General features: G+C 39.3%; 6 protein-coding genes and 1 long non-coding RNA gene across 15 annotated transcripts in view; 3 read left to right on the plus strand and 4 right to left on the minus strand.

Moving 5' to 3' along the window:
- The first annotated feature begins 29464 nt into the window (after positions 1–29464).
- LOC309496403 (E3 ubiquitin/ISG15 ligase TRIM25-like) lies at positions 29465–35214 on the plus strand. The gene is made up of 5 exons (XM_082166397.1): positions 29465–30268; positions 30660–30724; positions 32456–32612; positions 32763–32810; positions 33020–35214. The coding sequence occupies exons 1-5, from the start codon at positions 29716–29718 to the stop codon at positions 33556–33558; spliced, it is 1362 nt and encodes a 453-aa protein (XP_082022523.1). The 5' UTR covers positions 29465–29715; the 3' UTR covers positions 33559–35214.
- A 4365-nt stretch (positions 35215–39579) lies between these two features.
- Positions 39580–42205, minus strand: LOC309498014 (uncharacterized protein). The gene is made up of 2 exons (XM_082168486.1): positions 40127–42205; positions 39580–39646 (listed from the first exon to the last, which is right to left on the minus strand). Exon 1 carries the CDS (start codon positions 42072–42074, stop codon positions 40605–40607), a length of 1470 nt encoding a protein of 489 aa, XP_082024612.1. The 5' UTR covers positions 42075–42205; the 3' UTR covers positions 39580–39646; positions 40127–40604.
- An 18090-nt stretch (positions 42206–60295) lies between these two features.
- LOC309497370 (tripartite motif-containing protein 16-like) lies at positions 60296–76244 on the plus strand. Of its 2 annotated transcripts, XM_082167616.1 has the most exons (5): positions 60296–61095; positions 72218–72289; positions 74395–74551; positions 74702–74749; positions 74959–76244. In XM_082167616.1, exons 1-5 carry the CDS (start codon positions 60523–60525, stop codon positions 75495–75497), a joined length of 1389 nt encoding a protein of 462 aa, XP_082023742.1. In that variant the 5' UTR covers positions 60296–60522; the 3' UTR covers positions 75498–76244. The 2 variants fall into 2 exon arrangements, with proteins under 2 accessions (XP_082023742.1, XP_082023743.1); XM_082167617.1 differs by lacking the exon at positions 72218–72289 and having other exon boundaries at positions 60309–61095.
- Positions 76245–78203: 1959 nt separating this feature from the next.
- Positions 78204–121390, plus strand: LOC309497383 (uncharacterized protein). 7 transcript variants are annotated; one of them, XM_082167633.1, is made up of 5 exons: positions 78204–78259; positions 78913–79033; positions 94458–94633; positions 104335–105239; positions 118086–118390. In XM_082167633.1, exons 3-5 carry the CDS (start codon positions 94513–94515, stop codon positions 118245–118247), a joined length of 1188 nt encoding a protein of 395 aa, XP_082023759.1. In that variant the 5' UTR covers positions 78204–78259; positions 78913–79033; positions 94458–94512; the 3' UTR covers positions 118248–118390. The 7 variants fall into 6 exon arrangements, with proteins under 7 accessions (XP_082023759.1, XP_082023764.1, XP_082023760.1 ...); XM_082167636.1 differs by lacking the exons at positions 78204–78259; positions 78913–79033 and adding an exon at positions 92741–92830 and having other exon boundaries at positions 117181–118390; XM_082167634.1 differs by lacking the exon at positions 78204–78259 and having other exon boundaries at positions 78627–79033.
- A 1919-nt stretch (positions 121391–123309) lies between these two features.
- Positions 123310–125888, minus strand: LOC309497459 (uncharacterized protein). Of its 2 annotated transcripts, XM_082167760.1 has the most exons (6): positions 125741–125888; positions 125510–125655; positions 125238–125342; positions 124861–125028; positions 124564–124703; positions 123310–124410 (listed from the first exon to the last, which is right to left on the minus strand). In XM_082167760.1, the coding sequence occupies exons 4-6, from the start codon at positions 125001–125003 to the stop codon at positions 124358–124360; spliced, it is 336 nt and encodes a 111-aa protein (XP_082023886.1). In that variant the 5' UTR covers positions 125004–125028; positions 125238–125342; positions 125510–125655; positions 125741–125888; the 3' UTR covers positions 123310–124357. The 2 variants fall into 2 exon arrangements, with proteins under 2 accessions (XP_082023886.1, XP_082023887.1); XM_082167761.1 differs by lacking the exons at positions 125510–125655; positions 125741–125888 and having other exon boundaries at positions 125238–125472.
- A 520-nt stretch (positions 125889–126408) lies between these two features.
- LOC309496241 (uncharacterized protein) lies at positions 126409–135666 on the minus strand. The gene is made up of 7 exons (XM_082166194.1): positions 130864–135666; positions 130629–130725; positions 129969–130104; positions 129140–129475; positions 127916–128075; positions 126968–127121; positions 126409–126508 (listed from the first exon to the last, which is right to left on the minus strand). Exons 1-7 carry the CDS (start codon positions 131060–131062, stop codon positions 126472–126474), a joined length of 1119 nt encoding a protein of 372 aa, XP_082022320.1. The 5' UTR covers positions 131063–135666; the 3' UTR covers positions 126409–126471.
- A 9-nt stretch (positions 135667–135675) lies between these two features.
- LOC309496242 overlaps positions 135676–135814 on the minus strand; it is a 1184-nt gene continuing 1045 nt past the window's right edge. Inside the window, exon 3 of the long non-coding RNA XR_014205080.1 lies at positions 135676–135814. This exon is cut by the window's right edge and continues 288 nt beyond it. This is a non-coding gene — a long non-coding RNA (uncharacterized lncRNA).

Here is a 135814-nt window from a genome sequence, read left to right on the forward strand (position 1 = left end):
AGGGTACTATTTACCAATACATTACAGTAAGTTAGTTACATTTTTTGTCATAGAGGTGTGTTAGAGAGATTCAGCCAGACTAATTTTTTTGTCACAAATTTCAAAATAAAGAACTCATTTATTAAAAGGTGAGATAACAGAGGGAGAAAAGAGGAGGGAATGTCAACAATTAGGTGGCAGCAAGGGTGCTGCCTACCTCTTTGATTAGCGGCTGTTGCAAATTTACTAATGCGCAGCACAACTGTACTAGCAAATTGGCCAAGCTCCTTTGCTGGTAGGGGATTATTTTAAGTATTTTGAAGTCCTTCAACCGTCCATTGGCCCTCTCCACATGAATACGGTTTCTTGCCACTTCCCTTGTAGCCCTGACCTCACTCTCGGAGAACTTTCCATTATTCAAAAATGGTGGTATGTTAACACTGACACCTTCTGGAACAATGTCAGAAATCAGGAACCCCTTGTCAGCCAGGACCATATCTCCTGGTACAAGCTGCTCCAGCTAGCTGGAGTCCTTTGTAATGGCCTTGTCTGACACAGACCCAGGGAACAGCTGACTGCAGAATGTGATAACTCCATTGGGGGCGACACCAATCAATACTTTGAAGGAGTACATTCCACGGTATGCAGAGTACACCATTTTTGCCACATCCATGTCCTTAGGAGCTGCCAATTTAATGTCGGTGCAGTCAATAACTATCCGGCAGTTTCTGGCAGAGGGCAGGAATGACTCGGGCATGCTATTTAGTTTTTTTTGCCGACTGGGCACATTCGCCATAATTTTCTTGAATAATAATGTGTGTAACACATGAATGAGTGTTCTTACAACATTTGACACAGTTGCAGTACTGCAAGAAAAAAGTTTGGCTAGGTGCAGATGGGGATAATTTTGATGCACCTTCATCAGGGCCATAAAAACCTGGCACTCCAAGGTCATCCCCTCTACCTTCCAGCCAACCGCCGGACCAGCCCCACCACCCTTCTGAACATGGCCATGTCAGGTAGGCCAGTCTCCATTTTCATCTCAGCATCACTTTGGCCTCCTGGAGTATACAGGGTATGCATCCTGCTACTGTGTGGGACCTGGTACTGGGAGAGCCCTGGCACAACCTCTGGCACATCCTCTGCCACCTCTTCTAGCATCTCTGCTGCTGCCACCTCTTCTGCCATTTCCGCTGCTGCCACCTCTACTGCCATCTGGTTGCTGGGGCCACTTCCAGATGCATCTTTTGACCACTGAAATAGGGATGGGCCCTTTCCTTGCCATGAGGGAAATGGCAGCTACACAACCTCAAGTCCTTGTCCGGCTCTCTGTCAGCTCGTCTGCAAAACCAAATGATAAGAAATTATCACCAGTAAGTATTAGCAGTGCTATGGAATTAATGTGTGTGTGTGTGTGTGTGTGTGTGTGTGTGTGTGTGTGTCACTGTTTATTTTTTCTCTTTTGATTTAGGCAGATCAATGAAGGCATGGTCCATGATCCGCACTGACTTTTGACACGAGAGATAACCAAAGGAAATGTTCCCTTCATGGTCTGTACAGAATTAATGTTTCTTAAATGAAGCCCTATGCGGCTCTTTACTTAAGTTATCATTGCTAGTGAGTGGTGTTAGTCCTATGGTGCGCGTGTGTATTCCTTCTCCCTTTAGGCCCTTGCCAGGACTGTGAAGTCCTGACCCTCACCGTGACCTTTGAGATTGTCCCATCAGGTGGTGTGCCTGGAGATAACGTTGTGCAGTGTATTCCAGCCTTCCTTCTCTTCTTTAATGATATGTCAGTGTGGCAATTAGAGGTATCACAGCAGCTCTTAAATTTCTAGATTATTACTGATTCCAAAAAGGTAACGACTACGCCACCCAGAACTAACTCTGGGAAAAGCCCAAGGGGCACAGGTTCAAGTTCTCAGAAAATGACCAAGAGGCATGGGTACCTTGTATAAAACTTATACATCTTTATTAAACAAAAATAATTAGAATTTGGCTCGTTCAATGAATCACACGTAACAGCAAGAAGATTTCACCCAGCAAGCAACACCAACTGCTGCAAAACAAACAAAAAAAGAGAAACAAAAACAAACACCACAACCAAAAAAGCTGGGGCTTACCACTAGGGCGGCAGGCTTGACACCGGGCTTCCAGAATGCCCGTAGTAGCAATAATGATAATAATCACACACGTGCCCCAAACCACTCACACCCTCCAAAGGATTCACGGCAACTCCACGCCTCTCTGGTGAACAGTGAGACAACCACACGGGAAGGGTCAGCCTGCCCTCTCCAGGCCCCAGCTCCAGTACAAGAAAAAAAGAAAAGGTTACAGCAAAAAAGAAAGGTCAACAAACAACAAAATACAAAACACAAAAACAACAATAATCAAAAAAAATAATCAAGTACAGCAAACCAAACATCAATTTGGCAAAACAAAATCAATAAGAGCAACACTGACCAATTGCAAACAAGCCCTACTGTTTGCAACAAATCAAGGAAAACAACCAAAACCAGAAAAGAAAAATAACATTACTGATTGCAACAAAACAAAATAACAAGACAGATTATTAAATACCAAGTCGGCGTTACCAAATATAAAGCAAAATAAATGAAGCCAAAACAAGACACCATAATTACAAAACAAATGAATATAAGAAAACACAATAAAGGAAAAACAAGCGTTACTGAATGCAATGCAAACTTAACGGATGCAAAACATGCATTAAACGAAAGCAAAACAAATGTTAAAGACAGAAGTAAATAAAAGAAAAGAAAAATGAGAACACACAAAAAATAGAAAACAAAATAATTAAACAAAATTAATAAATACAACCTAAATCATTAAACAAAACAGAATTAGAGCAAAACAGCAGTGTTGAAGGTGCAAGCCATGCTGGAATCAAGTTGTTGCAGGATGCAAACTGGAAGCCAAACAGGCCCACTCACAGAATGGTTTCAACTCCTAAAACGCATAAAATAATTATAACCCCATTTACCTTTATGAGGGCCAAAGGGAAATAGAAGGTTATACATACCAAATCGTGCAAAACACATCATCTATCCGGCAACCACCACTCTATTTGATCACATGCAGACGGTGGAATTCACCCACAAAGGCATCACATGCAGTTCGCACATACAGCGGAGCGCCACGGCAAAGCAACGGTTGTTGATCATCTATGGGTGCAACAGGCACTCAACCGAACGCCAGCCCAACCGAAATTACTGTTAGCAAACAACAAACATGTAAAAAGGACTTTTAGCATCTACCACACGGAAAACCACGGAGAAAACACCCATACATACCCCTTGTGCAGCGCAACGAGACGCCGGAAATGAGATCGGCAGGTATGACGCAATACCCGTTTTACCGTACCGCTTGCCTTATATACACGCTCCCTCGCAAATGTTACCCGAGGGGAGGGGGGAGGGGGCGTGGTCAAAAAGGACCACAGCAATAATTTGCGTTTCACCACATCAGCATACATTTTACAGGATAAGACACGTTTTTTGTAGTTGTTTCAATTAATGTCCCACTTTGTGACTCAATCTATAGCGATTGCACTTAGTATATTTTTCTATGTTATAAATACTACTTATTGACTTAGCAAATAAAGTCAGCTTGTGTTCTGTAAGATTATGCGACTAAATGTATTTTAAATACAAACATTATTTTTTCATTCGGAAAGAAATACAGCATAAAGTACAGTAAACCTCATTTATTTGAAATGGTACAAAAATCCAGGGTACTGCAAGCAGGACACACAGGAACATATGGAGCTGAGGATAGAAGAACATAACATAACATAAGCTCATGTGATGAACATTAAATCTCAAGCTACATGTTACATTTTTGGTGTGTAAACGTTCTTGTGAGGTCTGGATGGTGTAAGTAATTCATTAACAAAATATATGCACAAGGCACCACGCCACATCCCTCATATTGCACAGCAAAAACTCCAGTGTTAAACGAACTCTCCTGGGAGTTTATATGGCTCCAGACTCAAGAGTGTTAAAGTGTTAAAATATGAGTGTTAAATTAACACTCAAGAGTGTTAAAGTTAATGAGCTAATTAAGTGATTCATTGAGTGATGATTGACCATTATTGAAGACACCTGATGTTAACAAGCAGAATCACCAAAGGAGAAAAAAAATAAAAAATAAGCCACCATTATGGTGATCAGTGTTTGCTTTAGTTGGGCTCTTGACCCTTTAATCATTAACTTTAGATTTTGTTTGGCTGTTGTATCTCAGTTATAACTCTCAGATGAACAAAGAGAAAAGGTGATCAAGTTATGTTTTGACATAATCATAAATTGACCTGAATCACAAATCTCATTTCGAGAGTTATGACTACCTTGTTGATTACAGCAGCACTGTAATTCTATATCAAACAATTTTCAGCATTTTCAATATAATCCTAAATATTCCTCAAAAGTTGTTCTGATCAAAAGACTTTGAAAATGTATTTATTGAGACACACTGACATCAATAATCAGCCTGTGAATCTCAACAATGGTGACAATAATAAAGCATGTTGCAGTGCCATCTGGGTGCCACCAATCAAAATTTATGGTTAAGAAAATTCTTAAGATAAATTCTAAGAATGTTCCTTAGTGCAATTCTTGAAAAATTCTTAGGCGCTCAGATATTTTCTTTAAAAAAAAACATCTTAATTTTGATTTCCTTATGAAAATGACAGTCTTTCTTGTTACTTGATTTAAAATATCATACAAATAAGCATTTAAAGGGGGAATGAGGTACAATAGGATGTTATCCATGCTCAAATAAGGATATGAATCCTGTTTGAACCAATGTAAATGGTTAGTAATAATAATAATAATAATCATAAATAATAATTGTGAAACAAGTTCTTTCTATCAGTTCTTTATCGTTAAAGCATGTTTTAGTAGATTGTGCTAGTTTTAACCTGTGAGAAACTTTTTAACAAAGTTAAACCTAATATTTTTTTAGAGTTTTTATAGTAAAAAAATGTTTTACCATGAATATAGTTCCTTAAAATATAAGAAATAATGAATACAACAAACAATGATGATTGTGGATTATTTCAGATTATTTGTTTTTCTGCCACATTAAGATCCGCTCTGGATCTTTAAAACCTTTTTCCTTTCAGAACCAGAGCCATGCAAAGAGGACCTACAGACACAGGAACAAATGGCTGTCCTCGCCACTCATCCAGTATGGTGATGGGCAAAGAGCCTCCTGTGCCCTTGCCCTTCCCTCTTCCAGCAGAGTAAGTGGAGCACTTTTAAATATTTGCTTATGTGGGTCCCAGACAAATACACTCATGCCAATATTTAAAAGACAGTGTAATTATTTATTACATATGTAATCCTTCCTCAAATGCAGCCTCTTCTCCGCTTGGGTGAGGGCCGGCTATAAAAAAAGGCTTGTTTGTTCCAGGAATCCCAAGAGTAACATATTGTTTAAATGTAAGTACTTATTTTTATTTTTATTCCTTATTTAGAAAAAAAAGAAGAGTTTTTTAAGCAAATATATTATAAAAAAAAATTTCTCACCATGAATATATCCACAAAGAAATGGCGTTTAAAACATACAAACTAACAATGATGATTGTGATTTATTTCAGTTTTTCTGCCCCATTAAGCGCCGCTCTGGACACTCTGTTTTGAGATGAGAGTAAATGGAGAAGCACAAAAACATAGCAAGAAACCATAGCATTAAATTATAACAGGAACATTTATTTGAACAACTAAAATATATGTACAATTGAACTTCCAAAACATGGTATAACAAAAAAAGGGCAAATAAACCAAAAGAAATTAAGGAATAGTTTACTCAAAAATTCTGCAAGTATTTACTCATCTTTAAATTGGTACAAAGTTACAAACCTATATTTCTTTCTTTCTTTTGCTGAAACAGAAAATAATATATTTTAAGGAATGCTTGTACCCAGACAGTTGTTGGTCCACATTGACTTCCATAGTATAGAAAAAAAAAATACTATGGAAGTCAACAAGGACCACATAATGTCAGGTTACAAGCATTCCTTAAAATATCTTATTTTGTGTTCCAGCAAAAGAAAGAAAGATCTATAGGTTTGTACCAATTTAAGGATGAGTAAATACTTGCAGAATTTTCATTCACTTTTTGCTGAACTTCACCACTTTAAAATGTAAGTGGTCAATAATTACAGTCATGGGCAGCTCGCCGAGCAGCTCTTTGCTCCCACCCACGTACAAGTTGGATGGCAGTCTACACTCTCCGTAATCGGAGTCGAGGAGGATGAACATGTCCATCTCCTCTGACAGTCCGATTACCTCCACCTCAACTGTCTTCACTGCTCTCTCTGAGACCTGCAAAGTGAAATGTGGAATCTTTACATTTATGTAAGTTGCATTGCAGTCTATAGGGGACAGGTTTATGATCAATTTGTATGCGCCCTTTTAGGTATCCTAACAACAATGTACCTTGACTGTGGTATATGTGGTAGAGTTCATCTTTGACCTTCCATTGGGCCAGACATTTGGCTTCAGGTGTGTGGCCTCAATGTAGTCCCCCATCCTCATATCCACGAGGGCTTCATACCGCCACAGCGACACCTCAACAAGTTTCCCGCCAGTCATCAAATGGAGGTCAAGGATGGGGACTTCGCCTTCCTTGACTGCTGTCATGCGGACCACTTGTAACAACAAAGAGGGAGAGAGAGAGAGATTTTTCGCTTCTAAGGTGAGTAAATGATGAAAGAATTTTCATATTTTGGTGAACTGTCTTTTTTAAAAGAAAGCGAGGCTTAATAGGCAAAGATGCACATCTAATAGATGTTTACACAGGACAAAAAAAAACCAGTGAAGCTTACAGTAATCAGCCCTGTGGAATCACATCCTGTTCACACATGATCTCTAAGTGGTGATTTGCCAATAATTTACCAGTATAATTTACCAGTATAAGACTGTATGTGTTAAACATGTTGCCTTAGATAACATTATAATATTTAAATAAAGAACTCAACTCTTATTTCATTCTTAAGTATGACATTTTTACTCACCCTCTCCACATAGCCACCAAGGGTTACATATCCTTTGGTGAAGATGTCACTGTCATCCCCACTTTTTAATGTTGAACATGGGCAAAGAGCCTCCTCTGCCCTTGCGTCCTCCGACAGAGGAATTGGTGCAGTTTTGAACACATTTGACGTCGAACCCAAGAAAATGCACTCATGGCCGAACTTGAGCGAGAGCGAGTAATTTTTTTTATCACAAATGTCCCACCCTGCTCAAATGCGGCCTCTTCTCCACTTTTGGGTGCTAAATACACTTTAGCACCTCCAGTGCTTTTTCTTGATGTGCCTAAAGGGTTGCAAATTTCAAAATCATCTATATAAAAGGCTAAGGATAGAGTAACCTCTTCTGAAATTTCTTTGACTATGGTACTATCAATTCTAATGTTGTGCTTTGTGAGAATCGATTCTATACTATGGAGGGCATGCGATTTGGAGAATGACAAAATACTTTTAAGTTCCTCAACTATTTTCTGAGTCGCATTTTTTTGAGACATGCAACACAGTTTGCATACACAATAAAAGCGAAGCGATCTTGTGTTCAAGTGTCTGAGTATTTACATCTTCAAATGGTTCTATTATATCCTCTTCACCAAATTCACTTTCTAAAGTGTTCTGTGAGGTACACGGCACTTCATTATCAACACTCTCTAGAGAGTTTGTATTGCAGTTCGAAAGTCCTTCAATGTATGATTTCTGTGATTTCTGCTTCTATTAGAGCTGAAGGTTGGTCGATTGTTTGTTTTAAATCCACATCCTTTAAAGGGACACTGAACTGTTTCTCTGCCTTTAAGATGATTTAAAAGGTGAGTAAATTTTTTTTTTTTTCTCATTACAAATCTCTCGGAATTCACACAATTCACAATTAAATGTTGAAAGTTCTCGTTCTTTCTAAGTGCACGGCTGCAGCTTTGGGTGTGTGCTCGCAGAAAACCGTACTGAATAGAGCTCTCTTTTGCGTAATCACTCTTATTCAGATCTATCCATGTCTGCTCTTCTCTTTGTTATGTGGACGATGTGGAGATGAACCCAATGGCAGACAGTAGTCACAGGAACACAGTTTATTGAACAAATAACAGGGAAAACAAAGCCCACGAGGGGGCAAAACAGGACAAGACAGGACTATGAATACTAACTAGACTATGACATAGACTTGACGTAACTAGACTACAAATTAACAACAAATACAGGATCAGAACTTCACTGGACAGGAATACTCACAAAGTGATCACACAAAGTATGAAATTGATCGACAATGAACCGACACAAGACAGCAGACATGAGGGGATTAAATAGGGAACAAATAATCAGGAACACAGGTGATAATGGGTAAAGCAATAATGACAAAACGAGGATAACAAGGGGGCGGGGCTAGGGGACGAGACAACGCAAGCACATGGCCAAACAAATGGCCATGTGCTGCACATGAAACATGGGCCTGTCATGATTCTGCCGCAAGACAAGAGAAAATCAAAGACAAGAAGGCAGAATCATGACACTCTTTCTCCCAGACGTTTAACGTAAAATTTTTTAATGTTTTATGTCCTGCCCACAGGCATCTACCACAAACGCAGGATATATTCTGACTAGATATCTTCCCAAATCGTCCATATCTAACATTTTCGTCTAGTTTTTATTCGTTAACGAAGATTTCAATAGATTTTCGTCATAGTTTTTCCATTCAAAACTATTTTTTTATTTAGTTATCGTCTCGTTTTCATCTGTGAAAAAAATTATTCGTCAATGAAATCAACACTGAATAACACACCGTCAGCTCGGGAATATACGACTCATGAATGCATGAAATTCAAAGTAATATTAATACTCACCTACAGCCGTAGGGCAATATTTAGGTCCTCGAAGAGTCAGGATGAGCGAACTCCAATATGCCATCGATAAAATGAGGAGCTAAAGCACAAAATGGAGAAGGGAAACCCTGTGCATTTGGCGCGATGTTCTTGCTCATCACGCATGCGCAAACTATTTAGATCTTAGCATTGCGTTCAACATAAAAAAGTTTATCCAGAAAACTTTGTTTAACATGTAGCTTGGACATTTTGGAGAATTTTGTTGGATTAATTATTTATGTATTTAATTATGTATTTTTATGTAGATTCACAGTTATTCACAATTCCTAATATATGTGACTCAAAAAGCACAGTATGCTGGACAAATGGTCATTTTATTTTTTACAGTGTATGTGGTTGGTAGTTATCACAGATGGTTACTGTGGAGTTTTACAGAGTTCTTGTTTACAGAGTTCAGTGTTCTTTTTACACTGTAAAAAAAGATTAGTTGACTCAACTTTAAGTCAAGTCATCTTGTTGCTTTGACTGAGTTAATTTAAGTCAACTTATAGTGTCAAGTTTATTACAACTTGAAAATATTATTTGAGATAACTTTAAGAGATGTTGGCTGAATTTATTTTATCAAGTTCCTACAACTGTGAATCAGGTTGGCTCAACCTGGAATACATAATTGATACAACTCGCGATTTGTTGACTCAACTTTCTGTATCAAGTAATGTGGACTGGAAAACATTACTTAAGAGAACTAAAAAAGATATTGGTTGAACTTATTTTATCAAGTTAGAGCAACATTATAATTTTTTTCTCATGGTCTATTGCCAAGTTACTTGAGTTTACAGAAATTGCTAGATTTAAGAAATTTAAGCAAACTAATATCTACAAAGAATCTACATGAGAATTGGCCAGTCAAACTTAAACATTAACACATGAAAAAATAGCTGAAAAGACAATTCAATAAGGACCTTTATTAAAACCCCAACAAGTCCAACTTCAACCAGCCTTGCTTCAAATTAAGTGTCAATGGATGTCGAGACGTCAAAAAAAGACCTTCCTTGGGACAAGTTAAAAAATTAGCCTTTACACCCTCTAACACACTTTTGCTTCGGGCTGCTCACAAACTGAAATTACACTGTCCCACACATAAATAATAATATCATACATAAAAATAAGAGCACCCTACCTTTGGGGAAAAACAATAACTCTCCGAGTTCAACTGAGTCCATTCTGAGTGAATGTTCAGAGTTGCTGCAGTAAATTGCAGAAAGATTCGTAAAAACAAAACAAAAAATGTATCTCTGAGAAACTTGCTCAAAATGTTGAAAATGAAAACATTCAAACATTACTGAAATGTCCACTCTCTTAACAATTTCTCTGTAACATCACATGGATTAATGTTAATACCTTTGAAATAAGTCAGAACATGAAAACAAGGTGGGGTGACCCACAGAAGGGCGATATATTTCATCTCCTCTTACTAAATAGTGTAATGAGAATTCTTCCTCTGGGACATGCAGACAAAAAAAGCTTTCACACCCTCTTAAACATCCATGCTCTTCCAACTCTTTCAGGGCTGGTCAAAAACTGAAATTACACTGTGTCCCGCTTGTAAGAAAAAAAAGAAAGAAAAAAAAGGCATCCTTCCTTTGAGGAAAAAACAACAACAACAACAACTCTCTAAATGACTTGGTCAACATCTACATTTTGATCCATTCTAAGTGAATGTTCAGCATTGTTGCAGTAAAATGCAGCAATATATACATACAAAGTTGTATCTCTCTGAAAAACTTGCTCAAATGTCAGCCAGAAAATTAACACGTTCAAACATTACTGAAATCTCCACTGTGTTCATGTTTGCTCTACAACAGAAAATACAAATTAAATTTTTATAGAGGATGCCTGAAATGATATGTGTAACCATGCCCATTGTGAACTAGTTTTTGTATCATTGAACAACATTTTGCTGCTTACCTCACATCTCTTCATCGATGTAGAAGGATTTTCCTTCACGTACCATGGCAGTCCCTGCAAAGCTGCTGCTCTCTTCCTTTGGTTTGATGCCTGCAAAAACACGATAGAATTCAGATCAGAACTCTGATTTTTGTCAACCCTCAAATGACGGAAACTGAGCTTTCAGTTCAAAGAGGTAACTTAAACTCTGACCTTCTCACTGGCAGGTTTTATTCAACAAACCCAGAGTTTCTCTCCATCTCCTCCATCTTACAGAGCCATTTTCTTATTCATTCAGTCTGTATCAAAGTGTCTATCCAAGCACATTAATTAGAGGAGGTTTACTGTCTGTCATAATCTACATCTTGGTCCCTCTCCTCAGTGGGGTTGCACAATTAATGTGGACCACAACTACAACAAATATGCACTTACATCCTTGTCTAGACTCTCCATTAAGGATGTAATTTCTTGAACTTCCTCGAAGCGCTTCAACCGGAATAACTGATGAAGTTTATGCAGATGGCTGTCCAGACCCTCATAGAACTTATTGATGTCCATTGACATGAGCCTGGTGAATTCCTTGATGATCTATGTGGAGAAGTAACATTACAGTTTTAGTTCAAGTTAAAAGTCACCTAAATTTTCTCATTTCAGCACTACAACTGACATGTTGTCAGACATGTGACGTACAGCGGAGACCTGTCTCAAGGTGCATATTTCATTAATATTAACTTCAACCTCAACGATCTGTGTCCTCAGACTGGCAGATTGGCTTGTGCGACAGGTTATTGAGTTTTATTAATGTTTACATCAGACTGATGTCAGTGCTTTGTTATGTTGTCATGATAATTCATACATGCTAAGTAACTGTAAGTTTAACAAATCAGTATGTACTACTATGATTTAAGTAGTTAAATAAAAATATGTAATTCATATCAGCTTATCAGTTCAAGCATTATTTAATATCATAATATATATGAGTGGCCTACAGGAAAGATCAATTTATGTTTAATGTGTCAGATATTGTGTTAGTCATAATATAGAGCAAGTTATTGCTTGTGTCTGTTGATTAAAAAAGATGAAATATTTCCATGTTTGTATATTCTGGGTCACATCAGAAGTAATCAAATTACAGGTATAATGTGAATTGTTGAGTAAATGTGTTACTTAAACAATTTAAAATGGTACTCCCAAATATTTCACTTTAGGAGCACATGTGCTCAATGGGAGGAATGTTAGCATAGAGCCTTGCAATATACACAATACAACATTACTACTTTGCTATGGCTAAGAAAAAATGTACACATTTTACCTGTCTTTCAGTAAAAAAAGGGCAGGCCATCTGACTCTCATTTCGGCCACAGGTGGCTCCTCTTCAACAATCTCCTTTCTTCTCAGTGCGTATGTGGCATTCATTGCATCCTCGATGTAGGCCAGGTTTTGGGCTTGTTTTTCTCATCTCCTGGACCATCTTTTCTCCATCTTCTTCAAGACTTCTGCTGTCTCTTCCCTGGGGGAGATCTGGAAGAAAATTTGTTTCAGACCGTCTAGGTTTCTTCACTTTGTTTCTCTTCCCTTGCGTGTCACACCCCAGCCCCTCTTTTCTCAGAATTAACCTCCAGTACTCGGCAGCCCACACCTTTCAATTTCTGTCTGTAATTGCCCATCTTGAACTTTATGCTGTGTTTCCATCCATACCATCCAGATGTGGAGCCAGGTTCTGTAAGGCAAGGGTGTTTTTCAACAAGTGCCTTGGCTACACATCTAAAATGTTCAAGTGTAGGGTAGGTCATGAATGAATATATTGTTTCAGCAAGTTTGAGCAGAATCTCAGACTTCATGTCCCTTGAAATGGATAGAAGTGCTCCACTTTCTCTAAAAGCATCATTGTCCTGCCTGAGCCTCAGCTCAACATCATATGAGAAGGTGGGAATGGGAAAATGAGCTGGCCATTGCTGTGAACGCCGACCAGCAAAGCACTCTGTTTGGCTGCTCAATGAAGATGTCGTCGAAGATGATGAATGAGCTGAAGAGGATGCTGCCGGAGATGATGGTACAGCAGAGCTAAAAAACAATGTCTCCTTGTGAGGTTACAGAAGTCTTTGAAATCCTCATCTTCATATTGAAGGTCAAATGAAGAGCGTGACTGCAGTTTGTTTTTCAACACCAATTTCAGGCCATCAACCGAATCTGGAACAGAGTCCAAGCGGAGCTTTCTAATGTCCTGTGCTGAAATGATCACGCAACAGCATCTTCTTGCGACTGAGAAACTCTCAGGACTTCTCTGGCGATGAAGAAAAAAATTATGTAAGAAAAGACTAAATGAACAATAAAGAAACATTAATAAACATGAACATTCATACACATTTTATTCTGTTTAAAACCTGTTTTTACATTTATGGACATAGTGCATATGTTTTTTCAGAGGAAGGAGAGGAACACACTATTTAAAGTAAAATAACAGCTCAACTATACCTTAATGAAGCTTTTTGCTTCATTAAGGTATAGTTGAGCTGTTATTTTACTTTAAATAGTGTGTTCCTCTCCTTCCTCTTTTGATGTCACTATCAGTTTGCCTGCTTTTGTGTATGGATAAAGGAGTTGATATCCATTTAGTTCGTGTAATTCCACAATCACCAGTTCAGAAGACTGTTTTTTAATCAACTCATAACTCCGCAGGTGCTCTATGTACCATGCATGATGTGGTTCTATGAAGAAAGACACTTTGCTGGAAACAACTACAATTTTAAGCAGCTTCCCAAAGTCAGGCAGGCCACTGGTGTGCCCCACGGAGAGAAACATACCCTCTGAATACTTTGTGTCATAAAGGCAGACATGGGTTTGCAAGAGACACAAGACATATGTTTCCATATTTCAGCTCTACAGCCCGCCTCATGGAGTGCTCGAGTGCATCAGGTGAAACAACTGCAGTGTGTCCAACTTCCAGATCAGGTCTGAAAAGACTTGGCAAGTCTAGATGGTAAGCTAAAGTTAGCTGGTGTTTTGTTGATAGAGTGAGCAAGATGTTTCTGAAATTGTGAGAATCATGCACCACCCTTTTAAAAAAGCTGTGCTTAGCTTCAAATCTAATGGTCCAGAAATCAACCAGGGGACCAAATCTCCGAATCAGTTCGGGATAATGTTCCAAGAAGTGGTGCTTGGGCAGGAGGTGGAAATCAGGAAACACCTCTTTTAATAGGCACCTGTGATCTGGGATTTTACACTCCAAGTAAGCCAATGTCTCTTCTGAAAAATGTCCTTTAGCTAGAATCTCTACTATTTCTTTCAAATCTAATAGAATCCCCCAAGTTTTGTCATCTTCTGGTATAATGTGACCGATCATCAGAGGCAGAAGTCTCAACAGTGTCCAGTTTTCGTGGCAATTCCCACAAATAGATTTTTTCGATGCAAAAGACTTAGAAATTGGATGAGGTCTGTTGGTTTTATCTGTAAACTTGAAAGGGAAGGATTCAATGATGGAATTCAGCTCATCTATTGTAAAGTACTGTTTGGATATATGAGACTTTATGCATAGACTTAATTCCCGTGGCACTATTCCTTCAAAAAGGTTGTGCATAAAATTTGGGTGGAAGCCCTGGATTGTGTGGAAATGAGAAAGTCTATCGAGAACACAGTCACTCTTTACTCCATTCATAGAAACTAACTGATGTCTGTTTAATTCCAGAAGGTCCTGTTTGTGAGTTTCAACTGTCCGGAGTGGAAATAAATACTCTCTCCTTTACCTCGTGAATGTCAATATCTTGCAGACTAGCTAAACAAAACCGGCAAAACTTGCTGACATTAACCCCCTGAGGTCTACGGTATCGCCGGCGATACCAGCTCGCTTTTTTTTTATCAATGTAAAATAAACTCATAAATACTCTGTTGACTTTGATTTTCCATAGGAGTTTCATACATACATTCAAACGCTATTCAAACGCAAATGACTGAGACGATCCCATACAAACTGTGAACGCCCACATATCAGCTCGAGAAAACACATCAAGTTTATTCAGATAAGTGTAGTCGTCTACACTGTCTCGCAGCGCTGTGAGGAATAATAATAATGGAAAACTTACCTCAGAAGTGCTGGTATTTCGAGGAGCAACGGATGGAATAATGTAGTAAGTTTTTTTTTTTCATTCTCAAGTAAATCGCGTTTCTGTGTGAATGAATGAACGGCAGAGATGCGCTGTTTACCACAACTCGCAAAAAGACGGTTTAAATTTGAATTGCGTTTCTGTGTGTGAATAAATGATCTGCTTTTAGCAAACTATTTTGCTATACTGAGTAAAATCGATTGAAATATGTTGAAATAAAATGTATTTGTATAAGCAACGTATTAAACTGCAAATTAACATTTATATCCCTTATAATAAAAACGAAAGACCTATGTTACAGACATATGAAAGACAACATTTCGTTGATTAGTTTTGGATAGATTACACATTTTTACTGTAAAATATCTGCCACCTCAAATAAGCTTTTGTTTGCCAATTTTTGCTAATTTTTGCTAATATGTTAAATATAGTATGTTTTGTCAATGTAGGCTATATTCGAAGTTTGAAATATGTATGATAAAATGTATACTTTAGTTTTTACAAAGAAAGATTACACTTCAATTGTTGTTGTAATTGTAACCTTTTTAATAAAAAAAATATATATTTACAAGGTAGATGTAAACAAATTTTAAAAGGTAAATATAAGCATTTTCTTTAAATAATTTTTATTGTGTTTTATTATTGACAAATTTGGGGAGATGATACATATTCCAAAACTGAAAATACAGTATGATAATTAACTGCACAATTAATAGACATGTTTTCCTTGGATATTATACAATTTGCAAGCAAAATTTGTGGAAAAAAAAAATTTGACATGCTTCCAACTGTGAACCAATTTGGTAGAATATATATATATATATATATATATATATATATATATATATATATATATATATATTGCTCTTGCATTCTTTCTTGTGGCTATAGGTGACACACCTGAATGAATGGCTCATTAAGTATGCGGGCCCCATTGTCTCCTAAGGTGTGAACCACTACATATGCATGATGCTGTTAAATGGTTGACGCCCCTTGCGCATATTGCCTTTACAAACAAAAAGTGTTTTACAAGATTTAAATCAATGTATTGTGTTATGTGAATGATAAGGGCAGGATGATTTTCACATCATTTTGAAGAAAAAACTCTAGGCAAAGACATCCATTAGTCAAAAGTCTTATTGACACGTATTTAGTATGTGTTTTGTGGCCTTATTTCAGAAACTTTAGTTTTTAGTTTTTTCAATAACCATGCATAAACATTATTCTCTCAAAAATACAAACATGTACATGCATGTTGCTCACATATTATGGTAGCCCTGTTTGTGCTAAATAGAGTGTAATTATACCTTTGCCATTAATATGTTTATAAGCAACTGAAAAAAGCACAAATGTCAGGGCATGTCAGAACATCTCAAGGACCCCAAAAACCCCTCAGACCTCAGAGGGTTAAAACGCTCTTGAAACCCAGCAAGTGAGTGGGCCCCCAAGTTGTCTGCAGACATATACAGCACAGTACCTTACCACAGTATACAGCACAGCACAGTACCACAGTAATACAGTTGTTCCCAATTTCTGAACATACAATCCTTGCTGCTCAAGTACTTCAAGGTCTTTTATCAGTGGTTCAAGAATGGCTCCATACCCATATTTCTTCACATCATTGCTATGACACAGACATGCGAGGTAGATTGACTGTACAGATGATCTATATCGTATAGGTAAATTTGAAATCACCCAATAGACTGCACAGACCTTGTGCTTTTTAAAAAAAAAATTATGTTCCTAGTGGGTTACAAACTTCAAAGTCGTCTATATACAGTCCTAGGGCAATGCTAAGATCTTCTGACAAGAGCAAAATATTGTCTTTGTAATATAGACCGTCTCTGTATGTTTTGTACTGAGACAAGTGTTCAACTGTTTCAATATGTCCTGTCTCCAAGACTTTATCTAACACATCATTACGATTTAACAGCTCTGTCAGGACTTTCAAAACCGGAATATAAACAAATTTCCGTCTTGAAGATGCATCTAAAACTTATTCAATCGGCTCAATCACTTTACATTTTTTTTTGTATTCAGACCCAAAAGGCCCGTCTTTCGACAAGAAACTTAGGGGGTTTACTTTTTTAACTATCTCTGTTATAGCAGCAGTGACAGCACTGTTTACTGCACAATTATGCTTGATCAGTACACTTTCAATTATGTTTGGTGTGCACTCTTCTACAATTGAGCTAATACTACAAGCTCATTTATTATTTCCTGAGTTGTTGTTTTAGACACATGCAAATTTGTTTGCATACGCAATAAGAGAGATGCAACTTTGTGTTGAAGTAAATCATGCAGGTCTTGATCCTCTGTTAAGTCTAGATCGTCTGAATGTGTTTCAAAGTCTGTACTTCCAGAGTTTAAAGTGCCTGGAATAAAAGTTTGATACAGGTTTTCTCGAAAATTGTCAACGGTACAGAGGTGATGTTTCTTACTCTTATGTGCACGAAAAGTAGTGTACACACTCGACTGAAAACTACAGTCTTTAAAGGGATATTTAACAGTTTCCTTATTGTGTATGTGTAATTTCAAATGTGCAAAATACTGTGTATCACTACAAATCTCTGAAAAATTGCACAGTTCACAATTTAACCTTGCAGTCACCTGCTTTGAACGGGCCTGACTACGGTCTTCAGTTAAATGTTTTTTCAGAGATGATTCTGTCCTGAAGGAGCACACACAGTCTGCTAATGGCGCTTTTCCACTGCATGGTACGATACGGCTCAGTTCGGTACGGCACGCTTTGGCGCTTTTCCACTGCATGGTACGGTACGGCTCGGTTCGGTACGGCTCACTTATGGCGCATTTCCACTGCATGGTACGGTACGGCTCGCTTTAAATGGTACCACCTCTGTTGAGGTTCCAAGCGTACCGTACCGATACTAAAATGTGACGTGAAAACACTGCAGATCACTGATTGGTCAGACAGAATCATCACTACCAGCGTCATTGTATTTACAACACGAGACACTAAACCCACTAGATTTAAATAGCCAGTAGACAACAGCCAACGCTGTAGCGCCTGTTTTAAAAGTATTTGCTTCAAAAAAAAAAAGAGTATAAACTTCAAAAAAGAAATGGCTGAATCGTGGTCAGTGGACGAGGTGCAGACGTTCCTCTCGTTGGTTGCCGAGGAGCGGATGGGGAAACACGGAATGAAAAATTCTGGTTCACATGGCTGTGCGGAAGCGATAAAAATTCTGTATTATAAATTTTAAGGCCAGACAAGTAGTTTGTTGAGGGTTGGTTTGTAGGGAAGGACTACACGCCTGCGCACATATATTCAAACGCATATACCTATAGACTGAACTCGTAAGTCGTAATACGCATGTGCACGCCATCAGCCTTCTCACAGGTTCGCGTTTTTGAAGTTTGCGCAGAAAGAACTTAAGAGTTCTCTGTTAAAACGGTGTCGTGTTAGCGGCCCCTAAGTTAATAACTAATGATCGTTGCGACGGAAGTGAATCAATCAAAACTAACTTTAGATGGACAATAACTTTATTCTAGAGCTGCTATAAAGCCAAAACAATCTCTGTTTCTTTAATATCCTATTATCAATGTAAATTAACATTACTTGACTTGACTCTTCTGCCAACTATGAAAAGGTTTCTCCGATGCACCAGCCCCTTAAAGTCATAGGCACGTTAGTATTTTCACCCAAAAAATTGTTTTAAGCCAGTTATTTATATATTTTGTGTCAGAAGGAACTGCAGCAACGTCTCCAAGACACTTTTGTTTCTTCATGTAATCCCAGACAGACACGATCTGCATAATTCTGAAAACTCGGGATCAAACATTGAGTTAATAGAGATTTATTTAGCACAAGTGCATTGAGTATTTATAATGAGTGATTATAATTTGTGATCAATTAACTGAATTTTGATTTAGTCAAAAACTAAGTACACGTTTAAAATATACATGCTTCTGAATGTTATATATTTGTTACATCGGCTAATTTTGTTTTTAAATGTTGTTTCTCTTTGCATGACTACACAAAGGCAGATTTTGCATAGGTCTGTGGATAGACTTTGAATATCTCCATTTTGTTTGCTGTCAGGAGTTACAGTTTGTTCGAGCTGGAGCATCATATATAGACATACCCCTGTGTGTGGTGGATGTTCTAGAACAGTTCAATTAAGTTATCTCCAATTACCTTTCACAGAGTATTGTCCCTCTATTGTTGGACAATGTAGCTGTGGCTGAATGGAGTGGAAGTGTGGGGCGTCCCAGATTAAACATACAAAGAGAAACACTCCATGATTTTCTCAGCATGCACTTACCTCTGGCCTCTTTGGCTGAAGTGCATGGCATTTCAAGATCAACCTTATACAGGGGAATGAAAGAGGAAAGTCTGTGTTAGGAGCAACTATTCTGATCATGAACTTGATCAGAAGGTTAGATCTATAAAGGGAAGAACACCTCATGTGGGATACAGGCTGGTGAAAGGGTCTCTTCAAGCAATGGGACATCGAGTTACATGGAGAAGAGTGAAGATGTCTTTTCAACATGTGGATGGTGCAGGGGTACTTTTAAGGATGGTCCAGCTGTCATGCGTCGCAAGACTTACATACTAAATCTGTTCCTGCTCCTTAGTCTCTTGTCAATAGAGACACTAATCACAAGCTGATAAGGTAATTTTTAAAACTTTTATTTTTCATTAAATATTAATCATAGCTTTACCATACTTTTGTCTTATGTCATTTGTGATGTTGATGTTATATTCCTAAATCTCATTTTACATACCGTTCAAAAGTTTGGGATCTGTAATTATTTTAATTTTTTTTAGAAAGAAGTCTCTTAGGCTCATCAAGGCTGCATTTATTTGATCCAAAATACAGTTAAAACAGTATTATTGTGAAATATTATTACAGTGTAAAATAACTTTTATGTTAATATATAGTAAATTGTAATTTATGTGATCAAAGCTGAATTTCCAGCAACATTACTCCAGTCTTCAGTGTCCCATGATCCTTCAGAATTAATGCAAAGTTAATGCTCAAGAAAAACTTGTTATCATTATTAATGTTGAAAACCGTTATGTACAGTTTTGTTTCAGGATTCTCTGTAACATTACGGACTACTGTTAAAAATGTTGGGGTTTGGGATTAAAAAAAAAATAATAATACTTTTATTTAGCAAGTGACAGTAAAGACATTTATAATATTACAAAAGATTTATATTTTAAATTGTCAAAGTATTTCACAATATTACTGTTTTTGCTATATTTTGGATCAAAGAAATGCAGAAGAGACTGCTCATCAAATTTTTAAATGTTTTTTTTAAATGTTTTTGAAAAATGGTAGTGTAAATGCTGGCTTTTTTTATAGGTACAACATAGTGGTTTTTGGGGCTGTTTAGAAGGTACATATTTATTAATCAACCCCTCATCATTTCTCTTGCATATCTTGCATATCAATATTATGCTGTTGTGTCCAACTCCTGAAGAGATCTTTTACCCGGATGTTGCTAGGAATAACAAAGCCAAAACAGCTTTTGGGTTTTTCATGGATGGAGTAGAAAAAAATGGATGCCCATCAAGGTATGCACATTATACAGTATGATTCTCACAAATTCTTTACAAAAATGGTCCCACTGATAATTAGGGCCTTATGACTACAGTTTAGACATTTAATAAGGTATCCAGAAAAAAAGCCACAAAATGTTACAAACCTTTTCTTTCAAAGGAACATTGTTAATAAAAGATCCTTTTCCGTATAAAAACGTTGTTTTTTACCCTTTTTACAGATTTACTGTAGAGTAATCTGTAAAAAGAGTATCTTACAAAAAAAACTTTTCCTTCACAATATTTTAAAGTATTTAAACATATATAATGACTCATTAAATAAGCATTACTGTAATACTGAGCTTTGGCTGTGTTGCTTCACAATCGTTCTGCTAAACATTGCTGAAGAGCTACATTGCTTGTGGAAAGAATTAATTGTTATCAATAAATTACATTGTAATTTTTGGTATGTGTAATAACTGTACTCTGCTCATAGTACCCAGTCATAATCAGGTACTGGAACTGTCCGTGCTATAAAGATAGTTTGAGCCGACTCCGAGTTTGTTGTTTATAGTAGGGCTGCACGATAATGGGAACAAAATGACATTCCAATATTTTATTTTTCTGCGATATATATTGCGATATGAAAACAATTTCACCAGATGACTTGAATAGCACTATTTGTAAAGAATGAATCTTTCTAGAATGACTGGGTGATTTTGTAATGGAGTAAATCTGCATATAAAGTAATACAAAAATTACAAGCATAGATAAATACAATAGAACAAAGATATAAATGAAATAAACAGTGCTTAAATTTTTTTCAGGTAAATCTAACTGTATTCAGGTACAGAGTCAGGCATTGAATAATCAAATGTAAAATAACACTGCATAGTCTTCACTGTATAAATTAAATATAATTAATTTAATTAATTATCTTTGTTAAAGCAGCAAAAGTAATTTTCTCTTTCTCTTTTATTGTTTGATTAACATTGGCGACAAACAGCTGCGAGTATATTATAGGGTATATTAAGACGAATGCACGGATCCAATGTAATGAATGATATGCATCCGTTTTCTTTCTCAATTGTTTACAACATAACCAACTGTTTATGAGGATATTCACCAAGACGGGCATTCTGACTTAATTTGAATTCCCGTGTCCGTTCAAGCTCAGAAATAAGAGAAAGAGCACTGAACTTTGTGTCTGCCCGGCTCTGTGTGCGCACACAGAAAACAGCGTGCGTGTTTCACTCTTCTTGCGCTTGATGTTTAAACTGAGATGACTTAAAAACACATGCAAATGACAAACTTTCACTCTATGATGGTCAAACTTTGTAATTAATCCGCGAATCACAAGCGTTACAGGCCGGGGAGCAGCTGGCCCGCACGGATCATGAATCTCAGATCAACTACTACGACATCTGACATATTCTTGACATCGCACATCCTGCGATGTGACTATCATGGATGCGCACATCACGATATCGATGCTAAAACGATACATCTAGTATGTAACATCAAGTTACTACAATGTCCTCCACAGCTTGGACTATTACATATTAATATAATTGTCAGTTTAACTGCTTCTATTGTTCTCATTTGTAAGTCGCTTTTGGATAAAAGCATCTGCTAAATTAATAAATGTAAATGCAAAGAATATATATTCTATAAATTGAAAAATATGTACTCTTTAATTTCCATAGTGCACCATATTGTCAGGTTACACTTGGTTATCACCAGCATGATATAAAAGGCCTCCAGTAATAATACAAATTAGTATGTTTTGTGTGATATCTAAGTTAAAGGAGAACTTGGTAACTTTTTTAACTTAATAAAACTGTCTAGAAATCATTTGGATGGTTAAACAACCTGTTCTGGTGATATTGGTGACATTCCCCGCTCCCCCCAGCGTTCCCAGGCGGAAAACCAACCTTGCAACTTGCAACACTACCGTCCCGGCAAGTTAGAAATTGGAAGTCTCGTGAGAAGCGAGAACTAGAACGAGAACGAGCACGAAACACAAATTGCTTTACGGCAATTCGACATAAACACACACGCATGTATGATGTATTACCAGATTACCCACCTCGGTAGACATAGTTCCACGCGATACAGTTGGCTTGCTCCGATCAAAACAAACGCACATGAGCAGCGGTAGAGAGAGGGAGGAGGGCGCCGCAAATGAGTTTTTTACGACTGTGTTGTGAAATATACGCCCCCCCCACAGCTGTAGGGGGAGCTCGTGGGGAAAACATGCGACAACAAAAGGGAAAATCAGCGAAGAAGTGACAAGAGTTCGCTAGAGTTACCGAGTTCTCCTTTAATACTTGTTCATAACCACTTAAAGCAAAGTTGTATTCTTTTTATTTTGATAATTTGATTAACATGTCTTCAACAATGTTATTAAAATCTTCAGGCACAGAGGCAAAAGGTTTAAGTGATATCTTTGTCATATTATCCTTCCATTGGTTAAGGGAATTTCCCATGACAATCTCTTTGAAGTGAAGTGTCAGAATTAGCTTCACCCCGGAGCCATTTTGCTTGTTGGTTGCACCTTATGGCGTTGTTCAATGTTAAAATAATTTCCTTGTTTACAGTCTTGCTTCGATATAAAATTAATCAGCGTTTTAATGAATATAAAAAATAAAATAAAAATAAGAAAGGTTGAAATAAAAATGAATAAAATGTAATAAAAAAAGTTATTATCAAATAAATAAATGAAATGATTGAAATTGAATACAATTATATAATACATTTAACATTACTGTTACATCTTACCTGTCTATCTATAATTGTAATGTAAATTAATAAAAACAAATTTAAAATTTATGATATTCATTTTGAGTGATGATGCCTTTTAAATTTTAGGATGGGGGTCCACAAGAATGATCATATTTGGGGGTCCTCGGCATCTAAAAGATTTAAAACCTGTACAGACTCACTCTTAAAGTCAGTCCCTTGCCGTGGCGCCACCTATTGGCGTGACTATGTAACCTGCGCTGAAGTCGTTGATGCCCTATATACAGACTCAATAACAAGTACATCAGCAACACTAATATGAAACATTATTTAGTGAACAAAAATAACCATTATATATTTAAAAAATAATAACAGTAATTAAAAATATATATTTTGGTGCAAATAAGTACATTACAATATGATTGTTCAGAAATAGGTGTATTAATACACAGCACTAGCGTTTACAACGAGATATAACCAGGGAGCACTTTTTGCTGGATTTCTGCCATGCCAAATCATACAGTAGGTCTATGTTTATATATGGTTTGCGAACGTAAAGGTGCTTACAACTCATTTATTGCTGGGATGTGCATGTTGTGCAGTGACACTTAACTTTGAAACTATTTCTACAATATTTCTTCACTTGCTACAATAGACTTTAATTACGTTCATGGCTAAATTAGGGCTATATGTGGTCCGAAACGGACGTGTGTCTTGGGCAAAATTTAGACCAAATCAGACGGACCAAACAAAGACCAATTTTCAGCGTCTATTTTTGGCCTAAATGAAGGCCAGTTTGGGTGTCATCAGTAGTAGGCATATATGTAATATGGTGGTTGTACTACACAGTGGTGAGTGTGATCTTTTCATTGAATTTTCTGGTGGATAAATTAGTAGAGTTGTAAGATTTGCCAACATCGACAAGGTTTATTTGCGCGTCCCATAAGGACAGTGTGATAGTGCCAGTCGCGTCCGCCAGGCAGCAGGTCTTTAGTTTACAGTCATTTTCTCTTATGGTGACTGTTGTGTTGGAAATGTCCATTGTGTAGACCAATGCCTCCAGTTTGGTGATCTGTAATGAATAAACTGTGAATAAATGAAGTACATTATGTTCATCGATTGTTAATAACAGTTTAAGTAATAAAGGGAAAAAAAAACATTTGGACAAGCAAAGTTATTGGGAGATTTATATATATATATATATATATATATATATATATATTTTTTATATTCATATATTTATATAGTAATTCATTGATATAGTAGATATGTGCTGGTATTTGGTAATGTGATCACTGCAATCGATTTTAGTTGGCTAATACTCCCATCAATCAAAACTTTGCTGACAAGACATTGGCTGGCTTTATCCAGGCTTTTATCCAGTCGAAAACCCAGGTGTGAGATTGACAGGCCGCGGAGCCTGTAAGGCGCTCCCTTACTGTCCCTTACTGTTACTGTTCCGTACAAAGCCTGTGATTGAAGGAGTGAGAAGGGGAATGTCTCATTTGATCCGGAAAATTCTAAACTACGGGGAGAGATGGCTTTTGAGCGTTGGAATACGGATTAGAATAGATATTTGATGTGAACTCTATCTCGAAAACGCTCATGCAAACAAAGGAGGATATTTCATTTTTTACCCTATTTTGTCATTGTTTTGGATTAAAAAGTGGGATGCATTTTGAAGAGTACACCTTGCTACTCTAGGGTAAAGGTAGTGAAATAATAAAGACTTTTTTATGGATTATTAAGTGAATTATTAATGATATGGATTATATCGTTATAAAGGTAGTGAAATAATAAAGAACTTTTTATGGATTATTTAGAATCATCATTCATCAACATCCACGAATCAGCTTGCAGTAGCCTATTCGTGGTCTGTTCCTTATTTATTAGGCAGGTGCTCATGGACAGTTTACAGAAATTAAATTGAGACATCTATTCTACACAGCTGTATTTGTTTACTAAATGAGCAATTATTTGTCTGTTTCCTACATCAAATTGTTATGCCAGTGCAGTTTTGTGTGCCTCTTTGTCAGAGGATCCAATAATGCTGGACCTGATTGCGTCGTTATGTTAAAAAAAAATCACCCTAGTTTCTCCTCATTTCTATTTGAGCCAGGTTGAGATATCCCCAGAAGAGGACAGAGTCAGCGTGAGAGAGGAGAGCATGGAGCAAGAGAGAGTCAGCATGAGAGAGGAGAGCAGGGAGCAAGAGGAGTACATAGATTACTTTGACCGTCCTGAGCCTTCTATGCTACAGAAGTTCTTAGATCACCACCCGCAACAGATTTCCAAAAACCCTGTAGTGCAGAAGGTATTCACGTGTAAATACGAAACCAGCAGGAAGTGACTAACATATTCCGAGAGACGTCATGCATTGTTTTGTTATGTGTGTATGGCTTTTGGGAAGACAGCTGTCACCAGCATATTTATGACTGGAATGTCAGATTGGAGACGTATGCACCAGCGCACAGAGGAGCATGAAATAAGTGTAGCACATCAAAACTGTGCCGAAGCTTTTTTCTTGAGGTGCTCCAAAGCAGACATCAGCAGCATGTTAGCTGGAAGTCAGATGTCTGCTCATAGAGAGCAGGTGAGAAAGAGACGGCAGGTGTTGGAGCGTGTAGTTGACGTTGTGAAAGTGCTTGGCAAAAGGGGGTTGAGCTACAGGCACAAGGAACATGAGGCAGCATATTCACAGGACGATAACTCCATAGATCATGGTAACTTCTTGGAATGAATCATTTTGTTAGGGAAGTATGATATCTGCCTCAAAGAGCATCTCAATGATTGTATAGAGAAGAGCAAAAAATTGCACCAATCAAGTGGAACGAGGGGTAGAGGGTCACTAATCACCCTACTTTCTAAAAGCACTATTAATTCTACAGTTGATGCCATTGGGTATCTAATTAAAGAGTTAATTGCTAATGATGTCCGGAAAGCTGGAATGTTCTCTGTTCAGCTGGATACCACACAAGACATAACTACTCAGGATCAATCCTCAGTGATCTTGAGATATGTTACTGACACTGTGGGCCTTTCTCAATCTTTGTTCTTGTCTGTACTTGTGTTCTTGTGAAACGTCATCTTTTGTGGCCCAAGTACTGTCCCAATACACAAGTTTGCAATTTGGCAAGAACGGTTAAAAATCCCGGAAGTGTTCTTGACACGCCCATTTTACCGAGGATGCATCGGTTGGTAACTTGTGTGAACTTGACGGCAGAAATATCCCAGCATTCATTTCGGCATTCAAGGAAGGAGAGGCAGGTCAATACAGTAAGTCGTTTTTCTACAATTTTGTACGCTATTTCATCACTAAATGCACTTCTGAGAACATTTGATGCGAGAAATCAACTGTGTAGATTTCAAATATTGGCATTTTTACGAAAATTTATGGCGAATCGAAAATGTGCTCAAACGTTTTCGGAAGTGAGAATCTCCATAAGCGCCTGCGGGTGTTAAGTTAGCTAGCGAGCCAACCGGCCAGTCTGCTCACAGACTCGCTTTACCCCACAGTCAAGAGACCATTGCAGCAGACGACAGCAGAGCAATAATGGCAGAAGAAAGCCAGACCCACAACTGTAAGAAAGTTGTACTTTTCGTACCGCTGTTATTATGTAATTGCATTCTGAATAATGTGATAAAGCCTGGCTGTTATCGTCAATAATTCTCGTTATGTTTGGGTACTGCAGACAGCGTCTGTGCGGGGGTATTATTGCGCAATACAAGCAAGAACACATCATCTCAAACTGTCAGCAGTGTTCTGTGTGCTCGTCACCTTGTGAGTTCATTCTTCCAAGAACAACTAGCAAGAGTGTTCTCCCCAAGAACACAAGTCCGTTCTTTGCATTCTTGGTTTTGAGAAACACCCTGTGCATGAGAGGCTTGTGGCTTTAGTGAGGTGTCAGGCATCCATTGGGCAATATTGTCAACCTACTCTCAAAGGTCTTGGAGCGCCTAGGTTTAGACAAGGCCCTATGTATAGGCAATTCAACTGATGGGGCATCCAATATGCAGGGCCAATACAAAGTATTTTCCGCACTTATGACCTCCCAGTCTCCAACTCATGTGCATGTGTGGTGCTATGCACATGTACTCAATCTTGTGCTTGCTGACACTACTCAGACAGTCATTGAAAGTGGAACACTGTTTTAAAGACCACCCATTGGCCCAACGACGGAAATCCAACGGTATGGGCGAAGAAAATATTCATTGCAATGTAGCAGCTGTCTAACCTCTCCCTCCCTCTCTCCCTCAATCTGTGAGTTTACAGTAATTCAATGTTACTGATCATCTAAGCAATCATTTATCATAACTACTCTCTCTCTCTCTCTCTCTCTCTCTCTCTCTCTCTCTCTCTCTCTCTCTCACTCTCTCTTTCTCTCTCACACAGACACACACACACACACACACACACACACACACACACACACACACACACACACACACACACACACACACACACACACACACACACACACACACACACACACTGCTCTTTTGTTTTTAAAGGTTCATCCAAGGAGTTCACAAGCATCCTTTTGACTAAGTGAGTTAACAGTTTATTCAGTGCTATATTTCGGAAAGCACTGATCATTTGATCAATCATTTACACTGTGTATTTTCTTTCTCTCTCTTTCTCCCTCACACACAGGATGCCATCACTTGTTCTTTATTGGATGATGAGTTCACCTGAATCCTTTTTTACTTGGTAAGTTGGCAGTTTATCTAATGCTAAAGACAGTTATCCTATGATCAATAATCTATCATATTTTCTTTCTCTCTCTGTCACAGTCTTGAGTTTTAAGGAGGGGTACACAGGACTCCTTTTGACTTTTCTGAGTTTACAATTTATTCAACACCACTTTTTTTGAAGTACAGTATGTAATGTGTCAACTCTCACTGATTCTTGCTTACACATTACATGGCGTTAGTAGTTTTAAGGAGTAGGAGTTGGTATACATATTTTGGGGGAGCGCACGGATGGCTGGTTTTTGTGATCTTATGTGGTGGTGGGCCGGTCTGGGCCAAAATGCCAGGGCCGATTTTTGGTCCCAGTCCGTCCCTGCCCTCAAGTGACGAGTTCATAATGCGGTGAATACCCGCTCCCATTTACTTCATAGCGTCGTGATCTGTGCACTGCTGTCTCTCCCTCGCGTTTGACATGCAGGAGTCACTTGGAGAAGTCGGAAGCTCGTTGCGCGTGTTGCGCGCTGTGAAGGTGCGTTGGGGACACTCTAAAACTGTGGGAAAACACCTTCTGTATTGAAATTGGAGGGCCAGATTCAGTATACAGTGCACCTTATGAACCATGGTGTTAACTTGAACTGCATTTCTGTCAGTGTGTGACTACAGCTCGTTAATAAACAACATGTTTTTATTGATCCATTTCATACAATCCGCCTTCATTTAGCAAGTGCACTTGCGCAAAAACATTTTTCAAGTTCAACATTTGTTGTTGTTGTGGATACTGCTGATAAAACAGCTTCGCTGAGACTATAAAGAGATATGCATTTGTTTGTGTGTGTTTCTTTTGTAAAAGTTTCCCTGGATATACTTCCCTATTTAATGCACAATTGTCCTTACAAATTATATTATCAGCATTACAATTTGAGTAAATGTAGCTGTGTAAAATGTAAGGGATGATGCCCCCCTTATAGAACAATGTGCATTTACGTTAAAATTGTAACATATTTAATGGCATGGAATTATAGTGTAATTAGTGTTAGCTCACTATCTTAGCCTTTTTCAGTGCATTAGGTGAGGTAATCTGATAATATTAGTGATTTCTTTATCAAAACAAATACTGGTACTGTTTTGGAGAGAAATTGGGTATTTTTTTAAACTCTCTATTTAACCCATCTCATGGTGTGTGATGCTGAACTATCATACGAGTTTCTAAAGTTTTTTTTTTTATTATTTGCACAGTTATGAACATTGATATTTTATGTGCAACAAGCATGCTCAGGCTCAGTGGCTTTACGCCTAATTAAAAAAAAAAAATTCAAACAATATGATTTAAATGGTGATGAGTACTGTTTTGATGCATTTAAAAAATATGGATGATATATATTCTTCAATCTTTCTGACAAAGAACAAAAGATAATGTGAATTACAGTATGTACAATGTTTTTTTTGTACTTTATGAATTAAAGTGTACAGTGTTTATTATAAGGGGGTAGAATCCGCAGCTCAGTACTCACTACTCATGAGTACTTTTAAACTACTTTTTTACTCTTACTCTAGTAGTTTTTTGGACAACTACTTTTTACTCTTCTCACACTACATGTTTTGGAATGTAATGGTACTTTTACTTGAGTATATTTTTTAAGTACTCTTTCCACCACTGGTTATACATGATGTTGCCCTGATTCTCTGTAACTTATATTCTTTGAGTGTCTGTCTGAGACTGATATCTAGTGGACGTTTTGTGATCTGTGACTTTAAAGACTTCCAGACATTTCTTTTGCACACTTCACTCAAACACAGAACCAGGAAACAGGAATCACATGAGTTCAGGGAAAGAGTACCTGAAGGGTAGTTGAGCTGTTGTGTGTTTGTGTCTCTGTATTCATGCAGTAAAATGGCAGAAGCCAGAATTACTCAGGATGAGTTCCAGTGTTCAGTGTGTCTGGATCTCCTGAAGGATCCAGTGGCCATTCCCTGTGGACACAGTTACTGTAAGATCTGTATTACAGACTGCTGGGATCAGGAGGATGAGAAGAGAGTCTACAGCTGCCCTCAGTGCAGACAGACCTTCAGGCCAAGACCTGCTTTAGCTAAAAACACCATTCTGGCTGAAATGGTGGAGAAACTGAAGAAGACTAAACTTGCTGCTGACTGTTACACTGGAGCTGGAGATGTGCAGTGTGACGTCTGTACTGGAAGAAAACACAAAGCTGTCAAGTCCTGCCTGGTGTGTCTGGAGTCTTACTGTCGAACTCATCTCGACCGTCATGAGGAATTTCACTCACATAAGCCACATAAAGTGACTGATGCCACTGGGCGACTGCAGGAGATGATCTGCCAGAAACACGACAAGCTCCTCGAGGTTTTCTGCCGCACTGATCAGAAGTGTATATGTGTGCTGTGTGTGATGGATGAACATAAAAACCACGACACTGTATCAGCAGCAGGTATGAACATTAAACTACACACTGATGAATGAATGTTTATATTGGCACCTATATAACATCGTTCACACTGCAGACGTCACAGAAGTGAACAGTAACTGCAAGTGGATTTTCACTGCTGAGCGTATTTTTGCTTTGCATTGAACTTAACAGAAAAGATGGTGAAAATTCACTGTAAACATAGTTATCAGTTTATATGTTTATAGGTTTGACAAAATATGATTTTGTGATTTTATTTTCAAACTTGATTTGCTGTTGTGGTAGGGCAGTTTCAAAGCACATATTTGACACACTACCTTTGTCTTGCCCTCGCTTGATGTTGTCCTCACTTGTTGCTCAATTTAAAGTGCTCCCACACAGCTGAGGTCTTCGGCATTTTTGTCCTATCTTCCAGATGAACTGAATCATGACGTTCACTCATGGGGGATTTTACTGGGGCATGTGAAATCCCTCAGCCATGTTCAGGAATGCGCTTCTGTCCATACAAGTTCATGCAGATGTCCGCTAGACAGAGAATACTTCAGTTGCAGGGAAGACTTTACTAGGCTAAGAAGCAGGGGCGTGTCTAGAGGGGGGGCACGGGGTGGCACCGGCCCCCCCTGGAATATGATCGGCCCCCCCTCCAATCTCCCTGGGCTAGATTTACTGTCAACCTGAAAATGACCTGAATGACCTGCTGGTTCAAAAATATGTGGAATAAGGGCTGCCTCCGACTAAAAAAATGTTCTAGTCGACTAGTAGTTGTTCATTTAAGCCATTAGTGGACAAATTGCCCCTTTATATTAATTGTATTACTTAAATAGGCTATATACAGGATAATGAGCGTGTACATAATACTCCGCACTCATGTGATAAAGCCAGGTGCAAAATTCTTTTTTCATTTTGTTTACACACAAGATGAAAATAAAAACACAGAGGGATTTCAGGATATATGCTTTCATTACCTAGGGAGTCAAAATATACTGTCCATAGCCATAAAAAATTGATTTTCGCCCTATTTTTTTATATAAAAATGTCACATAAATCAGACCATGAATGATTTATTTACAAATCCCTCTGAAAATATCTTCAGAATACTGCTAAGTGTATAACTGGAGAGTTTGGTGTACACAGGTGCTACATAGGCTGAGATGTTTGTACTGGAGAATGACAAAAAACTCATTTTGAGAAAATAGCACTTAAAGATTTAATTAGCTCTTAATGAGAAATCGTCTTAACTTTAAATCCCCCTCTGGACATTCACGATTGGTTACTGATAGAAAGGAAATGCCCACATTTGGGTTACACAGCGTTGTGCAAGAGACTCAGAGCTTTACAGCGATACCGGTCATGACAGACTTCAGTAAACAGACGGATCTCGGCATGTCGCGTTGGAATGCTAACTTCTTGGTAAATTCGGGAGAAACTTACTGCCGCAAGTAAACAAAATGTAATAAAATAAACATCTTAATGTATATTTTCAACGTTTTCTTTATAGCAGCTTGAAAGAACACATATTGAAGGAGTAAACTAGTAAAATATGTGGAAGGCACATATTATGAATTTATCCAACTTTGCCCTATTATTATGTGAATAAAACAAAGGCTTTAGTGATGGTATATTACTGAACTCTAGATTGTATTTCCACATGTGAATAAATCACTTTCAATGTTTTCACTGTTACTGTCATTCATTCTTTAAACATATAATTTCAAAACACTACATTTTGAGAATTATGATTGCAGTCTTTCCAATACATCTAAAATATAATATCTTTCTTATGCTAATATTGAGCTTAAATGTACTTAGCATGTGGTGAATGTTTGCTTAAGTGCAGTGTAATTATGTTACCGTGGTAATGGGGTTGTTGAGCAGCTCATTAGCGCCCCTCCAGCTGTTGGGACCCTGGGCAAGCGCCTAGTTCACCTGTGCCTAGAAACAGTCCTGAATGTCAACTGTGATCTGTTACATTTATGTTATTGCCAGATGTTTTATCATCCAAGTGTTTTTCTAGAAAGTTCACATATAGTTTAAGTGACAAATGCTAGATCTTGTGGCTTCAACATGATAAAATGAGAAGAATGAAGCTGATGCTGTTAAAGTGCTGGATTGAGGAGAGTTACAAAAGATCAAGAGCCGCACAAATCTGACAGTAGTGCAGGTTATTGATGAAGTGTGGAGGTGATGAGCTTTGATTTCTGTTTTCTGTAGAGTTTCCAGTTTCTCTCAGCTCCTCCTGAATCTACAGAAGTAAATGACAATCCCTTCAGTTCTCTCTCCTCTTTTGATGGCGAGAGAGAATCTGTCCGTCAGCTGAAAGACAAACTGGAGGATTTCTGCAAAGAGGAGCTCAAGATCTCTGACAGAGGTAAAGTCCTGGAGCTTCTGCTCTCAGAAATGATCCTCCATCATCTCATATCATGTAGAAGATCATATTAGAAATGTCTTAGGAACGGATACGGGGATCATTTTCTCTTGACATGATAATCACACTCTTCATGTCTGTTGATTTCCACAGTCACTTTCACCAACATTGTTCCCAGAACCAGGAACGACTTCCTTCAATGTAAGTCACTAAGAAAACAAGCAGAGAAACTCGCTGAGTGTGTTCATGTTCTTCCTGTAGAAGGTGAAAGAAAACATGACAGAAGAGTTTTATAGTTGATCATGTAAATGATGATTTGCACAAGATACATTGAACATGAAGAGTTCAGCTACATTAATAGATCTGACAGACTGATAATTCCTGATTCTGATGTGTTTTATCTCCATCAGATTCCCATCGGCTCACTCTGGATCTGAACACAGTGAATAAACGCCTCAGTCTGTCTAAGAAGAACAGAGAGATTACTGACACTGGCACAGAGCAGCCGTATCCTGATCATCCAGACAGATTTGATGATGTTCCTCAGGTGTTGTGTAGAGAGAGTGTGTGTGGACGCTCTTACTGGGAGATTGAGTGGAGTGGGTTCGGTGTGTTTATATCAGTGTCATGTAAGAGCATCAGCAGGAAGGGACGGGGGAATGAGTGTTGGTTTGGATATAATGATCAGTCCTGGAGTTTGTTCTGCACTCCCTCCAGATACTCATTCAGGCACAATAACATAAAGACTAAACTCCCTGTAAAGCCCATCAGCAGTAGAATAGGAGTGTATGTGGATCACAGTGCAGGAACTCTGTCCTTCTACAGCGTCTCTGACACACTGAGCCTCATACACACAGTCCAGACCACATTCACTCACACACTCTATCCTGGGTTTAGGGTTGATCCTGTGTTGTGGGATGATTTAGAATCATCAGTGAAACTGTGTTGATAGGGTTGCCACCTTCAAGGCAAAATAAGGGACAACCATCTTTTCTGCAAATTGTGCAGTTTGCCTTAGTTACTTGACATTTACAGACCCATTGATAACTTTTTTTTCTTGTTCAGCCTTAAGGCCCGTACACACCGGGACGAATTTCGCGCGCGATATTCGCCGACGTTTAACGCCTCGTGACTAAACAAAGGGCGCCAATGTGAGTGTGCACACCGACGCGAAAAATGCCACGCGTAAAAGCGTAATTTTTTTTAAACGCCCCGGGTTCGTTTTTTTGGTTTGACGCGCCGCGTCAAAAACTATCCGACCAATGAGATTGCCGCTTTTGCTCACGTATCTGGAGCTTCTGAAGTTACAGTAAAACACAACTTGGGGGCGCTCAAACACAAAACGGTCTTGCCGAGCACACATACGTAACAGCGAAGAAGATATACGCCAAGTAGCGTCTACACTGCCCATAGACAGACACTGCCGGGAAGAAATGACGAGGAAGATGCAAGGCAAGATGAATGTAGAGCTGCTGGTCTCGTTGGTGTCGGAATAAAGAACTATATGACAAACGCGACAGCGACTACAAAAATCTTGTTAAAAGAGAACTGTTATGGAGTGGTATTGCAGAGTATAGACTGTTATGGAGTGGTATTGCAGAGTATAGACTGTTATGGAGTGGTATTGCAGAGTATAGACTGTTATGGAGTGGTATTGTATTTCTGTTTTACATTAAGCGCCATCTAATGTCAGGGAATGAATTTGCATGTTCACTCGGCTCATCGTCAGCGAAAATCGCTTGGGTGTGAACACAAAAAACGCGTTGAAAAACGCTGGCGAATAACGCGAGCCGATATTCGTCCCGGTGTGTACGGGCCTTTATATTTGGAGAATATCTTGCGTTTAACATCCAGACGTGAGCTCAACATGTTTAAAAAGGTTTACGGCAGTTTAAAAAGCATTATGGCGTCTGATCTTGATACTCCGTCGATAGAAGTAGAGTTACTTCTATAGAAATAAAAAGCCACTAAAATGCAATCGCGCAAATGAGCTTCTGTACTATTTGTGAAATTGATTTCTTTTTATTTGCTATTAGTATTCTACATTTTGGTAAATCTAAATCAAGTGCATTCTGCTTTAAAAATAACATCCAATGTAATACAATATTTACAATGCAAAAAAAGAATTAAGAATTTTTTTACAGATATATATATATATTTTTAATAATGTTAAATAAAAAGATGGCTTTCTTTGGAATCCAAATTTATACAAATTAGATTTGAATTGTAATGATTTATGACTGATGATGATTATTTAATGCTCTTTCCTGAATAAAGGTAAATATATATTTAATGAACAGGTTAAATCTCATCTAACAATGTTTATACGACAACAATGTACTAAAATTGTCACTGTTTGTATAAATATATATACATTTATGATGTATAATGTAGATGTATAAATAAAAGGTCTTATTGACTTTTTTCTTCTTCTTTTTTACAATGACCGACACCAACCACTTTAGCAAGACCTATGATAACTTACAATAGCCAGTAGCCACTAGCTGACATTTTTCCTAATGACATTAAAAATACTGGAAATTGTATTTTATTGTAAGCAGTTAGAGAAGGAAATATTAAATAAAAGGTCAAGTGTATCATGTTATTTATTAATTTGTTTATTTATTGTCATCACATCCTAGTTGTATGAATTTTTTCCTGGTGAGCTCATCAACAATAATTACATACACTTAGACAAAACAGCACACATCCATTAACCCGGTGGTGGTGGCGCAATGGATAAGACACATGCCTTTGGTGTGAGAGACCCGGGTTTGAATCCACTGTGAGACACCAATGTGTCCCTGAGCAAGACACTTAACCCCTAGTTGCTCCAGAGACGTGCGACCTCTGTCATATATAGCAATTGTAAGTCGCTCTGGATAAAAGCGTCAGCTAAATGAATAAATGTAAAATGTAACCCATCAATTACAAGTAATGAAATACAGATGCACTTCATCCCAGAGGAATTAAGAGCATGAACCTGCAAGGGAAACACACACTGGAAAGACCAGCAAGTTTTAAAATAAATCCTGTATTGTTATTGTATGAAGCCTGATGTATTCCAGGTTTTTTTGTGTATCTGTTTTACTCTACCTGGTTGGTTGGTTTATTTATTATAATTTTTTTATTTCATTTATATAAATGAGGTAAGGTTGTTTTGAGTATGAGTTCTGTTTGATACATTTCAGGGTTTTGTCCTTCAATATCCTGCCTTGTCAAACCTTCAATTAAACTAAACTAAACTAAACCTTTCTCTCGTCCATGGAAATGCCATCTTGGTTGACATTGTAGTCAAGGAACTGGATCTCAGATTGGTGGAACTGGCACTTCTCAGCCTTGAGGAACAGGTTGAAGTCTCTGGAGGACCTTGGCAACGTGTTTGCGATGTTCGGCAAGGCTCTGGGATTAAATCACAATCTATGTACACCAGAACGAAACAGTGAAGGAACTCCCGGAGCAACTCATGCATAAAATCCTGAAATACGGAGGGGGTTTATTTCCTCTGTCGAGCACCCAACTTGTGCATTTTATTGTGTGTTTGCGACTTTATAAATTAATCTTCAAAATACTTTCAGAAAAACTCATTAAAACTATATGAAGAAATAATACTTTATTTGTGTATCACTTATAAACAGGACATGTATTGAACTGGCAGGTCTGTGTGTTCACTCACTGGTGAGCGATTTCAATCACTACACAGGTAGCAAATGACCCTTGACATACTTTTGATTTCATAAAAAAATCTGCGAAATATTAAATTTTTTTATTTGACTGAGCCTTGTAGCAATAATTTTTGGTATTGAATGAATTAAATTTATAGATTTAATTTTTTATTACTTTTTTTTGCTTATACTGATTCTTGAAATATATTTTCTTGTACACATTATACAACTATTTTTAGACTCAAATGAACATCATATATCCACATTTTTAATATTGGTAAAAACTCTTATTCAATTCGGACAGATGAATGAACTCTGCTTTATGAACTCAAACTCTTTCAGTTTTTTTAAATCACATTTTTCACTATTGACATATTTAATACAGGGATTATCTGGTAAAAAATTTTACATTTCTATGCACTTCTGAGATTGTAGACAGCAGCGTGTGAACAAGACTTTTATTTTGTTATGGATATATGACGTCATAAGGCTGCACCGCGCTCCTACATCTGTTGTGATTCGGCAACAAGTTTTACTTGCTTGGAAATTGTGTTATGTGCACAATTTTTCTCCCCATAAAGAAATTCTGTGGAATAATTTGAAAATTTTAATCCGAAACAAATCAGTTTTTATGGCTAAGTGGTATGATAGAGGTATTGTTTTTGTTTTGGATTTATTTAAAGATGATGGCAGTATACTGGAATATGAAGAATTTATGACTTTGTATAATTTTCCTCTGCCTGCTAGAACTTTCAATTCTGTCATCAAAGCTTTGTCTCCAAGTTATGTGCATTTATTTAAAACACACCTTTTCTTTAATGAGAGAAAAACGTCTCAGGTTACGACTGTAACCTATGTTCCCTGAGAACAGGGAACGAGACACTACGTCAGAATGACGCTATGGGGGAACGCCTCAGGCGTGACAGGTGTCTGAAATCAAGTATCAACTCACGTCAATCATGTTGACCGGCGACAGCCCGTGAATCATCAGCTTGAATGATTAACGCGCGACCTGGATGTATAAAGGGGAGCCTTGCACACATGACAACATCCTATCGTCTGAAGGGACTGTTGCAGGCAGGCCCCGAGGCATGGCAGGAAGACGTAGTGTCTCGTTCCCTGTTCTCAGGGAACATAGGTTACAGTCGTAACCTGAGACGTTCCCTTTCGAAAGGGAACTCTACACTACGTCAGAATGACGCTATGGGGAACGATATACCAACGCCACCATGCTGAGGGGAGTGCATGCCCAAAGGCAGTGACAACTGTCCGAACCAGTAATTCAGAAAACACTGGAACCACTCACCCTTAGGTCACATCGGGCTGTCAGTGACAGCACTCCCTACCGGTCATAGCCCAAGCTAATGACCCAAGAAACCGCCAGAACACAGTAAATGGGGGGTATACCTGGGCCAGCTCAAAGGCTTAGGACCACAGCTTCCAATAGAAGGGGTCACTTCTAGGGAGTGTGGCTAGGGGACCCAAGGGACCCCCAGCCAGTCACTATTCAGGGGAGCGTGCCACCTGAAATACCACCAGGCTGGCCTGGTGATCTATACTAAGACACACAGTCTGGCCATAGCCTGTCTGTCCGAGACAGAGCCTCTGGAAGTTGCCTTGGATAAGGCATCCAGAAACCAAAGGCCTGCGAAGCTGGCAGAAACCATTCAGTTCCGGAACACAGAGACGGGATCTCCCGGAGAGTGTGACTCAACCTCAAGAAACGACGGGAGTCGTCCACTCAATCCACGGGTCTACCCAGTGCTCGCTCCGAACACTGGTGAAGTAAGAGAGGGTTCAAACCAGGAAGGTCTACTGAGACCTAAGACCTGATGACCTCCTCATATGGAGAGCTCCAGTACATGAGGGCTCATATCAGGAAGGCCGGTGAGGCCTGTAACCTGGCGACCACAGTATGTGGGAGCTCATACTCAGGAAGGCCGGGAGAGGCCTGTAACCTGGCGACCACAATATGTGGGAGCTCATACTCAGGAAGGCCAGAGAGGCCTGTAACCTGACAGCCACACAATGTGGGGCTACCTTCAGAAAGGCCTACCTGTAACCACATAACGTGGGAGATAGCTTGAAAGGGAGGCGCCTGTCGTAAGACATTGCGACAGCAAGACGCATCTAGAGTGGGACCCAAGGTGAAGAACCGGAGTCTGAGCCACGTAAAAAAGGGAATGAAGCAGAAGCGCATTACCCTTACCATAAATATGGATTCAAGAAAGTACATGAAACGAAAGTGCGTGTACTTATGCCAGTCTGAATCCAGGAAGACCTGGTGAGGCCTCTAACCTGGCGACCACAGTATGTGGGAGCTCATACTCAGGAAGGCCTGTGAGGCCTAAAACCTGGCGACCACAGTAAGTGGGAGCTCGTTTACAGGAAGGCCGGAGAGGCCTGTAACCTGACAGCCACACAATGTGGAGCTACCTTCAGAAAGGCCTAACAAGGCCTGTAACCACAGAATGTGGGAGATAGCTTAAAAGGTAGGTGTCTGTGGTTAAACATAGTGACAACAAGACGCATTTAGAGTGGGACTCGAGGTGAAGAACCGGAGTCTGAGCCACGTAAAAAAGGGAATGAAGCGGAAGCGCATAACCCTTACCATAAATATGGATTTTTAGAAAGTAAACGAAACGAAAGTGCGTGTACTTATGCCAATCTGAATCCAGGAAGGCCTGGTGAGGCCTCTAACCTGGCGACCACAGCATGTGGGAGCTCATACTCAGGAAGGCCGGTGAGGCCTGAAACCTGGCAACCACAGCATGTGGGAACCCATGATCAGGAAGGCCAGATGAGGCCTATAACCTGATGGACACAATGCGTGGGAGCTCACATTCAGGAAGGCCTGATGAGGCCTGCAACCTGACATGTGGATGCTCACAACCAGTGAGGCCTAAACCCTAGCGACCACAGTGCGTGGGAGTTCACATTCAGGAAGGCCTGGAGAGGCCTGTAACCTGACATGTGAAAACTTACAACCAGGAAGGCCTTTAGGAAGCCTGAAGCCTGGTGACCACTGAATGTGGGAGCTTAACACTCAGGAAGGCCTGTGAGGCCTGAAACCTGGCGACCACAGTATGTGGGAGCTCATACTCAGGAAGGCCTGTGAGGCCTGTAACCTGGCGACCACAGAATGTGGGAGCTCATACTCAGGAAGGCCTGTGAGGCCTGAAACCTGGTGACCTCAGTAAGTGGGAACTCACATTCAAGAAGGCCGGATGAGGCCTATAACCTGACATGAGGAAGCTCATAACTAGGAAGACCTGCCACAGTATGTGGAAGCTCACATTCAGGAAGGCCAGATGAGGCCTGTAACCTGACATGTAGAAGCCCATCACCAGGAAGGCCGGTGAGGCCTGTAACCTGGCGACCACAGTATGTGAGAGCTCATAACCAGGAAGGCCTGGTGAGGCCTGTAACCTGGCGACCACCGTGTGTGGGAGCTCATATTCAACCACAGTATGTGGGAGCTCATACTCAGGAAGGCCTAGTGAGGCCTATGACCTGATAACCACAGAATGTGGGAGCTCATATTCAACCACAATATGTGGAAGCTCACATTCAGGAAGGCCTGGTGAGGCCTCTGACCTGATAACCACAGTATGTGGGAGCTCATATTCAAGAAGGCCTGGTGAGGCCTATAACTTGATAACCACAGAATGTGGGAGCTCATATTCAACCACAGTATGTAGGAGCTCATAACCAGGAAGGCCGGATGAGGCCTGTGACCTGATAACCACCTTATGTAGGAGCTCACATTCAGGAAGGCCGGGTGAGGCCTGTAACCTGGCGACCACAGTATGTGGGAGCTCATATTCAGGAAGGCCTGGTGAGGCCTGTAACCTGGCGACCACCATGAGTGGGAGCTCATATTCAGGAAGGCCTAGTAAGGCCTGTAACCTGATACCCAGTACGTGGGAGCTCATAACCAGGAAGGCCGGATGAGGCCTGTAACCTGATAACCACAGTATGTGGGAGCTCAGCTCACTTACATACATTACCTGCCTCCCAAATATGTCCCAGGCTCTGTACAGGAGACGAGTTCTGAAAAAGAAGAGAAGAAAATTTTTTATTTGCGCACAAAACATTTTCACTCAATATAACACCTGCGGCGTGCAGAATGAAGCACGCCAGGACTCAGAAACTCAGAAAAACCTAAGTTCTACTGTTTCACAAGCCTGGTTGGAAGGCGCTCCTAACAACCAAGCTGAAGCGGGCCATCAGAGAATTCTTGAACTCATCATGGGCCCTGCCCCAGGCCTGATGTAGGAGGAGCCTGGGAACGATGGTGGTTAGGGGGCAAGATCCAGGGAGGTGATGTCTAGCGTTCAGTCTGAGAACATTTACTCTGGATCACCTCCCTGAGATCCTGCCTCCTGCGGGAGTTACGCCTCCTGCGCGCCCTGCTCCCTTTATTAGGAGGAGGGGGTGCACGGGAAGCGACACTGGCCCTCTGGGTCTGCCTGTGATCCTCAGACCACGACGGACCAGGCTCTCCCGCCTGCCTGGGCTGAGCCGAGGACCTCCGCGGTATAAAGCTCTTAAATGCCGCAGAGCGCGCCCTCGCCTCCCTAAACTTATCGACCACCGTCTCAACGGAAGGTCCGAAAAGCTCAGAAGGCGAAACCGGTGAATCGAGGAGAAAGGTCTTTTCTTTCTCCCCGATGTCAGCCTGGTTAAGCCACAGATGCCTCTCCGTGGCCACCATAGCCGCCATCGTACGACCGATGGAAACGGCTGACTGTTTGGTGGCCCGGAGAGCCAAATCCGTGGTGCGCCGCAGCTCTGCCACCGCGTCAGGGGGCAGGCCGGCCCCCTGATCGAGGTCCCGCAGCAGGTCGGCCTGGTAGGCCTGAAGGACCGCAAGGGTGTGCAGAACCGCACCTGCCTGACCTGCTGCCGTGTACGCTCTGCCATTCAAGCGTGATGTTGTTTTCAGCGGCTTGGATGGCAGGGTCGGAGCTCCCAGTGACGATGGCCGACCAGAGGCGAGATAGTTAGCCACCGTCTCGTCTACTGGCGGCATCGACACATACCCGTGCTCTGCGGCCCCCTCCACAGCAGCGAAACTGGCCCGCTGATGCAAATGAAGGCGCGCAGAGAACGGGTTCTTCCATGCCTTCTCGATCTCAGAGTGGAGATCGGGAAGGAATGGAAGGCTCGTCCGAGCCGGTGGCCTACGGGTGGGGAGGAACCGATCGTCCAACACACCACGAACAGGTTCCTCCCGGACGCGCCTCCACTGCAGCTGCAGTCTGTTGGTGGCGCGCCCCATAACGTCCACCAGCTCAGCGTACACTGGGCAGGAGGGCTGAAGTGGTTCAGTCTCAACCAGACTGACATCATCAGCAGCCAACTCCTGCCCGGCCCGAAGAGAACCAGTTACAGATCCATCAGAAAGAGACAAAACATCTTCTACATCGACCTGTAACTCACCCTCGTCAGCTGGCAGATCATCCGTGAGGTTAACGCCCCTCTCCAGCTGATCTGCCAGCTCCATCTGAGAGCCCCACGAACTCAAGCGCCGCTGAGCCTCAGCCCGAGCGGGACCAAAACCGCGGGGTTCAGATGCCGCGCTCACTTCCCTCGAGAAGTGAGACAGACGAGAGCGGAGCGTTCTCAAAGAAAAACGCTCGCAGTTTGCGCAGGAAGCTCCCTCGAGAGCTCCCCGCGCGTGCTCTTCACCCAGGCAGAACACGCACAGATCGTGTGAATCCTCCGGTGTCAGAAATCTGGGACACGGGTCGGCACACTTGCGGAAGGTATTCCTCTGCTTCTCTGTACGCTTCATTTTCCGATTGTACTCGAGAAAATACTCTTTTCAAACAAACAAAGCAGTCCCTGAAGACGAAAAGATGTTGTCATGTGTGCAAGGCTCCCCTTTATACATCCAGGTCGCGCGTTAATCATTCAAGCTGATGATTCACGGGCTGTCACCGGTCAACATGATTGACGTGAGTTGATACTTGATTTCAGACACCTGTCACGCCTGAGGCGTTCCCCCATAGCGTCATTCTGACGTAGTGTAGAGTTCCCTTTCGAAAGGGAACTATTTTGCCCAAACTTTTATTGGATGGAGTTAGTATTCTTGATAAAAAATGTAATAGTAAACTTATAAAGTTATTGTTACATTACACTGTTTACACATCCCCTCGATGTAAATTTTTCTGGAATAATTTTTTTGACTGTATTCACTGGAAGAAAGCATGGTTAACTCCCTGAGAAATATTGTATGTCCAATAAAATAAGAGAGGTACACTTTAAGATTCTTCATTATGTTTACCCAACTAACTCACAAATTTCCTCTTTTGTTGATATCTCTGACCTTTGTGTATTTTGTAAAGTTGAGAAAGAAACTTTGCTTCATTTATTCTACCACTGTAATCAGGTTAAGCCTCTTTGGCAGAGCTTGGTTCTTTATCTTTCTCATTTTGTCAAATGTGATTTAAACTTTTCATTGAAGGATATATTCCTCTATTTTTCTGGGAGTGACTGTGCTATTGATAGTGTTGTTAATTTCTTTGTGTTGCATCGTACATTTTTTATTCACAAAAACAAATTTCTCAAGTCTTTGCCTAGACTTGAGGCCTTTATTGCTGAGATTTCCCTTATTGTTAAATCTCTTAAACTCATTGATAATAGTAAGAACAAGAAGTTTCTTAAGTACTATGTACAGTTTTTTCTTATTTGAGGAGGCTGTTTTGTATTTATTTATTTATATATATATTTTTTTTATTATTATTTTATTAATGTTTTCAATGCAGTGCTGTATATTGTATTTCTTTGTTAAAGGCATATCAATAAAAAAAAAAATCTGTTGTGATTCGGCTGAATAAAGGTTAGTTTTAAGAATTTAAGCTGTATAAAAAGATAGAAACCGTTTAATGCTTTATTCTTTCTTTCTTTTTTAATAACGATGTGAAATTATTAGTGGTGCTTTTCAAAGCAACACTATTGTTATTGTGATACTATATTCTGGACAAAGTTTGGCGCGTAACTTGCCCCGCACCGTTTGTCTCAGACCCCTGAGTAAGGTGTCAAATCGACCGGCTCATTGAGGAGAGGTTTGCTATGACTTTTCTAAGCGATCGGGTGTACGATGTTCGCACAGCGGACGAAAAAGCGGCCAAAAAAGTCCCATTGACTTAACATTGGGCATTCTAAAAAATTCAAATCCAAACCGACGTTTTCACACACAGACTCCAAAGGGCCTGACACCCCTGCGATTCTCTCCCTCTCTCTCTCCCTCAGAGGATTATCAAGCAACCAATAATTAATGGTCGAAAATCTTCACAGCCACACCCTAGCAACCAGTTACAGCACCCTAGCAACCACTAAGAGCTCCCTAGCAACCACCCTAAACCAATAAAAAATAAATATTTTTTAATTATTTTTTTTAAAGCAATATCACACTCGTAGCCTTGCGATATCGCTCCATGCTTGTGCCTATTCGGGCCATAGTGAAGGCACTCGTTAAAGATTTTAAGAACTCTATAAAAACTCCATAGAAACCATCTTTGACAACTACCAACCACCTAGTAACACCATAGCAACTACCAAAAATACCTTAGCAACCACCCTGAACACCCTAGCAACGTCTAGAAACGCTCTAGTAACCACCAAAAATACCCTAGCAACCACCCAGAACACCCTAGCAACTGCCTAGCAACCACCCAGAACACCCTAGCAGCTGCCTAGCAACGCCCTAGCATCCACCCAGAATACCATAGCAACTGCCTAGCATCATCATAGCAACCACCCAGAACACCCTAGCAACCGCCTAGCAACACCATAGCAACCACCCAGAATACCCTAACAACTGCCTAGCAACCACCCAGAACACCCTAGGAACTGCCTAGCAACGCCCTAGCATCCACCCAGAATACCATAGCAACTGCCTAGCAACACCATAGCAACCACCCAGAATACCCTAGCAACTGCCTAGCAACCACCCAGAACACCTTAGCAACTGCCTAGCAACACCATAGCAACCACCCAAAACTCCCTAGCAACCACCTGGCAACAGCATTTTGTTAAAAACATGCTAGCAACATGCTAATAATGCTAACAAAATGCTAATAATGTTAACATCATGCTATCAACATGCTAATCAAGCTAGCATCATGCTAGCAACATGCTAATCATGTTAGCCTCATGCTAGCAACATGCTAATCAAGCTAGCATCATGCTATCAACATGCTAATCAAGCTAAAATCATGCTAGCATAATGCTAATCATGTTAGCATCTAGCTAAAAACATGTTAGCAAAATGTTAATCATGTTAGAATTTTGTTAAAAGCATGCTAGCAAATTGCTAATCATGCTAGCATCATGCTACCAACATGCTAATCAAGCTAACATAATGCTAGCAACATGCTAATCATGTTAGCATCTAGCTAAAAACATGCTAGCAAAATGCTAATCATGCTAGCATCTTGTTAAAAGCATGCTAGAAACATGGTAATCATGCTACCATCATTCTAACAACATGTTAATCATAGTAAATCAGGCTGGAATGTGGTAAATCGTAGTAAATCATCTTAGAAACATGGTAAATCGTGGTAAATGATGCTAAAACGTGGTATATCATGGTATCACAACATGTTAATTGTGTTAGCATCTGCCCAGTGGCAAATTTTGCCACTGCAAGCACCACTTCACATTTTCTTCAGGAAATGTACATTCTAGTTTTATTTGCTATTGTATATAGCATTGTAATGTTTTATCTTAATAAAGGATATTTTTGTGAGTAAAGGGCACCCACACATGATAAACAGTGCTAAACAGATAAACTTGCGTCTCATTTCGCTCCCCTTTATCGTGAATCAGTTTATCATAAACACGAATTCAGTCACTGGTAAATATTGATGGAGAAACCGAGCTTTTCGACACTCCGAGTCAATTGAATCAACTATTTTGCGAAATTATTCAGTGATTCGAATCGTTTGAGTCACGACACGTGCTGCTCAAACGGAGTAAATGAACGAGAACAATAAACACTACCATGTGTCATAGCTATCTTTACAAACCAAACGACTAATTATGACCACCGCTAGCGTAGCTAGCCGGTCATATAGGGATTGTCAAAGTTTTTTTTTTTTTTTTTTTTTTTTCACCTTACTGAATTTTTCGTCAACGATACCAGGGACACCGAAGCACCGGGGAACATGAAATTTGGTGGGCATGTAGCCCCACTAGACTTCTAAGGAAAAATTTCGTTTGGTCCCCGGGGGCCACTCCCCCCCCGCGCTGGGCCCCCCCAAACCCCCAAAAATGCAGTTTTTCCTAAATAACTACCTGAACCGTGGCACCGAGGATGAAGAAATTTTTATGGTATGTTGGTCTACTAGACTTTTACGGAAAAATTTCGTTTGGTCCCTGGGGGCCACTTCCCCCCCCGCGCTGGGGCCCCCTTAAATTTTTCGTCAACGATACCAGGGACACAGAAACACCGGGGAACATGAAATTTGGTGGGCATGTAGCCCCACTAGACTTCTAAGGAAAAATTCCGTTTGGTCCCCGGGGGCCACTCCCCCCCCGCGCTGGGCCCCCCCAAACCCAAAAAAATGCAGTTTTTCCTAAATAACTACCTGAACCGTGGCACCGAGGATGAAGAAATTTTTATCGTATGTTGGTCTACTAGACTTTTACGGAAAAATTTCGTTTGGTCCCCGGGGGCCACTTCCCCCCCCGCGCTGGGGCCCCCTTAAATTTTTCGTCAACGATACCAGGGACACCGAAACACCGGGGAACATGAAATTTGGTGGGCATGTAGCCCCACTAGACTTCTAAGGAAAAATTTCGTTTGGTCCCCGGGGGCCAGTCCCCCCCCGCGCTGGGCCCCCCCAAACCCAAAAAAATTCAGTTTTTCCTAAATAACTACCTGAACCGTGGCACCGAGGATGAAGAAATTTTTATGGTATGTTGGTCTACTAGACTTTTACGGAAAAATTTCGTTTGGTCCCCGGGGGCCACTTCCCCCCCCGCGCTGGGGCCCCCTTAAATTTTTCGTCAACGATACCAGGGACACCGAAACACCGGGGAACATGAAATTTGGTGGGCATGTAGCCCCACTAGACTTCTAAGGAAAAATTTCGTTTGGTCCCCGGGGGCCACTCCCCCCCCGCGCTGGGCCCCCCCAAACCCAAAAAAATGCAGATTTTCCTAAATAACTACCTGAACCGTGGCACCGAGGATGAAGAAATTTTTATGGTATGTTGGTCTACTAGACTTTTACGGAAAAATTTCGTTTGGTCCGCAGGGGCCACTTCCCCCCCCGCGCTGAGGCCCCCGTAAATTTTTCGTCAACGATACCAGGGACACCGAAACACCGGGGAACATGAAATTTGGTGGGCATGTAGCCCCACTAGACTTCTAAGGAAAAATTTCGTTTGGTCCTCGGGGGCCACTCCCCCCCCGCGCTGGGCCCCCCAAACCCAAAAAAATGCAGTTTTTCCTAAATAACTACCTGAACCGTGGCACCGAGGATGAAGAAATTTTTGTGGTATGTTGGTCTACTAGACTTTTACGGAAAAATTTCATTTGGTCCCCGGGGGCCACTTCCCCCCCCCCGCGCTGGGGCCCCAGTAAATTTTTCGTCAACCATACCAGGGACACCGAAACACCAGGGAACATGAAATTTGGTGGGCATGTAGCCCCACTAGACTTCTAAGGAAAAATTTCGTTTGGTCCCCGGGGGCCACTCCCCCCCCGCGCTGGGCCCCCCCAAACCCAAAAAAATGCCGTTTTTCCTAAATAACTACTGAACCGTGGCACCGAGGATGAAGATATTTTTATGGTATGTTGGTCTACTAGACTTTTACGGAAAAATTTTGTTTGGTCCCCGGGGCCACTTCCCCCCCCGCGCTGGGGCCCCCGTAAATTTTTCGTCAACGATACCAGGGACACGGAAGCACCGGGGAACATGAAATTTGGTGGGCATGTAGCCCCACTAGACTTCTACGGAAAAATTTCGTTTGGTCCCCGGGGGCCACTCCCCCCCCGCGCTGGGCCCCCCCAAACCCCCAAAAAATTCAGTTTTTCCTAAATAACTACCTGAACCGTGGCACCGAGGATGAAGAAATTTTTATGGTATGTTCGTCTACTAGACTTTTACGGAAAAATTTCGTTTGGTCCCCGGGGGCCACTCCCCCCTCCCCGCGCTGGGGCCCCCGTAAATTTTTCGTCAACGATACCAGGGACACCGAAGCACCGGGGAACATGAAATTTGGTGGGCATGTAGCCCCACTAGACTTCTACGGAAAAATTTCGTTTGGTCCCCGGGGGCCACTCCCCCCCCGCGCTGGGCCCCCCCAAACCCCCAAAAATGCAGTTTTTCCTAAATAACTACCTGAACCGTGGCACCGAGGATGAAGACATTTTTATGGTATGTTGGTCTACTAGACTTTTACGGAAAAATTTCGTTTGGTCCCCGGGGGCCACTTCCCCCCCCTGCGCTGGGGCCCCCGTAAATTTTTCGTCAACGATACCAGGGACACCGAAACACCGGGGAACATGAAATTTGGTGGGCATGTAGCCCCACTAGACTTCTACGGAAAAATTTCGTTTGGTCCCCGGGGGCCACTCCCCCCCCCCCCGCGCTGGGCCCCCCCAAACCCCAAAAAATGCAGTTTTTCCTAAATAACTACCTGAACCGTGGCACCGAGGATGAAGAAATTTTTATGGCACATCAACCTAGCCCATAATCACTCATTTGTGATTTGCGCCCCTCCCATAAAAAATGAAAATGCAATATTATTCTGCTTTAATCGCCCCTATCTTCAGTGGAGATGTTCAGAACTGCACCATATTTCATGTGTATGATTAACTTGACAACCTCTGGGGGTATCCTCTGCTAAGTTTTGTAGAATTTCATCCATGGGGGGGGTATAAAATAAATTCATTTATGTGCACATTTAGTGACTGTACACTCATCGGCCTGTAGATGGTGCTGTTGAGCGAAGGGTTGCTGGTTTAGGATGATACTGTCACACACACACATGCAGGAATACAAACAAACGCAAGCATGCACACACACTGACATCCACACGCACAGACACACACCCATACACACACATACAAATCCACATGCACAGACACACACACACACAAACACACACGCGCACACATGTACGCACACATACATACACGCACAGACACACACACACACACACACACAGACACACACATACACAAATACACACACATACACACACACACACACACACACACACAGACAGACATGCACATACTATTACTTTTTTTAGGTATATACATAAACACGCAATACAGCCAAATTACTCCACGTCATTTATTTTTGTGGAAAGCCAGTGCAGGCCTGAGCGGCGGTCATATTTTGTACCGCGATGCGGTACATCTAGTATTTTTATGAAAGTGTAATCATTTCAATATAATCAATGATTCATTAAATACCAAATGTAGATCATAAATTCCTAAATATTGAGTGTTTATTAATTTGCAGCGTTGGTTTTGAGTGTTTTTGTGTGTGTGTGTGTGTGTGTGTGTGTGTCTAACCAGTTTATTGAAGACCTTTAACTCTTAATTATTCTCATCTTAAGATGGCGTTTATTAAAGAGGAGAGTGAAGCCTTAAAGATGGAGTTTATTAAAGAGGAGATTGAAGACGTGAAGATTGAAGAAACATTCAGAGTCAAACATGAAGAAACTGAGGAACAAACAGGTTAGTTTCATTCTCAAAGCTGAATTCAGTCATTTCATCAACTCGTATAACCATACAGAGATAAAAGCAGAAGTAACCTAAACAAAACTATTAATATGTGCAATAAACCCAATATCTACTTCTGAATAGGGAACATTGGGAAAATATTTTTTTTATATATTTGTCCTCAAAATTCCTCTATTAACATTTTAATATATTTAAACATAAATAGTAGTAAATGAAGCAATAAACAAGTCATGACTGAGTGGATCTATGAGCCTTCAGAGATGTTTAAAGCTGCTGATATCTGGTAAGATCTCACTCTATAAGAATAGAGTGAACTGCTAATATTTGAATGGTGAAAAATATTCACCTCGTCATTTGTTGTACAGGTTGGGAATCAAATAAGCACGAGGGGATTGGGAGTAGAGATTACCCAGCAAACATTTGGACGTTTAATGACCGTTGAAAAGACGTCCGTCCGAGACGTCCCGTCATGGTTGAAAAATAGTTCCAAAATGAAAGTTGAACCGACGTCTTTGACGTCGTCTGGCCGTGAATTCCACGTCTTTTCTGCGCGTCCCTGGACGTCAGAATTAGTCTTCCTCTGGATGTTTATAAGGTGTGTTTCTGCATAAGTGTAGGCATATATGCCTGCATATAAAATAATCATACACCCATTGTGTTAAATCGTGACCGGCGATCTAGATGTTTACACATTTAAACTTGACAAAGGTTCTAAAAAGGTCCAAAATCGGTCCAGTCATACCTGAACGTCTATAACACGTTATAATCACGTGTAGATCAAACAACACTTTACTTATACATTTAAGTACTTAATATAATTAACTGCATCTGAATATAAGGTTAAGGTTTGATGCATGTAATTATGCATAATTTAGTTATTACAGTAACTACATGTAACAAGGACACTGTAAAATAAAGTGTTATCTTATTTTCATTTTGGTAGTTCATTACAAATGATCATAAAGATAACGGGATGAACTAAAAAGCCACAAAATTCCAAATCATATTTATTTATTTTACGGATTATACAATACAGATTCACCCGGGAAACAGGAAAAACATGTTCATCACTAGCTCAATTCCGTTAATTTAGTTCAGTTCAATAACACTGTCACAAATATCTCCCTTTGTGTAGCATCTTTTTGCAACATCTTTTGCACCAGAAAAGTTATTTTTTATAACCCCCAGCTCTTCCTGGAGCATGTTTCAAGTGTTCCGCCATAGCGGCATCAATTTCTGATTCAGTTGAATTTGGGTTCCACCTCTTCACAGCATCTGAGGGAAGATAATATTACAATAATAATAAACAAATGGCTCACATCCATGCAGACTATTGTGACTTTTTATAGATTTTAGAAATGACCGGGCTTGTGCATCACAGATGATCGCCTTCACTGTAACTGTGTGAACCAAATTCTGGAAAGAAACTTTGGAAGCCTTTCCAAATTCTGGAAAGGCTTGCTGGACCCATAATACAGAGCTACAACAAATGGCTGAAAATTCGGAATTTGACCAAGAATGGGCCAGAAACACATTTGACTAGATTTAAACAATGGCACGCCATCCACATTAAAGCAAAGTTCAACCTGCTCTGGCAGTGTCTCTTTTGAAATGTGTTCAAGAAGGTAACGCTCAATACCATAATAAATATACTGTCCATTGCATTTATTTTGAACTGGCACTCCTGGTGGAGTATCAAGAAGGCTTCTAGCATCTTTGGGAAGTATATGGCCATGGCGCCTGAGCACACAAAGAAGCTCATTTAGTGCTTTGTGGGTTTGGTTTGTAGCAGTAGCCCAATTAGCCAAGTCTACGTGGAGAGGTGGTGTTTCATCAGTTGAATGTGAAGTCTCATCCAACTGCTCAGAATCCGTTTCAGTAGAATCTGTCATAATTGTGTTCTTCATCTGTATCACCCCTAATGGACACTGCTACTGTGCTGACGGAAGAACTACAGCCCTCCATAGTAGGTAAATCGTCATACTGTATGTTGATCCCTCCGCGAGTGGACTGCCCTCCCCGCCAAGGCTGGCTCCACTGACCCCTCGGATTCAGAGCTGCTACCACGTTCCACTAAGGCATCAACCCTTGCCCTTCGTCGTCTCCACTTCTTTTGGTATTCTGATGACATGTTTAGCAATTCTAAAATGACAAAATATTTTTAACGCAGTTATTGAGAACATACATGTCCAAATCCAGCTAAACATTTCATTCTAATAAAAATAATAATACATTTTATTTGTATCGCACTTTACATTAGCAATCTCAAAGTGCTACAGAGCATATAGTAAAAAAACAATATAAAATTCTAATTCAGATAATTTACTTTCCGAAAGAAACTCTCAAAAGGCTACATTAATAAGTTACAGTAATAACTTTGACTGTATCATTAAACATACTTTATACTATGGTGTATAAGTTCAAAGTAACTTTTAGCCTACTAACGTTAGCTAATTTTAGCCAAACTCGGTACATTTCAGTTGACAATGTGGGCATCATTTCTTTTGGTTCATTCATGTCAAACAAGTAAAACTCAAGCACGTTAATCTAATAATACAAAATGTACTTACCCAACAGTAGATTTTTAATAATATCGATACAATGCAATTCCTCCTCTCCTCGTGGTTGATCAATGTTCAAGTTCCGGGTTCCGGAGATGAGGAGAACGTAACATCTCGTGAGATAATCTATCCTATCGCGGGATTTTGTAATATCGCGAGATCTTTTGTTACTACATCTTGGCAGCAGTTTCCAACTCAGACATAAATGGTGACCGGATATATTTATGTTTTACATGTATATTCATACATTCCATAAAAAAAACCAACAACGAATACATCAGGTACAACAGGTTGAAATAATGACTAAAATGCAGTGGCTTTGCAATCACTTAACCACACTGGGCACTTTGTAATTATAATTATTTAAACAAGAAAAAGTAAATATATGTAGTTTGTATACAAATCGTGTATTTCATAAAGATAATTCCTGTTTTTTTCTGTTTTGCTTGACTACGTGTAAAAGACGTCAGTGGACGACTATTCACAGCCTTGATCAAGACGTGCAAAGGACGTCAGTGGACGTCTTCACAAACCTCTTAAAAACTTTTAATTAAATTAATTATTGCAGTATTAACGTTCAGTTGTAAGTCATTTATAAGTGGTTAGTTAATGATGAACTAATCATTTACAAAACATTCATAAAAGATTAGCAAGTGATATACTAACATTTCATGTATGTTTTGTAAATTCTGTTACAAGTCATTTACAAATGATTAGTAAATGATTAACTAATTATTTACGAAATATGACTGCGTTCATAAATGATTGAGTGATATGTTAAAGGGGTGGTAAAACGCCTTTTTTCGAAGGCTTGATTGTGTTTGTGGGGTGCAATGTAACATGTGTTCATGCTTCGTTTTTAAAAATTCGGATTATTTTTCACATATTTAACCATTATTCTACACTGCTCTGTCCCTCCTTGTAAAAACGGTCGGATGATTTCCGCGTTCTATGAAGCCCCCCCCTTCAAAATACGCAATGGGCTCAGATTGGTTAGCTGGCCCAGTGTGTTGTGATTCGCTAACCGCCAAGTGCACGTTGTTCGGAAACGTCACGCCCCCTTATCTTTACCGGTAGTTTGTGCTTCAGTAAACAACGGCGTCAATATTGCCATACTAGTTTGAGCCCGAATCAGACCCAGAGAATGTTAGTGGAGAGGATCGAGCAGAAACTGTTCAAGAACGGCTGTTAAAGGACGTTTCAGAAAGGTATGTTTTTTAGGACTGCAGATCGCTATATGACACTGTTACTTTTGTATATTTAGAACGATTGTAGCTAAATATCTGTCGCCTGAACTATTAATCCAATACGAACACTAAACATTGGCTTTACAACAGTAACGTTAGCCAAATCAAACACAAAACCATGTTTAGCATGCCTGTAGATAAACAAGCATGTAGATAATACATAAAAGCTATAATCAAAGAATAATTTACACTGATCACATAAAAGACAACAACCACGAACATTCCAAGTTCGCTGCGCTGGTGATATTAAACAGAAGTTTGTATGTTTTTGTCGGATAAGTATGAATTAACGTTAGCATTTAACAAACTGGTTTGTGGAGCCAAACAGCGTTGTCCTTCGTTTACTTCCTTGCTACAACGAACAATTAACAATACGAACTATCATAGGAAAACACAACGACGAAAAATAAATCATATTTACAGGTTGTGGCCCGTAAACAGTTTCTGTTTTTAAAGTTGGAACTTTCAGGACTAGCCGTTGTGCGAATCCTTCATCGGAGGAGGGGTTTATGTAAATATTGGGCTTAGTGATGTCAGCAAGCCCGCAGGAATGTCGTGTAGTCCCTACTGGCCGTTTTTTGTAGTTCTTAGAAATTGATTTCTTTAAAAGCAAATATCTCCCTTTGCTTTAAACTTTGAAAGTTGTAACTTTGCAGATGTTGTTTATGCTCAAACAGCAACATTACACACTAACTAAAGTTAGAAAAGTGAAATCGTGTTTTACCACCCCTTTAATTATTGTATGTTTTGTATATTCAGTTATAAGTCATTTAATGATTAACTAATCATTTACAAAACATGAATATGCGTTTCATAAATGTTTAATAAATTGTTTTTTTTTTGTATGTAGCAATTAGAGGGTGCAGAAAGTGCTGTAAATGCCTTGTATACACGTACAGATCATTTGTAACAGGTAAGTAACAGTGTTCAACACAATGATGTCTAATCGCATGAATAAATAATTTACAACGCTTTCTGCATCCCCTAATCTAAAGTGTAAACTATTCATCACTTGTAAATGTGTTACACATCATTCGTAGATAATATTCGCTGATCTTATGCCTTATTGATTCTTGAAGTGGTAATCTACTAGTAATCTAGTAATAGTCTGTCAGCGGTCGTGGGCGGGGCTTAAGCGGTATAATGTCCTACTGCTCAGAATGTCAAAATGCTCAGAAAGGCTTGATAATTGAGACTGTTTAGGTTTTTGTGGAATAAAAAAATGAGTGAATGGATTTTTGGAAAGACGCATTTAAACACCATGTGAAAGGGAATTTTGCATAATAGGTCCCCTTTAATGATTCATGATTTGTTTCTGAAATCGTTCGAGGTTCAGATGTTTTATTTCAGGGCTGTCAACTCAGGGTACGTTTACACAACAACAATATGCTTAAAACAAAGAAGTTTTCCTGAGTTTTCCACGTAAGGACGACACCATTGTTAAAACGATCAGCTGAGTGTGTGTGCTTGTGTGAAAGAGGAGGAAAACAGAGAGAAAGATGCCCGGATCATAACAGGAGAATTATCAGATATCTTGAAGAGACATCACCCAAAGAGGAGAACGGGGGCACGTTCAAGTTCAAAACGGTGCGCGACGTTTTGCTACGGTTTCCGGGTTGAACGTCATGTTTCCTGGAAACGGCGTGCACCGGTGTGCAATGGGGTTTGAGATGCGTTTTCTCTTGTTTGGTGGGTGTGTCAGAACTGTTCAGTTTCAGCAATCCCTTCACTCGATTGGGATGTTTTGTTCTGGGTGGCAAGTGCAGTAACTGTAACATCGGGCATATTTTGTAGTATTAAACACATATTTATACCGACTTCATCAGGCTCCGAAAATTCTTCACAAAGAACACAAAGAATGGCCTTCTCAGCTGCCATAGTTGCAACTCTTGCGTCATCAGAACAGTGTGTTCAACGCATCACCGTTTCTGTTTAAAAAACGTTGTGCAACGTTTTGTTGGGGCTGAACGCAGCCCTGGTCTCATAAGTTCTCAATCTTTCTAATAGTACCAATGACTGCAATGAAATTTAACATTTAAATTTAAATTTGATAAATTTAACAGACATTTAAAATGATACCAAACATGAAAAGGAAAAACAATAGATTCACAAGATACATCATATGTGATATATAGACATTCTTAGTGAACTTTTGGTGACTTGACTCAGGGGGAGAGGAAGGGAGGAGGGAGAGTAGGATGCAGAGATAAGGAAGGAGAAAAGTTTGGACAGGACAATGTCCTGTGCTCTTTCGTTGTGATTTTCTGTCCAGGGTGCTTTTTATTGCTTTATTACAGGGTGAATTTAATCTCAGCTGTTGTTTTAGCAGGAAAATCAGTTCTTACACTGTTTAATCTTCTAAACGACATAGCGGTGTTCATCAGAGAGTCTTACCAGAGGGTCAATTTGTGGGAGAAGCAAAGTAAAGAAAAAAGCCACAGGCGCCTCTCTCCAATTGGTGAGACAAGATGGTGGGCCAAACATGAGGCACTGGAAAGCCAGAGAATGGCCTTTTCACTGATGTATTGTTCACACTGGAAGCCATCGAAAAGAAGGTCAAGTCAAGTTTATTTGTATAGCGCTTTTCACAATACAGATTGTATCAAAGCAGCTTCACAGTATTAAATTAAAATAATACAACAAAGTTTGTTTCAAGAGGAATTTATTGATTGATAAAATTATGAGTTTAGCGGTGCATGAAAAGCCAACTGTACGTGCCAAAGCCCAAGGCTTTAAAGAGGGCCTTCATAAATATGAAACCGTGTTAACTGCTCCGATATTCCTCAGAATATTTGACCAAACTACTCCACTCTCCAAGTACCTCCAGACAGAAAGGATGGACATCCTCTCTGCCCATCGAATGGTGATTGCCACACAAGAGAGCCTCAAACGCATAGCAAGGGATTGTGAAGGCAGCGGCGGACACGTTTGTGAAATGGACAAATAAAAACATTGAAGAAAGGGATGAAGGAACAGACATTGAGGTAGAGACTGCATTGCCTCAGAAAAGATCAAAGAAAACAAAAAGCAGGGCTGAAGAGATGGCTCAGGATGAGCCTCTAAGTGATGCAGAGAGAGCGTACAAGGTCAATGTACAACACTCAATTCTTGATACAGCTGTTGAGGCCATTCACAGAAGATTTATGACACATGGCACTCTTTTTGCAGATTTGGCCTGGCTGGACCCCAGGAACTTTCAGCAGATCAGGGCCACTTCTCTTCATAGTCAGGCACTTCAAGACTTAAGTAAATGCCTCATCAAATTTGACAGCACAGCTACAGTGGACAATCTACAGTCAGAACTAAAAAGTTTAGCAGGACAAAAGGCTCAAAGCATCACATCTGGATGAGTACAAGACCAGAACAGTGGAGGATGTTTCGATAGGACAGGAAAAGGAGACTGACATTGTGCATAAAAGCTGTGCCTCCTGCAAAAAATTGCCCACTGTGCTGCTATGAAATACTCAGGCAGCTCAACATGTTGTCAGGTGCATATCATCTTCTTGGGCTTGCATATAAGTTCCTGCTTACCCTTTCCCTGACTCAGGTGGCCTGTGAAAGAACGTTCTCAACAGACTTATGAGCACTTTGTCAGCAAACAAACTGGAGGCATTTATGATGATGGCCACTGAAAAGACATTCTCATGGCATTGGACTCAGACGTAGTCATCGATAGGGTCGCTGAGAAGAGTGAATTATTGAGAAAGCTGCTCTTGTGGCTTAATAAGGTAAGATGTTTTTGAAATGATTATGAAAATATTCATTGCAATGTAGCAGCGGTCTAACCTCTCCCTCCCTCTCTCGCTCACTCTGTGAGTTTACAGTAATTCAATGTTACTGATCATCTGAGCAATCACACACACACACACACACACACACACACACACACACACACACACACACACACACACACACACACTGCTCTTTTGTTTTTAAAGGTTCATCCAAGGAGTTCACAAGCATCCTTTTGACTAAGTGAGTTAACAGTTTATTCAGTGCTATATTTCGGAAAGCACTGATCATTTGATCAATCATTTACAATGTGTATTTTCTTTCTCTCTCTTTCTCCCTCACACACAGGATGCCATCACTTGTTCTTTATTGGATGATGAGTTCACCTGAATCCTTTTTTACTTGGTAAGTTGGCAGTTTATCTAATGCTAAAGACAGTTATCCTATGATCAATAATCTATCATATTTTCTTTCTCTCTCTGTCACAGTCTTGAGTTTTAAGGAGGGGTACACAGGACTCCTTTTGACTTTTCTGAGTTTAAAATTTATTCAACACCACTTTGTTTGGAAAACAGTGATCATCGGATCAATCCTTTCTCATGTCAGTTTATAAACTGCTACTTTTATCAATCACTGATCGATCTTTTACCATCCTTCTCTGTCTCTCTCTCTCTCTCTGTCACAGACAAGATGTCCTCTCCTGATTTTTTTTAAAGGATTTATAAGGAGATCACCTGTTCATCCTTTTTGATTGGGTAAGTTTACAATTTATTCAACACCACTTTTTTTGAAGTACAGTATGTAATGTGTCAACTCTCACTGATTCTTGCTTACACATTACATGGCGTTAGTAGTTTTAAGGAGTAGGAGTTGGTATACATATTTAGGGGAGCGCACGGATGGCTAGTTTTTGTGATCTTATGTGGTGGTGGGCCGGTCTGGGCCAAAATGCCAGGGCCGATTTTTGGTCCCAGTCCGTCCCTGCCCTCAAGTGACGAGTTCATAATGCGGTGAATACCCGCTCCCATTTACTTCATAGCGTCGTGATCTGTGCACTGCTGTCTCTCCCTCGCGTTTGACATGCAGGAGTCACTTGGAGAAGTCGGAAGCTCGTTGCGCGTGGTGCGCGCTGTGAAGGTGCATTGGGGACACTCTAAAACTGTGGAAAACAGTGTCACACCTTCTGTACTGAAATTGGAGGACCAGATTCAGTATACAGTGCACCTTATGAACCATGGTGTTAACTTGAACTGCATTTCTGTCAGTGTGTGACTACAGCTCGTTAATAAACAACATGTTTTTATTGATCCTTTTCATACAATCCGCCTTCATTTAGCAAGTGCACTTGCGCAAAAACATTTTTCAAGTTCAACATTTGTTGTTGTGGATGCTGCTGATAAAACAGCTTCGCTGAGACTATAAAGAGATATGCATTTGTTTGTGTGTGTTTCTTTTGTAAAAGTTTCCCCGGATATACTTCCCTATTTAATGCACAATTGTCCTTACAAATTATATTATCAGCATTACAATGTGAGTAAATGTAGCTGTGTAAAATGTAAGGGATGATGCCCCCCCTTCTAGAACAATGTGCATTTACGTTTAAATTGTAACATATTTATTGGCATGGAATTACAGTGTAATTAGTGTTAGCTCACTATCCTAGCCTTTTTCAGTGCATTAGGTGAGGTAATCTGATAATATTAGTGATTTCTTTATCAAAACACAAATACTGGTACTGTTTTGGAGAGAAATTGGGTATTTTTTTAAACTCTCTCTTTAACCCATCTCATGGTGTGTGATGCTGAACTATCGTACGAGTTTCTAAAGTTTTTTTTTATTTTTTATTATTTGCACAGTTATGAACATTGATATTTTATGTGCAACAAGCATGCTCAACGCCTAATTTTGAATATATATATATATATTTCCAAACAATTTGATTTAAATGGTGATGTGTACTGTTTTGATGCATTTTAAAAAGATGGATGATATATATTCTTCAATCTTTCTGACAAAGAACAAAAGATAATGTGAATTACAGTATGTACAATGTTTTTTTTGTACTTTATGAATTAAAGTGTACAGTGTTTATTATAAGGGGGTAGAATCCGCAGCTCAGTACTCACTACTCATGAGTACTTTTAAACTACTTTTTTACTCTTACTCAAGTAGTTTTTTGGACAACTACTTTTTACTCTACTCACACTACATGTTTTGGAATGTAATGGTACCTTTACTTGAGTATGTTTTTTCAGTACTCTTTCCATCACTGGTTATTAATGATGTTGGCCTGATTCTCTGTAACTTATATTCTTTGAGTGTCTGTCTGAGACTGATATCTAGTGGACGTTTTGTGATCTGTGACTGTAAAGACTTCCAGACATTTAATTTGCACACTTCACTCAAACACAGAACCAGGAAACAGGAATCACATGTGTGGCAGAAGGGATACACAATACAGGGCTTAGGCCCAGGCAGTTTGCAGACTACGCCACGATGGGACTTTCACCCAAAGAATTAACTAATTTGTTCAACCAAAGCACTCAAGTTCGTTGATGGATAGCCAGAGACAGTGGTCCAGTACAAAAATAGAATTTATTTTCACTTCAACAATGATTGAGATTTCACAACAAACAACATGCACTGTACACCAAATCAAATAACAAAACACACACAATATTCACTCCACTCACTATACTCTATTCGCAACACACACACACCCGAGAGAGGAGGGGAATAAGGCGGAATCTTACCAGTGGGAGGCTAGTGGCTCGAGCAATGAGCATCCATGAAAAACACCAATCACACGAGTCAAATTTCACACACACACCGCAAGAGATATGACCACACTTGGTGAAAACGCAGCCACGCACACCAAGGGACCCGCCACCGCAAGGGGCACTGCTCCCACTGGCAGTTCTCCGCACCTGGACAATGGAAGTTAAACAAAATTACAATACACAATGTCTAATAAGCCACCCGTTCTAAAGCCCAAGGTGGTACTTGGATTAGCAATATGAACAGACTCACAATCACACATTAAATCAAAATAAACAATTAAACATGGACAAGTCACAAAAAAAAGGTCAAACAAGAGAAATCAAAATTAGGCCCATCCTCTTGGATATCAGCAGCAAGAAAAGGCCTCCATACAAGAGTTAAAAGAAATAAACAAAACAATTAACGTGGTGTCAGTCCATCGAACACTCTACACTCAAACACTGATTCACAACAATGACAGGAAGAATCAAACAGTGTTAAACAGGCAACGATGTAGCTAGCCAGCCGCCTGTTAACCACAGGTTTAATCATTGGTCCCGTGTGAAAAGGCAGCCGGGTACGACGAAAATCCATAAACACGTAACGTGAAAAGCATAAGCAAAGCAGCAGATGTTCAGCATCGATGTAGCCAACTGGCGGCCGCACTCCCGGTTAAATAGCACTCCCTAAAGTGCACAGGATGTCCATTTACAAATATGTCCCACATTAACCATTCAACCATTACTCAGTATAACAACATACCTATGATTAACAGCATTGCGTCACAGGCCCTGAGCTCTGATTGCTGATTGCAGGGCGCACACTCAGCTGGTGAAAGGGCTGCCGCACCGGGGATTCTATAGCACAAAACATTCCCTATAAGCCCACGTTATAAAGTTAACAAGTGGAAAGAGAAACGTAGCTAACCATACCTGCGGCGCTACGGTAGACCGATAACCAGGCAGACATCAGGTCACTGGGCAGGTAAACAAGACAAGTCACGTACCGGTGACATCATTTGTCAATAGAAAAGTCCCGTTTTATAAAGGGGTGTAGCCCTCGCGATTGGCTCAAAGTTAACTGCCCAGAACCACTCACAGCTGCAGCAAATTAAGCGTCACTTAGGGAGGCATGAGCCAGACAACTGCATCCTGCTACACATGAGTTCAGGGAAAGAGTACCTGAAGTGTAGTTGAGCTGTTGTGTGTTTGTGTCTCTTTATTCATGCAGTAAAATGGCAGAAGCCAGAATTACTCAGGATGAATTCATGTGTTCAGTGTGTCTGGATCTCCTGAAGGATCCAGTGGCCATATCTTGTGGACACAGTTACTGTAAGATCTGTATTACAGACTGCTGGGATCAGGAGGATGAGAAGAGAGTCTACAGCTGCCCTCAGTGCAGACAGACCTTCAGTCCAAGACCTGCTTTAGCCAAAAACACCATTCTGGCTGAAATGGTGGAGAAACTGAAGAAGACTAAACTTGCTGCTGACTGTTACACTGGAGCTGGAGATGTGCAGTGTGACGTCTGTACTGGAAGAAAACACAAAGCCGTCAAGTCCTGCATGGTGTGTCTGGAGTCTTACTGTCAAACTCATCTCGACCATCATGAGGAATTTCACTCACATAAGCCACATAAAGTGACTGATGCCACTGGACGACTGCAGGAGATGATCTGTCAGAAACACGACAAGCTCCTCGATGTTTTCTGCCGCACTGATCAGAAGTGTATATGTGTGCTGTGTTCGATGGATGAACATAAAAACTACGACACTGTATCAGCTGCAGCACAGAGGACAGAGAAACAGGTATGAACATTAAACTACACACTGATGAATGAATGTTTATATTGGCACCTATATAATCAGGTAACATCGTTCACACTGCAGACGTCACAGAAGTGAACAGTAACTGCAAGTGGACTTTCACTGCTGAGCATATTTTTGCTTTGCATTGAACTTAACAGAAACGATGGTGAAAATGCACTGTAAACATAGTTATCAGTTTATATGTTTATAGGTTTGACAAAATATGACTTTGTGATTTTATTAGGGCTGTCAGTTAACGCGTTATTAACGGCGTTAATTTTTTTATCGCGCGATTAACGCCTAACAAACTTTGTCGTTTTTTTTCACATGCTTTTGCAACAACTAGTAACGTTAGTAAAACTACAACACCACCGGATCTAGCTAGACCGAAAACAAAACAACAGGCACGCCGCACACACTTGTTTGGGCTTGCGAGCCGGCCGGACGAGAAGCCGCGTCTAGGACAACTTGTGGCCAGCAATAAAAACGCAGAATAATGTGTTCGAATTTTAAATACGACGCGCTGCGCTTCGCTTCTCGTCCAGTGTGCGCCTTTAACATTACGTTTTGAGTGGATGAATGATGAGCGCGAGACGCCGAAATGGATGCCAATAAGATTCTGAATGGAAAGTTTAATTTTAAAAAAAGTGGCCAAATGGTTCAATTGACAAGACCAAAGTGATCTGTGTGTTTTGTCGTTGTGAACTGAGCTATCATCCCAGGCTTCGCAGCACGTCCAGTCTGAAATACCACTTGTTGGCCAAGCACACACAGCTGATGCGAATTCTCCGCCCCTCGTCAATATCAGGACCTCGTCAGTATTTCTTTCACCCTTTTATTGATGGACAGTGTTACATTGTGTGAGAGATTATTTGCTCCAAGTGAGAATGTTAGTGTCAAATTGAATACTACAGTATATGCCAATGTTGTTTTCAAAAAAAAAAAACATTTGCACAAAGCAAGCCGATCCACTTTTCCATGTTGATAAGAGCATTAAAATGAGAAAAAAATAATGGGACAAAAAGAAATCAAGAGACATTTAGAATAGATAAAAATGTGCGATTAATCGCGAGTTAACTATGACATTAATGCGATTAATCGCGATAAAATATTTTAACGGTTTGACAGCACTAGATTTTATTTTTTAACTTGATTTGCTGTTGTGGTAGGGCAGTTTCAAAGCACATATTTGGCACACTACCTTTGTCTTGCCCTCGCTTGATGTTGTCCTCACTTGTCCTCACTTGATGCTCAATTTAAAGTGCTCCCACACAGCTGTGGGGTCTTGTCTTATCTTCCAGATGAAATGAATCATGACGTTCACTCATGGGGGATTTCACTGGGGCATGTGAAATCCCTCAGCCATGTTCAGGAATGCGCTTCTGTCCATACAAGTTCAAAACGGCTAGGCTATATAAGATAAGTAAGGGATAATGTAGAGCGAGGCGGTTGTTATAGCGAATACAACCCCGACAGGCTGATCAGGACTCCAACGCGAAGCGGAGAGGTCTTGAATCAGCCTGAAGGGGTTTTATTCGCTATAACAACCGCCTCGCTCTACATTATCCCGCTTATTACATGGCTACCTACCAAATAAATCAATAATTTGACACAAAATATTGATTTAAAAAGGAGTTTATTGATTTAAGAACGATTGTAGGGGGGGCGCTAGTGAGCACCGCATGGATTAGACGCTTTCTCGTGGAGCTCCGTCAAACCCTCACAAAAATTGTACTAAAAATCCACGCTTGCATCTTTTAAGTACAACCATGGGCAAACCTAAAGGTAAAGGGAAAACTATGAACCCTGATTCTCCTGCCAAAGAAGCCAAGACAACTTTATTCATTGAAGAAGACGACGACGCTAGCAACCAAACCGAGCTAACTACAGACGCAACCACCAGCACCAGCGAGACCCCAAGTTCACAACCCACTCTGGCTAACATCCTAGCGGCTATTGGAAAACTGGAAGAGGACATAACGGCCAGATTTAATGGCCTGGACTCAAAACTGCACCTCGTTCAAACCTCCCTTACCAACCATGCAACACGTATTACTGATCTTGAGGGAGCAATGACCGACCATGACACCCGCATAACAAGTCTCGAGCGCCGCTGTGAGGAATTGATTGAATCCAACACAGCCATGAAGCGCAAATTAACTGACCTCGAAAGCCGCTCAAGACGGTCAAACATAAAAATCGTGGGCTTACCAGAGAAAGTTGAGAAGGGAAATCCGACTCATTTCATAGCCGACCTCCTGCCAAAACTTCTCGGATCCGACACCTTCCCCACTGGCCTGAAAGTAGACCGAGCTCATCGGATAGGCGCACAATCCCGCGCACGATGATCGCCAAAATACACCACTTCCCAGAGAAGGAGAAAATACTCAACCTCACCCGCCTGCAATCTCCACTGACATTCAACGGAGCCCGGATCAGCATTTATCCAGATTTTCCACCTGAAGTTTCCGAGCAGCGCCGGGCCTTTGATGGCGTAAAGAAGAAACTGAGGGAGGCAGGAATAAAACACGGTCTCCTTTTTCCTGCGCGTCTGATTCTCACGTTTGGGACCGAGTAGAAAACATTTCTTAAACCTACTGATGCCGAGGCATTCATAGACACGTTTGTTACACCTGCTGCTACCGCGCACGGCGCGCAGCCGACCTGAGACACTCCCGCTCTCTCACAGCTGTTTCCAGAGGCGCGCGCGACACCGGACTAGCCAGCTGTCTTCCGTCTTCTCACGTTGAGCAAGTTCTGTTCTTTGCCCTCCCTAGCTTATATGTAAGCAAATAGACATGAGGGTAGATGGGGCCACTCAGAGGGCCCACTGTTAAGGTAATTGTATGCTATGATTATTTCATTGAACCGTACAATTAGTCCGACGGCGAAGGGACATTTCTTTGTAGTGTTAAATCGTTTCCCAATGTTTATGGGGGTATTCATGTTCTGCTTCGTTTGGGGAAGTAGACAGTGGGGTGGGATTAATGTTACCATCTTGTTGCCATTTTTTCCTCTGTTATGTTTTTGTTTTTTGTTTTCTCGTTCTTTTATTCTGCTCGTACATTCAGTGCCGATACCATTATTGCTGTTATCACACCACATTATTCTGATATTATCTCATGGTTACTAGCACTTTTTCATCCTCGCCACAAGGTGGCAGTCTAACCTTATTAAGCTGGAATGTCAGAGGTTTAAGAACCAATTTAAAGAGAGGCAAGGTTTTCTCCCACTTGAAATCTCTGTCTGGGGACATTATTTTTTTTACAGGAAACACACATTAAACATTCAGATCAATGGAGGCTAAAATGCAGTTGGGTGTCGCAAATTTATCAGTAAACATTTTCTTCTAAAGCAAGAGGAGTAGCTATACTATTTCGCCGAAATGTCCCATTTCAACACATTTCAACCATCTCTGATCCAAACGGTCGCTATATCATTGTAACGGGTCATATTTTGTCACGGCATGTAACATTTCTTAATATCTTCGTGCCCAATTTTGACGACCCTGGCTTCTTTCGAAAAGTTTTATAATCTCATTCCGGACTCTTCCACCACTCACTTAATTGCAGGAGGAGACTTCAATAATATATTGGATTGTTTTACTGATAGGCTTTCTACACGCCCGATTGCTCCTTCCAAGTCCACCATTACCATAAATAACCTAATTAGATCTATGAACCTTGTTGATATCTGGAGGCTTCAACACCCCGCTGCTAGAGATTACTCTTTTTTTTCACATGTACACAAATCATACACAAGAATTGATTATTTTCTAACAGATGCTAAATTGACTTCTGATATTATCTACACTAAATACCACAACATTCTAATCTCCGACCACTGCCCTATAGAACTAAAGATAGACTTAGGCAGGACAAAACCCACATTTGACTGGCGATTCAACCCGCTACTACTCAACGATATGTATTTTCGCCAACAAACAGCCAACCTCATAACAGACTATCTATCCCATAATGACACATCTGACGTTACAGATTCCACTCTATGGGAAGCTTTCAAAGCTGTAATGCGGGGCCACATCATAGCCTACGAGGCTAAACTGAAAAAAGACAGACAGAAGGAAATGTCAGAAGTCCTTGAAAGCGACTTTCAACGATCTGCCTCACCTTCTACACTGAATGAGATTGTGAAACTTAAATTCAAATATAACACTATTCTTTCTAACCAAGTGAGCACTATGCTGTTAAAGGTCAAACAAAAACATTTTGAACTGGCTGACAAACCAGATAAATGATTAGCCCGTCAGCTTAAAAGCATACAGGCTAAACGAACAATCCATAAAATCAAGACAAAAACAGGTACTATCACCACAGATCCAAAAGAGATTAATAAATGTTTCCGCCAATTTTATGAAGACCTTTACACATCGAAAACCACTGCAGATGCCACGCAAATCTCTGACTTCCTTCATACCCTCCATCTACCTAAATTGAACACCTCAGCACAAGCAGACCTAAACGCAAATATAACTCAAGAGGAAGTTGAGAGGGCAATACGCTCCTTCCCGAATGGAAAAGCGGCTGGCCCAGACGGTTTTAACATAGAGTTTTACAAAGCATACTCAGACAAAATAACTCCTCTCATGTTACGGATGTTCAACCACTCCACCGCTACTGGCCTGCTTCCTGACACCTTGTATTCAGCCAACATCTCCTTGATATTGAAAAAAGATAAGGATGAGTTAGACCCCGCTTCATATCGCCCTATTGCCCTCCTTAACTCTGACCTTAAGGTGTTCACTAAAGTGCTTGCCAAAAGACTAAACAAGTGTATAACAACCATAATCCACCATGACCAAACTGGATTTATTCCAGGGAGATTTTCCTTTTTCAATGTCAGACGGTTAATGAATATAATGTATGCCAGATATGATAGAAATCTCTGTTCTAGCCCTTGATGCTAAAAAAGCTTTCGACCAGGTCGAATGGAAGTACATCCTGGCGGTGATAAAGGAGTTTGGTCTGGGTGATAATTTTGCCTCCTGGGTCGAAATGCTATACGCCCACCCGACAGCCTCGGTTGTCACCAATTGTGACAAATCACCCATTTTTTCATTGCAACGTTCCTGTTGTCAAGGCTGCCCGCTTAGCCCACTACTTTTTGCACTGGCAATGGAACCTCTCGCCACCAATATAAGGAATCACCCCTCCATTGCTCCTTTAATCCTAGGCAAAGTGGACCACCGTATTTCGCTTTACGCGGACGATGTAGTCCTGTTCCTCTCCCATCCTGAAGAATCGGTTCCTCCTTTACTCGAACTTATTAATAAATTTGGTGAACTGTCTGGCTACACTATAAATTGGGACAAAAGCGAATTCTTATCTCTCAAAAATAACTTTTGTTAACAGCTTGCCCTTCCATATTGTCACAGACAAAATAAAATATTTAGGATTGGTTATCCCCAAAGACCCCAAACAAATTTATAAATTGAACTATTTAAATATGTTAGAAAAACTTAAATCTAATATTGAAACCTGGAGACTGTTACCCTTATCTATGATAGGGCGCGTGAACGCAATTAAAATGATGGCTCTCCCTAGGTTCCTCTATCTTTTCCAATCTTTGCCTATATTCATACCGAAAACATTTTTCAAGCTTTTGAACTCCATAATCTTTTCTTTCATTTGGGGATTTAAGGTACACCGCATTTCTAAAAAACACATCACCAAACCCAAATCGACAGGAGGCCTTAGCCTGCCTAATTTCCAACACTACTACTGGGCCGCAAATTGTAGAGCCTTGACGTATTGGCAAAATGCACACCCAGGTAATGTTACAGATTCTACCCCTGCATGGCTTGCAATTGAACAGGACCTTCCCAAGGGCTCTCTTCCCGCTCTTCTCTTTTCAACAAACAAACTTCCGACAGCTATCGCTGGTTATAGGTTCATAGTTGCCAGCTCCCTAAGAATTTGGCAACAAATTAAAAAGACATAGCCTACAATCTACCCGATTTTTCAGCTTACACCCCTATTTGCCACAACCCCACTTTCCCCCCCCTCTTTAAGTGATAACACTTTTGTGATCTGGAAGAACAAAGGTCTTGCCACTTTAGCAGACCTTTACATTGAAAAAGCTTTCGCTACCTTCACGCAACTGAAGGAAAAATATGCACTCCCACCTTCACATTTCTTTCGTTTCCTCCAGATTAGGGATTACACACGCAAAAACATAACAAACTTTGAGTCACTCCCTGTCTCCACAGATTTGTACGCTCTACTAAACCAGGCCCCTGATTCGAGGAGACTTGTCTCTCGTTTTATCAACATTTTTACAGCTTATGAGCCTGCTCCTACTCTACACCTAAAGGAAGCCTGGGAGAAAGATCTTGGTATTACAATCAGTGTTGATGACTGGGATACTTGCCTTTCCTCCATCCACTGCTGCTCGATAAACTCTCGACATCAACTCATCCAATTCAAAGTAATCCATAGACTCCATTATTCCTGCACTAAACTACACTCTTTTTATCCCTCTGTTTCCCCAATCTGTCCAAAATGTAAAGCAGAAGAGGGCACTCTTGGTCATCTCTTCTGGTTCTGCCCCAAACTATATGAATTCTGGTCTGATATTTTCAATTGCCTCTCCACGATTCATGGTTGTGATATCACCCCAGACCCTTACACTGCTATATTGGGCGGGGCCCGACACCTTACTACTCTAACCCATCTTCAACAAAAAACGGTACAATATAGTATGGTCATTGCAAAAATAAATATTTTAACTTTATGGAAAAATGAAAATGTGCCATCTTTTAAGACCTGGTTATTAGAAATCACTCATCTATTGCATCTAGAGAGGGTTCGACATAGCGTTTGTTTGACCTCTGCGACCTTTGATAAAATGTGGCAGCCTTTTATGTTGTACTTGTCGAGACTATAACCCTGTGGGTATTTAGGTGTGTATGCATTATCGGTGCTTCTCGCCATGTACATGTATTTCACTTTGTTGAGATAACAAGCATGTTCTTGTATTATTTCTGAGCAGGTTTTTTTTTTTTTTTTTTTTGATTTTACTTTTATATTATCTATACTATTTTGTTTCTTTCTGAGGGAGGGAATGTTTATTCCACTTATTTAATTTATATTTGAGTTTATGTGTCTTTATTTGTATTTTTTCTGTCTATATTTACACTGTTTGTGTAATTGAAAATGTGTAAATAAAATATAAAAAAATAAAAAAAAAAGAACGATTGTATTGCTTCCGCTAAAGAAAATAGTCCATTGCGTCTCTACGGTTAGAATCCTGCGTCCATAGCAACGCTCTGTTTTTCATGGCAACGGTGTGTTATACTTAGCTGTAGACAGCTGTTACTGGTCTCCTTCTCAAGTTTTGAACTAACCATGTTTGAATTGGGTCAAGCTCAGCCGGTACTATGTGCAGTTATATATCGACCTCCTAAGTATAATAAGGACTTCATCAGTGACTTTTCTGATTTCCTGTCTGAAATTATGACGAAATATGATCGGATTTTAATTGTAGGTGATATGAATATTCATGTGTGTTGTCCTACAAATCCGCTGGCAAAAGGCTTTTTAAATCTTATCGATGATGCACCGATTGATCGGCTGGTGACCGGAATTGGCCGATTTTCACGTGATCGGCCGTGACCGGCGACCGGCCGGTCAGTCTGACAAATACCGATTTTATTCCGGTCAAATGCACTCGGGCGCCGCATGATTAACATCGCGCAACATCAGCATCACACGTGCATGCGGAACAACACACATGTAGGAAACCTCGTGAATTACGTCCGTTCAGACCGCAAGCGCGTATTTTTTTTCGGCGTGCATGTTAATCACAACGGGAGCAGCGCGTGAGCGTCAAGCAGGAGCGTCGTGAGCAGTGAAGCGCGTGTTTCGGCGCTGAGTCTATTTGCTGCACTGCTCATGCTCAATTAAAGGGAAAGCACACTTTTGATGGACAAAATAGCCTAAATAGGGTTTCACAAAAAAGTGCCCAAAATGCACAGAATGTGCGTGTTTTAACAAGAACTGGAGTAGGCAATGTCAGAAAAGAAAACGAAGAACAATATTTATAGAAAATGTACCCATTTAAACTTGTTTTATTATTCAGTTTGTACAAGTGATTGCAATAGGCCTGTGTGTGTGTGCTTTGAGAAATATCTTTATACTGCAAGGCTATATTTATTTAATTTTTTATTTATATATTATTTTATCGCCATTCCCTGTTTTCATACAGACGTTTAGTTTGCTAAATACATGTATAAAAAAATTATTGGATATTGAATGTGAAAAGGAAATGGTTCTTCCATAACACTGCACTTTAGATGTGTGTGAATTACCCACACCTGGAGTAATTTATATAGTTCTATTTTATAGCATTTATCTGTTCAAAAAAATATGTACTATGCAAATTGTAAAATGTTCTATTACAGAAAAGATACAAAATAAATATTTTGTGTGTGCTGTAAAGTGGTCAGAAAAAATGAAATCGGAATCGGCTAAAATCGGTATCGGCAGGTCAAACTTATGGCACTTTTCCACTGCATGGTACGGTACGGTTCGGTTCGGTACGGCACGCTTTGGCGCTTTTCCACTGCATGGTACAGTACGGCTCGGTTCAGTACGGCTCACTTATGACGCATTTCCACTGCATGGTACGGTACGGTACGGCTCGCTTCGGCTCGCTTTAAATGGTACCACCTCTGTTGAGGTTCCAAGCGTACCGTACCGATACTAAAATGTGACGTGAAAACACTGCAGATCACTGATTGGTCAGACAGAATCATCACTACCAGCGTCATTGTATTTACGACACGAGACACTAAACCCGCTAGATTTAAATAGCCAGTAGACAACAGCCAACACTGTAGTGCCTGTTTTAAAAGTATTTGCTTCAAAAAAAAAAAAAGAGTATAAACTTACAAAAAAGAAATGAATCGTGGTCAGTGGACGAGGTGCAGACGTTCCTCTCGTTGGTTGCCGAGGAGTGGATGGGGAAACACGGAATGAAAAATTCGCATTTAATATGATGATGTCATGGCAGTAGAGACGGCAACTATAACGGTCAGTCACACCCACTTTGAAGCGTACTAACTGCAGTGGAAAAGCAACCGAGCTAAAGCGAACCGAACCGTGCCGTACCGAGCCGAGTCGTACCACGCAGTGGAAAAGCGAAGCGAGCCGAACCGTTCCGTGCCGAGTCGAACCGTACCGAGCCGAACCGAGCCGAACCGAGCCGTACCATGCAGTGGAAAAGCGCCATTAATGAGAAATCGGAATCGGCCCAGAAAATTGTAATCGGTGCATCTCTACTTTTAATCTTACACAGTTTGTTTCTGGTCTGACACAGGTCCACCATGGTCACACATTAGACCTTGTTCTATCATACGGTGTACCTATTTGTAATGTAGACGTATTCGAAGCTGTCTTCTCTGATCACACGACTGTTTTATTTGACGTTTCTCTTCCCTATCGAACCGCTAAGCAATACGCTCCACCTTATATCTGCAGGATGATCAAACCCACCACTGCTGCGCAATTCTCTGGTGCTTTTAATATTGCTAGGGAGGCTATGGGATCCTATGGTTGACACCATTGCCCCATTTAAATCCATGTGTTCAAAACTCAAATCTGAACCTTGGATAAATGATTTTACTCGGGCTGCTAGAAAAAAGTGTAGAAAAGCTGAGCGCAAGTGGAAAAAAGATCATTTGCACAGAAAGTTTGCACAGTTATCAGAGAACTGTTAAAGCTGAGAAGACCAAGTATCTCTCAGATTTTATTTCAAATAATTGCCACAAACCTCATGTTCTTTTTAAAACAATTAGCTCTGTTCTTAATACTCCCCAATCTGTTTATCATGTAGCATCCTCTGAGGCCTGTGAAAAATTTCTCCATTTCTTTGTGGATAAGGTTGCCTCAATTAGAGCAAGCATCTCACTTCCTGCTTTTGACCCCTCCATTTCCATAGAGTGTGCAGCTGTTTTCACCCGATTGAGTCTGTATCCATCGCTAATCTTACAAATATTGTTACACATTTGAAACCCTCAGTTTGTCCCACTGATATTGTCTCACCTCGCCTTTTTAAAGAGGTGTGGGACACTATTGGACCTAACATCCAAGAAATTATAAATAGCAGCCTTGCTTCAGGTTTTGTACCAGCCTATTTTAAACAAGCAGTGGTGCAGCCACTCATAAAAAAATAAATAAAAATTTGGACACATCAGTACTTTCAAACTATTGCCCTATCTCTAAACTTCCATTTCTTTCGAAGATTTTAGAGAAGGCCGTTCTTCTACAGTTGCAGTCCTTTTTAGATACACATGGTGTTCTTGAGGTGTTTCAATCGGGTTTTAAGACATTTCATAGCACTGAATCTGCACTTTTGAGAGTTTTTAATGATCTTTTAATCTCATCTGACTCTGGAGATTGTGCAATTCTTATGCTTTTAGATCTCACAGCAGCATTTGACATAGTTGACCACAGTATCCTTATTTCTCGCCTCAAGCATGCCGTGGGGATTAAGGGCACTGCCTTAGAATGGTTTAGGTCATATTTGTCAGACAGAGATTTTAAAGTCAGTTTTGGTGGCTCTATTTCACCTTCTGTGTCTCTCACATGTGGAGTTCCCCAGGGTTCGATTCTCGGGCCAATTCTGTTTTCACTCTATTTGCTCTCCCTTGGTTTAATATTAAAAAGACACAACATCAGTTTCCATCTCTATGCAGATGATTTGCAAATCTACCTGCCCATCAAAAGAAATGATGGTAATTCTCTAACAAGATTGGTTGACTGTTTTAATGATATTAAAGCCTGGATGGCTGTACATTTTTTTTATTTTAACGAGAGTAAAACTGAGGTCATGATTCTTAGACCCAGTGGGACCTCTGATGTCTCACAAATAGATCTGGCCATTTTGCAACCTTATGTTAAGTCTGTTGTAACAAACCTGGGAGTCAGAATGGATTGTGATTTTAAAATGGAGAAGCAGATCAATTCTGTTGTGAAAGCCAGTTTCTTTCAACTTAGGCTTCTTACTAAGCTTAAGCCCTTTTTATCTTTCACAGACTTTGAGAGGGTTATACATGCATTTATCACAACATGCCTTGATTATTGTAATGCTCTGTATGTAGGTGTTAGCCAGGCCTCCCTTTCTCGTCTACAACTGGTTCAAAATGCTGCCGCTCGTCTCCTTGCTGGAACTCGTAAGCGTGATCATATCACCCCTGTCCTTGCCTCTCTTCACTGGCTCCCTGTTAATTTTAGGATTGATTTTAAGATACTGTTGTTTGTTTTTAAAGCCCTTCATGGACTAGCTCCTTTCTATATCACTGCTCTGTTGAAGCCACATGCTCCTTCAAGGTCTTTAAGGTCTGCAAACCAGTTTCTTCTTGTTGTCCCTAAAACATGGCTCAAGTGAAAATCTGTTCCAGTAAATGGTGTAGGCTATACACAGGTGATGTGTAATATTCAGTACCAGTAAACTCCACCCGCTGGAACAGTTTCTTACAGTAACTGAATATTACACAACATCACCTGTTCAGTTTTGAAAACTGTAGCCTACTCACAGATTTGTGGCCTATGCCACAGATTTAGAAATCTGTTTTTTTGTATATTAATTTGTTGAAGATGAATACAACTGTCTTAACTGAATTTTTCTATGATTTGGCGATGGGGTGTGTAATGTATAGATGACATGAAACCGCATGTGGTTGAACTGACCCCCTCAGGTCTCCCGTATTTTGGTACCCAAATGTTGACAGGTACTTAGTAAACGTAATTAAGGCGAGACACTACAGGTGAATAGGGTAACATTTTTAAATAATAGATATCACCATGAAACTTCCTCAGTTGATTACTTACACAAGTATATAAAAAAAGTATTACAAGTTTTAGAAATGTGTATGTTTAATTATGCAAATTAGGCATTATTTCATTAAATATGCACGATTTTGCATATATTTTTGGTAGATAGATCTGAACATATGATAAAGCCAGGTGCAAAATTCTTTTTTCATTTTGTTTACACACAAGATGAAAATAAAAACATAGATTTCAGGATATATGCTTTCATTACCTAGGAAATCAAAATATACTGTCCATAACCATAAAAAATAGATTTTCGCCATATTTTTTTTATTAAAATGTCACATAAATCAGGCCATGAATGATTTATTAACAAATCCCTCAGAAAATATCTTCAGAATACTGCTAAGTGTATAACTGGAGAGTTTGGTGTACACAGGTGCTACATAGGCTGAGATGTTTGTACTGGAGAATGACAAAAAACTCATTTTGAGAAAATGGCAGTTAAAGATTTAAATAGCTCTTAATGAGAAATCGTCTTAACTTTAAATCCCCCTTTGGACATTCACGATTGGTTACTGATAGAAAGGAAATGCCCATATTTGGGTTACATAGCGTTGTGCAGGAGACTCAGAGCTTTACAGCGATACCGGTCATGACAGACTTCAGTAAACAGACGGATCTCGGCATGTCGCGTTGGAATGCTAACTTCTTGGTAAATTCGGGAGAAACTTACTGCCGCAAGTAAACAAAATGTAATAAAATAAACATCTTAATGTATATTTTCAACGTTTTCTTTATAGCAGCTTGAAAGAACACATATTGAAGGAGTAAACTAGTAAAATATGTGGAAGGCACATATTATGAATTTATCCAACTTTGCCCTATTATTATGTGAATAAAACAAAGGCTTTAGTGATGGTATATTACTGAACTCTAGATTGTATTTCCACATGTGAATAAATCACTTTCAATGTTTTCACTGTTACTGTCATTCATTCTTTAAACATATAATTTCAAAACACTACATTTTGAGAATTATGATTGCAGTCTTTCCAATACATCTAAAATATAATATCTTTCTTATGCTAATATTGAGCTTAAATGTACTTAGCATGTAGTGAATGTTTGCTTAAGTGCAGTGTAATTATGTTACCGTGGTAATGGGGTCGTTGAGCAGCTCATTAGCGCCCCTCCAGCTGTTGGGACCCTGGGCAAGCGCCTAGGTCACCTGTGCCTAGAAACAGCCCTGAATGTCAACTGTGATCTGTTACATTTATGTTATTGACAGATGTTTTATCATCCAAGTGTTTTTCTAGAAAGTTCACATATAGTTTAAGTGGCAAATGCTAGATCTTGTGGCTTCAACATGGAATGAAGCTGATGCTGTGAAAGTGCTGGATTGAGGAGGGTTACAAAAGATCAAGAGCCGCACAAATCTGACAGTAGTGCAGGTTATTGATGAAGTGTTGAGGTGATGAGCTTTGATTTCTGTTTTCTGTAGAGTTTCCAGTCTCTCTCAGCAACTCCTGAATCTACAGACATAAATGACAATCCCTTCAGTTCTCTCTCCTCTTTTGATGGCGAGAAAGAATCTGACCATCAGCTGAAAGACAAACTGGAGGATTTCTGCAAAGAGGAGCTCAAGATCTCTGACAGAGGTAAAGTCCTGGAGCTTCTGCTCTCAGAAATGATCCTCCATCATCTCATATCATGTAGAAGATCATATTAGAAATGTCTTAGGAACGGATACAGGGATCATTTTCTCTTGACATGATAATCACACTCTTCATGTCTGTTGATTTCCACAGTCACTTTCACCAACATTGTTCCCAGAACCAGGAGCGACTTCCTTCAATGTAAGTCACTAAGAAAACAAGCAGAGAAACTCACTGAGTGTGTTCATGTTCTTCCTGTAGAAGGTGAAAGAAAACATGACAGAAGAGTTTTATAGTTGATCATGTGAATGATGATTTGCACAAGATACATTGAACATGAAGAGTTCAGCTACATTAATAGATCTGACAGATTGATAATTCCTGATTCTGATGTGTTTTCTCTCCATCAGATTCCCATCGGCTCACTCTGGATCTGAACACTGTGAATAAACGCCTCAGTCTGTCTAAGAAGAACAGAGAGATTACTGACACTGGCACAGAGCAGCCGTATCCTGATCATCCAGACAGATTTGATGATGTGCCTCAGGTGTTGTGTAGAGAGAGTGTGTGTGGACGCTGCTACTGGGAGATTGAGTGGAGTGGGTTCGGTGTGTTTATATCAGTGTCATATAAGAGCATCAGCAGGAAGGGACGGGGGAATGAGAGTTGGTTTGGATATAATGATCAGTCCTGGAGTTTGTTCTGCACTCCCTCCAGATACTCATTCAGACACAATAACATAAAGACTAAACTCCCTGTGAAGCCCATCAGCAGTAGAATAGGAGTGTATGTGGATCACAGTGCAGGAACTCTGTCCTTCTACAGCGTCTCTGACACAATGAGCCTCATACACACAGTCCAGACCACATTCACTCACACACTCTATCCTGGGTTTAGGGTTGATCCTGTGTTGTGGGATGATTTAGAATCATCAGTGAAACTGTGTTGATAGGGTTGCCACCTTCAAGGCAAAATAAGGGAAACCCATCTTTTCTGCAAATTGTGCAGTTTGCCTTAGTTACTTGACATTTACAGACCCATTGATAACTTTTTTTTTTCTTATTCAGTCTTATATATCTTGCAGAATATCTTGCGTTTAACATCCAGACGTGAGCTCAACATGTTTAAAAAGATTTACGGCAGTTTAAAAAGCATTATGGCGTCTGATCTTGATACTCCGTCGATAGAAGTAGAGTTACTTCTATAGAAATAAAAAGCCACTAAAATGCAATCGCGCAAATGAGCTTCTGTACTATTTGTGAAATTGATTTATTTTTATTTGCTATTAGTATTCTACATATTGCAAAATCTAAATCAAGTGCATTCTGCTTTAAAAATAACATCCAATGTAATACAATATTTACAATGCAAAAAAAGAATTAAGAATTTTTTTACAGATTTTTTTTAATAATGTTAAATAAAAAGATGGCTTTCTTTGGGATCCAAATTTAAACAAATAAATTTGATTTGAATTGTAATGATTTATGACTGCTGTGTATGGTGATGATTATTTAATGCTCTTTACTGAATAAAGGTAAATATAAATATATATTTAATGAACAGGTTAAATCATATAACAATGTTTATACGACAACAATGTACTAAAATTGTCACTGTTTAGATTTCCATAGGATGGAGAAATATATATAAATTTATGATGTATAATGTAGATGTATAAATAAAAGGTCTTATTGACTTTTTTCTTCTTCTTTTTTACAATGACCAACACCAACCACTTTAGCAAGACCTATGATAACTTACAATAGCCAGTTGACATTTACAACATGATAACTTACAATAACTAGCTGACATTTTTCCTAATGACATTAAAAATACTGGAAATTGTATTTTATAGTAAGCAGTTAGAGAAGGAAATATTCAATAAAAGGTCAAGTTTATCATGTTATTTATTAATTTGTTTATTTATTGTCATCACATCCTAGTTGTATGCATTTTTTCCTGGTGAGCTCATCAACAATAATTACATACACTTAGACAAAACAGCACACATCCATTAACCCATCAATTACAAGGAATGAAATACAGATGCACTTAATCCCAGAGGAATTAAGAGCATGAACCTGCAAGGGAAACACACACTGGAAAGACCAGCAAGTTTTAAAATAAATCCAAACTCTTTGTTTGCAAAAACTGAAAATGAGCAAATATGCAGGCAGCTGAGGGAAGCAGATGATGAGATAAGGAATGGTGAGCTCTAGACGAGACTAGACAAAGTGTGTGTGTGTGTGTAGCGGGTCCTTTTAACAGGTGCCGAGGGGATGGGTGATGGCTGGTGGGGATGGCTGTGGCTGAGTGAGGGTGGAGCCTGGTGATTTCCGTGACAGTACCCTCCTCTCCATGGACCGCTCCTGAGGATCGAGGACCCCGGTGTCAAGGTGGACGACTTCTGCTGCGTGGTGCGGGTCTCTCTGGGTGAGCATTGTGGAAGGCGGTGAGTAGATCAGAGTCCAGAATGTCCCTTCTCGGGAATCTCTGAAGTTCTTTGACTGTTTTGGGAGTTGGCCAGTTGTGAAGAGGTTTGTATGAAGCCTGATGTATTCCAGGTTTTTTTGTGTATCTGTTTTACCCTACCTGGTTGGTTGGTTTATTTATTATAATTTTTTTTATTTCATTTATATAAAGTAGGTAAGGTTGTTTTGAGTATGAGTTCTATTTGATACATTTCAGGGTTTTGTCCTTCAATATCCTGCCTTGTCAAACTCTCAATAAAACTAAACTAAACTAAACTAAACCTTTCTCTCGTCCATGGAAATGCCATCTTGGTTGACATTGTAGTCAAGGAACTGGATCTCAGATTGGTGGAACTGGCACTTCTCAGCCTTGAGGAACAGGTTGAAGTCTCTGGAGGACCTTGGCAACGTGTTTGCGATGTTCGGCAAGGGTCTGGGATTAAATCACAATCTATGTACACCAGAACAAAACAGTGAAGGAACTCCCGGAGCAACTCATGCATAAAATCCTGAAATACGGAGGGGGTTTATTTCCTCTGTCGAGCACCCAACTTGTGCATTTTATTGTGTGTTTGCGACTTTATAAATTAATCTTCAAAATACTTTCAGAAAAACTCATTAAAACTATATGAAGAAATAATACTTTATTTGTGTATCACTTATAAACACGACATGTATTGAACTGGCAGGTCTGTGTGTTCATTCACTGGTGAGCGATTTCAATCACTACACAGGTAGCAAATGACCCTTGACATACTTTTGATTTCATAAAAAATCTGTGAAATATTAGATTTTTTTATTTGACTGAGCCTTATAGCAATACTTTTTGGTATTGAATGAATTAAATTTATAGATTTAATTTTTTATTACTTTTTTTTGCTTATACTGATTCTTGAAATATATTTTATTGTACACATTATACAACTATTTTTAGACTCAAATGAACATCATATGTCCACATTTTTAATATTGGTAAAAACTCTTATATATTCAATTCGGACAGATGAATGAACTCTGCTTTATGAACTCAAACTCTTTCAGTTTTTTTTAATCACATTTTTCACTATTTACATATTTAATACAGGGATTATCTGGTAAAAAATAGTTAGTTAGTACATTTCTATGCACTTCTGAGGTTGTAGACAGCAGCGTGTGAACAAGACTTTTATTTTGTTATGGATATATGACGTCATAAGGCTGCACCGTGCTCCTACATCTGTTGTGATTCGGCTGAATAAAGGTTAGTTTTAAGAATTTAAGCTGTATAAAAATATAGAAACCGTTTAATGCTTTATTCTTTCTTTCTTTTTTAATAACGATGTGAAATTATTTTATTTGCTATTGTATATAGCATTGTAATGTTTTATCTTAATAAAGGATATTTTTGTGAGTAAAGGGCACCCACACATGATAAACAGTGCTAAACAGATAAACTTGCGTCTCATTTCGCTCCCCTTTATCGTGAATCAGTTTATCATAAACACGAATTCAGTCAGTGGTAAATATTGATGGAGAAACCGAGCTTTTCGACACTCCGAGTCAATTGAATCAAATATTTTGCGAAATGATTCAGTGATTCGAATCGTTTGAGTCACGACACGTGCTGCTCAAACGGAGTAAATGAACGAGAACAATAAACACTACCATGTGTCATAGCTATTACAAACCAAACGGCTGATATTTTTATGAAAGTGTAATCATTTCAATATAATCAATGATTCATTAAATACCAAATGTAGATCATAAATTCCTAAATATTGAAACGTTTATTAATTTGCAGCGTTGGTTTTGAGTGTTTGTGTGTGTGTGTGTGTGTGTGTGTGTGTGTGTGTGTGTGTGTGTGTCTAACCAGTTTATTGAAGACCTTTAACTCTTAATTATTCTCATCTTAAGATGGCATTTATTAAAGAGGAGAGTGAAGCCTTAAAGATGGAGTTTATTAAAGAGGAGATTGAAGACGTGAAGATTGAAGAAACATTCAGAGTCAAACATGAAGAAACTGAGGAACAAACAGGTTAGTTTCATTCTCAAAGCTGAATTCAGTCATTTGATCCTTATTAAAATGTCCAACTCGTATAACCATACAGAGATAAAAGCAGAACTAACCTAAACAAAACAATTAATATGTGCAATAAACCCAATATCTACTTCTGAATAGGGAACATTTGGAAAATATTTTTTTTTTATATTTGTCCTCAAAAGTCCTCTATTAACATTTTAATATATTTAAACATAAATAGTAGTAAATGAAGCAATAAACAAGTCATAATTGAGTGGATCTATGAGCCTTCAGAGATGTTTAAAGCTGCTGATATCTGGTAAGATCTCACTCTTTAAGAATAGAGTGAACGGCTAATATTTGAATGGTGAAAAATATTTACCTTATCATTTGTGGTACAGGTTGGGAATCAAATAAGCACGAGGGGATTGGGAGTAGAGATTAAACATTATGAACATTTCATATCACTTTTTTAGTGACAATTTATCATGGTTATCATTTATATGTTTTTGTTAATATGCTAAGTTATGTATTAATCCAACAAATAGAATTAGCACCACTATGCATTTTTGTGTGAATAAACATTAGAATAATAACGTTAACATTAAACATGGTACCAAGTGGCCATGAGAGGTAAGAGTTTAAGCAGGGTTTAAAGCGCCCCTATTATGTTATTTTAAAGGTTACCCTTTCGGTAACACTTTATAATAACGTTCAGTTGTAAGTCATTTATAAGTGGTTAGTTAATGATGAACTAATCATTTACAAAACATTCATAAAAGATTAGCAAGTGATATACTAACATTTCATGTATGTTTTGTAAATTCCGTTACAAGTCATTTACAAGTGACTAGTAAATGATTAACTAATTATTTACGAAATATGACTATGCGTTCATAAATGATTAAGTGATATGTTAATTATTGTATGTTTTGTATATTCAGTTATAAGTCATTTACAATTGATTAGTTAATGATTAACTAATCGTTTACAAAACATGAATATGCGTTTCATAAATGTTTTTTTGTATGTATGTATGTAGCAATTAGAGGGTGCAGAAAGTGCTGTAAATGCCTTGTATACACGTACAGATCATTTGTAACCGGTAAGTAACTAAATGATGTCTAATCGCATGAATAAATCATTTACAACACTTTCTGCGTCCCCTAATCTAAAGTGTAAACTATTCTTCACTTGTAAATGTGTTACACATCATTCGTAGATAATATTCGTTGATCTTACGCCTTATTGATTCTTGAAGTGGTAATCTACTAGTAATCTAGTAATAGTCTGTCAGCGGTCGTGGGCGGGGCTTAAGCGGTATAATGTCCTACTGCTCAGAATGTCAAAATGCTCAGAAAGGCTTGATAATTGAGATTGTTTAGGTTTTTGTGGAATAAAAAAACTAGTGAATGGATTTTTGGAAAGACGCATTTAAACACCATGTGAAAGGGAATTTTGCATAATAGGTCCCCTTTAATGATTCATGATTTGTTTCTGAAATCGTTTGATGTTTAGAAGTTTTATTTCAGGGCTGTCAAACTCAGGGTACGTTTACACAACAACGATATGCTTAAAACGAAGAAGTTTTCCTGAGTACGACACCATTGTTAAAACGATCCCCATTCACACGGATCTGCGCAAACGACTAAAAACGTTGTATTCTGCTCAGTGTTAATTTTGGCAGCCATTTTTGATTTAGTCTTAGTCTTCATCTTCAGACGAAAATGCTTATTGGTCTAAGTCACATTTTAATCATTTTGTCTTTCATAGTTTTAGTCTAGTTTTAGTTGACGAAAAGTCATTGCATTTTTTGTCAACTTTTAGTCAAACTTCAGTTACCGACATACATTTTGGTAGCTATTTATATGTAGTTTTTTAGACAAAAAAATTCATTAAAATGTTTCTCTCTAGGCCAATTCAGTTAAGCTTATGAGAAATTTAAATTAAAGTAACAGGCTGTATTGACATTGCACTCTTTAGCAGTAGCACTTGTGCAATTTTACATATTCCTTTTCCTTAGTTCAGTGGTTTTTTGAGAACCGTACCCCCTCTCTTCCACTTAGACTGCAGTCACACCTTTTCCATTAAGGGACAGTATTCGCCCCCTTTAATAGATTTTTCCAGTTAATTTTTTACCCTTATAAGTACCTTTATAAGATAAATAATGCTTTAAAATTAAACAATGTTCAATAAATATGCAATGATGGTAAAAACAAAGTGATACTTTTAAATATTAAATTAGAATCGCCAGTAGGTGGCGGTAAGTCACTGTCTTTATGAGTGAGTCATGGAGTCATTCATTCATTCAGTAACGAAGCAAGTTGCTATATTTATGAATGGGTCATTGAATCTCACGATTCATTCAAAGCCACAGATTCGTTCACGAATCACCGCTGTGTGCTGCAGTTCTGCTATGGCTTTCGTTGCAAAATAGAGCAATAAGAATACTGACAATACTGTTTTAAATGTAGTACATCACTTAATGTTACCCTTCTGTTTGTTGAACTGTTGTATAAAATCAATGTCACATTTGAAATTGTGTGGATATTCAGGAAACATTGCATTCTTGCTCGTATAATATGATCAACATTAAAAACACTGCTGGATATCAGCCTGCATTTTGATCGCAGATTTAGTCGCACAGATAGCGCAAGCGGCTCGTGGCAGAACACAGACCGACTGAATGACACTTTAATTTAAGTAGAAAATCTCAAATGAAGATCGCTGAACTCCAACTTACTTGTCTGTGTTTTCAGATGATCCGAGCTTCTTCTGCAGTGTAGAGAGCGCGCGCGCATGGTTGCCAGATACTATTGAAAAGGCCGGGTAGAAAACGTGTTCTTTTAACAGAAAAGCTCTGACTGGGGGGTTAATTATTCAAATCTGGCAACCGTAAGCCTGAACGCTCGTAAAAACAGTCAGTGTGTTGTCGTCTCCTTTATTTGACACAAACAAATGGTTTTGGTCAATAAAAAAAAAATGTTTTCAGTATCGTCTTTTTTCGTCAACGATATTGCATGTGTTGATATAGTCACAGTTATCGTTTAATGATGTGGGTGTTGTCTCTCATCGTCTTGTCTTAGTCAGGGAAAAAAAATTCGTCACCGAAAATTTTTCGTCATAGTTTTCGTTAACGAAATTAACACTGATTCTGCTGCAAGGCCATACAGCAGAACACGTAATACGCGTGCAGGTCGCATCGTCTTCAGAGATTCTCGTTTTTGTTGTTTACATGGAGACCATTTTCAAAAACTTGCACTTTGAAACCTGTTTTCATGCACCCAAAATGTAGGCTGGAAATCCAGACCTAAATCTAAAAGATTAATGATCTGGCGTCGAGTAATGAAAATCGGCCAGCTCGAGGGGCGGCACCAAGCATGCATTTGAAAATCTCACTGCACGCAATCGGATAACACTACGACCAATCACAACAAGTTATCGCTTAACAATAAACCCCAGCTACCAGCGGAGCTAACTGATAGATTATACTCTTTCCGTATCCGGTCGGCAAAAAACAGCAAAAACGTCCTTCTTGCAAAGGAACGATTCGAGCGCCGTCTTCTGTTCCTCTTTCAGAGAAAAAGGCAAGTCTAAATCTTTCATTGTAGCGGCCAAAGCCGTTTCAAACAACTGGTGTTCATCCATAGCCATCTTGCAATGTTTACTAATGACTTCGACTTCACAGCGCTGTCGTCATCTCGCCTCTGGCCCGCCTATATCAGATAACCTGATGTGATTGGTGCAGCTCAGATAGAGGGGCATATTTAATGAGCATCATTACTCGACACCAGAGTAACTCGCTGAGCAAATTCAACTTGTGCTCTCGCGAGAACTCTGGATTACCAGGGTACCCAAAATGCTGTTGTCGTGTTAACCAACAGACGCATACAAAGTTTTATGTTTTTAGTTGAAAACGGTGTTGTGTAAACTGCCCCTGAGTTATTGGAGAGTCACAGCCCTGCAGAGTTTAGCTTCAACCCTAATTAAACACCTGATCCAGCTAAGTCCTTTAGGCTCATTTGAAAACTACAGGTATGTGTGTTGGAGCAAGGTTGGAACTAAACTCTGCAGAGCTGTGACCCTCCAGTAACTTTTGACAGCCCTGTTTTATTGCTGCCTTCGCGTGCTATCGGAATTATCATAAATACTAGTTTCCTAGTTAAAAAATTGGACATGAACGCCCTCTAATGTCAAAATTTGAATGCGATGGGTCTAAGGGACAGGTTGTATTATAGACGGTACTGAAAACTTTGGAGACCTTGGCTGTTTCTCAATATGTGTTCCAAGCAATCTTGCGTCCTTATGTTCTCAAACTACGTCATCATCAACCATCGAAGTTCAAATCCAATACGCAAGGACGCAAATACAGAGGACACGTGAAAGTACCCACAGAGAATCGAACCGTTAGAAATCCCAGAAGACACTGCGGGATGTACGGAAGCCTAAGCTTTAAACTTCCCGTTCTCACCTAAGAAATTCCCCCATTGTAAGCCCTCAAATACGTGACTGTAGCCTGGTTAAAACCAGACCATTCTCAGTAGTAACTGAGTTATGGTCTGGCAAAGCTTCATTAATAACTCATTTCCAAAGGGGCGTCACCAACGGACGTCGCTCAAATGCCTCTGGGCGCAATTGGATAGACCTAAAACCAATCAGAGCAATCGTCATACGTCAATCAGCCATATGCTGCGTCCCAATTCGCCTAAGTTACACTACACCAGGGGTAGGCAACCTAAGGCACGCGTGCCAACACTGGCACGCGGAGGGTTAATCGCTGGCACACAAGCAAATGCGAGAGAAGTGTATGTATTTCATTCAGATAAAGTAGTCTAGTTTTATGCCGGTCAAATGCACTCGGGCTCCCCATGATTAACATCGCGCAACATCAGCATCACACGTGCACACGGAACGCACATGTAGGAAACCTTGTGAATTACGGCCGTTTCACGCATATTTTTTTCGGCGTACGTTAATCCACACCGGGAGCGGGAGCAGGAGCAGCGCGTGAGCGCCCAACAGGAGCGTCGCGTGAGCAGCAGTGAAGCAGGGGTTTCGCCGCCGAGTCTATTTTGTCTGCGCTGCTCACGCTCAATTTAAAGCCCCCTTTCACACAGAGATTCCAGAAAATACACGGATAAAGTGACCCGAGATTTGACCCGGGTTCGTTTGATTTTGGTTCATTCACACTGCCAGTGATTTTCCGGAATCAGAGTGCGTTCTCACACAAGCCGTACAAATCCCGTAAAGACACATGACATCGGTGTAACTTAAAATGCCTTAAGTTTGCCTATGAGCTGCGATTTCTCTCTCTGATTCGATAATAAACTTGCGCATAACGTATCGTTTCACTAGCTGGCGAACGATCCCGGCTTCAGCGTCATCACTACAACACGGCATTATGGCTTTTGTTCACACAGCGCGCGTTCCGGGACTGAACACGGCAATGTTACTAGGTCCCCAACCCGGCATCAATCCCGGGTCGTGTTTGCATTCACACAGAAGGCAAAGTGCTGTGCGCTGGGTTCAAAGCGCTGTGTGAAAGGTGCTAAAGTGAAAGCACACTTTTGATGGACAAAATAAATATGATTCCAAACAAAAGTGCCCAAAATGCACAGAATGTGCATGTCTAGTGTGTTTTAACAAGAACTGGATTAGGTTATGTCAGAAAAGAAAATTAAGACTCAAAAATATTTATATAAAATTTACCCATTTAAACTTGTTTTTATTATTCAGTTTGGGTAAAAGGATATGGTATTTTATATTAAAAAAAATATATATAGAAAATAAATATTTGTGTGTGCTGTAAAGTAGTTAGAAAAAATGAAATCGGAATCGGCTAAAAAAATAGGTATCGCCAGGTCAAACTCAATGAAAAATCGGAATCGGCCTAGAAAATTGTAATCGGTGCATCTCTAGTTAGGAGTTATAAATATTATTAAATTGTCTATCTAAATCTAAAACAAATTTCAAGAGAAATATTTAAATTTCTGTACTATTTTTGTGTAAGCCATTATGAAAATGTAAAATGTTTGTGTACTTATATGAGTGTGTGTGTGTATATATATTAGGGCTGGGAATCGATAAAAAAAAATTTAACTAATTAATTGCACAATTTCTGTAATTAATTGCAATTAATTGCGCTTCCCCCAAGCTTGTAATCATCAATATTTAAACTTAGAATCACCTAATTAAACAACACAGGAAAAAAAGGGAACAGAAAATAGCCCTATATTAAAATATTAAACATCAATATATCAATATATTATTCTTTTTCAATAATCAATCAACATAATCAATTTAACAGATTATTATTATTATTATTATTTTATAAATTATTATAACAAAATATAGTCCTACAAAGCTATTATTACCAGAGCATGTGATCAGAGCAGGTCATTTTACCATTGTTGCCCAGCATGGCTATACCAGCTCAGCAAACAGAAGTCAACAGAGAAATTTCACGTTACTTGAGTGGACTTTACTTTTCCAGTGCTTAGTACATGATTGAAGCCTTTGGGCCGTTAACGACAGAGCCGCCGACACACACACACACACACACACACACACACACACACACACACACACGGAACGGAGAGCTCGCCGCTGCTGGGCCATTAACGACAGAGCGAGCCGACACACGCACGCACGCACGCGCGCGCGCGGAGCACAGAGCGCGCCGACCGACCGACACACACACACACACACTCACGCGCGCGGAGCACAGAGCGCGACGCACATACCGAGCGGAAAAGACCCGCTCATGAAAGCTGCCCGAGAATGAAACCTGACCGCCGAACATGGAGGGGCGGGACGGCATATTTCGGCCTTTTTATTAGCAGACGCAACAGGAAATCATTAAAACGAGGCAAAAAAAAAAAAGTGCTGCGTCAATTGCGTTATTTTTTTTTAACGCGTTAAACATTTCAAATTAATCGCAAAGATTAACGCGTTAATTCCCCCAGCCCTAATATATATATATATATATATATATATATATATATATATATATATATATATATATATATATATATATATATATATATATATATATAGGCTATGTGTGTGTTGTGGCACAGTGATGAACTTGGAAACTTAAAAATGGCACTTTATGACAAAAAGGTTGCCGACCCCTGCACTACACCATAAAAGTATGTACTCTTTTTGTGAAGAAAAGGTATTTACTTTTGAAAGTGTAGCAAAAAAGTAGGCAAGCTTTGGGACATACTACTTCGTCATCTTTATCAGACTTTATGCCTCAATTTGCACGGATTAGAAATCGGCTTGAATGGGCTCTTTGCCAGACTACTTTCAGAGCAAATCTAAATTTGCCGGAAGTTTGTCTGGGTTTTCCCAGGCTAACGTGACTGCACGTGAAAGTAAACATTTGTCCATTTGTTTTGCTCAATTTTAAATAAAGTGAAAACTTGAAAAAAAGCCTGCAGTATTTTTATTAGCACATTAAAAAGAATCTTAACATTGACATAACTTGGGTAACATATAGGCTACTCATTTTCATGAATACACACAGTAAAATAAAAAAAAGATTAAGAATTATGTGAAAACAGTGTCTATAATAATATGAAAGAAATGTTCTCAGTTCGTTCTTTCAAGGTCGCCTGGCAAGACCGGTCACCACGAAAACACAAGTCCGTTCTTGGAATTGAGAAACAGCCCTTGTTCTCTTTGAGGGAAGAGAAGGAAACAGCTAACAAAGTCATGAGCAGACAGAGAAGAGGTGGAGGAGGACAGAGTTAAGAGAACATTGTGCATATTCACAGGTGTCTGAGGTGTTTCTGATTTTGTTTTAGTAATAAGAGACCTTGTTAACAAAAAAGAGAACAGGAGAGAACGATACTTGCTTAGTTCAACTGGGTCTTTTGACTTCTGCCATTGCCTCTCAGCAGCTCTGAGCTTGGTTTATGTGGTCACCAAGAACATCTGTGAGCCAGTTTAATAATGCTTTGGCATGCAAAAGTAGTTTCACACACAAGAGTGTTTGCATTGTGGTCGCATATCCATGTGTGCTTTTTTTTTAGTTCTTCCACTTTTCCTTACATTTTTACTAATCTTTTGTTCATATTTCCTGATGTTTCTTGAGCACAAGTGTCTTCAGTCACGGTCATGTCTTCCCTCAGTTGAAGACTGTTGTAGGTTGTGTAAGAATCTAAGAAGTGAAGACCAGGGCCCAGTTGTTCCAAAGTAATCTGGTTGGATTTCGGCTATCAGATTGGGTCAACTCTTGAAAAAAAGGTTTTTGAAATTGGATTAGAGCACTTAATCCAATCTTGGTTTTGATCTGGATCAAACCTTCAGTTTGTGTTGTTCAAAACTTTTTAGTAGGATTGGGATAACGTTGATCCAAAAAAACAACAAAAAAACCCCCCGGATTATCCTGAACCCAGCTGAAGGGTGGATTTTGTGAACTATGTAGTACTGAATTGTGGAGTTAGACCGTTAAAGCAGGGCTATGCAGTTTCGGGAATTTCTTCGCTGTATTCTCGCTTTTTGTTTGCAGGTTTCTCTCTAGAGCTCCCCCTACAGCTTCGGAATAGATATTTGACAACACTGTCGAAAAACTCGTTGGCGACTCTCAGATACCAGAGGCTAGTAGATCAACGACATCAAAGCAGATGGGACTTTCCTTAAAACGTCTTCTTCATTCGGGTTCGAACAGCGTGAGGGAGCGCAATAATGACAGAATTTTAGCAGATTTTTTTGCCGTAAAGCAATTCATTACATCGCGAGACCTGATATCACGCGATACTTCCTGACGCTGAGGCCCAAAGTTGCAAGGGTGGTTTTTCGGCTCACAGGCGCTTGGGGGGTGCGAGACGACCACCATTCAATCCGAAAAAAGTCATATAACTATTCCAATGACTCCGAAGCTGTTCGGTTAAGGTAAAAAAAAGTTACTTAGTTCACCTTTAAATAGTTTTTCACCATTTTTTGGGCAGGCCTGAAATCATGGCTTGATGGCCCCTCCCCTAACACACTATAACTAGATTGCATTAGCATCAATGGTTTGCCCGCTCAATCGCAAGTTACTGTCATTACCGTTAGTTACTACAGCTTACAGTTTGCTAGCTAGCTATGCCTTCGTCACGTAAATTACCCGGTTGCAAATTTTTTTTTACAAAACAGCTTTTAAATTTCTTACAAAACGATGATATCAAGAATTGGTGGATTAACTTTGTGAAGAGCCACCTTGATGGAGAACTGAGGATATCCACTAACACCTGCCTCTACAGTGAACATTTTAGATCGGATAGTTTTACAAACTTTCATCGGAAAACAACTGGGATTCACTGATAATCTGCTGTTACTGGTGAAAGGGGCCGAACTGACTATGTCCTGTCCCTGCCTTCATCCACCAGTCTCTCCGACATCTGGTGCCATCATTGGCATTATGTGCCCACCAATGAGTGTACGTTTTCCAGCGAGTGGGAGTGGTTTCAGCACTGAAAGCGGACACGCCCCCAGTGTTTGAGAGCAGAGAATACTGCTAATTCTTTCAAGATTTTGATAACTTATTTAATTTATTTGACGGTTATTGTATCATCAAGATTTGGACGGGTAGTAAATAACACATTTTTCTGTGGTGTGACAAACTCAGAACACATATTTAATATTTAATATTGCTTTACACAGACTTTAAAGTGACCCCACATTGACTCTTCTACCTGTTGTTTTTCACATGGCTAATCTACACTGTGAAATGTGATTCCGTTTAGAGCAATAGTAATCCGGATTTGGTAATATGAAAAAGGGTGTATCTCGATCAGGGTGATCCAGTCCAATTTTGCTTTGAAGTTTTTGAACAACTGGGCCCAGGAGAATCTGGTGTATCTTCAGCAGGATTCTTTATTGAGAAGATGCTGTGTGGCGCTGTAGTCATCAAAGTCTGATGTACTTTGATCGGAGTGAAGTTGTTTTTCAGTCTTTTTCAGTTTAGGGGTAAAAAGAAGGCGCTCCTCAGGTATTTCAAAGGACATTGTTATGGACATGATATCAATGTCCCCCCTATAAGTCTCTAGGTCCTATGCACTCTTTCCCCTTTTTCCGCAGGTGTGACGGCCCTGGGTATAGGATCTAGTTGTATGTTAGTTTTGACTCTTTACATGTTTAACTGTTTTGTTGTCTGTTGCTTTGTGCCATTAAACTGGTGTTCATTTGCATTGTCTCTTTTTGCCTTAGACCTGATGGTGCTGAAAGAGGAGACTGAAGTACTGAATGAAATTGATGAGAAAGATCAATATGAGAATCATCATGATTTCATTTCTGAAGAAAAACCTTTCAGTTGCTTACAAGCTGAAAAGACTTCCTCACGAAATATGACTCAAAAGACAGGAACTAGAAGTAATTTCACCTGCCAACAGTGCGGAAACAGATTCACTCTAAAAGGAAGCCTTAACAGGCACATGAGAATTCACACTGGAGAGAAGCCTTACAAATGTCCTAAATGTGGAAGGAGTTTCAATCAACATGGAAACCTAAATGTCCACATGATCATTCACACTAGAGGGAAGCCTTACACCTGCCAACAGTGTGGAAAGAGTTTCGATCAACATGAAAAATTTAAAGTCCACATGAAAATTCACACCGGAGAGAAGCGTCGTACCTGCAAACAGTGTGGAAAGACTTTTGCTGAAAAAGTAAGCCTTAACAGACACATGAGAATTCACACTGGAGAGAAGCCTTACACCTGCCAACAGTGTGGAAAGAGTTTCACTCAAATTGGAAATCTTAAAGTCCATCTTAAAGTTCACACTGGAGAGCAACCTTACACCTGCCAACAGTGTGGAAGAAGTTTCAACCGAAAAGCAAACCTTAATGACCACATGAGAATTCACACTCAAGAAAGACTTTTCACCTGCCAACAGTGTGGAAAAAATTTCAGCCGAAAAGGAATCCTTAACCGGCACATGAGAACTCACACTGGAGAGAAGCTGTTTACATGTAGTCACTGTGGAAGAATTTTTGGGTATAAAGTAGCTCTTGAGTACCATATGAGTTCTCACTTATGAGTGAACTGTTTTTGTATGTCATCAGTGTGATCAGTGTGAACGTTTGATCAACGTTGCCAGGTCATGTTTGTAAATGAGAAGTGGTTCTCAAACAGTTTACCTGGATAAATAAAGGTTAAATAAAATAAAAAAGGTGTGGAATGAGTTTCACAGACAGGAAACTCCTAATGTTTGAGAGACTGTATAATGTGTTTATTATTGTTTTGGTACTATATCACCTTAGAGGGCCGAATTCCCAATAATGTCCAGTGACTACAAGAGAAGTAAAGAAGCCAGTGTCAAGAATTAGATTCCTTCAATGTTATTGATTAGTCAAATGAAGAATGAACTAGTTATAATTATACATGTTAACAGAAGTAGAGTTGTCAAATGGCGCTTTTCCACTACACAGTACCAGCTCGCCTCGCCTTTGTTTGGTTTTCCGCTGTGTAAAAGTTGTACCTGTACCCGCTTCCAGGTCCTTTTTTTCGTATCACCTCCGGCGAGGTTCTGAGCGAGCTGAGGCGATACTAAAATGTGACGTGAAAACACGGTAGACTGCTGATTGGTCAGAGAGAATCGTCACTATTCACTGCGTCATCATTGCACGCGCCAGACGGAGTATCCTGAATAAAAATCAGCAAAAACAAAAACATCCAAAAACAGCAAACACTCGATTTCCTCCATTGTCTCGATTTCCTCCGTTCCACAATAGTGTGTTTGGGTAGCGGGTGTGTGTCGCGTAGAAGATTAAGTCACGGCAGTTTCCTGCGGCGTCTCTATGACGACCAGGTACTATTGTGGAGGTACTATCTGCAATGGAAAACGGAGCGAAAAGCGAGCCGAGCCGAGTTGAGCTGAGCTGGTACTGGTAATGGAAAAGCGGCAAAAAGTACCGACTTCGGTACCAGTCGGTACTGAAATTTAAATGTGACGCTTTGAGCTTTACATGTTGAGCAGAATCGTAAACACCTCTGACTGTGACTTCATTGACTGGAAGTGACATCTTTCTTTTTATTTATATAGTTAGCATCAAACTGTATAATTCTTGTTAACAGTATTAAAATCAGATTATATATATATATATATATATATATATATATATAAAGGGTGTAACAATACACGTATTCGTATTGAACCGTTCGGTACAAAGCTTTTGGTTTGGTACGCATTACAAACCGAACGATTTATTGGACCATTTTTCTTGCCGAAATAGTTAAATGCTTTTAAGTATGTCAAACATCTTTTTCCAGCACTTTAAAACTCAAATATTATCATATTATCAACTCAAATGTTATTTTAAATGTGATGACAAAAACATTATTTGTTCATCCTTCAAAGGTTACCCCCATTTATAAAACCAAAAGTTTCAAGATGTAGTAAAACTCACACTCATTTAAAAATACAAAAGACATTAAGTTACCATTGTAACCAGTAACTGGCTGCCATTTCCACTCCCCAAATTTTTTTTTTTTATCTTTTTGCTTTTGAATTATTATTTTGACGTTATGAATAAAATTGTTGCCCTCAAATGTTAATCTGGAGCCTTGCAAACTTAAAATAAAACTGAAATAAAATGAAAATTTGTTTATAACTACTACAATATTATATTAAAAAAAATTATAAGGAGCTGCCTTTTTATATGCTGCTAAGAAGACACCCAGCAGGGAGTGGTCAAGTATAGCTCCTTCATTGTTTAAAGTAAAAAAAAGATCATACTTTATGATGTTAGTTTTAATAATAAAAAATAAAAAAATTAAATCAAGGAAATTTATCTGGCATTTCTTTCTTTTTGGTGTATTGAAAACGTACCGAACCGTGCATTTTGTGAACCGTTACACCCCTAATATATATAAACAAGCCATGTAAATCACCATTAAACAAAACAAAAGTAAAAGAACAAAAAAGAAGAAGAAAGCATTTCAATGTGTGTCGTGTTGTCAAACATCATTAACTGTTCTTATATTTTAAGTATATTTTCATTACAATAAACTGCAATAATTATATTGTAACTGCTATAATAATAATTATATTATTATATCTGCTAAATGTTTTCTTCAACAGAGACCAAATTTAGACCTTAATACTAAATTGTTCAGGAATTACAACCATTCAGTTCGGATGTTATATTTTCAAGTCAGTTTTCAAACACTATTTCACAATCATATTTATTGTGTGTTTGCCACTTTATAAATGAATCTTAAATACTTTCAGGAAAATACATTGATGCAAAACAATATGAAGAAGTAACTCGCTATTTGTGTATCACTTATAAACAGGACATTTATTGAACTGGCAGATTTTAATAGTGCAGAGTTTTCTGTGGAGCAGGGAGTGTGAATTGTGTCTGTTCACTCACTAGTGAGCGATTTCAATCACTACATAGGCAGAAACTCACACAAATGACCCTTGACATTGAAGACTCAACTTACTTTTGATTTCATTAAAAATCTGTGAAATATTACATTTTTAATTGGACTGAACCATTAAGTAATAATACCACAATAATTGTTGGTATTGAATTACAGTTATACTTAAAAATTGTATTGCTCCTTTTACTTTACTGATTCGTTAAAGATAACTTTTTACAACTTCTATACCGATTTTTAGACTCAAATTAACTTTATATGTCCACATTTTTTATATTGGTTAAAACATACAGACTCTGTATTTCAATTCGGACACATGTATGAATACTGAGATTGTAGACAGCAGCGTTTGAACGTGACTTTTATTTTGGTCTGGATATATGACGTCATAAGGCTGCGGCGCGCTCCTGCATCTGTTGTGATTCGGCTGAATAAAGGTTAGTTTTAAGAATTTAAGATGTTTAAAAAGATAGAAACAGGAGTTGTTGTTTTACAAGCAATGTGTAATTATACGTGCTATTGTAGTGCATTATCTAACTTTAATTAATGATATTTTTGTGAGTAAAGCGCATCCACACATTAGAAACAGTAAACTTGCGTCTCATTTCACTCCCCTTTATCGTGAATCAGTTTATCATAAACACGAATTCAGTCACTGGTAAATATTGATGGAGAAACCGAGCTTTTCGACACTCCGAGTCAATTGAATCAAATACTTTACAAAATAATTCAGTGATTCGAATCGTTTGAGTCACGACACGGGCTGCTCAAACAGAGTAAATGAACGAGAACAATAAACACTAACATGTGTAATGACAGCTTTTACAAACCAACTGTTAATGTTTTCATGAATGTGTAATCATTTAAATATAATCTATAGGGCAATTCCAGCGTTATGTATGTGACATTTGAACTCATAATGACAGGTGAAATGTCTCAGAAAAAAAAAACTTCTTACAATATTTAAATTGGAAATGCATATTCTCAGAGCACCCAATCTGGGGAATTGACAGGCAAAATATGTTTTTCTAAAATATATTTAAGCACCCCCAAAAAAGGAAAATATGCATGCGTTATGGATGTGAACGGAAATGACAGAGTTTTTGGTATACTGTTTGATTTCCTTTAAAGTCTGTGAACTTTTAAGTCCAATGTATAAATATTGCTATCCACATGATGAAGGGGTCTTAGCTGAACATAAAAATATCAATGTTTAAAATATATATATTTTTATGAAGTGTATTATGAGGAAAAACCAACGTTATGGATGTGACGCGTCTGAAATACATAGAATCTGTAGGAAAATCAACAATCAAACCATCATGGCACTTTTGTTGACGCATAATGGCTGTTTTGACATTAAGAAGACTGTCTGAAATGATCTGAAGATTCCTTTGTAAATAAAGTTTCAAGTTATTTGCATTTATAATTGTCATATTAAATAAACTAAACCTTTAAAACGTTATGTGCACTGAAGCGTCAAGACCTCTTTATTATAGCCCTTATAAATTCAACAGGCAGTGCTGTTATGACCAAATTAGTATATTTATTTCTCAGGCATGCCTCCATCTTTCTGCAAAAAGCTTACTGTTAAAATAAAGTTTAAAAAGGGGGATCTTTGATACCTTTTTTTGAAAGCATGAAATATGGCTGGTTGAAAATGTAATTTAAGCATTGTTGCTCACCTCATATCTGGTGGATAAACAAGGCAATTTTCTTTAAATTTTTGTTAAAGCACATTAATACAGTATATTACAGACCTAAATGGACAAAACTTTTGGTTAAAACTTAATTTTTTCATGGTAAAGATGACCTTTGCATGGAATTGCCCTATAATTCATTATACCAAATGTACATCATAAAGCCTAAATATGAAGTGTCTGCATTAGTTCTTTTTAATTAATTTGCAGCTAGTTTTGAGTGGTAATCAGATGATTTAAGTATATTAACTCTCACCGTGACTGACTCTCTTACCAGTGAACTGAACTAGAGCTGATTGAGACACACTCAGAGATTTAGTGAGGATTTATTTTTCTTTCTGTTAATTATTCTCGTCTTAAACAGGACAAACCACACAGGAAGAAGCCACCCACTGAGATCCACATATTCTATTATAAAGATGGCGTTTAGTAAAGAGGAGAGTGAAAACATAAAGATGGAGTTTATTAAAGAGGAGATTGAAGACATGAAGATTGAAACAACATTCAGAGTGAAACAAGAAGATCCTGAGGAACAAACAGGTTAGTTTCATTCTCAAAAGCTGAATTCAGTCATTTGATCCTTTTAATAAGGATTAAGGATTCTAGCTCTACAGAAATAGAGAATATACAAAAGTATAAAAAACAGAAGTAGCCTAAACAAAATAATTATTCTGTGTAATAAAACCCAATGTCTACTTCTGAATAAAGAACAATGAAAAAGTCATTTTTATATTCGTCCTCAAATGTGCTCTACTAACATTTTAACATACTTAAACATACATTTTAGTAAATGAAGCAATAAATAAGAAATAATTGAGTGGATCATATGAGCCTTCAGAGATGTTTAAAGCTGCTGATCCTCTCTGGTAGTCCATCATATCCAGCTTTTGATTTAAAATGTCACATCCTTTGTCAAAGCAACACAAAATCTGAGTTTAGCTTGTATGTTGTTAGTAGAATAGAGTGAACCGCAATATGAAACAGGAAAAAATATTTCGCCCCATTATGCTATTTTAAAGGTTCCTCGTTTTGTTTTGAAGTTTCCTACAACAGATTTACTTGTATCCAAGATCAAAAAACACTTTAAAGGGATACTCCACTTTAAAATGAAAATTCTGTCATCATATACTCACCCTCATGTTGTTTCAATCCTTTATGAATTTCTGTCTTCTGCTGAACAGAAATGAATATATTTAGAAGAATATCAGTAACCAGACAGTTTCTGGTCTCATTGACTTCCATAGTAGGAAAAAAAATATACTATGGAAGTCAATGAGACCAGAAACTGTCTGGTTACTGATTTTTCATTAAGTCATAAAGGATTGAAACAACATGAGGGTGAGTATATGATGACAGAATGTTCATTTTAAAGTGGAGTATCCCTTTTTCTCATAATATTCATTTCACTTTACCTCATTTATCAAAGAGTCTCAAATGATTAATTTGAAGATTCAGTCTCTCTAAATTCCTCCTTTCCATGAGCTACTCTGCTCTGATTGGTCAGATTTACGAGTCTGTTGTGATTGGTCAGATTACCCAGTCTGTTGTGATTGAGCTACTCTGCTCTGATTGGTTAGATGGCCCAGTCTGTTGTGATTGAGCTACTCTGCTCTGATTGGTTAGATGGCCCAGTGGCCCAGTCTGTTGTGATTGAGCTACTCTGCTCTGATTGGTTAGATGGCCCAGTCTGTTGTGATTGTTCTACTCTGCTCTGATTGGTCAGACGGCCCAGTCTGTTGTGATTGAGCTACTCTGCTCTGATTGGTCAGATGGCCAAGTCTGTTGTGATTGAGCTACTCTGCTCTGATTGGTTAGATGGCCCAGTCTGTTGTGATTGGTCTACTCTGTTCTGATTGGTCAGATGGCCCAGTCTGTTGTGATTGAGCTACTCTGCTCTGATTGGTCAGACGGCCCAGTCTGTTGTGATTGAGCTACTCTGCTCTGATTGGTCAGACGGCAAAGTCTGTTGTGATTGGTCTACTCTGCTCTGATTGGTCAGATGGCCCAGTCTGTTGCAGACCTGCCAACCTGTACGCATTTTGCGTAGCGGATACGCATTTTGACCTCAAAGTACGCTGTTACGATTTGTCACTCTAAACTACGCAAAAACCTGGGCTGCGTTCAGCCCCGGCAAAACGTTGCACAACGTTTTTTAAACAGAAACGGTGATGCGTTGAACACACTGTTCTGATGACGCAAGAGTTGCAACTATGGCAGCTGAGAAGGCTCATTCTTTGTGTTCTTTGTGAAGAATTTTCTGAGCCTGATGAAGTCGGAATAAATATGTGTTTAATACTACAAAATATGCTCGATGTTACAGTTACTGCACTTGCCGCCCAGAACAAAAGAGAACATCCCAATCGAGTGAAGGGATTGCTGAAACTGAAATGGAAGCACACATCTTACCTAATTCAGACTAAAATACATCTATTTAGCCTCACATACTGACTTTATTTGTAGGTCATACTGTTTTAATACCCTGTATTTTCTTTCTCATTTTTAGGAAAAGCACTTAATTACCATTGTTTATTTCTATACCAAATGTCATACACTTGCAATGAAGCTAAAAATATAAACAACTACATCATTATGTTGATATCCTATATTTTTACAATAAAACTTACGACAAACATGTCTTCTAATATCCTCAGTTGTTGCGTATACCGAGCTGCATCGAACACATTTGTAAATTACTTTCCTTGAACCCATTGTGCAAGTTCACTTTAATACCCCGTGTTTTATATACATGTTGCTGCTGATTGGACTGCAGTTCTGACACACCCACCAAACAAGAGAAAACGTATCTCAAACCCCGTTGCACACCGGTGCACGCCGTTTCCAGGAAACATGACGTTCAACCCGGAAACCGTAGCAAAACGTTGCGCACCGTTTTGAACTTGAACATGCCCCTGGTGACGCCTTTGTGCACGCACAGTCCTCAAATCAAGCAACAGCAAAAGAAGAAGGGTTAGACCAATCATAGCACTGGGTTCATTCCCCAAATAGCAAGCGGGGATGATTGACAGATGCGTAAGGCCTATCATTAAAAAGAGACTGAAAATCGACACCAATAAAGAATCCCGCTCGATCCACCTTCCAGCCCCGTGGCTGCCGTCTGACTGATGTCATAAGCGAGGACAGTACAGTAGTCACGGTACTTCTGAATCCTGATGGTAAACGGCCTGGGGTGGATGTGGAAAGTTGAGATATTGTATTGAGTTAACCTAATCCTATGGATTTGATGATCACATTGGAGTGATCGCATGGATTATCTTAAAATACTCCGTTATTCATGGTCACTCAGAAAAGAGATAGACATCATTCAACCATGCAAATAACAAAATGCTCAAGTAATGCTGAACAATAAATCTTAATAAATTTGAAATCGCTATGGCTTAGTGATTATGAAAGTGATGTGATTTGTGGTTTACCGATAAGCGCAAACGGCCATTGAATTGTGTGTTAACCAGAGAATTTCTCGTCAAGAAAAAAATGCCTACTTGTTGCGCCATGGACTGTAAAAATCGCACCAGTTGTGGAGTGAAGTTTTTGAGGATTCCTGCAGGATCTCATCCATAAAAAAAAGGGTGCACTTGCTTTGGGGGTGCACTCTTCGCTTTTAAGCCCTTAACCCTAACCCTAACCTAACGACCTTCTAATTAGGAGATATGGTCACTTACGGTTAAATTTGGAATGTAAATATCTCATGAACCCAAAATAACAGAGGCATCAAAGTAGACTCCTTGGAAAGCTGAGAACTAACCCTTTTCGAATGGTAGGTTTATGTCGCTGAGAGCTTCCTGGGCGGAGCTATATGTACACTTCCGGTTCAAATTAGAGTGTCTATCTCATGACCCCTACGTAACAGAGAAGTCAGAGTAGACTCGTTGGAAAGTTTATGTCGCTGAGAGCTTCCTGGGCAGAGCTATGGGACACAATAAAGGGATCAAGAGGTCATACTCATAAGAGATTTAAAAATGGCCGTGCATGCTTGTGAACTTGGTCTGGCTCGGGTTAGTCTGAAGTGGTCAGTGGACGGATGGACCGTGCACAACCAGGTTCAAACCTTAGGTTTAAAGCCTTGGATGTTTCATTCCCCTAACCCTATTCCCCAAACCCCACCCTAAGTGTATAACAGCCCTCCCCATTTATCCGGGCTTGGGACCGGCACTGACATTACACTGCTTTGTGTAATGTCAGAGGCTGGGTTACTGTTATTTTATTTTTTTTACAAAATTACAACACAGAACACACCTAACACTGACTTATATATATATATAAAAAAATACATTAGCCTAACCACCACCAACACCAACCTCTAAGCATAACAACTACAAATTAATACTAATTACTAACAAAGAATATACACTAATCCAATTATAATTGCTAATACTAACTAACACTAAACCTATAGAAATAACCCACCCCTAAACCATTTCTTTCATCATTGCGTTGCGTTTCCTACAGAACACGTTAAAGCTGCGCACAGGAACACTCAATGACTGGCACTCAGCCATGTATTGAGCGTATGCCTCTTTATGAGGCACTTCTGCGTTGACATTAACTAATGCCAGTTCCATGTTAGTCCAGCGGAGGGAACAGCTAGCAGGGAGAAAGCGTGGAACTAGCTTTCTCACATTCTGCACCTCAGTGGAACTATCGACTTCAGCAACCTCCTCTTCCACAGGGTCTGAGACGCTTTTTTCTGCCACACAAAGCTTTTGTGGGTCAGAAGCAGCTGTGATCCTTAGCTTGTATGGGATACTTTCATGTAAGGCCCACAGCTTCATACCATAGACCCTTGGCAGCAAAAAACGGGACAGGACCTGTAACGTCCTCAACCGTGCCTGGGTCACAGGAAGGGTCCTCAAGCAGAATTCTCAGTTTCTCAAAACTGATGAAGTCCCCGTTCTGAATTAGGGCAATAGAGCTGATGAGAGTCATCACTCTAACAAGCTCCTGGTCCTTCAGAGCTTTCGGCAGCCAAAGCAGCACTTCCTTGACCCACGGCATGCCATGCTCCATGTACTTTTGGGTGTTTCTGATGAAGCTAAGCCCCCTCTGCTCCATCTCTAAACGCACATCTCCGACCAGGCTTACTGCTCGCGCTTCCACCAAAAGTTTTTCACAAAAGTCGTGGATCTCCCAGAAATCCTTGAAGTTCCAGTTGACTTTCTTGTTGTTATTTAAACCATAGAACTTCAAGGCTGGGAAGAAACGGAGCTTGTGTCCGCGTATTCCACACATTAAGCAGGACTTCACATCATGGCCTGCTTGGGCCACCATCTCTTTTGCCCTGCAGAACGTATGTGGATACACAAAATAAGCTTCACCTTCCAGGGTCTCACAAAGACCCTTGATGGACATGAAGCCCTTTAGTGTGCCCGGGCAGCTGCTTTTCTGCAGGGACGAGATGGGGATTCGATCATTGCGGTCAAATAAATCACACAGCAGAAGCATCAGCATCTCTGCTCCAACAACACTCATGCCAGCACTGACAGCTTCAGAAAATCTGAACAAACGTTGGATTCTTCTCTGCTGCGTCTCATTAGACGTCCAGTGACGTAGCGGAGGTGGAGCAAGTCCAGCACTTGCACTGCTGGTAGGGGCAAAACCAGCAAATCCACGGACACATGTAAGGCTTTGGCTTTGGTTGAAGCTGGTGCCCAGACTAACACTATACTGGAAATCCCATGTGCATAATGGGTGGCCGAAGAACAGCTCTTCAGAATTCACGTGTTGTAAATCCGACTGACAGGACTCTCTGAACTGCGGCGCAAACAAACATGGTGGCGCCCATCTTACGTTATAGATCAATATAAAACTTTTCAGAGAGAACGCAAAAAAAGTTTTCTCTTATCTCATACTTTTTTCCATCACCATTTCCCTTTAGTGACGCTATATATATATATATATATATATATGTATATAAAAGCGGGAAGAACATTGAAAAACGTGCAATGAAAAACAGGAATAGTTTCAATTTGTCATGTCATTGAATCATAACAGTAAGAGAGAATAATAGACCAGAACTTGAACTTTTAATTTAAATAAACAACAACATTTAAATAGTTAAGTGATGCTTTGGATGGACACTATATAAAAGCGCCAATATATTGCAGCTTTGGAGAGTACCTCACGAGCTCAATTTAATAATAAAAGTAGGCCTTCCCTAATAATAATAATAATAATAATATTAATAATAATTGAATACATACATTGGAAATGCTAAATCATCTTAATATTGATAGCTGATGTTTTGATATTATCTCTGGAAAAATGATATCGTCTATTGGCAGATCATTCTGATCCAGATTAAACTTTGGAAAAACTGGGGCCAGGAGAATCTGATGTATCTTCAGCAGGATTCTTTGAGAAGATGCTGTGTGGAGCTGCAGTCATCAAAATCTGATGTACTCCGATCGGAGAAAAGTTATTTTTCAGTCTTCGTTTAGGGTTAAAAAGAAAGAGGTCCTCCTCTTTCTTGAGTTTGGGGGTTGGTAGACTGGTATGTTTTGTTAGACTACCCGCAAGTTTGGCTTTTCTAAGAGGCATTCGTGTTTTTTTTCGGGGTTGGATTTGTCACCTCTTGCTTCTTTTATTCTTGTTTCTCTTTTTCTTGCTCCTTCTCGGAGCTAGAGTTCCCTAGTTCTTCTTTGGGTTCTGGTTCTATAGTATTTGTCTCGACGGTAAGGTAAAAGATTTCGTCGTCCGAGTCCGCCGTTGCTCCCATGATGAAGCCATCTTTCCCATCCGGTTTAGGTTTCTTGGCCACTGGCTGTTCCTCCTTGTTAGAACATTCTGGGGTTTCCGTTCTTTTATGGTGCCAGGTTTGTTTGTGGCTGTCTGGTGTCTTTGTGGTTATGAAAGCTATCACTGCTTGTGATGCGAGTTCTATCATTGATGTCTGTTAAGTCTTTACATTTTTTCGCCCCCATTTTATGGCTACCTGCCAGGCCTCTTCCCACCTGTTTTTAGAGCCGGCTAGGATGGAGGTTTGGGGTTTTTCAAGACATTCCGAATAGTGGTCCTTCAGAATGTCTAGACCGAAATGTAACCAATTTCTTGCGTTTGCGTAAATCCACAGGCTTGTGGTTTCGTTTGTATTAATTAAAGCTGGCTTGATTGTCGTGCTTAAGTTTTCCGCAATTTTTTTCTAGTCGGCGTGGTTTAGTACCCTGCGCTTCTCCATCTCTCAGGGTCTTCTCGTGATGAAAAGCCCTGAGATAGGCGTAGAGGCTTCTTATCAGTCTTCTGAAATTTTTGTCTTCAGACATTTTTTTCGCTTTTGTGCTGTATTCCCTAAGTGAAAGATAAATTAAGAGTTATGATGCCGAATAATTTAGTTCTTTTTAGCAAATTATATTATTTATTTATTTTATTTTGTGGTGGGATATCAATTTTTTTATAAAATGATTAGGAGAAAAGGACCAGAAAATGTTACACCTGTCTGGTCCACCCATTTTCATGTGCCTGTCTGGGCATTTGGTAGCCTGGGTGCCAGCCCAAACCCCGCCCACAACATTTTTTGGTCGGGAAGTTCGGTCTGGACTCGATCCGTTGAGGAGTAATTATGCCCGGCTCCCAAAAGGCTGAGCCAATCAAATTGCCAGGGCGGGCTTTAATTGATGATGGACAGATGATCTGCGGAACGTAATCAACCACGTCATCAAAGAGCGCTTGGGTTGAATTGGTTTTCAACAAAGATGATTGCAGATTTGAGATGTTCAGAGAATTGAGATGTTTAGATTCCGCTATCGCGTCTGTTATAAAAGAAATCGTCAGCGCATTAATTTTAAAAGACGAACAGAGAACCGCAATCAAGGCATTTGTCGATCGGAAAGATGTGTTTGCGTCCTTCCTACGGGATTCGGCAAAAGTTTAATTTATAAGCTGGCTCCGATGGTCGCTAAGAAGATGGGACGCAATGAAAACCCTGCGGTCATTGTGGTTTCTCCTTTGGTCGCTCTCATGGAGGACCAAGTAAAAGAAGCAAGCGAAACTTCTTCAGAGCCCTGGGCGTCTTGGAAGGGGTAGGCTCACGATCTCTTTTCTCTGAAGCCTCAGATGGACACGCTTCTTCAGCCTGGTCTCTTTCGTCGTCTTTCCATTTTTTTAAATCAGTCAAGTCGCGTTGCAACCGTGTTATAAAGTTGAGACAGGGCCGACAAATGCGAGAAGATTTATTTGCTTTATTGTCGAGATCTAATCCTAAACGGGGAACTTGTTCGTATATACATACACCTTTTGTATTTCTCTCAAAAATGCTATTCGTGCTTGTAAGTACTCCGCGAATTCTTAAATCCTTTTTACAACAACGGCAAAGATTGTTTACACTCATTACTTTACTACTACTTCCAGCGTGCGTGCAGTTGAGCTCTGTTGACAACTATTCTTCGCTCTGATTGGTTGTAGGTCTATCCAATTGAGTGCAGAGTTTTTTTTTTTTTTCTGGTTCAGTTAAGACACGCCTCATAATCAAAGCCCTATGGAGCAGTATCAGACTCACATTCTGACTAGAATATGAGTATGACAAAGTCAGGCATTTGGTCCATTCCCTAAACCCATTCCTCCTACCACTTTTTCAAGGAGAAGGGTGTCGGGAAGGGAGAAGAGTGTTTATGTAACCGTTTTGTTATTTTGGTTCAGTTTTTTGGGTGTTTTATGTTTTATATTATGATTTATATTAATATTAGTCTAAAGTAGGATTTTTTTTTTTTTTTTTTTTTTGGTTATATCATAATCATTATATTATTTTGTTGTATCAAATTTTTTATTTTCCAGTCTTTCATTGAGTCCTTTTGGAAATTTGGTTCCCAATTTCTTAATCCATTGCCATTCTATTTTTCTCCTTTGGTCTGTCCAGTGGGGATTATGTTCAATTCCCTGAATGCATACATTTTAAACTCCGTGTCTTTGGAAATGTTTGATTCATGATATCACGATGTTCCTTATATATTCTCTTAAGTTTTGCTTTTTAATATCCGCTTGTACGGAAGGATCTGTAGAGAGTTTGTTTGGCATCTTGGAAATCTTCTTCCCTTGTGCAGATTCTGGAAAATCTCAAGAGTTGTGCCCGGACTATTCCCTCAAAGGTGTGTTTTGGGTGGAAGCTTTTGTGATGTGAGTAGGGCATGTGTGTCAGTTTCTTTGAAGTAAACTTTTGTATCTAGTTGATGAGTTGTGTTAAAACTCGGTCCTTTGAAGACGGTAGTGTCCAGAAAGTTAATTGCCGTGTGGTTTGTGGTTGTTTTTACCTTGATTAATCTATGGTGGTCATTTAGGATTTGTGTGAATTCCTCAAAGTTTTCTTTTCCGTGCTCCACAGGTATTTCATAGGACATTGTTATGGACAGGACATCAATGTCCCCCCTATAAGTCTCTGGGCCCTATGCACTGTCCCCTTTTCCCCCGGTGCAACACCCCTGAGGATAGTACAGGGATGGGAAACGTCGGTCCTGGAGGGCCACTTTTCTGCAAAATTAAGTTCCAACTCAATTAAACACACCTGAACAAGCTAATCAATGTCTTCAGGATCACTAAGGCTTCAGTCTGGAGAGGTTTTTGTTAGGGTTGGAGCTAAACTGCAGGACAGTGGCCCCCCAGGACCGAGGTTCCCCATCCCTGGTATAGGATCTAGTTGCATGTCTCCATTCCATTTTCTCCATTCTGTCACCTGATGGAGTTTTGTTTCCTTGCCCCTGTTGCCTTGGCTTTTGGCTTGCTTAGTTGGTGACATTTAATATTCAACAATATTGATCTACCTTACTTAAAGGGATAGTTCACCTAAAAATGAAAATTCTGTCATCACAGTTGATGGACCCCATTGACTTCCATAGTATTTTTTTTTTTCCTACTATGGAAGTCAATGGGGTCTATCAACTGTTTGGTTACAGACATTTTTCTAAATATTTTTTTTTGTGTTCAGCAGAAAAAATAAATCCACACAGGTTTGAAACAACTTGAGGGTGAGTAAATGATGACAAAATTTTCATTTTTGGGTGAACTATCTCTTTAAGGTGGACGATGACGCAATTTTCTTCTAGAAACTAAATTTGTTGTATTATTTTCATGTTATCATTGTGAAGCTGCTTTGATGCAGTCAAGCATTGTAAAAAGCGCTATATAAATAAAGGTGACTTGACTGTTGGTTTTGACTCTTTACATGTCTAAATGTTTTGTTGTCTGTTGCTTTGTACCCTTAAACTGGTGTTATTTGCATTTGTCTTTTTTCGCCTTAGACCTGATGGTGCTGAAAAAGGAGAGTGAAGTGGAAGATAAAGATCAATATAAGAATCATGAATTCATGACAAAAGAAAAAACTTTTAGCTGTTCACAGACTGAAAAGACTTCCTCACGAAAAAAGGATAAAATGACAGGAACTAGAAGTAATTTCACCTGCCAACAGTGTGGAAACAGATTCACTCAAAAAGGAAGTCTTAAAAACCACATGATAATTCACACTGGAGAGAAGCCTTACACCTGCCAACTGTGTGGAAACAAATTTACTCAAAAAGGAAGTCTTAAAAAGCACATGAGAATTCACACCGGAGAGAAGCACTGTACCTGCCAACAGTGTGGAAAGACTTTTGCTGGAAAAGTCTGCCTTAAAAGACACATCAGAATTCACACTGGAGAGAAGCCTTACCCCTGCCAACAGTGTGGAAGGAGTTTCACTCAAATTGGAAACCTTAATGTCCACATGAGTGCTCACGCTGGAGAGACACCTTTCACCTGCCATCAGTGTGGCAGATGTTTCACCCGAAAAGGAAGCCTTACATGCCACATGAGAATTCACACTGGAGAGAAGCCTTACCCCTGCCAACAGTGTGGAAACAGATTCACTCTTAAAATAACCCTAAACAGGCACATGAAAATCCACTCTGGGGAGCAACCCTACACATGCCCTCAGTGTGGAAAGATTTTCACTAGAAATTGTCACTTTGTAGTCCACATGAGAACTCACACTGGAGAGAAGCCGTTCACCTGCCAACAGTGTGGAAAGAGTTTCAACCGAAAAGGAATTCTTACCAGGCACATGAGAACTCACACTGGAGAGAAGCCGTTCACCTGCCAACAGTGTGGAAAGAGTTTCAACCGAAAAGGAATCCTTAACAGGCACATGAGAACTCACACTAGAGTGAAGGTATTTACATGTGGCCACTGTGAAAGAAGTTTTGGGTATAAAATAGCTCTTGAGTACCATATGAGTTCTCACTTATGAGTGAACTGTTTTGTCATCAGTGTGGAATGATAATAAACATTCAAATATACAGAGACGTGGAGATCTGGTAATAGCAGTCTGGTATAAATAAACTAAATAAATACAGGGTTTCCGCGGAGTCATAAAAAGTCATAAAACGTCTTTAATTTAATAATACGAGTTTTAGGCCATAAAAAGTAATAAAAACATCTCGATTTTCCATACAAGGTCATAAATTCCATTTAGCCACGTCTTAAATTTATATGCTCGTTCATTCATTCGTTCTACCATCGCCTTTTCTCCCTGAAAATGTGCTGGTGGTGGCATTTATTCGTTTCGCCTGTTGTAGTAAAAGCGGAACTCATTTGAACTGCGCGCCACACGTACCATTCCGCTCTGCTCAAAGTCCAAATGGCAGCGCAGCGCGTTTACTCTGATCGGCCTCGGTCACGAGATCCAGTGAGAATCGCTTGAATTCAGCGAAGAGCACAAATGTCTCTGTGATCTAAACCAATTTAAAGGCAGATGAAACACCGCTGACAAACAGGAGAAACACTGTGCGTAACGATACAGTCGGAAGGCTTTTCCGTCTACAAATTCCCATCATTTACCTAGGGCTGAACGATTAATTGCATTTGCGATAATATCGTGATTTGATGAAATGCGATTTTTTTTTAACCGCAAAGCTGCGATTACACTCACATGACACGCGAGAGTCTTGCAGATGAAGCATCAACGCTACGCATATAGGCCTGGCATAGGCTGCAGGAAATAACCGTTTGTTTAATTTATGGGATATTGTGTTATAGATTCTCTCCAACGATTCTGTATCGATTAAGATAATTTCAGATTTATTTTTTTACTAGAAAATTAAGATAATTTCAGATTTATTTATTTTTCTAGAAAATTGGTTGAAACAACCAAGATAAAATATAAATAATTACGCTGTACATATACAAATGAAGACCAGTATAAGCATCGCAAAGGGCCTCTGATACAATATAGACAGTTGACAATTCAAAGAGGTCGATATTTCAGCAACTGTGAAAAAACGGTATTATTCCGGCAGCTGGGGCGCCAAAAAATTACCGTAAAATAACGGCAAAAAACAATCTCGTTAAAATACAGTAATTTTCCATAATTAAATAACAGATTGTATCTTTAATATTACATTAAATCTTATGTAATTATTGGGATTTTTAATGTTTAAAAAAGACATATACACCTTTAAACAATAAATACTGTAAATTTAAGGTTTTATAAAATTATTTTATATAATAATGTTGTCTATCTACAGTAATTTTCTTTTAATATATTTTTTTCTGTGTAAAATAACAATGAAATTATGTAGTAAAATGCACACAAGTACATCAATTCAAATACAAATGTTTGTAAATTTACAGTTTTAATTTTTATTTGTACAGATCCAATTTCACAACTTTGACCGATCTCTAATTAAGTTCTTAATAATAGCAAATGGACAGTCAATTTCTTTTAAATTAACTAAATGTATGAGTACAGAATACCTGCACATTTACAGTATTAGTAATTGAACAAACACTAAACATCAAGATAAGTGATTGATAGGAAATAGAAGCTTAGTATATAATTTAGAACATGTAAAAATATCCACAATAAAAGGCAATTACCGTATACCTTTACAGTATAACTTATTTTAACATTTACAATTACATTTTATCCAAAGTGACTTACCAATTAAGATAATAATTAAAGATAATAAAAAGCAACAAGTGCAGTGACAAGTCCCAGTTAGTCTAGCACAGTACACATAGCAAGTTTGTTTGTTTTTGTTTTTTTTAACAAAGATTTAGTATTATTGGGTGAAGTGTTTACGAAAAAGATGGATCTTTAGCAGTTTCTTGAAAATGTGTTGAGTTGCGCCGGTCATTCCACCACCAGGAAACAGTCCAGGTAAATGTCAGTTAAAGTGGTTTTGTGTCTCTTTGGGATGATGGCACCACAAGGCGCCGTTCACTTGCAGAACACATAGATCTGAAGCAGTTAGTTTAGGCATAGGGCTACCTTTAAAGACAACTCTTGCTGCAGCATCTGGATCAGTTGCAGAGGTTTGACTGATGATACTGGAAGAGCTGCCAAGAGAGCATTACAATAGCCCAGTCTGGATAGAACAAGAGAGTTGTGTGGCTCCGATAGGAAGGGCCTGATCCTCCTAATGATAAGGCAAATCAGCAGGATCACAGCAAATATGTTTTGGCTGAAAGTTGAACCATAAGCAGTTCTGTCTTGGCAAGGCTGATTTAAAGGTGAAGGTCATTCATCCAGCAAGAATTTTCCATCAGGTAGGCTGAGATGCGAGCAGCAACCGTCAGATAATCTGGCTGGAATAAAAGGTAGAGATAGGTCAAGTCAAGTCAAGTCAAGTTTATTTGTATAGCGCTTTTCACAATACAGATTGCATCAAAGCAGCTTCACAGTATTAAATTAAAATAATACAACAAAGTTTGTTTCAAGAGGAATTTATTGATTGATAAAATTAAATTAAATATACCCAAAATATCCCCAACTGAGCAAGCCAAAGGCAACAGTGGCAAGGAACCGAAAAACTCCATCAAGTGACCTAATGGTGTCCTAAAACGAAAAAAAAAAACCTTGGGAGAACCCAGGCTCAGTCGGGGGCCAGTTCTCCTCTGGCATTGGATATAGGCCGGATTGTAGTTTGAACTGTAGGATTATATGAATGCCTGGCTGAAGAGATGCGACTTTAATCTAGTTTTAAACTGGGAGAGCGAGTCTGAGCAACGAACAGTATCAGGAAGACTATTCCAGAGTTTTGGAGCCAAATGTGAAAATGCTCTCCCTCCTTTGGTGGTTCTGGATATCCTAGGTATGACCAAAAGCCTTGAATTTAGTGATCTTAAAGAGCGCGATGGATTATAGGGCGATAGAAGATCCGTTAAATAGACTGGAGCTAAGCTGTTTAGGGCTTTATAAGTCAGTAGCAATACCTTGTAATTAATACGGAACTTTATAGGTAACCAATGCAGTGATGATAAAATCGGTGTTATATGATCATATTTTCTTGATCTCGTAAGAACTCTAGCGGCGGCATTTTGGACTAACTGTAGCTTGTTTATTGAGGATGCAGGACAACCAGCTAATAAAGCATTACAGTAATCCAGTCTCGAGGTCATGAATGCATGAACTAACTTTTCTGCATCAGAAACTGATAGCATATTACGTAGCTTAGCAATGTTTCTAAGGTGGAAAAAGGCTGTTTTTGTAACGTATGAAATATGATTTTCAAAAGACAGGTTGCAATCGAGTATAACACCCCGGTCTTTTACTGTAGAGGATAAAGTAACAGGACATCCTATGATGTTAAAGTTGTATTGTGCGAGGTTTTGTGGGCGGTTTTTTGAACCGATAAGTATTACCTCTGTCTTGTCTGGATTTAATAAAAGAAAATTACGCGTCATCCAATCTTTTATATCTTTAACACACTCTGTCAATTTGGAAAATGTAGTGTTTTCATCCGGCCGTGATGAAATATATATTTGAGTGTCATCAGCATAACAATGGAAACTAATTCCATGTTTCCTTATAATATTTCCAAGTGGCATCATATATATTGAAAATAACAGAGGGCCTAATACAGATCCCTGCGGCACTGCATAGTTTACTGGAGTTATGATCGATTTTTCTCCATTTAAATAGACAAAATGGTAGCGGTCAGATAGGTATGATTTGAACCAGCTTAGTGCTTGTCCTTGAACACCAGTATAATTTTGTAGTCGATCTAAGAGTATTGTGTGATCTATAGTATCGAACGCAGCACTAAGATCAAGTAAAACTAGTATTGAGATACAGCCTTGGTCAGAAGCTAAAAGTAAATCATTTGTGATTTTAACGAGCGCAGTTTCAGTGCTATGATGCGGTCTGAATCCAGACTGAAACTTTTCATAGATATCATTTTGTTGCAAGAAAGAGCCCAGTTGAGCGGACACCACTTTTTCTAATATTTTAGACATAAATGGAAGATTTGAAATGGGTCTATAATTTGCTAGATTATTATGATCTAATTGTGGTTTCTTAATGAGAGGTTTTATAACTGCCAGTTTAAATGTTCTTGGAACATGACCTAAAGATAAAGACGAGTTAATAATATTGAGGAGAGGCTCTTCCACTACAGGTAACACTTCTTTCAGTAGTTTAGTTGGTATAGGATCTAATAAACATGTTGTTGTTTTAGATGAAGTGATAAGTTTATTTAACTCTTTTTGTTCTATAGTTGTAAAGCACTGTAATTGTTCTTTCGGGGTGATAATTGAAGCTGAGTTATAAGGCGCGATTGAAGATTGAACGTTTATAATTGTGGTTCTGATGCTTTCTATTTTCTCAGTGAAGAAGTTCATGAAATCATTACTACTGAACTGTAACGGGATATTTTGTTCGGGTGACGTCTGTTTATTTGTTAGTCTAGCCACGGTGTTAAATAGAAACCTTGGATTGTTTTGGTTGTTTTCTATTAGTTTGCGGAGGTGCTCAGCCCTAGCAGCTTTTAGGGCCTTTTTATAACGTGACATACTGTCTTTCCACGCGATTCTAAAGACCTCTAAATTAGTTTGTTTCCATTTACGCTCTAAAATACGGGTTTCTCTCTTTAAAACATGCGTAGTATTGTTATACCATGGTGCTTTATTTTTCTCTCTGACCTTTTTTAATTTAATAGGTGCAACCACATCCAATGTTCTAGAGAGAATGGTGCTCATAGTGCTAGTTAGTTCTTCTAGTTCATCTGTTTGTTTGGGTTCAGGCAGCAGCTGAGACAGATTAGATAAGCAATTTGAGAAATGATCTATGGTGGATGGGAGGATTGTTCTGCCTGGTTGATAACGCGACGCCGCATGACATATTACAGCAGTACGTAATATGCAAGTTACCATGTAGTGATCAGTGACTTCATCACTTTGTGGAATGATATCTATATCGGTTGGATCGGTTCCATGTGATATAATTAAATCGAGTGTATGATTAAGACGATGAGTTGGTCCGGTGACGTTTTGCTTGACCCCAAATGAATTTAATAAATCTGTAAACGCAGCTCCTAACGCATCATTTGGATTATCTACGTGTATGTTAAAATCTCCAACAATTAATGCTTTATCGACATTGACTAACAGGTCTGAGAGAAAATCTGCAAACTCTTTTAGGAAATCAGCGTAAGGCCCTGGCGGTCTATATACGGTAGCCAAGGCTAGAGATAATAGGGATGTTTTTCTAACATCTAAGAGCGTAACATTTAGTACAAGTACTTCAAATGAAATAAACTTATAACCCGTTTTCTGAGTAACATTTAGAATATCTTTATAAGTGGTTGCAACACCTCCGCCACGGCCAATCAGACGGGGCTCATGCTTATAACAGTATCCAGGAGGAGTAGACTCATTAATACCGAAATAATCATTTGGTTTAAGCCAGGTTTCAGTAAGGCAAAGTACATCGAAGCTATTATCTGTGACTATTTCATTTACAATAACTGCCTTAGGTGTGAGTGATCTAATGTTTAGAAGACCTAGCTTTAGAAATAGTTTTTGTTTACTAATAGCAACATTTTCTGTTTTAATAACAATTAGATTTTTCCTAGATCCTGCATTAGATTTATTATTTGATCTCACTAAACGAGGAATAGACACGGTTTCTATGCAATGTTCTACACTAGTATTTATATCAGTTGAATTGGTGCAGCAGAGACTATGATTTGGACTTTTGGTTACTAGTCAAAGGGTATTTAACATTTTGGAGATGTTATCTGACAGAAGATCCGCTCCGAATCTGCTTGGGTGTAAGCCATCAGCACGGAAAAGCCTAGGACGCTCCCAAAACAGATTCCAATTATTTACAAAGAGCAGTTTCTGCTCATTGCACCATGACATTAACCATTCATTTAGCGCAAATAGTCTGCTGAACTTTTCATGCCCTAGTCGGTACGTGGGAAGCGGTCCTGACACAATGATCGTTGTTTCAGGCGATGTGCTGCGTACCGTATCGATTAGATTCCTGAAGTCTTTCTTCAGAATCTCCGTCTGGCGCAGCCTGATGTCGTTCACTCCCACGTGCAGGACCACAGTTCCGACGCGCTCGTCACCGTTCAGGATCTCGGGAACGCGAGCAGCGATTTCAGAAACACGAGCACCAGGGAAGCAGTGACTTTGCACCTTACTTTTACCTAACGTAGCGTTTACGTGCCGAACGATGGAATCGCCGATGATCACAGCATCGCGTTCTGTTTCGCGTAGAGGGAAGAAGCGGTTTTGTGTGGATAACTCGAAAACCGGGAGGGTCGGAGAAAGTCTTGGTCTAAACCTGACTCGCGTCTTCCGCTGCGGAACCACCCAGGCTTCGTGGTGGCGTGTTGGAGCCGGAGTGAACGAGACCATGGCTGATTGCGACCAATGCTGAGGAACGCACGGAGTAGACGCGGTCGGAGTCAGCGGGTTAGTAACGTTAAACACTGATTTGTGTGCATCGGCGCGTGATGTTTCAAGAGCCAAACACCGGTCTCTCAGCTCGGCCTGTCTCAATAAAAGGTTGTGGATCTGTTTCTCAACAGCTTCCAGCTCAGACTGCAGTGCGTGAAGCTCAAATGTGTCCTCACCTGCACCAAGCGGTAGACTACTTACATCTGATATATTCGCCATTTTAACAGATGGACAGTGAGTTAGCAACGAAGCTACCAGTGATGCTATCAATATTAATACAAATTTATATTATAAGTTTGTTTGTAAGTGAGTGTGGAGAAGACACGTTCAGCCGTGATCCACGGACGTAACCTTTAAGAGTATGCAGCGTTGGATCACTAATAGGCTTGAGACGCGTCTGCTCAACAGTCCGCGTTGTAACTATGAGGTTTTTTAGTGGTAGGGGTGTAGAGTAGACGCACGATAGGCGAAAAAAAAAGTGTTTGTTTATAAGTGAGTGTGGAGAAGACGCGTTCAGCCGTGATCCACGGACGTAACCTTTAAGAGTATGCAGCGTTGGATCACTAATAGGCTTGAGACGCGTCTGCTCAACAGTCCGCGTTGTAACAATGAGGTTTGAGCAGTAGTGCTTCTCAGTGAGGAAAAGTAGAAAATGTTCGTTGTAAGCGAGTTTAAAGAGAAAAATCAAGAATTATAAATCAAATCGATAGAGCTCCAAAAACAACAACGCATTCAGACGCAACGCATGATAATGACAGGACAAGACATTACTCACCGTGTTTGTTGAGTGTTTCTTATTCACCTGAGCTTTTATGAACTCAAAGGCGCGAGAGAAAATAAATAAATTAAAATAGCTGAGCGCGTTAACAGGCTAGCGAATTACTAGCGTGTTGTGCGTCAGGGTTGGGTAAGCTGTATTTAGTAGTAATATAAACAACTAGAAATTGTAGTAAATGATGGTTCAAAACAAGGAAATACGAGGCTAAGACGGAGCTTACAGCTCCGAAGCAAACACACTCACAGCAGGCAGCGAGGCAGGGAGAAAAATCAAGAATTATAAATCAAATCGATAGAGCTCCAAAAACAACAACGCATTCAGACGCGACGCATGATAATAACAGGACAAGATATTACTCACCGTGTTTTTGGCTATTGGCTAAGGCTATGTGTCATTAAGATAGTAGTGATAGGAAAAGTCATGTTTCTAAATGACAGAGCCTAGTTAAAAAAGAATAAAAAAAGAAAGAAAGATGGGTGGAATCTAACACAATCGTGATCTTGCTGTAGCAAATCCAAACCTTGTGCATACTTTTAGTGCAATCATATGGAATCAGAAGACCGTTATGAACATATGGAATCAGAACCATTATGATTTTTATTTTTTAATGAATTCTTCCCATACCTTGTTTGCCATGATCATCTGCTTTCCACGTGACCTCAAATCCTATTTTTAGTAAAACTGTGGTTATTACAATGGTAAAAAATCCACCAAAAACGCGTTTACTACAATTTTACTATAATAAAATAAAGTATGTTTTTTAAGAGAAAAGTTTTCAGCTTCCAGACAGCTGTTTCTCAAAACCAAGAATGCAAAGAACGGACTTGTGTTCTTGGGGAGAATGCTCTTGCTAGTTGTTCTTGGAAGAATGAACTCACAAGGTGACAAGCACACAGAGAACGCTGCTGACAGTTTGAGACGATGTGTTCTTGCTGGTATTGCGCAATAATACCCCCGCACAAACGCCGTCTGCAGTACCCAAACATAACGCGATTTAAATAACGGTTTAAACGGTTTAAATAACGGGTTTAAATAACCCAAACATAACTCCTTCCTCGAATGCCGAAATGAATGCTGGGATATTTCTGCCGTCAAGTTCACACAAGTTACCAACCGCTGCATCCTCTGTAAAATGGGCGTGTCAAGAACACTTCCGGGATTTTTAACCGTTCTTGCCAAAATGCAAACTTGTGTATTGGGACAGTACTTGGGCAGCGAATTATGACGTTTCACAAGTACAGACAAGAACGCATATTGAGAAACTGCGTCATATCATTACGCCTGCTGCACTCATGGTACAGCAGCAAAGTTTCTTGATTATTATGCAGGAATGAGAGTATAGTTCCTAGCCATATCAGCCTAGAAAATCGCAACTTTACATTTTCCGTCGGTCTTAGTACACGATGTAACTACATAAGAGTCAAGTTTTAAATAGGAAAAATATTGAAACTCTTTGGTAATTTTTTTGAGAGAGATGCTAATGGCCCAATCCGATTCAATGATCTATGCTAAGCTATGCTAAAAGTGGTACCGCCGGACACGGAGATCGGCTGAATGGATTCGAAAACGGTAAAACACAACTGTTTAACTCTGGGGGAGTTGTAAAATGAGCCTATTTCCAAAAAAAGTGGAGAAAACTTGGTACCGTGACGTTTACATTTGTTTAGTACCGACTTGGTACCGAAGTACCGGGTCTTTTGACAACACTAGTTCTTACAAGTCTCCAAAGTCATCCTTTCCAATCACCCTACTACCTGTCTGCTTGATCCTATTCCCACTCAGAATTTCTTCGTCATTCCGCACTTACATCATCAACACCTCTCTTTACACTGGTACCTTTCCACAGCATTTAAGATGTGAGTAAGTGCAGGTACAAATGAGGAAGAAATGACTTGAAGTAGATGAGTGGGAATAGGATCAAACAGACAGGTCGGAGGGTGATTGGAAAGGGTGAGTTTGGAGACTTCTAGAATGTGTGTGTTAGCTGTTAAGATGTGATTAGGGGGAGGAAGTGTGGATGCAGATTGTTAAGATTGCCTCCTATGTGTAATATTTGATTTATGTGTGTTAGTAATAGTAAGGATTTGGAAGCACATAATGAAAACAGGTAATGGACAGATAAATGAGAACAAGTTGTGTAGAAGAGAAAGGAATGAAAGAACAGCTTTTCTTACATTTTGACAAATATTTTATTCATATTTCCTAATGTTCCTTTTGCACTGAAGTGTCTTCAGTCACTGTCATATCTTCCATTAGTTGAAGACTATAGACCCCTTTTCAGTTGGTAAATATGGTGACGGTTTTTTTTAGTGACGCATTCCTCTTCCCACTTTTTTTGTGTGTCAGAGAGGAGGGAATAGGAAAGGGAGATAAATGTAGTGTAGGTAAAAATCATTTTCTTGTTATTCAGTGGTAGTACATTGTAGGTTCTCTTGATTGACCAGAAATTGTTAGACCTGTCTGGGCCACCCATTTTCATGTGCCTGTCCGGGCATTTGGTCCATTCCCTAAACCCGTCCTCCCCTCCTTTTTCAAAGAGAAGGGGGTCGGGAAGGGAGAAGAGTGTTTATGTAACCGTTTTGTTATTCTGGTTCAGTTTTTTGGGTGTTTTTTGTTTTGTATTATGATTTATATTAATATTAGTCTGAAGTAGGATATTTAAAAAAAAAAATGTATTATTTATTTTGTTATGTCAATTTTTTTATTTTCCAGTCTTTCATTGAGTCCTTCTGGAAATTTGGTTCCCAATTTCTTAATCCATTGCCATTCTATTTTTCTCTTTGTTGGTCTGTCCAGTGGGGATTATGTTCAAATTCCCTGGATTGCGTACATTTTGAACTCCGTGTCTTTGGAAATGTTTGATCAGTATTTGACTCCTGGCATTTTTGGGGGATGCATGAATATTGTATTTGTGTTGGTGTAGTCAGCTTCTAATAGAGTTTTTTGTTTGCCCGACATATTGTATTTTGCATTTATTGCAAGTGATTACATACACACAGTTAGAACTGTTGAGTGGTAGTTTTGGTGCGGGGTAGGCCCTTGCTTGCCCCATTTGTCTGATAATTTTAGGTTTAGAGATTAAATGTGTGGGTATGCTAGTGGGCAGGTGACTTTTGATTATGATATCTATAAGATTGGGATTTCGTTTGTATGCCGCTATAATGGTGACGTTTTGTGTGTCTTCAAAGGTTTTTGAGAAGTTGTCCTTAATTTTTTAGTTTAGTTTAATTGAAGTTGGTGTGTGAGTGAAGATAGCCGGAACTATCACTTGTTCGTCCGAGCTTTGTTGTTCTCTCGGATCACGATGTTCCCTATATATTCTCTTAAGTTTTTATATTGAATATCGTCTTGTACGGAGGGATCTGTAGAGAGTTTGTTTGGCACCTTGGAAATCTTCTTCCCTTGTGCAGATTCTGGAAAATCTCAAGAGTTGTGCCCGGACTATTCCCTCAAAGGTGTGTTTTGGGTGGAAGCTTTTGTGATGTGAGTAGGGCATGTGTGTCAGTTTCTTTGAAGTAAACTTTTGTATCTAGATGATGAGTTGTGTTAAAACTCGGTCCTTTGAAGACGGTAGTGTCCAGAAAGTTAATTGCTGTGTGGTTGTTTTTACCTTGATTAATCTATGATGGTCATTTAGGATTTGTGTGAATTCCTCGAAGTTTTCTTTTCCGTGCTCCACAGGTATTTCATAGGACATTGTTATTGACAGGACATCAATGTATAAGTCTCTGGGCCCTATGCACTGTCCCCTTCCCCCCCCCCCCCCCCCCCCCGCTGCAACACCCCTGAGGATAGTACAGGGATGGGAAACATCGTTCCTGGAGGGCCACTTTTCTGCATAATTTAGGCCTTGTCCACACGGACATGGGTATTTTTATAACCGTGACTTTTTTTATGTGGTTCGGCCGTTCGTCCACACGGAAACGCAGTATCAGGTCCCTGAAACCGAACGTTTTTGAAAACTTGCTGGTGTGGCATGCTCTTGACAGCGCTTGATAGCGTGTTTTCGCGTTTTCATGTAGGCGGAGATTTCTTTTAAACCGAACATGTGTGGACGGGATTTTTTTTTAAACGCAGGAGGAAAAACTCCGGTTATAAAAATACCCATGTCTGTGTGGACTAGGCCTTAGTTCCAACTCAATCAAACACACCTGAACAAGCTAATCAATGTCTTCCGGATCACTAAGGCTTCAGGCTGGAGAGTTTTTGGGTTGGAGCTAAACTGCAGGACAGTGGCCCCCAGGACCGAGGTTCCCCATCCCTGGTATAGGATATAGTTGTATGTCTCCATTCCATTTTCTCCATTCTGTCACCTGATGGAGTTTTGTTTCCTTGCCACTGTTTCCTTGGCTTTTGGCTTGCTTAGTTGGTGACATTTAATATTCAACAATATTATTGATCTACCTTACTTAAGGTGGACGATGATGCAATTTTCTTCTAGAAACAAAATTTGTTGTATTATTTTCATGTTATCATTGTGAAGCTGCTTTGATGCAGTCAAGCATTGTAAAAAGCGCTATATAAATAAAGGTGACTTGACTGTTGGTTTTGACTCTTTACATGTCCAAATGTCTAAATGTTTTGTTGTCTGTTGCTTTGTACCCTTAAACTGGTGTTAATTTGCATTTGTCTTTTTTCGCCTTAGACCTGATGGTGCTGAAAAAGGAGAGTGAAGTGGAAGATAAAGATCAATATAAGAATCATGAATTCATGACAAAAGAAAACACTTTTAGTTGTTCACAGACTGAAAAGACTTCCTCACGAAAAAAGGATAAAAAGACAGGAACTAGAAGTAATTTCACCTGCCAACAGTGTGGAAAGTGTTTCGACAAACATGAAAATCTTCAAGTCCACATGATAATTCACACTGGAGAGAAGCCTTACATCTGCCACCTGTGTGGAAACAGATTCACTCAAAAAGGAAGTCTTAAAAAGCACATGAGAATTCACACTGGAGAGAAGCCTTACACCTGCCAACTGTGTGGAAACAAATTCACTCAAAAAGGAAGTCTTATAAAGCACATGAGAATTCACACTGGAGAGAAGCCTTACACCTGCCAACTGTGTGGAAACAAATTCACTCAAAAAGGATGCCTTAACATGCACATGAGAATTCACAATGGAGAGAAGCCTTACAAATGTCCTGAATGTGGATGGAGTTTCAATCAACATGGAAACCTTAAAGCCCACATGAGAATGCACACTGGAGAGAAGCCTTATACCTGCCAACAGTGTGGAAAGAGTTTTAATCAACTCAGAAAGCTTAAAGTCCACATGATAATGCACACTGGAGAGAAGACTTACACCTGCCAACAGTGTGGAAAGAGTTTTAATCAACTCAGAAAGCTTAAAGTCCACATGAGAATTCACACCGAAGAGAAGCACTGTGCCTGCCAACAGTGTGGAAAGAGATTCACTCTTAAAAGAAGCCTAAACAGGCACATGAAAATCCACTCTGGGGAGAAACCCTACACATGCCCTCAGTGTGGAAAGAGTTTCACTAGAAATTGTCACTTTGTAGACCACATGAGAACTCACACTGGAGAGAAGCCGTTCACCTGCCAACAGTGTGGAAAGAGTTTCAACCGAAAAGGAATTCTTACCAGGCACATGAGAACTCACACTAGAGTGAAGGTGTTTACATGTGGCCACTGTGGAAGAAGTTTTGGGTATAAAATAGCTCTTGAGTACCATATGAGTTCTCACTTATGAGTGAACTGTTTTGTCATCAGTGTGGAATGATAATACACATTCAAATATACAGAGATGTGGAGATCTGGTAATAGCAGTCTGGTATAAAGAGACGAGGAGTTTTGGCAGATAAAATATATAACCAAATAAATACACAATTGTGATTATTTGTCTGGTTTCTACAAGCAGTATCTTTACTGTTTGCGTGTTAACTGTTATTGTGCGTAGACGCTGCTTCTGCTTTTATTGCTGCTTATGCTATAGGTTATTGCTGCTGCTGCTGCTGCAGATACAGGACTTGCTACTGCCAATACATCAGTGTTGGGTGTGACACAAAGTAATTAAAATACTTACTTACCACTGAAAAGATAAAGTAAGGGATTACTGTTAATTTTAGGTAATTTAACTACAGTAACTTATAATGTACTTGCGTTACATACTGTAAAACAGTTCTGCATAAATCAACATTGAATTTAAAATCTAAATTTATCGCCTAAAGGTAAAAGTGAACGCTGCCTCTTTAAAATCGTTAGCTGTAGTGCAGTTGTGCGTGACGAGTTCGCCAGCCAGTTGGTCTGAAGTGGAAGATGTCGGCAGAAGCCAGTAGCTGTTTTAGCTGTAGCTGCAAGTCGCTCAAACAAGAGTTCAGTACATGGACATGACATAAAGTGAGTCTCAAACACCATAGTTTTCTCTTTCTTATTTAAATCTCGTTTTTGAAAAACACCCCTGAAAAACAGGCGAATCTCCACATAACACCAACTGTGACGCAACAGTCGGGATCATTCATATGTACGCCTCCAAAAATGTGCATATGCCAGCCCATGTTCAATGCCAGGCGGAACTGCGCAGCCGAATCATCGGAAGTTCTGCAGGTGAAGAAACAAGCGAGGATCATTGGGAAAATGGCAGATCTATCTATAATCTATCTATCTATCTATAATCGGATACCACTACAGTTTAATTCGAAGTTGTTAGTTTGCTCTGCCCATTTCACCACAGACTGTTTTTCTAACCTGGAACAATATCAAGCAGCCAGGCTTCTCTCAAGGTCTCATACTGACGAAGGGGGCAATTTCAACTAACGTTATATTCCCGCAAGCGGTAAGTAGTGATTTTATTAACGATAATTTACACTGTGTCATCTAGATCCAGCGCGATATTGTTTTTTCCTCGAGAGACATCGTGGCTTGCAAACGAGCGAACGAAGCATGGCAGTTGCTCAGTGTTTGGATGTACAAATGAACACAAAAATATTTTTTTAGCTCCTTCATCCGAGCCTCTGGAGAACCAGTGGGTTATGTGAATGTCTGATGCGTAATTGTTCAAGTTCAGACAGATAATCTTTCTCTCAAAGTCGTTCAACACTGTTTATGCATCCGTAAATCGCATTGCAGTGATAAGATCTTCATTCACGCGATCAACAGGCTGTCATCTGCTCAATGGTCATCACTGCAACCTTTTATTGATGGGAATAGATATAAATACTTAAAGAAAACTTCTCATGATTCGTTAATCCCGATAGCTGTAATAGAAAAAAACGTATAAAATCTGTAATAGTAAAAGTATTCCAGATAGCTCTACATGTAATGCCAGATATTTCATATGCAAGCATGTCAGCCAATCACAGCAGTGGGCAACAACACTGAAGTCTCACAGCAGACACGCCCCTTCAAACAGAGTGTTCAAATCAGGGGATGAAATCAGCCTAGGAAATATGCCTTTTATTTCTAAATTATAACAAATTTTGATCTAAAAAACATACTAACATTATAAGGGCACCCCAGGAAACATTATAAAATAATAAAATAATCCATTCTAGGGCACCTTTAAAGCTAAACTGTGTAGGATTTTCTCCCATCTAGCGGTGAAATTGTATATGACTACCCAGTGAATATTAGTTTCTGTTCCTTTCAATTCCGAGGGCGTTTTAACTCCTACGGTGGCCGTATTATTCCAAGATTAACATGGCTTCCAGTTCGACTTTGTCCATGAGTGTTCCCTCAAGTGATGAGGTTACTTTAGAAAACTATTACAAAGTGCATTTAGTTATTTAGTCAGTTAACATGTAGGTTATGACCTCTATGTAAAATGAATAATAGTTTTATGCTTTCGTTATTTTGGTACCATTTCATTGATAATATCAGCTATCCCAAACGAATGCAAGCTAATGTTAGTAAAGTATCAGTGATGTTGTTAATCTGTATATTGAATGAGATTAATAGTGTAAGGCAATGTTTACAGCGTAGGCTACATCTTTTCCTCCGTGAGCAGAGTCAGAGATCAGTTGATGCGACGGATGTGCGAGGGAAAGCTAAAGGTAGAGGGAAAGGCAAAGGAAAACTAAAAAACAAAGCCGGTGCAAGTGGATTGGTGAGACCTCCTCCTAGACAAAGAAAAACACTCTCCAAAAATGACAAGGAGAGAGAGGAAGCCCTTCAAACACAAAGGAGAGAAGAAACGGAGGTTTGTGTTTTTAATATTTTTCTCTGCGCAGGATGAACAAAGTCATTTAAATCGAAATTATCTCCATCATTTACACGTAGCTGTTCTTCTAACTGTAGCCTATTCTGTATTACAACTGCATGACGTGAGTTCCAGATACATATGATTATGTTTGTCAGGACTCTGGTTGATCTTCAGCCTTTCTGCTGTGTTTGTCTTGTGTCTTGATTGTTAATTCACCTCACTCTACCATCACAGCTGAATCCCATCCTAATCAGTGCTCTCATTCTCATTACTCACACACCTGTTTCCCATTTTTGCACTGATTTTCTCCACTACTTATGCTTCTCTCTTTCTTTGGTTCTCTGTCAGTGTGTCTTGGTTTCTGTCCGATTAACCACTGTCCCCTTGCCTGAAAGTCTTGTTTTGGTTAGTGGTGGGCAGATCGAGGCTTCGTGAAGCAATGAAACAGTTGAACCAAATGGGCCATATTGTTTCGAGGCTTCGAATCAATCCGACACCCGTCTCAACGGTGACACCTAGTGGTCACTTGCAGGTGTTGATCTGAAACAACCTTGACGAGCCATTAAAAAAATTTGTTGTTTTTTTATTATTGTATTTTTCTAATATGTGAAGCTTGTAACCTGTTGGCTCCTCACTGTGCATAATGTTATTTTGGTCCTGCAAAATGAATATTAATAAAAGAAATCAAGCCACAATGTCTCACTTTTTTAGAGATTTTTATTTAAAAATATTAATTTCTCTGCTGTGGAAGGACTTAGCCTATTTTTTTTTTTTACAGATAATTTCTCCAGCCTTTGAAAAAATCCTCTCACAAGGGACACTTGTTGCTGACGTGCAAATATATATTTTTAGCTAGGACATACAAATGAGGAAAGATTACTGCTCTCTCTTTCCAGTAAGTTAGTGGATCATGAGTTCTGGACAAATACGCAAATTTCAAATTCTCCTCAAATGGCGCATCATGGATGATGTATTGTTGCAGTAGGCTAGCTGCCGATCACAATACACACATTCACTTTATTTGGGGTTTCTAAACGGAAATGCTCCCACACCACAGATGTAAAGCATCTCTTCTGGGGAGCCTCCATTTGATCTATCTATCCAAATCTATCTATCTATCTATCTATCTATCTATCTATCTATCTATGTATCTATCTATATGAATCTATCTATGTATCTAGATATGTACCTAGATATGTATCTAGATATAATCTATGTATATACTCTATCTATACATGTATCTATCTATTAATCTAGCTGTCTATATATATTTATATCTATGTATCTATTAATTTGTCACTATATGTATACTCTGTCTGTCTCTAGCCTATCAGTCAATGTGTTGTGTAAATTTAAATGTAAGCCTAAATAGCCTATAACTAATCAAATCGCACTATGTCACTAAATCACCAAAAGTCCGCTATCTCAAAATCAAACTCCTCTCACAAAAACCCACGAGGTCAATATGCGTTGATTTCACTTTTATACAGATGTGTGATTGTGTGGTCTGTTCCCGACCGTGTCAATCAAACGCTGATTCGGCGGACCACACCTGATGAAACACTTAGTGAAACACTTTGAGGCTTCGTTTGGCCATAGTCACGTGACATGGGTGTTTTGAATCACGCTTCGGATCAGTGTTTCGAAACATCTGCGCTTCGGGATCTCGCAAAGCTTCGGAACGACTGTTTCGCGTAAGCCATCCCTAGTTTTGGTTGCTTCTAAACCTTTAAAGCCTTGTCTGATTATTTAATCCTGTTTTGTTGTTTATTTGCCTAGTTCCTGTTCCCTATCTCAACTCAGCTTGCTCACCTGGTTTTTGACCCCCCTGCTTTCGTCCTGGACTATTTCCTTGGCTTCTTCCTTGAAACTATTGGTCCGCTACTGGTTTTGACCCAAGCCTGTCCATTGGATTTCGCCTCTGTCTCGCCCTCTTACTTGGTGGCTCGGCTACCAATTATTTTGTGTTTTGTATTGTTTTTGGATCTTTTGGACAATAAATCCTATTCTCATTTGATATGCTCTTGGGTTCCTGTTGTTCCTGCACCTCCCTAACAGTACACACTGAACAGGATGGACCCAGCAGACTAATCTCAGCTACGCTCCGCTGTGGAGGCCCAGGGTGTGCTACTGGGACAGCATCAGGGGGAGCTGGTGGCCACTCATCGAACCATGGACTCGCTAGTTAACCAGGTCACTGAACTTACAGAGACTATTCGCCGGATGCAGACCGATCGCGACCCTGTGTCACTGGTCATCGAACGCCCTCTTGTCACTCCCGAACCACGCATCAACAACCCTCCAATATATTCCGGTGAGCCTACAATGTTTCGTGCATTCATGATTCAGAGTGAGGTGAACTGACAATCAAGACACAAGACAAACACAGCAGAAAGGCTGAAGATCAAACCAGAGTCCTGACAATGTTATGGACCATAGAAAGTGTTGCGCAACAACAGTTTCACCTTTTCATTGTATATACACATACACTTCATCATTTTGTGTACACACTTGACAACTTATTGAAGTAGTATTACTACTTTGCTAACAAGAAAACATTGCAACATAAACAAGTATATCTGATCATATTTCTTGTTTTATTTCTTTAGACTTGTTGCTGGAATGAGCTTGCAAGAGCACAGGGACCTCACCACAAAGTTGCTAGAAAGGCAGCCAGGTCTGGTGTTGATGCATTGATGATCAAACCCACCTGTGCCAGGGATGCCTTGGTGTACCTGTAAACATTGCAGGGACATGCCAACCGATTGGGAGAGAGAATGCTGTGGACAAAATCCAGCCACCTGGACAACCACCTGTGTCAGCCTTCTGTCTCACTTCACACAGTACTGCAATGATGAAGGTTTTCTCCGGATTCATAGGCAGTACAGGGAGGACATCACAGCATTAGGCCATATAAGAGAGCCAGGTGATGACAATAGAGAGTTCATATTGGTTTCATCCCTGGCATTTAAATCACCTTCCTATAATGTTGTGTTATTATTCTGTAGTGTTCTTATAAAGTCCATTCCTTTTAAATTGTATTTACTTTCTTTTCCACCGTTCATATTTTGATATAAGACACTGTTCAAGCTGTATTTCTTATACATTACATACCTCCACAAACTTACGATACAAATCGGTGCAGTAGTAATTTTCTTTTTTGAAAAAAATACAAGGTCAATAATGTTATTTGCAATTTATATTTATTATTTACATGAATGGTATTTACACATGAACCATACCATTTTCATGTTGATTTTGAAGCAACATGGATCAGCAATAGGGATCATTCTAAATTTGCAGCCTCCTGGAAAGCGGATCCTGTTTAAGACATGCAGTGTAATTAGAAATACACACCATTTTATAGTTCATCACATTGTTATTAATTGGTATAGTGCTATTCCGCCTCGACTGAGTTACAGGCAAAGGTAATAAGGTACAATGAAGGCATGCGCATGTGCATCACATACCAAGACCTCTGCTGACTTGTGTCCGCATCAGCTCTGATATGGTTGGTGGAGGTATAGGTGGAACGACACCGAGTGTTCTTGGGTCATTGGGCTGAAGGCTTCTCCTTCAAGACATCCCAACTGCACTTGTGAGTCTTTTGTTTATAATTTTCCCCTGCAGTTCTGAGATGTATTTGTATGTTTTCTCAGATTTCAGGGCGTACAAGTTGTATCATCTTGCATGTTTGTTGTACAGTCTTCGGAAACTGTAATGGCACAAAGATCAACTATTACAGGTCAATTACTCATTACAACAACTGACAAACTAGCACATATCAATCCCAAACCACTGTGTGTTTACTGTGCAAGACAATACTGCATGTATTAAACGTACATTTGTTTGCCCTCAGACGTAGTACCTGTTGGTCTGTTGTGGTGGAAATTGTAGTCAAGAGCTGCCAGCAGAACTCTTGCCTCATAAACCGGGGGAGTGAAAGCAAAGCGCTTACTGGCATACATTAGAACATGGTTCTGGAATGACTCCAGGTCTGCTGTTGATCTGGTAGAATAGAGATAGTCACAAACACCCCTTTTTTTATATGTATGTATGTATAAATATATATACAGTATATATAAATATATATATATATATATATATATATATATACACACACACACACAATTTGTGTTCAATGTAACATCTTTACACGCTTTACCTGAAACGCAGGTATTTGTGAACATCCTTCAGCCAACGCTTGTTGAAAACGATGTCCACTAATGCTTTGTGAGACTTGGAATCTCTCTGGATCCACTGCTTCCCAAGCCCTTCCCATTTGCCATGTGTGGATGTTGCAGACATGGTGACAAATGCCTATCCAAAGTGCCTGTGAAAAATAATATACAAAAAAAAAAATATATATATATATATATTTTACAAATTCATTCAAACAGAAAAAGGGGTCAACGTAGTACATATATATATATATATATATATATATATATATATATATATATATATATATATATATATATGAAAGAGAGAGAGATAGTATGAGCTAGCAGCTACAATCTGTACAATAACAATCCAGCTTACAAGAAACTGCTTTTTGGTGTCAGCAGTCTTGCAACACCACCAAAAATGGCTTACGATGTCCTTCAACCAGTGGAGGAGAATGGACTGTCCTTTCACTTTCGCTGCCTTTTGGAATTAAAACCAAAATACTGAGGTATTCCTTTTCAAACATTGTCCATGTAGAGCTATGAAAATGTATATTTCATCTCAATAGTAGACTACAGCCAATGATTCCCATGAGTCTCTGAAACTGAAGTTTGACATTTTTGATTCTAACGAAAATATTTACTTACCAACTAATAAAATGTAGCAGTACACCTATAATGTATACCACTCATTAAACTTGCAGCAGCAATTTTTTTGGCCAGATTATTGGCACCGTGCCACATGTCCAGACTGTGATGAATCCCAAGGTCTTTGTATCTGCCTTTGTCTGGGTCTGTGAAGTGTGAAATCATTGCATCTCATAACATCTCTTTTTGCAATATTTGTATTCGTTTACATTTTATCAGAGGAGCACTTACTCATAAGGGCTCCAATCTGGATATGAGCATCTGTGCAGATCTCCACAAGCTTTTTCTCTCTGGAAAGCTTGTCCACAGTACGGATAAATCCCTCCTTCTCCATGATATTGGAGTTCCACGATGTCTGCGTCTTGTCTATTATGGCTACATGAATGATCTCCTGCCCAGCCAACATGTCCATGTGGGCTTTTGATGGGCTGTAACTTGGGCCCTGCATGGGCCACCCAAATGGGGCCCAGATAAATTTGTCCATCGGCTCCACATGGGCCCCATGTGTGTTAGCCCATATGGGCTAATGATGGGTACACAGTGGGCTCCAAGTTGGGCCCATGTAGGAGTTCATTTTATGGGCCCACTTGGGTCCCAAATTATATAATATTAATGGGCCGAAAGTGGGTCCCATACATTACCCTTATGGGGCCCTTATGGGTGATCTCACTGGACCACAGTGGGCCCCATTTATTAAGTAAACCTGATTACCGTGGTTTAAGTAAATGTGCTATACTACAAAATTAACTTTCAAATCACTCCAACTTTGTTACTGTTTTGTTAACCAGTACCTGCCCAAACCAAAAATGCATCAATTTGTGTTACTTTAACATTTTAATATTCTTAGAAATTACAAAATATTTGAATTGCAGGAAAAAAAATGACTTCAATTCAGAATGTGTAAATCAACATTTCTTTTATTGAAGTTACTGTCTTCAAGATGAAACCTCAAATAAAAGTGATCAGTCCTGTGCCAGTATAGAATCCTCAGCTTCAAACCTAAAGAGTAAAGAAAGAAAAGACAAATAAATACTTTAAAAATCTTAGCAGAACTTCAAAAAAATCAGTTTTACATGAACATTAAAGAAATGCATGGGTATAATCTAAATTATAATCATGCTTCACGCTCATACCCCCCAAAATAATCTGAGCAAATACAATAGATATTCTAGATTTTGGTGCTTGAACCCCTAATAAGAAAATTGGAATATAATAAAGATCATTAATAACAATAAGAACACTACCAAAATTAATAGGTGCCTATGCACCCTCAATGATTGGCCCCTAACAAATACAATAAGGGTCTTCCTTTGCAGTTTGCCCCCTAAAAATCAGTGCTGTTGAATATTTGATTCTGATTGGTTAACTTAACTTAACAGATGTTAAAAATTACTACTAACTGAATGAAAAACAAACATTTTAGCTTTCCCTTTATTTGTTATAAATTATGTAACTTACACCTCTGACTGTGCTGCTCTCCTCACAAGGTTTGGCTGGGCTCTCAAGGCACGGTTGCCATCTCTATCCCTAGCATTTGTGAACCATTTACCGAGGGCTGTCTCCACCTCTTTCTTGCTGACAGTTCTCAAGAAAGTGTTCTGTTTCAGGCTACCTGTGAACCAAAATAATAAATTAATTTTAATGAAAGGGTGCTACTGCAGCAATACACCACTATATTGAGCGCAATACAGCTAATATATGAAAAGTTCAAGATAGATAAAACTCCGTTTTTATTTATTTTCATAAACATTTGGCGATTTTTTTTTTATATTGTTCATTCAAACATCAAACGGAAAAAAACTTTTTTTATAAAAATAAACCTGACGTCTAGGGCCCTATTTTAACGATCAGAAACGCAAGTATCATCGTCATGGACACAACAATGATTTCCCTCTTGTTTTAATACTTTATCTTGTAATAATGTATGATTTGCAAAAATGAAAACTGCTGCATCTGTGTAGATGAGAGAAGCAAAGTATATGCGTGTTGTGCACACACAACATTATGGCCAAGCATGCGCCCTTAAAATAGCACCAGGGAATGTTTGCGCCGGAACACGCCTCCTCTTTTCGCTGAACCGCCCCCGGGATCGAAAGTTCATTCCCTAATTTACCAACGTGTGTCTGTGGAGGGAAAAGCCCGCTGTGCGTTGGGTGCAAAATAGGAATGATACATGATATGATACATGCATCGGTGTACAAAATCTAATTTACATTCGCAGATGTAATCTAAAAAACCATACAAATCTTCAGGGTTCCCTTTAAGTAATCATTTTTATCACCGGAAAACAAAATGATCAAAATCAACATTGAGCTAGGAACTTCTGGTTGATTTGACACAAAATGACCCCAAACCGTTTGCGTTTTTACTAATCTATGTAAATGAAGGATGTTGAAATGTATATACCATGCAAAGTATCAAACAGACGTAGGCTCCTGAACGAGCGTTTTCCATGGCGCCCTGTGAGGTTCAATTGACGGGCAAGGTCATTCGTCATCAAAAATGCCATAGTTCTACGGACACACTCATCAAGGCTCCTCCCTCCAATGTCCCCAAGGACTGAGACCTGAAGTTGAGATGAAAAGAAATATAGAAGAAACAAAATTACAAATGTAGTGGTAACAGTTCATTAAGGGAAACAGTGGGTTAACTTAACCTAGTGTGTACACAGAACCACCCTCTGCATCTACAACTTTGGTTATGTGGGGAATATGGCAAAAATGTATCACAATTTTTTTTCAGGCAGGATCACGATCCACAATTATAATTTTTTTATGGTGTTTAAGACTATTTTGCAATTTACAGAGCAGTTCAGCTAAACAATTTCCCCATTTATTTTCTCCTTTTCAGGAACAAGTGAAGAGTGAGCTTGTTATAATTGTACTAAAATGAAGGCCAGTCATTAATATGTTTACAGTCATTAATATATTCATATAGTTATTTGCATATGTGTAATAGTTAATTCCCCATTGTTATTTAGTCAGGCAGTAAGTCACTTGCATATTGTTAGGACCCGACGGTGCTAAGGACCCTGAAGTTGACGCGATTTAGTTGGTTTTACACTGCTCTAGGACCATTCTGGAAAAACCCAGGAGTGATTAGTCCGTGGGAGACCATCTAGACTAGTATAACCCCCAATTTCCACCAGATGCGGAACGGCTGCGGAACGGCTCCGCTGCGTGACAGCTCCGTGTTCCGTCGTCCGTCAATACCCACCAGGTCCGTATTTGTTGCGGAACGGCTGCGGTCATGACTGACAGCTGAAGTCACAAGGACCCACGAGATCTCGCAAATTCACGTATGATCGCGCGATATAAGTGCTGAATTGCTGCGGAGCTCTCCGGCATCCGGCAAAAATAGAAGCTCTGCGTATCTGCTCCGGAGGGCTGCGGATCGCCGGAGTCGGAACGCAGCTGTACCGCATTCAGTGGAAATACACTCATTGACTTTAATGGAAACCTATTGACTCCGCCGCCGTGCCGGAGCCGTAACGCAGCCAGTGGAAATTGGGGGTAAAACTACAACTGATAGAATGTGCACTGCATCACAACACAACACTCTCTGTAGAGAGATCGTGGAGGCATTTAATTGTCAACGATTTAATTTATCGCACACACCTAGAACACTTACCAAATTTTTCTGGAAGTCAGACTCACAGAGCTTCAACTCCAGATCATCCACTTCAGTAAAACTCTTCAATGGAAAGGGGACTCCCTCAGGCAAGACAGGAACCACACAGTTTTGTTCTCTCTGCTGCAGAAGACACTGTATCATGCTACCCTGTACCTTTTGGCAATCTTTAATTTCTTCCAGTATTGTCAGTACACGAACGAACATTCCATCCCTCACTGCTGTTCCACTGGGCTGAAGTGGTCTGAACTGGACTGAAGTGGTCTGAAGTGGTCTGCAGGGAGTACTAGTAGAACTTGTCTGTGCTGGGGTGCTGCGACCTGGCGTTTGTGCTTCCTGTAAAAGAGAAAGAAAATAAGATACAGCATCGCATGCATTGTAGTCTCCCTGAGGAAAAAAAATCACTGCTTTAGGAAGAATTGTCAAAACTCCTTAAATCATCTAAATCTACAACATGCATGTCAGACCCTAAGCTATTAACGTTTTGAAGTTTACACGGAGATTATAACTGTATTGTTTTTAAAAACTTGCACTTTGTAACCTATTAATCATTATCATGTAAATAAACGGCCAGAACGAATTAAAAGTTTATCGGGGGGGGGGGGGTTGAATCCAGTTGAAAACGGTGTTGTGTAAGCTCCTAAGTTAATACTTTTTTTAATGGAAATTAATCAATCAAAAACTTAATTTAGATGAACAATAACTTTTTCTTCTAGAACTACTGTACAGCCAAAACAATCTCTGTTCTATTAATTTCCTATTATCACTGTAAAGTTGCTTTGAAACTATCTCTTTTGTAAAAGCACTATATAAATGAAGGTGACTTGACTTTTAAAAGATGAGGTGGAGGTGGTGTAGCGGTTCGCTGATTCCCAAGTCCTTTTATTAGAAGCCTTCTTGGGGGTGGTGGAGCAGCCATTTCTGAACCTTCTTCACTCTCTGAGTCGGGATCAATAAATTTGCGTCTAAAACACAGGGAAAATGTTTTACCGTCACTACATATAGACTAAGAAGCATAAGGGTAGACATAATATCAAAATAGCAAATTTTATACAAGAACCTGGTTTTGAGGTGAATTTTGCGACCGGTCATTTCAGTGCATTAGAAGGATTTTGATTCTTGACAATTGAAATGGCCTGGTAACACTTTACAATACAGGTGCACTAATATGCATTAGTTCATGCTTTCATGCACAGATAATCATGTGTTGACTATTAATAGTCAATCACCACTATTAAACATGATTATCTGTGCATTAGTTTAGCATGAATTAATGCATATTAGTGCACCCGTATAGTAAAGTGTTACCGATGACCTCTAAAAAGGCAGATTCTTTGATCAGTGCCCTGACTACTAAACTACATACTGCTTGAGAGACACCCATAGTTTTGGGGTGAACATTCCATTTATATAATCATTCAGTATCTGTATTCCTAATGTAAAACCACACATCTGAATAATCATGATTGTACAACATAATTAATCTTACTTTCTTTTACGCTTGGCTCTTTCTGGTTCTGGATCCGTCTGAAGATCTGAAGTCACTTCAGCTTTACGCAGCTTTGTTCTGGCAGCTGTGTAGTCAGCTAAGGAAATGTGAAAAAGATTAACTGAACATTTAAGCTTTTCCATTCACGTAAACATTTTCCACACACATTTTAAGTTACTATAACATGGGTATTACAAAAAATCTATTAATCTAAAATTATAACATTACCACTTACCAGCTTTTCCCAAAACTCGCACTTGGAATTTCGTCCAATCTTCTTGTGGTTCTCTTCCCTCTCTAACACATCGATCAACATTGACAGTGGAGGAAGGTGGCCAGTAACACTCCTCTTCCTCTGGCCCGGTAAACCAATTTCTTGGTATAATAGCCACAGTCCGTGAATCCAGAAATTCCACAACCACAAAGGGCAGCATTTTACTAAACAAATGTAATCCACAATATTAGCAGTCATGTAGCAGAGGCAAGGCTACAAATGCTCCATTATATGGTAAAAGGACAATTTTTTTTGTGCACTCAGCCACAGGAAAAACTTGCAGTTGTCCACGTAATCCATGTACAAGTTTGATTCCCAGAGCTGAAGAGTCAATAGGGTAATCATAAAAAATGTCCACATTTGAAAAAGAATCACACACTACATATGTGTCCCCAGACAAACTGTACAATATATTGCTTACAAGGCACACTTGTCCATTCAAAACAAAACAATTGTCACCTATTCCACATGAAATGAAAATATTTTCTCCGTAGTACTGTTTGAACTGCTTGCACGCTTCAAATCCTTGAGGTAATGGTCCAGAGAGATGGAGTTTTTTATGTTGACTTAGTAAACTATCCACCTGTATATTTGCCTTCACTTTTTGTTTTTCATGTACACGTTTTACAACTTGCTGCACCGGATGCTGTGGCCTCCGTACCATCTTTTTGACTTTACCTAAAAAGTTCTCAAATGGGAAACATGAAATTAGATCAAGAGGTCCATGTTTCCTTGCATCCTCCGCTAGATGAATTAAGTTATGTACATTATACACAATAAACTCAGGACCATATATTTTGGAAAAAATGTCAACAAAATCTTGAAGTAACTGATTTGCATATTCAGAAAATTCTGAACATAAATCCGGACTGAGAAGAATTCTCATTGCTACAGACAGGAGCATGAAATGTTGGTATAAATTTTGTGGTAAATTATTACGCAACACAACAGGTCCAGTATACAATAGAAATAATCTGAATTCTGTGGCTTTCCACATGGCCACTTCAAACAAAGATCTGGGTTTCCTGGAGAAGGTCTTTGGTATGTGCAGCCTAACTGAGGTCATGTGTTGTGAAATTACAGAAAGAATATGTGCTGACACTCTACAATTTAAAGGACCCTTAATCCACAAATAAATAAGCTTTCTTACAACACCTAAACACACAAGATGCATGTAGTCTAACACAAAGCTTGAAACTAGACCAACACCTAAACCTTTTAGTGGAGAAACTCCTGTGTGGTGATCTTCATCAATCATTTCTTCAAACTCATAGTCACTTCTAAGCTCTGCAGTCCTGTCTGGATATGTCATTCTACCTTTCACATACACACCTGTCTGTTTATAACGTTCACAGGCGTTGTACCCCGAGTGACCTTTAACACACTTGAGGAAAGCCCTGGCCGGTGCATCACAGATAAAGGCCTCGGGCGGTGCAATTTTGTAATGTTTCCCATTAAAATGTAATCCTTCTTGAATGACAACTTTCAAATCATCAACAAATTCCTTTAGATAGTCATGCACTGAAGACGGTTTGCCAGAACCTGAATACAATCCGATTAAAAATACACTAGAATTCTCAAGTTCCTTAATCCGACCAAGAATGGGCCACAGGTTCACTGCAGAACTTCTAAAAAGGGGCAACCCATCTATATTTACATGAAGTGTAAGGGAATCAATCAGTTCATTTAAGTCACATGTAGAATTCAACTCTGCCATTAATGCATTTGCAACTCCAAAATGGTAGTAGCATCCACCTGCAATGTATTTTACTTGACATTCGTGATCTGTGGAAAGCAAAGTCCTTTGATCCATTGGAATGTTTAGACCTTTGCTCCTCAGTATTTTCTGCAAAGCTGACAGCGCAGAGTGAGAAATATTAAACTGTGTTGCCCATTCTGCAAAACCTTTAATATCATCTGAAGGGTCAGAATCACTGGTTTCTTTGTCATCGCTGTCATTATTCAGAGATGGGCATGGGTACTCAAAACGATCCATGTTGGGATTTGTGGTACAAATCTGAACCGAGGGCCTATCATCGTCGTCATCATCATCACATGAATTGTCAGCGTCCTCAAGTGAAGCAGCAGAGTTTCTGTCAGAAGGATGCAAAAGCCCATCAAGGGTCTCAAAAGAATCATAGTATGTTTCACTCTCTAACTCGTCTATTAGTGTAGGAGACACAGCTCTGTTAGTACAAGACGAAACATAATCTTTGACTAGATCTATGTGCTCTGCCACTTTAGACTGTATTCTTCGCCTTTTTGTCCGCTGCGAGCAGTCATTCTCCATTTTCTCAAAAAATAAAATAAAAAGGAATCTGAAATTTAACAGCAGTAGATTAAAAAGCAGAATTAAAAATAATTAACAAATGATTTAAAACAACATGAGTCCTGTGATAAGTGAAAATGTACAGTACAGGTCAAAAGTTTGGAAACATTACTATTTTTATTGTTTTTGAAAGAAGTTTCTTCTGCTCATCAAGCCTGCATTTATTTGATCAAAAATACAGAAATTTAATGTTGTGATATATTATTACAATTTAAAAGAATTGGTTTTCAATTTATTATACTTTAAATTATCATTTATTTCTGTGATGCAAAGCTGAATTTTCAGGATCATTACTCCAGTCTATCACATGATCCTTTAGAAATCATTCTAATATGATGATTCATTATCAAAGTTGGAAACAGTTCTGCTGCTTAATATTTTTTCATAACCTGTGATACTTTTTTAGGATACTTTGATAAATAAAAAGTAAAAAAATAAAATACAAAAATGTTTTAAAAATAGAAATCTTTTGTAACAACAATATAGACTACTGGTCAGTAATTTGGGGTTAGTCATTTTTTTCTTTCTTTTTTAAAAAAAATCAATACTTTTATTCAGCAAGGATGTGTTAAATTGATAAAAAGTGATAGTAAAGAAGATTTATATTATTAGAAAATATTTATTTTTTATTTTGAATAAATGCAGTTCTTTTTAACCTTTTATTCATCAAATATATTAGGCAGCAGAACTGTTTCCAACACTCATAATAAATCAGAATATTAGAATGATTTCTGAAGGATCATGTGATAGACTGGAGTAATGATGCTGAAAATTCAGCTTTGCATCACTGGAATAAATTATTTTTTAAAGTATATTCAAATAGAAAACTATTATTTTAAGTTGTAATAATATTTCACAATATTACTGTTTTTTTCTGTATTTTTGATCAAATAAACACAGCCTTGATAAGCATTAGAGACTTCTTTCAAAAATATAAAAAATCGTAATGTTTCCAAATTTTGACCTGTACTGTACATCAGCGTAATGTTTCTTCATGCATGACCATTGTTAATAATGTACAAAAATGAAAAGATTAAAATAAATTACTTATCTCTTTTTACCTGATTAACCTAAAGGCACAGCACAACTATGACATTAGTTTAGGATACTTTTTAAACGATCAATACCGACATATGCCTACTGATTAATTGAGATAACATAATTAAGATAACTTACATCTAGCAGTATCAATCCATTCTGTATGTGGAGACATCGCATTAGGAACTGCTTGACCGGATCACTAATCAGCGAGTCAATTGATTGACTTCAAATGAGTCATTCTGACAGTTTTGTGATTTTATTCAACAGGTTCACTAAAAAGAACCGATTCAAAAAACGAATCGTTCATGAATGAGCACAAATTATTAATGTTTCTTTAACTACGACGAACAATTTCGATCTGTCCCTCAAATAAAACTTTCCTGAATACTTAAACTGAGTGTACGGGTAGTATGCATCATTTTATGGGACTTTAAGCCGGGTTTTCACCGGCTGCGAAGCACAGGCCTAGAAGCGCAATGACGCATTCTTGCACGATATACTGCCTCGGTCATTATTATGAGACCGAACGATTATGAAAAATACGGTAAAGCGTGTAAAAGGGTGAAAAGTCGGCGCGAACACTTTATTGTATAAAATTTGCTGGTTAACCAACTTCATTTTAGTTAGCTTAACTAGCCTAGTTGTTTGAGCTCGGCTCGCTAACCTTCGTTAATGTTCGTTAAATGTTAGCTCTATTGATTCCGAAATATCTAGTTTTATAAAATCTTAAGTAAAACAAAGTTAATACAAAATAAAACGTATACATATCTTACCTTGGTAGTGTTAAACAGGAGATTTGACGGTGATGTCTAGAAGAAACTTGTCCAGGAGAGAAGGAGACCGTTGTTTTTTTTGTTTTGTTTTTTTAGTTTGAATGTAAAGGCGGGAGGAGGCAATCATTATAGCTTGTGGGGGAGGGGACAGTATGATGCAAGTGCTTTACTCTTTTAGAAAATATAGTTTTAAGCACTTTTTTGCACATAATACAAAATAAGTGTTTTATAAGGCCATGAAATTTACACACACACACAAAAAAACTAACAAAAAAAAAATTTGACAAACATGATGTGCATTTTGTATTATATCAAATAAAAAAAAACTTAGTCAAATATTTTTAAATGTTTTTCATTTTCAATACACAATTATGGCAGGTACTTTTAAAATAAATACAAACCAAAATTAGTAATACAAATTTACCCAATTGGGGCCCAAACAAGACCCACAAATAAACAATAATGGGCAGCCTAGCTGGAGCCCACTACCTAAACCAAACTGGGGCCCATAGTAACCCCATCAAAGTGCCCACTCTGAGCCCATGCCCACATGACACCCATATAACCCAGAGAAAACCCATGTGGGGCCCACATGGACATGTTGGCTGGGTGGGTGTCAAGCTCCATCGTGGTGTAGCTGCAGTACTGGGCACAATGCCCTGGTGAATAATTTCTGCCATCCCCTGTAAAAACCCAGGCATATTTCTTACTAATTTTATATATAAGAATCGGTCATTACATATACATATACAATTTTAAAATACACACC

This window comes from Leuciscus leuciscus, assembly GCF_965113295.1.
Source record: "Leuciscus leuciscus genome assembly, chromosome: 4".
Classification (NCBI taxonomy): Eukaryota; Metazoa; Chordata; class Actinopteri; order Cypriniformes; family Leuciscidae; genus Leuciscus; species Leuciscus leuciscus.

Coding starts and splice junctions, on each gene's coding strand:
- LOC309496403 (XM_082166397.1), top strand. CDS start 29,716: ATGGCAGAAGCCAGAATTACTCAGGATGAGTTCCAGTGTTCAGTGTGT. Junction 32,613..32,762: donor GCTCAAGATCTCTGACAGAG/GTAAAGTCCTGG, acceptor TGATTTCCACAG/TCACTTTCACCAACATTGTT. Junction 32,811..33,019: donor CAGGAACGACTTCCTTCAAT/GTAAGTCACTAA, acceptor TATCTCCATCAG/ATTCCCATCGGCTCACTCTG.
- LOC309498014 (XM_082168486.1), bottom strand. CDS start 42,074: ATGAAGCGTACAGAGAAGCAGAGGAATACCTTCCGCAAGTGTGCCGAC.
- LOC309497370 (XM_082167616.1), top strand. CDS start 60,523: ATGGCAGAAGCCAGAATTACTCAGGATGAATTCATGTGTTCAGTGTGT. Junction 72,290..74,394: donor TCGTCTCCTTGCTGGAACTC/GTAAGCGTGATC, acceptor TGTTTTCTGTAG/AGTTTCCAGTCTCTCTCAGC. Junction 74,750..74,958: donor CAGGAGCGACTTCCTTCAAT/GTAAGTCACTAA, acceptor TCTCTCCATCAG/ATTCCCATCGGCTCACTCTG.
- LOC309497383 (XM_082167633.1), top strand. CDS start 94,513: ATGGCGTTTAGTAAAGAGGAGAGTGAAAACATAAAGATGGAGTTTATT. Junction 94,634..104,334: donor AGATCCTGAGGAACAAACAG/GTTAGTTTCATT, acceptor TTTTCGCCTTAG/ACCTGATGGTGCTGAAAAAG. Junction 105,240..118,085: donor GAACTCACACTAGAGTGAAG/GTATTTACATGT, acceptor ACTGGAGAGAAG/CCGTTCACCTGCCAACAGTG.
- LOC309497459 (XM_082167760.1), bottom strand. CDS start 125,003: ATGTCTGCAACATCCACACATGGCAAATGGGAAGGGCTTGGGAAGCAG. Junction 124,704..124,860: donor CACAAATACCTGCGTTTCAG/GTAAAGCGTGTA, acceptor CTATTCTACCAG/ATCAACAGCAGACCTGGAGT. Junction 124,411..124,563: donor CCACCACAACAGACCAACAG/GTACTACGTCTG, acceptor GTGCCATTACAG/TTTCCGAAGACTGTACAACA.
- LOC309496241 (XM_082166194.1), bottom strand. CDS start 131,062: ATGCTGCCCTTTGTGGTTGTGGAATTTCTGGATTCACGGACTGTGGCT. Junction 129,476..129,968: donor CTCCACCTCATCTTTTAAAA/GTCAAGTCACCT, acceptor TCTCTTTTACAG/GAAGCACAAACGCCAGGTCG. Junction 126,509..126,967: donor AGAGCAGCACAGTCAGAGGT/GTAAGTTACATA, acceptor TTTACTCTTTAG/GTTTGAAGCTGAGGATTCTA.